The following is a 144179-nucleotide window of genomic DNA, read 5'->3' as shown; positions in this document are numbered from 1 at the left end:
ACAGCCTATAATTCTTGATAGTACATCTGCTAGAGTCCGTGGTGACATACCAAGTCTCTTCAAACTCTTAATGAGGTATGGACACTGGTGTGCCTTCCCTGTGATTGCATCAAGACATTGGGCCCAGGATAGATCTTCTGAGATGTTGACACCCAGGAACTTGAAGCTGGTCACCCCTTCTGCACTGCTAACCCCTTAATAAAGACTGGTATATGTTCTCTCAATTTTCCCTTCCTGAAGTCCAGAATGAATTCCTTAGTCTTGCTGACATTAAGTGCAAGATTGTTGTTGCAATGCCACTCATCCAGCTGATCTGCCTTGCTCCAGAATGGCTCCTTATCGACACTTGAGATTCTGTCATCTAGTGTGATGACTTTGGCAAATATATAGGTGCTGCTTGTGCTGTGCCTAGCCACACAGTCATAGGTATAGGAAGAGTAGAGAAATGGGTTTAGCATGCATCTTTGAGGTGCACCTGTGTTGCCTGTCATTGGCATTATTACCAATTTGCACTGACTGTGGTCTCCCAATAGAGGAAGTTTAGGATCCAGCTTCAGAGGGAGTTATAGAGGTCCAGGTTTTGAAGTTTGTTCATTATCAGTGAAGGAGTGATAGTGTTGAATGCCATGTAGTAATCAGTACATAGAAGCCATTGTCCAGAGTGTCCAAGTGGAGAACCAGTGTGATTACATGAGCTGTAGGTCTGTTATGGAAGTAGGGGGTCTAGGTCCTTGCTCCGGCAGGAGTTCTAGCCAACACTAGCCTGTCAAAGCACTTTTTCACATGGAATCTGAGTGCTAGTGGTCGATAGTTGTTGAGGTTGTACATCCTGCTATTTTTTTGCCACTGGTATAATTGATGCCCTTTTGAAGCCGGAGGGAAACTCTGACCACAACAGTGAGGGGTTGGAGATGTCTTTGAACACTCCAGCCAGGTGGTCAGCACGGGTTTTCAGCACCCTATCAGGTACACCATTGGGTCCATCGTCCTGCAAAGATTCACCCTTTTGAAGGTTGTTCTGATGTTGGTCTCCAAGATAAAGATCACAGGATCATCATTTGCTGTGGGGATTTTCACAGGTGTAGTTCATTCTTCCTTTCACAGCATGTGCAAAAGGCATTGTGTTCATTGGGGAGTGAAGCGTAACAGCCGTTTAGATTTTAGGTTTCACCTTGTATGAAGTGATGGTATGCAAACCCTGCCACGATAATTGTGCATGTGATTGTGTCTCTAACTTCTCATGGAATTCCCCTTTTGCTCATGATGGCCTTCCTTCCATGGGTCATACCTGGATTTTTTGTAGAGTTCTGGATTGTGGGTCTTGAACGTCACAGAGCAAGCCCTCAGTAGACGGTGAATCTTCAGGGGGTTGGAATAATAATCTTTCAAATCATTAGTCTAACCCCATGAAATTCTATCTTGAACAATGTTAATGTCCACCTTCTTGAAAGATGATGTTGTGAAGGAAACTCTAAGGCATTTCCGTTCAGAACAGATTATCTGTAGCTTAATTGCAAGATGATGAAAATGTGTCTTTAAGACTATGGTTCTCTCAACAGCCATTCTTGCAAAGTCAAATGTTTATGATTGTACACATTACTCTTCTACAGGCCAATCTACTTGGGAGATATCTGAACCCTATTATACCCCTTAAAGTGCAGGCTGAAAAACTCTCTTGGTGTTGCGTGATAAAAGAGAAATAACATTAGACTGTGATCTCACTCTGTCAGAGGTAGGGAGGTTCAAGACCAGATCACGATGGACATGGTGGCAGAAAAAAAACATGAAAAAAATCAATTCTAATCACTCACTCATCTTTTCATGCAAGTTGCTCTGCTCTCAGGGAAACAGATGAAAATTCTCTTTTCAATTAAGAACAGCAGTATACAAAGTGAGCATTTAAAGAAAACTGGAGTAACAGAAATTGTACAAATTTCATTGCAAATTAAATACTGTGGAAAGAGAACATTTTGACTGAACAGATAGATGACAGAGCAATTCCCAAGGACTGCATGTAGGTTTGTTTATTCCAATTTTACTACCAAAGTGCAGAGAAGTATATAATAAAACATTTTTTATATATCACTGCACTTTGTAGAACGGGGTTTGAAGAGAAGTGATTTAAGGTTATAAGGCATGGTCAGATCTGCCTGACAGGAGCTACCTCAGGTTATGTTACGTGATCAATGATCATTCAAGTGGGAAGCTTCACCTGAGCTGCATACAAGTATAAACACAAATATATAAAGACACACAAGACATGTACAGTTTAGCGTAATCAGATTAGATGGGCAGGATATCCCCAAGGCATATCTACCAATGGTCATTTGTTACAACCAACAATAATTACTTTGGTTCAAAAGAAATCTATTTTTGATTTATGTCATTCTTAAAAAGAAACACAGCTAAATAGGTTTGTTGCTCTTTCTGTTCATAAATGTCACCCCTAACATTTCATCAGCAGTAATATCCTTGTAAAGAACATATCATCTGTCATGAACCAACTCATACTGAGAGCTTTACCTGATCTGCATGTTTATGTTGTATAAATGTTCATTTTCTCTCTATTGATATAGAGTTCACTTCATACCTGAACACATCTTACAAAGAATCTTAACAAATTCTCTTTCCGGAGGATCTTCAAAGTTGTATTTTTCCTTTTTTTACTCTTGCTCACATTTATAGGTAAACATAGAATGTAAAGCATGGAAGAAGCCAGCACGGGAAAAGGTCCTTTGGATCACCATGTCTGTGCCAACCATACTACCAATAAAGTTCAAAGCATATTTAGTATCAATGTATGTTTACTGTATATAACCTTGAGATTCAACTTCTTGTGGGCAGCCACAAAACAAAGAAACACAATGGAACCCATTAAAACACCCAGCTCAACAAAGACCATCAAGCACCCAATGTATGAAAAAAACAAATCAGGCAAACAATAAAAAAGTAAACAAATAAAACAGGGACCATTTACAGCAGAATCCCTGAAAATGAGTGGCTATGAATTTGGATCCCTGCATATCAACAGTCCTGAAGGTCCTGCCATTTATTGTATAATTTCCTCTTGCCTTTGGCCTCCTAAAATGGCACAATCTCACACTTCTCTAGACTAAGTACCATCTAAACTTCCAACTGATCTGTATCCTTTAGTATCCCTTAACAATCGTCCTCAACTATTTATAACTGCAATTTTTGTGACATCTAAAAACATATCAATCAGCTCATCTACATTTTCATCCAGATTATTTATATATATGACAAACACTACAAGTCCTAGAACTGATCTTTGTGGAGCATCTCGGATCACAGAACTCCAGGCAGAAAAGCATATCTCTCCACTATCTGCTGTATATTATAATTTGCATCCAATTTACAAATTCACACCAGTCATTTTCATAATTTCTGCAAAAAGCTCCCCCAACTTTGTAAGACAAGATCACTCCCACAGAAAGCTACAGACTTTCCCTATTAACTTTGTTCTTTTCCAAATGTGAGGGAATTCTGTCCCTAAGAATTTTTAATGATTTCCCTGTCACTTGTGGAAGACTCAGCAGCTTATCATTTTCTGTTTGTCCCTTTTGCCCTTCTTGTCTATTGGTTACTCTGCTGTCTTTTGGCATGACTTAAGAGGATGCACTTATCTTTTTCAATGTTACAACAATCTCCTTCTTTGCTTCTCTCACTAACCTGGGATGGATCTCCTCAGGCCTTAGGAACTTATTGAGTTTAATATTTTTCAAGGTCTTCAACAATTGCTCCATCTTAATATTGACATTTAGAGTTCTCCATGATTCTGACAGCAGTTTACATACCGCCAAGGGCTGACATTAAGCATGCATTCGAAGTACTGAGTGCTGCCATCAACGGCCTATCCCGGCGCCTTTCAAGACATTGTTAGGGATTTCAGTCAGGCTTGTTTGAAGAAACCTCTGCCCAATTTTCTTCAACATATCACCTGCAACTCCAGGGGTCCCAACACACTTGACTGCTGCTATACTATTCCTAGACTAGATTTTGGGAACTGGACTCCTCTCACCTCACTCACTCATGGACAACCTGATCTGCTGCTGCAGATCACATTGAGGAGCTGAAGAGAAGCCTTACCACCACTCCCAGTCTCAACCAATTGAGCCACTTCAAACCTTCTGTGGTAGAGATGGATGCAGCTGACATGGGTGCCAGAGCCACCCTCTCCCAGCAAGTACTGGATGGGAAGACACACCTTTGTGCTTTCTTCTCATGCAAGTTCAACTCTACAGAGCAGTTTTATGAAATAGAAGACAAGGAGATACTTGCCATTTAATGGGCCTTGGAGCAAAGGAAACATTCATTGATGGGAAATACCAAGCCCTTCCTGATCTGGACTGACTACCAGAACCTCATATCCATACAACAGACCTGCCAATTGAACCAACGTCAGACTCATTGGGCCCTCTTCTTCGAGCAGTTCAACTTCACCATCTCCTATAGGCCTGGCTAAGGCAGACATGCTGCCATGACAGTTCAACCCGGTGGAAACGGAGCATTCAGAGTGGGCAGCAGAGTGACAGAGTAGCAGAGTGATAGGGCTTTGGCTCAAATGGGGCTTCGGCAAAGAAGGGTCAAGGCAAAGAACTGATTTGCAGTGATTCACAGATAACAGTCTTCGACTTCCCCAGAGGGCTCTTCCCTTTTTCCTGTGGTCCTCTTCTGCTAACATCCATTGCTCTGTCATGGCAGGTGAACTCAGACCCGTGCCATGCTCCTCCTGTGCCATGTGGGAACTCAGGGAGGCTGACAGTGTTCCTGAAGACTATGTGTGCAGGAAGTGTGTCCAACTGTAGCTCCTGATAAACCGCATGGTGGCACTGGAGCTGCTCATGGACTCACGTCGGAGCACCCGAGATGCAGTGAATGTGGTGGACAGCACATTTAATGAGTTGGTAACACTGCAGTTTAAGGATCTAAGGAAAGATAGGGTGACCAGCAGGAAGAGTTGTAGCAGGAAGGTAGTACAGGAGTCTCCTGCGGTCATCTCCCTCCAAAACAGATATACCACTTTGGAGTCTGTTGGGGGAGATGGCTCATCAGGTGAAGGCAGCAGTAGCCAGGATCATGGCACTGTTGGTGGCTCTGCTGCGCAGGAGGGCAAGAAAAAGAATGGTGGAGCTGTTGTGGTAGGGGATTCCATGGTAAGGGGAATAGAGAGGAGCTTCTTTGGCTGCAAACGGGACTCCCGTATGGTGTGTCGCCTCCCGGGTGCAAGGGTCAGAGATGTCTTGGAGAGGCTGCAGGGCACTCTGAAAGGGGAGGGTGAGCAGCCAGCTGTTGTGGTGCATGTAGGTACTAATGATATAGAAAGAAAGCGGGTTGAGTCCTACAAGCTGAGTTTAGGGATCTAGGAGATAAGTTAAAGAGTAGGACCTCAAAGGTAATAATCTTAGGATTATTACCGGTGCCACAGGCTAGCCAGAGTTGGAATAGCAGGATAGCTAGAGCGAATATGTGGGTTGAGCGGTGGTGCAGGAGGAAGGGTTTCAGATTATTGGGGCATTGGAACTGCTTCTGGGTGAGGTGGGACCAGTACCATCCAGATGATCTACATCTGGGGAGGGTTGGGATCAATGTCCTAGGGAGATTATTTGCTAGTGCTGTTGGGGAGGTTTTAAGCTAATATGGCAGGGGGAGGGGAACCCACACAGAAAAGAAGAGCAAAGTGATGCCGAGACCAAAGCTAGAGTTAGTGAAGGAAAAAATAAGAGTAGAGTGCACAAAAGTAGAAAACAAAAATCGCATAGGTCACTAGATTCTGAAAGAACAATGAGTATAAGGGCACTTTATCTAAATGCCCATAGTATTAGAAACAAGGTTAGTGAACTTGTGGCACAGATCAGTACCAAGGCATATGATTTAGTGGCCATTACAGAAACCTGGTTGCAAAGTGGAGATGATTGGGAGTTAAATATCCAAGGGTATCAGGTAATACGGAAAGATGAGCAGGAAGGCAAAGGAGGTGGAGTGGCATTCTTAATTAAGGATGAGATCAGGAAGATTGTGAGAGATGATATAAGATCTACAGAGCAGAATGTTGAGTCCATCTGGGTAGAGATTAAGAATAGTGAAGGGAAAAAAATCACTGGTGGGAGTTGTCTATAGGCTTCCTAATAAAAATATTGCAGTGGCAGAGGCGATTAACCAAGAAATAACTGAGGCTTGTAAGAACAGAACAGCAGTTGTCATGGGGGATTTTAAATTCCATGTAGATTGGGTGAATCAGGTTGGTCAAGGAAGTCTTGAGGAGGTCTTCATAGAATGCATCCGTGATGGCTTTCCTGAGTAGCATGTTAGTGAACCTACAAGGGAAAATGCTATCTTAGATCTAGTCCTGTGCAATGAGACAGGTAAGATTAACAACCTTGTAGTCAGGGATCCTCTTGGAAAGAGTGATCATAGTGTGATTGAATTTTGCATACAGATGGAGGATGGGATTACACTAGTTAGACCGAAAACTAGTGTATTATGCTTGAACAAGGGAGATTACAATGGGTTGAGTGAGGAGTTGGCTAATGTGGATTGGGAGCACAGGCTATTTGGTAGGACAGTTGAGGAACAGTGGAATACTTTCAAAGAGATTTTTCACAGTGCTCAACAAAAGTATATTCCAGTCAAAAGTCAGGACAGTAAGTGTGGGGAGAGCCAGCCTAAAGAAATAAAAGATAGTATCAAATTAAAAGCTCATGTGTAAAAGTCACAAAGAGTAGTGGGAGACTGGAGGATTGGGAAAACTTTAAAAAACAACAAAGAACAGCTAAACAAGAAATAAGGAAAGGGAAGATGGAGTATGAAAGTAAATTAACACAAAATATAAAAACAGATAGCAAAAGCTTTTATAAATATATAGAGTGGAAGAAGATGGCTAAAGTCAATGTGGGTCCCTTGGAAGACGATAAGGGGAAATAGATATTGGGTGATAAGGAAATGGTTGAGGCATTGAATGACTATTTTGTGTCGGTCTTCACAGTGGAGGACATGTCTAATATGCCAAAGAATGATGTTATGGACGAAATGGGAGGTGAGGACCTCGATAAAATCACTGTCACTAAAGAGATAATGATCAGCAAACTAGAGGGCCTGAAGGTGGATAAATCCCCTGGTCCTGATGGGATGCATCCCAGGGTGCTGAGGGAATTGGCTGTGGTTATAGTAGGTGTGTTGGTAATCACTTAACAAAACTCTGTAGACTCTGGGCAGGTCCCAGCAGATTGGAAGACAGCAAATGTCACGCTACTTTTTTAAAAAAGGATGTAGGCAAAAGATGGGCAACTATAGGCCAGTTAGCTTAACACTTGTAGTCGGGAAAATGCTTGAAGCTGTCATTAAGGAAGAAATAGCAAAACATTTAGAAAGGAGTGGTTCCATTAGACAGATGCAGCATGAATTCAGAAAGGGCAGGTCCTGTTTGACAAACTTACTGGAGTTCTTTGAGGACATAATGAGCGCAGTGGATAGAGGGGAACAGGTGGATGTTGTATACTTGAATTTCCAGAAGGCGTTCGATAAAGTGCCGTACAAGAGACTTATAAATAAGATATGGATGCATGGAGTTGGAGGAAGTGTATTGGCATGGATAGTGGATTGGTTAACCGATACAAGGCAGAGAATTGGTATAAATGGGTGTTTCTCTGTTTGGCAGTCTGTGGTGAGTGGGGTGCCGCAGGGGTCGGTGCTGGACCCGCAGCTGTTTACCACTTACATTGGTGATTTGGAAGATGGGACTGAGTGTAGTGTAGCAAAATTTGCTGATGACACTAAACAGTGGAAAAGCAAATTGTACAGAGGATGTGGAGAGTCTGCAGAGGGATATAGATAGGTTAAGTGAGTGGGCCAAGGTCTGGCAGATGGAATACAACGTTGGTAAATGCGAGATCATCCACTTTGGAAGGAATAATAGAAAAGTGGATTATTATTTAAATGGTGAAAGATTGCAGCATGCTGTTGTGCAGAGGGACTTGGGAGTGCTTGTGCATGAATCGCAAAAAGCTGGCTTGCAGTTACAACAGGTTGTTAAGAAGGCAAATGGAATGTTGGCCTTCATTGCTAGAGGGATTGAATTCAGGAGCAGGGAGGTCATGCTGCAACTACACAGGGTACTGGTGAGACCGCACCTGGAGTACTGTGTGCAGTTCTGGTCTCCATACTTGAGGAAGGATATACTGGCTTTGGAGGCAGTGCAGAGGAGGTTTACCAGGTTGATTCCAGAGATGAAGAGGTTAACCTATGAGGAGAGATTGAGTTGTCTGGGACTATACTCTCTGGAATTCAGAAGAATGAGAGGGGAAATTTTGAAAGGGATGGATAAGATAGAAGTAGGAAAGTTGTTGCCATTGGTAGGTGAGACTAGAACTAGGGGACATTGCCTCAAGATTCAGGGGAGAAGATTTAGGACGGAGATGAGGAGAAACTGTTTTTCCCAGAGAGTGGTGAATCTGTGGAATTCTCTGCCCAGGGAAACAGTTGATGCTTCTTCACTAAATATATTTAAGATACAGTTAAATAGATTTTTTACATAGTAGGAGAATTAAGGGTTATGGGGTGATTCTTACCTTTGAGGTCCTACTCTTTAATTTATCTCCTAGCGCCCTAAGCTCAGCCATGATTTTATTGTATGGCGGGGCAGGCTCAATGGGCCAAATGGCCTACTCCTGCTCCTATTTCTTATGTTCTTATCAACCCTTAGCCCATCATTCCATCCTCACAGATGCTCACCCTGATTATCTAGGATCTTGAGATCTGCCAGGCCCTACAGTGTGAGCTTGCTGTGGCTGACACATGTAATAATCGCATCTATGTGCCAGCGGCCGTGCGCTCTGATACACTCCAGTGGGCCCACTCCTTACCCATCTCCGACCATTCAACTTCATGACCGACTCTAGATCTTCTGTGACACCAGCTCTGGTAACCCACCATAATCACAGATATTTGGTCGGTTCATTGCTGCCTGCCCTCAATGTGCCCAGCCCAATTCCTCCAGCCAGCAGCCTGTACCAATCCTCCAATGCCCATGGTCCAAGGTCACCATGGATTTCATCATGGGTTTGCTACCTTCTGCTGGAATCATTGTGATCATGACAGTGGCGGCCCAATTCCCCGCTTCATTACCCTCCCCAAACTAAGACGGTGGACCTGGTTCTCTAACATGTAGTTCACCTCCAGAGCTTCCCCCAGGAAATTGTGTCGGACCAGAGCCCAGAATTTGTCTCCTGCTTCTGTTGAGCCTTATGCTCCCCCTTTCGCCCCTCAGTGAGCTTATCCTCTGGCTATCATCAGCAGACCAAAGGTCAGTCAGAAAGAGCCCATTGGCAAGTGGAGAATTTCCTGTGATGCTTCGCCCTTCCAAGTAGAACACGGATCTGCTCTGGGCTGAACTGTCCTACAATCTACACACCTCCTCTGCCACAGGCATGTTACCCTTCGAAGTGCTACCAATTCCTGTTGTTCCATGCAGAGAAGCCAACAGTGGAGGTCCCATTGCCAGGCCCATGGTTCACCAATGCTAGAACCTTTGGATGGGAGCATGGAGGGCCATCCAAGCTGCCAACCTTGCCTACTGCCACCAGGATAACTGCTGTCAGAACCCAGCCAGTCTACTCTGGGCTGGGGACTGTGTCTAGCTGTCTGCCGGAGATCTGCTCTTGTGCACGACTCCAGTAAATTCTTGCCCCAGTTCTTTGCTCCATTTAATATTACCCATTGCATTAACCATTGCCACCATCCCTCAGGATCACATCTACCTTCCACAGGTCCTGCCTCAAGCATGTTGTCCATAGACCACTCAGTCCACCTGAGCCTGCACCCCAGGAACCAACGATGGTGGAAAGTGTTCCAGTGTATGCGATTCGCCGTTTGATGAATTCACATCGTCATGGACAGATTGTGTAGTACTTGGTCAACTTGGAAGGGGGCAACCTGGGGAAGAGGTCTTGGGTGCAGTAATTTTCATTTTGCATCCATCACTCATTAAGGAGCTCTACCTGACTCATTTGGATCATCTTGGGCTGTCAGTTGCCAACTGTAGGAAAAAGCATCTTGTCAGGCTTGCACAATTCAGGCACTTCCCAGTCTCCACTCACTTGTTTCAAACTCAGCACCTGCAGCCTATTTAAACCCAGCTCCCATCCACAGTCCTGGTTTATGCATCGAATGTCCAGGCTTGGCGTACAGGTTATTTTCAAGAAGGTGTCTGAGTACTCTTCAGACATACTGGAGACCAATGAATCTCATGACCACGGTCAACTGCTCTCTCTGTGCTGGGTCCATCTTTGTGTGTTCAAGACTTGCTGTACCAGGTTTGGATATGGCCCAAGTGCGGAGTGAGAGACACTGAAGAGGGTCAATAGTTCACAAAACTTTAATGTGAACAGTGTTAAAGGGAAAATACAACAATAAACACTAAGCCAAACAGGGCCATTAACTAAAACTCTCAAATGGCGAATGAAGCCTACACCGTGGCTGAAAAGAACATTTAAATATTAAATGAATACTGCTAATCTTCAGAGTCAGTTGACTTGACAGTCCAATTTCTCAGGCAAGGCCAAACGCAAACAGGCAGTGAAGGGTTGCTGTGCTGTATCCAAGTCTCGACAAGCACTGCAATGACAAGTATGGAGTTAAATACTATCAGAATTAGATAATAATTAGCTGACAGGCACATATTCACAAGTGCAATTGCCGTATCTACTGAGCTGCGGAATGTGTGGTTGTGACATCGAATCAGCCAGCCTCAACAATTGCTCCTAGCTTTCAGCTACCTTGTTGCCTCATTGTGTTAAACATCTGTTGTCATTTGTTTTGTGTGCTTGTGGCTTCTTATTTTGTAGTTTGTTAGCAGAGTATCATTTACTGCTAAATTGTCTCCACTGTCCTGCCTTTGAGTTAAGCCTCCTTTATAATTCCTGATAGGCACTCATAATAAATACAAAGAAACACAATAAAATCAAAGAAGAACTGCACACAACAAAGACAGGCAAACAACCAATATGCAAAAGACAACAAAACATGCAAAAAAGAAAAAGAAGGAAAACCAAAATTAAAATAACAAATAATTAAGTAAGAAATATTGAGAACATGAGTTGTCTAGTCCACAGACTGTAGAATAAGTTCAGCGTTGGGGTGAGTGATCCACTCTGATTCAAGAGCCTGATGGTTGAGGGGTAGTACCTATTCCTGAGCCTGGTGGTGTGGGAACTGAGGCTCAAATACATCCTTTCTCATGCCAGTATATTATAGGATCCAGTGGCATTCTCCACCAGCATCCATCAGGATCATCTTTCGGTTACTGCGAGAACATTATAGTGTCTTTGTTTTTTAATCTCTTTGTTATTTTAGTGGACTCATAGGTCAGATTGGGAACTGATATGTAAGACATATAAATAAAGATTCTACAATCCCAAATGGCAGGATTCATGAATGTCCTTTAAAGAAAAGCTGCTGATCGTACCCATCAAGGCTTATTTGTGACCTGATACAAAGTGTTGATTTCTAACAACCTGAAATGACCCGGTGAATAATTGAAATGTATAGATTATTAAAAGAAAAAAATCAGAGTTAGGTGCAGCAGTGGACAGGACAATGACCTTTCAGAGTCCTCTTACTTACTACAACAGGTTATCATCTAAAACTGGAAAAGTTGTCCCACAACAACCTAGCAGTTATATGGCAGAATCATATTCTTCCGCTAAATTCTTCCATTACTTGTCCTAGATATGTCCTGTCCGCTGGTACGGTAGGCTTGGGAAAGATTGTAGTAATATGTATACAGTTTTGGTGGAATTGCCCTTTAATGTAGAATCCAAAATCCATGAGGTCTCATAGCATTAGTTCAAACACAAGCAAGGAAATCTCATGATAATTATCATCTGTTATGCTCCCATAGCTGCAGACTCAATACTTCTCCATCTTGAACATTTCTTGAGGCATAGAAAACACTCTGGATGAAGAACTTCAGTGTCCATCACTAAGAGCAGTTTGGCAAAACCCTACTCACTCAGGGTTTTTACAGCCTGGTGGAGACTCCAGTGTACAGGATTGAAGGGGCTAGAGAGGGTTGTAGCCTCAGATGACTCCATCAAGGGTACAAGCCTCCTCACTGTTGAGGACAGCATCAAAGGTCAATGCCTCAAGGAGATGATGTCCATCATTAAGGACCTCACTGTCCAGGACATGCCCTCTTCTCATTACCTTGAGTTACAGCAACCTGAAGATGCACAGCCAATGATTTAGAAACAGCTTCTTCCCCTCTGCCAGCAGATTTTGGAATGGTCCATAAACCCGTGAACATTATTGTCTTTTGCAGTAATTTTTTTGTAACATAGTTGTAATTTTTAATGCTTTGGACAGTACTGCCACCACAAAACAAAAGTTCTACCATGCATGCCAGTGATAATAAAACCTGGGTCTGATCTCTTCAGTGATTGCTTCAAAAAGTATTAGAGCATTCTCATTACCGTGATCTATTTTCCATTTAACAGACCAACCTCTTACATCACTACTCTTCCTCAATGGTTTCTATAAAGTTATTGAATGATACATCATGGAAACATTCCTTCACCACATCTACTCCATGCTGACCAAGCTGCTTGTCTGATTTTGTCCCATCCACCTGCTTTTGGTCCATATCACTCAAAGCCTTTCCTATTTGTATACTTGTCCAAATTTCTTTTAAGCACTGCAATGTAACCTTAAAAATGTATTTAAATTTTAGTTCCAGTAAAGAGATTGTGATGAAAGCTCATTAACTCAAAATACTAATTCTACTAATCCCTTCAAACTTGTTGTCTGACCAGCGCAGTATTTGCATGTTTTGTGTTCGTATATAAGAATGTAAAAAAGTTATTCCTTAAGAGAAATTAGACATCAGTACCGAAGACAAATTTTTCTCTTTGAAGCTATAAGAACATGTATGTATACCAGCGAGAATTTAGGATGAAAGCAGGAAGTCAAAATGTTGGTGCTGCATTTGGAATCATCGTTGAAGTGTGTAAAGGAATCAACATAATCAGTCAAGCAGAGAAATGATGACAGGCTGAGAATGACCAGCTGAGGAATTCTCCGGAAAGAGAATTATTGGCTGAGTCGAATAACTCAGATGATTTCTAAGTAGTCGTGATTTGTAATCTTGGTAAGAGTATAGAAATCCTGATGCAGAGTATCAATCTGAAATATAGACAATTTTGCCCGCCACCCCCCACAAGTGTTGCTCGATTTGTTGAGTTCCTCCAGCAGGTTGTTAGTCGCTTCAGATTCCAGCATTTGTGGTAACATATGATCCAGCATATAAATAGCATGATTCACAACAGCAGATGTGTCTTGCTGTAAATTGCAAAGTCACTTCTTTAAGAGACAGATGAGTTAAAAAGGGTCTGTCCCAATCGTCATGTGGTCTGAATGAGAATCAGTTTTAATATCATTGACATATGTCGTGAAATTTTTTTGCTTTGTGGCAGCAATACAGTGCAATACATTAGGAAAGCCTCAAAATTACAATAAGAAATGTACAAATAATTAAAATAACTAAGTAGAGCAAAAAGAGAGCAGAAACGGAGAGAGAAATACAGAAGGATTGGAGTATTAGTTTGGGGTACCTTCAGTGTTAGGCTGTGATATTGGAATGGTTATGACTACAATTGGACTAGCAGGCTATCAACACTGAACTAAACACTCCAAGAGAAATGTTTTGTAAAAATGGATCTAATTGAAGCCAGTTCCCATAGACAGTTTCTAAGATTTCTTCTCTGTAAGATGTTACGTTTTGTAGCTCCAAAACATTAAACTTAATAAAAGAAAGACACAGGAGTCCGAAATGTCAGTTTAACTTTGTGTTTACATTAAGTGAAGTGTCCATGCATCTCATGACTTATGTAATTCACTTATTTTTACGTATCAACTGTAATTAAGTATTTAACAACAAAGAATGCATAATCAATGATATATTTACAAGATTACTGAAATATATTAAATGCACAACGCTCCTCCCTACTTAGGTATAAACTCCAATTCAATATAGAATGCATCTCAACTACATACACAGTTTTACAATATAATACAACTATTATACAAACATCCACAGCATAGTAAATTTTAAATTGTCTTATTCAGGCTTAAAGATTTAATCACAGTGAAGGATTTCTTACTCTTGTGGGATAACACCTTTCGAGACAAGGGAGGTCACTCTGGTTAGCAGATGAGACTTGTGGCAGTGAAAACAATCTCAGGTTCGGCAGCCTCCTCCGTGGTGATTGTAGGAGTTGACCTTGAAGCTGCAGGATTAATTCAGACAGTTTCTTCTCCTTCCTTTTATTTCTTCTAGTTTGTGCATCTCGATCTTGGGAAGGTGCATTTAGTTCACTGGATTATTCTCTTATTAATCCTTCTATTGGTCTGTTTACAATCTGATTTGTCCTCTTGGTTTCCTCGTGCACAACATTATCTGACTAATCCTCTGTTTTTGTATCTCCTTTTTGGCCTTCCATTCATCCAGCTGGGCTTTGTTTTCTGCATCTACTTTTTATAAGCAGCTTTTTTTTTCACACACTTGGAGTTCATGCAATGACCTTAATGCATGCAGAGTAGATTCTGGTTCTTTATACTCACAAATACCAAATGCTTGTGACTTTCCTAAAACTTCTTGAAATCTCTTCCAGCTTTGAACCAAGCCACATTTCGCAAGTAACCGCCTGATTAACATATCAGAAGCTTTCTCTGATATGTTGCTTACAAAAACTAATGTTGTCAGAGCTGTGTCACCTTCACAATTCCTCTGAGCAGCATGGTCTTTCCTTGGTCCAATATGCTTTCTAACCAGAGGCACAATGGTCGGCACCAGCACCTGTTTGCCCACTGTTGGGCAATGGTTCATAGTGTACTGTATGGAGATAGTTGCAGCATCTTGCAGTACCTTTCTTAATTTGCTTTCAGTTTGCTCTGTTACAGGGGATGTGGCATGCAAATGCTGGATAGATGTCCATTGAAGTTGTAGTTGTCTCAGCCAATCACATCCCTACAGTGTTGGTCCTCCTGTTTTCAGCACATACAAGCCCAATGTGGCTTGTTGGTTGTTGTATTTCACTGTTACATATGTCATTCCCACAGATGTTTTCTCCTTTATAAATTCTTAATTCCATATCTGCAGGCTTCAGTTTAGTATCTTGAAATGCCGCTCAAACTCATTTTGTGGAATGATTGAAACTGCTGAACCAGCGTCCAATTCTGTTTTAATTAATTTGCCATTCGCTTTTGGTGTAAGCCATATTGCTTGTCTCCTGTTAGTTTTCATAATGAAATCTCAAGGCTACCCAGACCTGAATCACTCTCATCATTATCAGATTTTTCATCAACAGCATGCAGGTTAGTGCTCTTTTTGAAACTGCAACTTGTCTTTTTAGCCTTTTCACTTCCTTGCGTAGTCCATTTAATTTTGTCTGCCCAACATACTCTTTGTATGTATCCTAATTTGTTGCACTTTCTGTAAGTCTCGCCTTTAAATCTGCATTTGTTTTGGGTATGTGAGTCCCTGTCACAATGGTAACGCAATTTGTTCAGCCAGGCGGGTTTCTGTTTACATGTTGCAATTTTGTTCACGCTTACTTCCATTGCTGACTGCAACTCAGTTGGATTTCTGGCTGCTGTTTAATTGATACAACTATTTCAACTGCTCTTTTAAATGCTAGTTGTGCTTCAGTTCGGAACCATTTTTGAATGCTTTCTTGTAGGATTCCACAAACTAAACGATCTTGCAGTGCATCATTAAGTGAGATGATGCTCATTCCTAATAATGATCAGATAATCTCTTCAATTCAGCCTCATATGCTGAAATGACCTCACCATCCTTTTGATTCCACTTATGAAAGCTAAATCGTTCCACAATCAACAATAGTTTAGGTTCTAAATGTTCCTGCATTATTTTCATGTTATCAGTAAAACTCATTTAGGCTGGTTTGGTTGGAGCAGTCAAATTCCCAAGCAAGTTGTATGCTTTTAATCTAATGTACTCAGCAAAATTGGCACTTGCTTCTCATCAGCTGCTTCATTTATTTAAAATACTGCTCAATTAGCTTAGTATACATGAGCTAGTTATCCACTGGCAATTGAATGTGTCTATCTTTCCAATGTAGCCAGCCATTTCTGCTTTTTAGTTACTTATTGTTATGATTAGCCGGTACTCACTGTTTATGAGCTCATGAATTCTTCCATTTTCTGCTTTTTAAAATTCAACCATCTTCCCTTTTGTGAAGAAAGCATGTTGCTCTGAAGGAAAAAAAGTGTTGCTTTTTTTTTTTAACTTGACTGTTTCCTGCTGCATTTTTTAAAAACTTGAATGCCTCGCTGCAATTCAAAAGGTAGGTAGCTGTTTTGGGTTCCTTTTAAAAATGCCCCATCACCACTGTTATGTTTCATAACTCTAAAACTTTAATCAAAAGAAATGGGAGTATGAAATGTGTGTCTAACTTCATGTTTACTTCAAGTGAGGCGCACATGTATTACGTGGTACCATCATGACTTATGCATTTCACTTATTTTTATGTATAGCCTGTCATGAATTATTTAAACAAAGAATGGTTAATCAATAACATATTTACAAAATTACTCAAATGTTACTGAAATATTAAATACACAACAGGAGGTTCTCTGAAGCTTTTAATGAAGCAAGCATCACAGAATGTGTGAAGGAATGATTTTGCAGTAGCTGCCTGCAGCATCTGTGAGCATTAAGTACGTAAGTGAAAATCATGGGAGGAGAATCCAGATCTATATTCTCCACTGTGTAATTTCAGTTAATTGAATTTTCTCCTCAGAACTTCAGATGCATGCCACACAGAAACATTTTGCTATCCAAAAACATTCCTCAACCCATTCTGTTTCCAGTCCACTGGGTCTTTTCACATGATGCAACTGCTTATTTAAGTGCATTGAAAGGAGGTTGGCGTTGACCATTTTCATCATTTCTGGCTCTTTCTCTTTCATGCCGGCAGGTCCAAATCAGGAGGCTTGGAAACGAATCCTGAAGCCCGTTGGAGTTAGTTGGTTGCAGAGACACGCACCAAGGTCATGATGAAGCCACACGCAGGTATGTGTCTGTCCATGACCTCCTCTACTGTCAAGATGAGGCCACATGCAGGTCGATGGAGCAATACCTTATCTCCTTCCTAGGTAGCCTCCTACCTGTCGGCATGAACATTCAACTCACAGACCTCCGTTGATACCCCTGCCCCCCCTTACCCCCATCCCTATCTATTATTTTAGTCTGGTTCTCTTTCTCTCTCTTTTCTCCCCCCTCACTATAATCTCCCCCAGCCCTCGCTTTCTTTCTCTTTTATTTCCCATAATTCTCCACCTTCCCCCCTAGCCCATTTCCCTCCAGCCTATCACTTCCTAGCTCTCTACTTTATCCCTCCCCCCACTTCTTATCCCCCCTCAACCATCCCATGTTACTTCACTCCTGATGAAGGGTTTCGGCCTGAAACGTCGTCACTACCTCCTCCCATAGATGTAGTCTGGCCTGCTGAGTTCTGCCAGCATTTTGTGTTTTTATTTAACCCAATGTTGTTTATTTTTACCAGAGCAATGAGTTTTCATTGCTCACTATATTATAAGTTCTAATGCATAATTTATTTTGGTCAGCATAGCTTTATAAATCTCCTAGCAAATATACAAATCTTATGCAAATTAAGTGCATGTAGTACTTGCTATTGAAAGAGAATTTTACCTATACAGTGCTTTCCTTCTGCAGGCTGATGGGAGATGGTCAATATATCCAGCAGACAGCATATGGATATCTCTATATCTATGCCCCTTTTGGTTCATTAAATCTGTGTAACTGTCCTGAGCAAATATTCATAAATATTGTAAAGAAGGTAATACCTGTCATGACTGAAGCTGATTGCTGAATGAAAAATAAATTCCACTCATGGCATGTCTGTATATTACAAAACAGAGAAATGGGGACTTCATTTTAGTTTCCCATTAAATTCCCATATCATTTGAATTCTTTTCTATAATACCATTGTGTACAAAGTAGATCCAGTTATCTCATAAGTATGTTGAAAGAGATAGCTGATTAAATTTCTAGAGCATGACAATAGTACTAGACCTCCAACATTCCAGCTAGTTTAGTAGGATCTGAGCTTAAAATTTCCATTGTGTATACTCTATCTCCAAATTAAAAAATTGAGTATGCAGTAGAAAGCTAGCTTTCTGTCAGTGTGTGAATGGGAACTTAGAACCTTGCCAAGATTTGTCACATGCTCTGGATTATACAAATATTCAGTTTGGTCAGGGAGTTGTTCAAAAATACACCATTGTATGCTGCATATTGTCTAGGTGGATTTACTGGATAATAAAGAAGCTAAATGTGAGGATCATTGTTCTCATCCTTCCCCATTGCTTAATATCCAATAATATCCACTTCCTACCTAACAATGTACCATTAGACCCACTGATCATTCACTTAATGGTAACGTAGCAGTTATCACAACATTTTACAGTGCCGGCTGTAAGACTGGGGTTCAATTCCCTTCACTGTCAGCTGTAAGATTGGGGTTCAATTCCCATCACTGTCAGCTGTAAGATTGGGGTTTGTTTCCAATCACTGTCAGCTGTAAGATTGGGGTTCAATTCCCATCACTGTCAGCTGTAAGATTAGGGTTCAATTTCAATCACTGTCAGCTGTAAGACTGGGGTTCAATTCCAATCACTGTCAGTTGTAAGATTGGGGTTCATTTCCAATCACTGTCAGCTGTAAGATTGGGGTTTGTTTCCAATCACTGTCAGCTGTAAGATTGGGGTTCAATTCCCATCACTGTCAGCTGTAAGATTGGGGTTCAATTCCAATCACTGTCAGCTGTAAGATTGGGGTTTGTTTCCAATCACTGTCAGCTGTAAGATTGGGGTTCAATTCCAATCACTGTCAGCTGTAAGATTGGGGTTCGTTTCCAATCACTGTCAGCTGTAAGATTGGGGTTTGTTTCCAATCACTGTCGGCTGTAAGACTGGAGTTCAATTCCCATCATCGTCAACTGTAAGATTGGGGTTCAATTTCTGTCACTGTCAGCTGTAAGATTGGGGTTCAATTCCCATCACTGTCAGCTGTAAGATTAGGTTTCAATTCCAATCACTGTCAGCTGTAAGATTGGGGTTCGTTTCCAATCACTGTCAGCTGTAAGATTGGGGTTCAGTTCCCATCACTGTCAGCGGTAAGATTGGGGTACAATTCACATCACTGTCAATTGTAAGATTGGGCTTCAATTCCAATCACTGTCAGCTGAAAGATTGGGGTTCGTTTCCAATCACTGTCAGCTGTAAGATTGGGGTTCGTTTCCAATCACTGTCAGCTGTAAGATTGGGGTTTGTTTCCAATCACTGTCAGCTGTAAGACTGGTGTTCAATTCCAATCACTGTCAGTTGTAAGATTGGGGTTCGTTTCCAATCACTGTCAGCTGTAAGATTGGGGTTCAATTCTACTCACTGTCAGCTGAAAGATTAGGGTTCAATTCCCATCATCGTCAGCTGTAAGATTGGGGTTCAATTCCAATCACTGTCAGCTGTAAGATTGGGTTTCATTTCCAATCACTGTCAGCTGTATGATTGGGGTTTGTTTCCAATCACTGTTAGCTGTAAGATTGGGGTTCAGTTCTCATCACTGTCAGCTGTAAGATTGGGGTTCAATTCCCATCACTGTCAGCTGTAAGATTAGGGTTCAATTCCAATCACTGTCAGCTGTAAGATTGGGGTTCAATTCCCATCACTGTCAGTTGTAAGATTGGGCTTCAATTCCAATCACTGTCAGCTGTAAGATTGGGGTTCGTTCCCAATCACTGTCAGCTGTAAGATTGGGGTTCGTTTCCAATCACTGTCAGTTGTAAGATTGGGGTTCAATTCCAATCACTGTCAGCTGTAAGACTGGGGTTCAATTCCAATCACTGTCAGCTGTAAGACTGGGGTTCGTTTCCAATCATTGTCAGCTGTAAGACTGGGGTTCAATTCCCATCACTGTCAGTTGTAAGATTAGGGTTTAATTCCACTCACTGTCAGCTGTAAGATTGGGGTTCAATTCCCATCACTGTCAGCTGTAAGATTGGGGTTCAATTCCCATCACTGTCAGCTGTAAGATTAGGGTTCAATTCCAATCACTGTCAGCTGTAAGATTGGGGTTCAATTCACATCACTGTCAATTGTAAGATTGGGCTTCAATTCCAATCACTGTCAGCTGAAAGATTGGGGTTCGTTTCCAATCACTGTCAGCTGTAAGATTGGGGTTCGTTTCCAATCACTGTCAGCTGTAAGACTGGGGTTCAATTCCAAACACTGTCAGTTGTAAGATTGGGGTTCATTTCCAATCACTGTCAGCTGTAAGATTGGGGTTTGTTTCCAATCACTGTCAGCTGTAAGATTGGGGTTCAATTCCCATCACTGTCAGCTGTAAGATTAGGGTTCAATTTCAATCACTGTCAGCTGTAAGACTGGGGTTCAATTCCAATCACTGTCAGCTGTAAGATTGGGGTTCGTTTCCAATCACTGTCAGCTGTAAGACTGGGGTTCAATTCCAATCACTGTCAGCTGTAAGACTGGGGTTCGTTTCCAATCACTGTCAGCTGTAAGACTGGGGTTCAATTCCCATCACTGTCAGTTGTAAGATTAGGGTTTAATTCCAATCACTGTCAGCTGTAAGATTGGGGTTCAATTCCCATCACTGTCAGCTGTAAGATTGGGGTTCAATTCCCATCACTGTCAGCTGTAAGATTAGGGTTCAATTCCAATCACTGTCAGCTGTAAGATTGGGGTTCAATTCCAATCACTGTCAGCTGTAAGATTGGGGTTCAATTCCAATCACTGTCAGCTGTAAGATTGGGGTTCGTTTCCAATCACTGTCAGCTGTAAGACTGGGGTTCAATTCCAATCACTGTCAGCTGTAAGACTGGGGTTCGTTTCCAATCACTGTCAGCTGTAAGACTGGGGTTCAATTCCCATCACTGTCAGTTGTAAGATTAGGGTTTAATTCCAATCACTGTCAGCTGTAAGATTGGGGTTCAATTCCCATCACTGTCAGCTGTAAGATTGGGGTTCAATTCCCATCACTGTCAGCTGTAAGATTAGGGTTCAATTCCAATCACTGTCAGCTGTAAGATTGGGGTTCAATTCACATCACTGTCAATTGTAAGATTGGGCTTCAATTCCAATCACTGTCAGCTGTAAGATTGGGGTTCGTTTCCAATCACTGTCAGCTGTAAGACTGGGGTTCAATTCCAAACACTGTCAGTTGTAAGATTGGGGTTCATTTCCAATCACTGTCAGCTGTAAGATTGGGGTTTGTTTCCAATCACTGTCAGCTGTAAGATTGGGGTTCATTTCCCATCACTGTCAGCTGTAAGATTAGGGTTCAATTTCAATCACTGTCAGCTGTAAGACTGGGGTTCGTTTCCAATCACTGTCAGCTGTAAGATTGGGGTTCAGTTCCCATCACTGTCAGCGGTAAGATTGGGGTACAATTCACATCACTGTCAATTGTAAGATTGGGCTTCAATTCCAATCACTGTCAGCTGAAAGATTGGGGTTCGTTTCCAATCACTGTCAGCTGTAAGATTGGGGTTCGTTTCCAATCACTGTCAGCTGTAAGATTGGGGTTTGTTTCCAATCACTGTCAGCTGTAAGACTGGTGTTCAATTCCAATCACTGTCAGTTGTAAGATTGGGGTTCGTTTCCAATCACTGTCAGCTGTAAGATTGGGGTTCAATTCTACTCACTGTCAGCTGAAAGATTAGGGTTCAATTCCCATCATCGTCAGCTGTAAGATTGGGGTTCAATTCCAATCACTGTCAGCTGTAAGATTGGGTTTCATTTCCAATCACTGTCAGCTGTATGATTGGGGTTTGTTTCCAATCACTGTTAGCTGTAAGATTGGGGTTCAGTTCTCATCACTGTCAGCTGTAAGATTGGGGTTCAATTCCCATCACTGTCAGCTGTAAGATTAGGGTTCAATTCCAATCACTGTCAGCTGTAAGATTGGGGTTCAATTCCCATCACTGTCAGTTGTAAGATTGGGCTTCAATTCCAATCACTGTCAGCTGTAAGATTGGGGTTCGTTCCCAATCACTGTCAGCTGTAAGATTGGGGTTCGTTTCCAATCACTGTCAGTTGTAAGATTGGGGTTCAATTCCAATCACTGTCAGCTGTAAGACTGGGGTTCAATTCCAATCACTGTCAGCTGTAAGACTGGGGTTCGTTTCCAATCATTGTCAGCTGTAAGACTGGGGTTCAATTCCCATCACTGTCAGTTGTAAGATTAGGGTTTAATTCCACTCACTGTCAGCTGTAAGATTGGGGTTCAATTCCCATCACTGTCAGCTGTAAGATTGGGGTTCAATTCCCATCACTGTCAGCTGTAAGATTAGGGTTCAATTCCAATCACTGTCAGCTGTAAGATTGGGGTTCAATTCACATCACTGTCAATTGTAAGATTGGGCTTCAATTCCAATCACTGTCAGCTGAAAGATTGGGGTTCGTTTCCAATCACTGTCAGCTGTAAGATTGGGGTTCGTTTCCAATCACTGTCAGCTGTAAGACTGGGGTTCAATTCCAAACACTGTCAGTTGTAAGATTGGGGTTCATTTCCAATCACTGTCAGCTGTAAGATTGGGGTTTGTTTCCAATCACTGTCAGCTGTAAGATTGGGGTTCAATTCCCATCACTGTCAGCTGTAAGATTAGGGTTCAATTTCAATCACTGTCAGCTGTAAGACTGGGGTTCAATTCCAATCACTGTCAGCTGTAAGATTGGGGTTCGTTTCCAATCACTGTCAGCTGTAAGACTGGGGTTCAATTCCAATCACTGTCAGCTGTAAGACTGGGGTTCGTTTCCAATCACTGTCAGCTGTAAGACTGGGGTTCAATTCCCATCACTGTCAGTTGTAAGATTAGGGTTTAATTCCAATCACTGTCAGCTGTAAGATTGGGGTTCAATTCCCATCACTGTCAGCTGTAAGATTGGGGTTCAATTCCCATCACTGTCAGCTGTAAGATTAGGGTTCAATTCCAATCACTGTCAGCTGTAAGATTGGGGTTCAATTCCAATCACTGTCAGCTGTAAGATTGGGGTTCAATTCCAATCACTGTCAGCTGTAAGATTGGGGTTCGTTTCCAATCACTGTCAGCTGTAAGACTGGGGTTCAATTCCAATCACTGTCAGCTGTAAGACTGGGGTTCGTTTCCAATCACTGTCAGCTGTAAGACTGGGGTTCAATTCCCATCACTGTCAGTTGTAAGATTAGGGTTTAATTCCAATCACTGTCAGCTGTAAGATTGGGGTTCAATTCCCATCACTGTCAGCTGTAAGATTGGGGTTCAATTCCCATCACTGTCAGCTGTAAGATTAGGGTTCAATTCCAATCACTGTCAGCTGTAAGATTGGGGTTCAATTCACATCACTGTCAATTGTAAGATTGGGCTTCAATTCCAATCACTGTCAGCTGTAAGATTGGGGTTCGTTTCCAATCACTGTCAGCTGTAAGACTGGGGTTCAATTCCAAACACTGTCAGTTGTAAGATTGGGGTTCATTTCCAATCACTGTCAGCTGTAAGATTGGGGTTTGTTTCCAATCACTGTCAGCTGTAAGATTGGGGTTCATTTCCCATCACTGTCAGCTGTAAGATTAGGGTTCAATTTCAATCACTGTCAGCTGTAAGACTGGGGTTCAATTCCAATCACTGTCAGCTGTAAGATTAGGGTTCAATACCAATCACTGTCAGCTGTAAGATTAGGTTTCAATTCCAATCACTGTCGGCTGTAAGATTGGGGTTCGTTTCCAATCACCGTCAGCTGTAAGATTGGGGTTCGTTTCCAATCACTGTCAGCTGTAAGACTGGGGTTCAATTCCAATCACTGTCAGCTGTAAGATTGGGGTTTGTTTCCAATCACTGTCAGCTGTAAGATTGGGGTTTGTTTCCAATCACTGTCAGCTGTAAATTGGGGTACAATTCCCATCACTGTCAGTTGTAAGATTGGGCTTCAATTCCAATCACTGTCAGCTGTAAGATTGGGGTTCGTTTCCAATCACTGTCAGCTGTAAGACTGGTGTTCAATTCCAATCACTGTCAGTTGTAAGATTGGGGTTCGTTTCCTATCACTGTCAGCTGTAAGATTGGGGTTCAATTCCCATCACTGTCAGCTGAAAGATTAGGGTTCAATTCCCATCATCGTCAGCTGTAAGATTGGGGTTCAATTCCAATCACTGTCAGCTGTAAGATTGGGTTTCATTTCCAATCACTGTCAGCTGTAAGATTGGGGTTCAATTCCCATCACTGTCAGCTGTAAGATTAGGGTTCAATTCCCATCACTGTCAGCTGTAAGACTGGGGTTCAATTCCCATCACTGTCAGCTGTACGTTTGGGGTTCAATTCCCATCACTGTCAGCTGTAAGATTGGGGTTCAATTCCAATCACTGTTAGCTGTAAGATTGGGGTTCAATTCCCATCACTGTCAGCTGTAAGATTGGGGTTCAATTCCCATCATCGTCAGCTGTAAGATTGGGGTTCAATTCCAATCACTGTCAGCTGTAAAATTAGGGTTCAATTCCTATCACTGTCTGCTGTAAGATTGGAGTTCAATTCCCATCATCGTCAGCTGTAAGATTGGGGTTCAATTCCCATCACCGTCAGCTGTAAGATTAGGGTTCAATTCCTACCACTGTCAGCTGTAAGATTGGGGTTCAATTCCCATCATCGTCAGCTGTAAGATTGGGGTTCAATTCCCATCACCGTCAGCTGTAAGATTAGGGTTCAATTCCTACCACTGTCAGCTGTAAGATTGGGGTTCAATTCCCATCATCGTCAGCTGTAAGATTGGGGTTCAATTCCCATCACCGTCAGCTGTAAGATTGGGGTTCAATTCCCTGCACTGTCAGTTGTACACTCTGACTTGGTTCTTTGCGGGAATGGGACCTGCTCTCAGGCACTCACGACCGGCTGCTTTTTGATACCCGAGTGATGCGGCCTGGAAGACTAGCATGCCTTCAGGATCCTGGATTTTCTTGGCTCTGGAGGCATGCTGATTTTAGGCTGTTGTCGCTGACTGAAGCATCGTGGGAAAACAGGGAACATCGGGAGCAGTGGGCTGGCTGCCGTGGGTTGTGTGTCTGAAGAGCTGTGCCTTTGTTGGGCTGACTCCCTGCATGCAGAGCTTGGAAAAAGTGACACAACAGACTTTTAACATCGTAAATCAGTGAGTTGTTTGTCTCCCCGCCCGCTGTGAAATGGCGTAACCTCTTTTTTCCCTAATTAGGGAGAGAGAGAGCCTGTGGTATGTTGAATTACTGGGTGAGTGAGTAGCCTTTTGGGTACTGCAAGTCTACATCTTTACTGATGCTTGATGCACGCTTGAGTGCTCGGTGGAGTACGCTGATGCTTTTTGCTGGTGGGGGTGGGAGTTGGGGGTCATTGCCTTGCAGCTGTTTGTGTGTGGGGAGGGGGAGCTGGAGGGGCTTTGGGTTCTAACGTTTAACTGCCATTCATTCTTTGGAGCACTCCTCTGTTTTCGTGGATGTTTGTGAAGAAAGAGAATTTCAGAATGTATATTGTATAGATTTCTCTGACATTATATGTATTTATTGAAACTTACTGTAAGATTGGGTTAAATTCCCATCACTGCCAGCTGTAAGATTGGCGTTCAATTCCCTCCATTACCAGCTGTAAGACTGGGGTTCAATTCCCATCACTGTACATTCTCAGCATGACTGCATGGTTTTCCTCCAGGTGCTCTGGTTTCCTCCCACTTTCCAAAGACATATGGGTTAAAGTTAATGAGTTGTGGGCATGCTACATTGGTGTACGAGGCATGGCAACACTTGTGGGCTGCCCACTGCACTGCTCACTGATTTGATTTGATGCTAATAACACATTTCACTGTGCAGCCCTCTCACTGGTCTTGTATACAAACTTGGCCCGTTAGCTAACTCTCCTAACAGCCACGTGACTCAGCGGTGAGAAGATCACCTTGGCTTACACAACAGTCCTTCGTTGGAGAAAATGGCTCCTTATCATTAACTGAAGCCAAAACACTCTTACTAACAGGACACACTGCTTTTGCAGAAAACTGCTGAAATAAAAATACCTCAGAGCATAGCAGTAGAAATCTTAACCAGGGCATTACTACTGTATAGTTCAATGTACTTGTGACAAGTAGAGTTAAATTATCTTTCTTTTCTCTAATTGGTACTAACCCACCAGCCTCCCTGCTTCTCCATTGTTTCCCCCACTGATACTGTCCCACTGTCTTGATCACTCCCCTTGCCAGTTGATATCTCATTACCCAATCTCCTGTCTGATCTCGATAGCCATTGAAACCAAACCCCAACAAAATTCTCCTCTTCAATCCCACCCCTTCAATCTCTTTATGCCCCATTATTCCCAATAATCCTTTTCTCTTCCCTCATACCTTTTGAATCAGGAGCTTTCGAATGGTGAAAAATTATGGCAAGTGACATTTTACGTAGTATACCAGACTGTTTCTATCATGCAGGATGCCTTGGAGTTTGAAAATAAAAAAAAACAGAAACAGGAAGAAGAAAAGACCGCTCGGCCCCTCAAGCCTGCCCTACCATTCAATATCGAGACTTCACTTCTCCTGTGCCATTTCACTGTACCATTCAATTCCTTGATTTTTCAAAGAATTATCGACTTTCTCTTTAAATATTCCAAATGACCACCCTGCAAGCACTCTGGGGTAGAAAATTTCAGATATTTACCACTTTCTTTGAGAGGTTCCTATGCATCTTAGTTCTAAATGACACAATGATTTACAGCACCACCCCACCACACAAAAAATCTGGTAACAATGTTCCCTTTTTTGAATTCTCCTACCAGTGGAATTATCTTAACATCAACCTTTTCATGGCTTCTAGGGATGTTCTATGTTAAATAATTGATCATTCTTCTGTACTTCAAAGAATGCTGATTTAATTTCTTTAGTCACTTATAATAGGACAATACTTTCATTGCAGGAATTCGCCCAGTGAATCCTCTTTGGAATACCTTCAATGCCTTTATATTCTTGCCTCAATTAAGGGGTCAAAATTCTGCACTATACTTCAGGTGCATCCTCACTAGTCCCCTGTACAATTATAACAGTACTTCCCTATTTCTAAGTTCCATCTGTTTTATGTGTGATCAAAAGTCAGATAGCTCTCCAATAGAACCAACACTACTGCTCTGGCATGCTCTTTCAGGGAGGTACGATAGTTTTTCTCAGCATCCAATAACGCAATGACATTTCAAAGCACAATCATCTTGTGTACTTGAACTCAAAAGAAGGTCTCCACCTAATGGATTCTGTTTTCCACTTAAGCACTGCCAATTCTTTGAGTGTGACATGAGTGCGGAAAGTAAAGCTCAAAAGATACAGTTCCTCCAAGACACTACGTTGCCCATGTCTGTATATATACCTGAGTTTAGCTCTGTGATCTGGGGACATCTGCTGTGGAACCTAATAATTAGAGATCTATGTACAGCTGAAGCTTCTCCCAAGAAATATCATACCCACTGCAATAATAAAATTATTTATATAATAGCAAAAATATTTATGAGTCAGTTGTATTAGGAGCCAAGGGTCAGGCTCTAGAAAAGTTGAATAGTTGCATAAACAACAATTCAATATCTGTAGTGGTGCTCTATAATAGCCTTCACATAGATAGCAGGACTTCCTAAGAAAGCAGCTGGTAACAAGGGTGCAGGTATGCTGTTTCATGTTGAGCAACCTCTGTCTGTGCTGCTCAAACATCCTGTTGAAAGGATCCACACAAGCCAGGAACCAGGCTGAAGCAGACAGCCCTTATATGTGGTTCCAACTCTTACCAGACAATTTTATAATGTCATGAAAAATGTAGAGCATTGAGGTTATCTAAATGAGAAAGGCTCAGCAAAGTCTAGCATTCAACCATCTTTTTAACTTCTTGTGGAAAGGCAGGGCGCCAACGTTTACTGAGCGCAGTACCAATTTGTGAAATTAATGTCCTGTGCTTTTATACATCAGGGTTGAGTTTGGGGTCAAGGTGGAGGGCACCAAATGTGATACAAAAAATTGGAAGAAGTACTTCTTCACTTGAAAGGACAGTCTAAGTCCTTGGGCAGTGGTAAAGGAAGTAGTATAATGGCAGGCATTGCATTGCAAAGTTGTGAGAGTTTAGCGGAGATGGCAGAGCACACTTAGAAGTAGTGGTGGCGATATTATCTTTGGCAAAATGAAAGTGGAGGAGAAGCTCTGTCTGGTGATATAATTTCTATGAAAATGGTGGAATTTACAGTGAAAGATCAATTTCACGAGGGAACTGGTGGGTGGAAGTCGAAGACACATGGAATCCTTAATTTGGCAGGGAAGAGAGGGTTGGGAGCAGATGTGTGGGAAATACAGGAAATGCAGTTACAAACTCTGACAATAAAGTCATAGAGTATTAGAATCATAGAAAAGTGCAGCACATTTAATCTGCCTCATCCCTTTGACCTGCACCTAGACCATAGCCCTCCTCTGCCATCCATTTACCTATCCAAACATCTGTTAAGCATTGAAATCAGTCTCACATACACCTCTTGCACTGGCAGCTTCTCCCACACTCTCACGACACACTGAGTGAGGAAGTTTCCCCTTATGTTCCCCTTGAACTTTTCACCTTTCATCCTTAACCCATGATTTCTAGTTGTAGTCTCACCCAAACTCAGTGGAAAAAGCAGCACACACAAAATGCTGGAGGAACTCAGCAGGTCAGGCAGCATCTATGGAAAAGGGTAAGCGGTCAATGTTTCGGGCCAAGACCCTTCATCAGGACTGTCCTATTGAAGGGTCTTGGCTCGAAGTGTCGATTGTTCATTCATTTCCGTAATGCTGCCTGACCTGCTGAGTTCCTCCAGCATTTTGTGTGTTTTGCCTCACTAACATCTTATACAACTTCAACATACCATCCCATCTTTTGCACTTAGTACTTTGATTTTGAATTGTGCCAAAAGTTTTAAGGACAATCTTATCTACTGTGCTGCTACATTCAATGAATTATAGACCTGAATTTCTAAGATGTCTTTGTTCTACCACACTCCTCAGTGCCCCACCGTTCACTGGGCAAGGCCTACATTGGCTGGTCTGATTGAAGTGCAACACCTCACACTTGTCTGCATTAAGCGCCATCTCCCATTTTCCAGCTGAAAATCACTGAAAAGAAGTCCTGGTTAAGGGCATATCAGAAGAGCTGGTGTAGAGCGTCCTGTCATCAGAATCGATAAGATAGAACTAGAAAACTAAGAGAATGAATTGGAAGTCTTGCAGGAAGCAGGGGAGACAGACATTTAATCATAAAAGCTGTGGGAGGCTGAGGATTGTAATGGCAGACCAGTGAAAATATATATCCTTTCAATGACCTTGCATTACTTGGCAGGTCTAAAAATTAATGATGGGTGTGATTCCAGACCATTTGCCAGAGATTGCATCTGCAGAATATGTGGACTCAATATATATATTGAATCATATTCAGTTAGTTTATAGGGCTATGTAGTTGCAGACTTCTCACTGTGGGATGTCCTTTCTCCTTTACAATCTTCCATTTTTCTTTGCAATGTGCATCCTAATGAGGGTCTGTGGAGGAATAATTCTTGAGAGATAATAATAGAATATTATAAAGGCACACGAGGGAGTGACAAAGGCTGCGAAGAAGCAATGAAGCTGTAGAAATGAGCAGAGAAAAATATCTCACAGTATTCATTCAGGAATGGAATAAGGATGATTCTGCTGATTCTGTTGCAAACACTTGTGTGTACAAAGATTTACAGTGCCTATAGAAAGTATTCACCCCCGGAAGTTTTCATTATTGATCGTTTTATGGCATTGAATCACAATGGATTTAATTTGGCTTATTTTTGACACTGATCAGTAGAAAAAGACTTTTTCGTGTCACATTGAAAACAGATCTCTACAAAGTGATCTAAATTAATTACAAATATAAAATACAAAATAATTAATTGCTTAAGTACTCACCCCTTTCAAGTCAGTATTTACCAGGTGCACCTTTGGCAGCAATTACAGATTTGAGTCTGTGTGGATAGGTCTCTATCAGCTTTGCACATCTGGACACTGCAATTCTTTCCCATTCTTCTTTACAAAACCACTCAAGCTCTGTCAGGTTGCATGGAGATACTGAGTGAACAGCCCTTTACATGCCACAAATTCTCAATTGGACTGGGGTCTGGGCTCTGACTTGGCCACTCCAGAACATGATCTTTATTGTTTTGTAGCCATTCCTGTGTAGCTTTGGCTTTATGCTCGAGGTCATTGACTCCCCAAGTCGCAGTTCTCTTGAAGATTACCTCAGGTTTTCCTCCAGGAGTTCTCTGTATTTTGCTGCATTCATTTTACCCTCTACCTTCACAAGCCTTCCTGGGCCTGCTGCAGTGAAGCATCCCCACAGCATGATGTGCAGTGTTTGGCTTATGCCAAACATAGTGCTTAGTCTGATGGCCAAAAAGCTCAATTTTGGGTTCATCAGACCATAGAACCTTCTTCCTGTTGTCTTTAGAGTCTCCCACATGCCATATGGCAAACTGTAGCTGAGATTTCATGAGAGTTTTTTCAATGGTGGCTTTCTCTTTGCCACACTCACATAAAGCTGTGACCGGTGAAGCACACGGGCAACAATTGTATGAGCAGCCTTGACCATCTCAGCCACTGAAGCTTGTAACACTTCCAGATTTGTTATCGGTCTCTTGGTGGCCGCCCTCACTAGTCCCCTTCATGAACGGTCACTCAGTTATTGAGGATGAGTTGCTCTAGGCAGATTTACAGCTGTGCTATATCCTTTATATTCCTTGATGATTGACTTAACTGTACTCCAAGGGATATTCAGTGACTTGAAAAATTTCTTGTATTCATTTCCTGACTTGTGCTTTTCAGTAATTCTTGTGGAGTTACTTGGAGTGTTCTTTTGTCTTCATGGTTTATTTTTGCCAGGGTACTGACTCACTAGCAGTCAGACCTTCCAGATACAGGTGTATTTTTACAACAATCAATTGAAACACCTTGACTGCACACAGGTCTCCAAAAATGTGTGTGCATATAAGCATGTGTATGCTTAGTATGTACATATAGGTAGCGGTACAATGATGGCATGTGAATAGACAAAACTGTAACATGGTTGAGTGTCTCACAAAGTTGATCCTGAATGTTGCTGCGGGCACAGAAAGATAGAGCAACTGACTGAAGAAAGCAGCAACATATTGTAGATTTCCCACTATAGCCAATGCATATTCATTGCTGAATCCTGGTGGCAAATGTTAATAATTGTTGACTTCAAGGAAAGAATTGTAAAATTAGGCAGCTCCATCTTGGGCACGAGCCTCTGTAGTATCCAAGACATCTTCAAGGAGCAGTGCCTGAGAAAGGTGACGTCCATTATTAAGGACCCCCATTACCCAGCACATGCCCTCTTCTCGTTGTTACCATCAGGAAAGAGGCACAGTAGCCTGAAGGCACACACTCAGCAATTCAGGGACAACTTCTTCCCCACTACTATATGATACTAAGTGAACATTGAACCCATGAACACTAGCTCACATATATATATATATATATATTTTTTGTTTTGCTCTATTTTTAATCTATTTAATGTATATATATGTACTGTAATTGATCAATTTACTTATCATTACTTACAATACTTTCTATATTATCATTCATTGCATTCTACTGCTGCTGCTATGTGTGGTAAACTATGTATACCTGTCTGGACATGCCCCTCTGCTGACTGCTCCTGTGGCTCCTTCCACAGACCCCTGTATAAAGGCGATTGGGGCACTGCTCCTCCCTCAGTCTTCGACATGTCATGCTCCCTTTTCGCTGTTAATAAAAACCTATCGTTCACTTTCAGTCTCCTAGAGTTATTGATGGTGCATCAATTTTATTAACAGCAATTTTAAAACATGGAGAGCATTTTATGACCCGACAGATTGGATCTCGACCCTCAATCCCAGGAAGCCAGCAATGCCTTCGAACTCTGGCTAGCATGCTTCGAATCGTACCTGGAGGAGATTCAAGTGACCGAGCCTGCCACGATGTGCAGAGTTCTCCTCTCCAGGGTCAGTCCACGGATCTACTCTATGATCAGGGACCAACCAAACTACCAGGGCGTGATGGACACCCTCAAAAGACAGTACCTGCGGCCGGTGAACACCATCTACACAAGACATCGCTTAGTGACACAGCAGCAGCGGGCTGGAGAGTCGAGCGCTGAGTTTGTCTGGGCCCTACAGACACTCGTGCGGGCCTGCGATTGCAGGGGACTGACGGCGGAACAGCATGAGGAGCTCCTGGTACGAGACGCCTTCGTTACGAGGATCAGGTCAGTGTACGTGCGCCAGCGGCTGCTGGAACACGCCAATCTTACCTTACATTCGGCGATTGAGCTGGCCAACACGCTGGAGGCTGCTCTGCACAACGCTAACATTCTCCAGGCGCGCGATCTCCCGCCGGCCTCGTGGATGCCGCAGACCGCGCAACCCGCCGGCAAATGGACCTCAGCTGCTGCCAGTTGCGAGTCCGTGAGGTCCCCGCAACCCGCTGGCGAATCGACCACGGATGCTGCCAGTCGCAAGACCGTGAAGTGTAACTTCTGCGGACTCAAGAAGCACCCTGGAAAATGCTGCCCGGCCCGAGAAGCTATCTGCTCCAGCTGCGGAAAGAAGGGCCACTTTGCCAAGGCCTGTAAGTCCAAACTGCGGGCGGGGTCGAGCAACGCCACGTGCGAGGCTTGGTCGCCGCCATCTTGCCTGCCCGCCGCGTGTGAGGCATGGGGGGCAGCCATCTTTGTTGGCGCCACCTCGCACCACCTCCGACCCATGGGTGCTTACCGGGCATCCCACCGTGCCGGGGCACGACGGCGATTCAACTCTGGCCTCCGTGACCCTCGACCAAAGCGCCCCACACCAGCTCGTAAGGTCAATGATGGACATACTGGTGGAGGGGCACAGGACTAACTGCCTGTTTGACATGGGCAGCACTGAGAGTTTTATTCACCCGGACACGGAGCGACGCTGCAGACTCGTGACACAGCCAGTAAGCCAGAGGGACGCCATGGCTTCTGGGTCGCATACAACAGACATCTGGGGGGGGTTGTGTAGTGACATTGGTGGTGTAGGGTACAGAATATTGGGATTTTGTCTTACTGGTCATGCCTCATCTGTGTGCCCCTGTGCTATTGGGGCTCAACTTCCAGAGCCACCCGAAAAGTGTGACAATGGAGTATGACGGGCCCCTCCCACCACTCACTGTCAGAAATCCTCAGTTCTGTAAGAATTCGTCACAGACCACACACACACACACCGACCTGCACATCCCACCCAGCACCATGCCAACAGCCGTGCTACGGACACCACTTGCAGCCTCTCCACCCTTAAGATCCCTCCCCCTTCGCCAACCTGACCCCCGACTGTAAACCTGTGGCAACTAAAAGCAGGAGGTACAGCGCGGGGGACAGGGCCTTCATTCAGTCAGAGGTGCAGCGGCTGCTCGGGGAGGGGATCATTGAGCCAAGCACTAGCCCTTGGAGGGCCCAGGTGGTTGTTGTTCAGAACGGGCAGAAAAATAGGATGGTCGTGGACTATAGCCAGACCATCAATCGGTTCACGCAGCTTGACGCGTACCCCCTACCCCACATCGCGGATTTGGTCAACCAGATAGCTCAGTACAAGGTGTGCTCGACCATAGATCTGAAATCCGCTTACCATCAGCTCCCCATCCGCCTGGAGGACCGCCCCTACACCGCCTTCGAGGCGGGCGGCAGGCTCTATCACTTCCTGCGCGTCCCCTTCGGTGTCACGAATGGTGTCTCTGTCTTCCAGAGGGAAATGGACCGGATGGTGGACCAGTGCCAACTGAAGGCCACGTTCCCATATCTGGATAACATCACCATCTGCGGTCACGACTGGCAGGATCACGAAACCAACCTCCAACGATTTTTCCAAGCGGCCAAAGCTCTTAACCTCACCTATAACAGGGATAAGTGTGTGTTCGGAACCACCCGACTTGCTATCCTTGGGTATGTCGTGGAGAACGGAGTCATTGGCCCTGACCCCGACCGTATGAGCCCCCCGTTGGAACTCCCTCTTCCCAACCCCCTCAGAGCCCTCAAACGGTGCTTGGGCTTCTTTTCCTATTACGCCCAATGGGCCCCTCACTACGCAGACAAGGCCAGCCCCCTGGTCAAGTCCACCACATTTCCCCTCTCAGCTGAGGCCTGCGCAGCCTTCAGCCACATTAAAGGGGACATTGCCAAAGCAACAATGCATGCGGTGGACGAGACCATTCCCTTCCAAGTAGAGAGTGATGCCTCCGACTTTGCGCTGGCTGCTACCCTCAATCAGGCAGGAAGGCCGGTAGCATTCTTCTCTTGTACCCTTCAAGGCCCTGAAATTTGGCACTCCGCGGTGGAGAAAGAAGCCCAGGCCATAGTGGAAGCTATTAGACACTGGAGGCACTATCTTGCTGGCAAAAAGTTCACCTTGCTGACCGACCAGTGCTCAGTTGCGTTCATGTTTAGCAACCAACAGCAGGGCAAAATCAAAAATGATAAAATTTTGAGGTGGAGAATACACCTACAAATATGACATCCTGTACCGGCCTGGAAGGCTCAATGAGCCCCCTGATGCCCTATCCCGGGGAGCGTGTGCCAGCGCACAGCTCGACCGGCTATACGCCCTCCATGCAGATCTTTGCCACCCGGGGGTCACCCAGCTTTTCCATTTCATGAAAGCCCAGAACCTGCCTTACTCCCTTGAGGAAATCAGGATGATGACCAGGGACTGTCAAGTCTGCGCTGAGTGCAAACCGCACTTCTACCGTCCTGAAAAGGCACAACTTATCAAGGCCACCCGCCCCTTTGAGCGACTGAGTGTCGACTTTAAGGGCCCCCTTCCCTCCACCGACCGCAATGTCTACTTTCTCAACATAATCGATGAGTACTCGCAGTTCCCCTTTGCCATCCCCTGCCCCGATACCACTGCCACGTCCATCATAAAAGCCCTACGCCAGCTCTTCACTCTGTTTGGATATCCCTGCTATATCCACAGTGATAGAGGGTCCTCCTTTATGAGTGACGAGCTGCGTCAGTACCTGCTAGCTAGGGGCATTGCTACTAGTTGGACCACGAGCTATAATCCCCGGGGAAATGGACAGGTGGAGAGGGAGAATGCCACGGTGTGGAAGGCCACACTCTTAGCCCTTAAGTCAAAGGGACTGCCGGTCTCTCGCTGGCAGGAGGTCCTCCCTGAGGCACTCCACTCCATCCGCTCTCTGTTATGCACGTCCACCAATGCCACCCCTCATGAACGACTCTTTTCTTTTCTAAGGAAGTCTGTTACTGGGACCACCCTACCGGCTTGGCTGACGTCCCCAGGGCCAGTGCTGCTCCGGAAACATGCGAGGAGCAATAAATACTCCCCGATGGTCGAGAGGGTTCACCTACTTCATGTGAACCCCCAGTATGCCTACGTGGTCTTACCTGATGGGCGGGAGGACACGGTCTCCATCCACGACCTGGCGCCCGCAGGAGCACCAGAGCCCTACCCTGAACACTCCACGGTGACTATGAACCCCGTACCCACCGAGGTATATACCCACGAGACACCGCGCACTCCAAGCCCTACACAGACTCCTCACGACACTCCCATACCGGGCACACACACGAGGGGTTACTGATGCCTAACAGGCTGACACCTCAAGTCAGGCCGGAGCCAGCACAACCACCGTCTCCGGTGCAATCACCACCGGTGCTACGTAGATCGCAGCGACGGACTCAACCGCCTGATAGACTTGATCTGTAAATATACTTGTCAGAAACTTCGCCCCGTGGGGACTCTCTTTTAAAACAAAGGAGTGGTGAATGTGGTGAACTACATATACCTGTCTGGACACGCCCCCCTGCTGACTGCTCCTGTGGCTCCTCCCACAGACCCCAGTATAAAGGCGATTGGGGCACTGCTCCCCCCTCAGTCTCCGAGATGTCGTGCTGCCTTTTTTCTGTTAATAAAAGCCTATCGTTTACTTCCAGTCTCCTAGAGTTATTGATGATGCATCAGTATGTCAACAAATCCCAGGACAAATGCTGATGATAATAAACCTGATTCTGATTCTGAATTCCAAATGATCGTATTGCCTGTGAGGCAGAACAAGTTGAGACAATCTTTTCCTGCAATTACATTTTGGATTATTGAGAATGTTAAGGTGCATTTGCAGAAATCTGTATCCTTTGTAAAAGTTTGGAATGCCTATCTCAAGTAATAGCTTGCTGTGCTAGTTTTCACCCAATGTTGTTGAAGAACCTTCAGGCTGGTGATTTTAAAAAGTGAATCTGGTATGCATTATAGTTTTGATTGATCAGATGCTAGCAATGAAAATAGCATCATATTGCATCATTGTGGATAGGGCTTCTGCCTCATCGCTCCAATGTACAGAGTCAATCCTGAACTCTGACATTGCCTGAGCAGAGTTTGATCATCATCTTTGTGACTTTACATTGTCTCTGTGTGCTTCAGTTTCCTCCCACTCCCCAAGGAAACGCAGTTTGGTAATTAAATTGGTCTCAGTAAATTGCTTTTGGTTTATAGCTGAGTGGTAGAAACTGGATCTGTTATTGAGAATGTAGTTAAAATAAGTTAATAGGCACTTGATGGTCAGGACAAATTTGATGTGTCAAACGTTCTGCTTCTGGCCTATATGGATCTATGACAGAGCTGGTAAGACGGAGCCAAGTAGATCTTGTAAAATATTCAAAAGAGTATTGAAGGGAAAAGTCTGCTGTTAATGATGAGGTAACAAAGCACAGCCATTTATCACACTGTCCAACTGAAGATGGACTTAATCTAGAGTGCTACGCTATTATAATCATTTGAGACTGCATGATGTCAGTCAGGAAATTTGGCTGGGTGCTTCCAGTCAAGACATACACTTGCATGGTTAAAGGACTCTCAGATTAGGTATGTACCTGAAGATATCAAGCCATACCCAGTGCCCCTTTTTTTTAAAAAACATTCCTGATATGGATTTGATGATATTAGTCCAGGAATCATTTGTCATTTGGCTGTCATAGGCAGGCAGGCTTCTATAATGCTGTTTCCTCACTGGCATTGACAATTAAAGGGTCACTCATATTGAAACCTGCAGCAGAGAACTTTGGGAGGCTTTTTTCACACACAGGAAATTACACCTTGTCATCGCAAGCGTTTTTACTGGGCTCTACTTGAAAACTGGCACCTGGAATGAACTTACATCGATGATTATCTGTCAGACAGCACTTTCTGAGTGTTTGCTTCAGCACAGATGTTATAAGTATCACAGGGAAAATGGAAATGTCAAGTTAGACTGAGATTACTAACATTTGAAAATCTTATCTGTAAAGTACACTGAAGTACAAGCTCCTATCTAACTGTGCTGTAAAGCAATGTCTTGACACTTGTGTTTACAAAGGCATCCAGTAGAAAGATATGTGACATTTTGCAGCAGAGGTCCAACCACAAATATGTACCTAGAGCACCTTGTCCACTGAAGTCAGACTCAACCTCATAGTCTCAGAATCATTCTGGAGAATAGTGGCTAACTTACATCATATCTCACAGTTTGCTGCTCACCACAACATTAACAGGGTCACCTGTCAATTGTGATGAGAATGTCACTTTGTGACCAAGTGAAGTTGCAGCCCTTCTTGCATCTGCAGTGCTCATATTGTGAAGAACTACAGATATATGTGCTTTGGGCTAACCTTCACAATGATAATCCTTTAGAAACACTAACTGCTACATGGGTCACAAGGAGTTCTGCTCTCAGCATATACAAGTTGTTGTTGACCAGGTAAAAATTCTTTCAGTTATCTACAGACTGTTCCAATGGGTCCTTCACGTAAATGCCCTGAAATCTTTTGCAGCCGATCTGCCCCGAGGGCTGGATTTTGAATAATCAAGTCAAGTCAAGTCACTTTTATTGTTATTTCAACCATAACTGCTATGTACAGTACATAGTAAAAATGAGACAACATTTTTCAGGACCATGGTGTTACATGACACAGTACAAACACTAGACTGAACTACGTAAAAAACAACACAGAGAAAAAAAACAACTACACTACTCCTTGACTTTTAATGGCTTCTAAATTGTGGGTAACTTATCATCTTCTGTAGCCTATGATGAAAACTATCAGGGAAAGTTGAAACTATGGCTTTCCTGAGGATATCCTTTCATTGTCCTCCTCAAATGAGAATGAAGATGTTTGGAAGGAACATTAGTACATTCTTGTTATCAATTTCTCTTAAGTTGGGGAATCAAATAACCTTTCTTGGTTTATTATATCTTCAATAACGATGCAAACAGAAGTTCTCAGCCTTAACTGAAGGACCGCTGCAAGATGAGGAACAGGAGGAGAGGAGGAGCTGGAATGAATGAATATAACTCCATAGAGGAAAAGGCAGAAGATGAAGATCAGGCAGATTACACAGTGCAAGAAAGAGGCTTGCTCTGGCTGTTCAATCAAGGACATTACCCTTCAATAGCCAACAAAATTCAAATGGTCATGTTACCTCATTTTCACACATCACATCACATAGCTCATTCCATTCATGCCCCAGGTGGCCAAAGCATTTCAATAAATGCTCAAATGGAAAAATGAACATGATTATCGGACCTAGTCAATGATCCATCTGAATAATTCTCTTCACACAAGGTGGGAAATGGAAGTGTGTCCTACTAAGGGATGCTGATCTAGCACTATGGGTCACATGACAGGCACATTACCAGATGTCTAGGGAGATGAATTAGTCTACTCGGACAATAGTGTTTCCTCCACCATTCAATCATGTCTGATTTATTTTCCATCTCAAAACCATTCCCATGTCTTCGCCCTGTAACCTTTGAATATTTTACTCATCAAGAACCTATCAGCCTCCGATTTAAATATACCAAATGATTTAGCCTCCACAGCCTTCTATGGCAATGAACTCCACAGATTCACCAGCCTCCAGCTAAATAAATCCCTCCTTATATCTTTTCCAAAGTGATGACCCTGTATTATGAAGCTGTGCCTTCTAGTCCTAGACTCTCCCACTAGTGGAAACATCCTTCCATGTCCACTTTATTGAGGCTTTTCAATATTCAGTAGGTCTCAATGAGATTCCACCCTCATTCTTTTAAAGTTCAGTGAGTATAGGCCCGAAGCCATCAAAATACTCCTCATACATTAACCCTTGCATGCCCAGTATCATTTTCATAAACTTCCTCTGGACCATCTCTGATGGCGGCATATCCTTTCTCAGATATGTGGCCAAAAGTTGCTCATATGTGGTCTGACCAATGTCATCATCCAGATCTTTAACATATAACATGAAACGAAACAATCTCACCACCGACCCCTGTAAAACACCACTAGTCACCCAAAAAGCTAACCAGAAAAGACTCCCTCTATCCCCATTCTTTGTCTTCTGCTAGTCAGCCAATCTTATGTCTATGCTAGTATCTTTCCTGTGATAATCTGGGCTCTTATCTTGTCTAGCAGCCTCTTGTGCAGCACCTTTGCAAAGGCCTTCTGAAAATGCAAGTAAACAACATCCATTGACTCTCTTTTGTTTATCCTACCTGTTATTTCCTCACTGAATACCAATAAATTTGTCAGGCAATATCTCCCCTCAAGGAAAACAAGCTGATTTTATCATGTGCCCCCAAGTACCCCAAAACATCATCCTTAATAACGGACTTTAACATCTTGCCAACCACTGAAGTCAGGCTAACTGACCTATAATTTGGCTTTTCCCTTCCAGCCCTCTTAAAGTGTGGAGATACATTTGTGATTTTCCAGTCCTTCAGAACCAGTCCGGAAACTAGTGATCTTGAAACGTCTCCACTAATGCTTCCACAATCTCTTCATCTACCTCCTTCAGAAAGCTGGGGTGTGACCTTTGTTCAGGTGATATACCTACCTTTAGACATTCCACCTTCTCCTAGCAGGGAAGACAGTGGAACAAAAATGACAGGTATTTCTGGGAATAATGCAGAAGGTGCAGGATCGGTTCATTCCAAAGAGGAAGAAAGATCCTAAGGGGAGTAAGGGGCGGCCATGGCTGATGAGGGAAGTAAAGGGCAGTATAAAAATAAAAGAGACGAAGTATAACATAGCAAAGATGAGCGGGAAACCGGAGGACTGGGAAGCTTTTAAAAAGCAACAGAAGATAACAAAAAAGGCAATATACCGAGTAAAAATGAGGTATGAAGGTAAACTAGCCAAGCGTATAAAGGAGGATAGTAAAAGCTTCTTTAGGTATGTGAATAGCAAAAAAATAGTTAAGACCAAAATTGGGCCATTGAAGACAGTAACGGGTGAATTTATTATGGGGAACAAGGAAATGGCAGATGAGTTGAACAGGTACTTTGGATCTGTCTTCACTAGGGAAGACACAAACAATCTCCCAGATGTAATAGTGGCCAAAGGAACTAGGGTAAAGGATGAACTGAAGGAAATTTATATTAGGCAAGAAATGGTGTTGGATAGACTGTTGAGTCTGAAGGCTGATAAGTCCCCGGGACCTGATGGTCTGCATCCCAGGGTACTTAAAGAGGTGGCTCTAGAAATCGTGGATGCATTGGTAACCATTTTCCAATGTTCTATAGATTCAGGAACAGTTCCTGCTGATGGGAGGGTGGCTAATGTTGTCCCACTTTTCAAGAAAGGAGGGAGAGAGAAAACAGGGAATTATGACCGGTTAGCTTGATGTCAGTGGTGGGAAAGATACTGGAGTCAATTATAAAAGAGGAAATTACGACACATTTGGATAGCAGTAGAAGGATCAGTCCGAGTCAGCATGGATTTATGAAGGGAAATTCATGCTTGACTAATCTTCTGGAGTTTTTTGAGGATGTAACTATGAAAATGGACAAGGGAGAGCCAGTGGATGTAGTGTACCTGGACTTCCAGAAAGCTTTTGATAAAGTCCCACATAGGAGATTATTGGGCAAAATTAGGGCACATGGTATTGGGGGCAGAGTACTGACATGGATTGAAAATTGGTTGGCTGACAGGAAACAAGGAGTAGTGATTAACAGGTCCCTTTTGGAATGGCAGGCCGTGACCAGTGGGGTACTGCAAGGTTCGGTGCTGGGACCGCAGCTGTTTACAATATACATTAATGATTTAGATGAAGGGATTAAAAGTAACATTAGCAAATTTGCTGATGACACAAAGCTGGGTGGCAGTGTGAAATATCAGGAGGATGTTATGAGAATGCAGGGTGACTTGGACAGGTTGGGTGAGTGGGCAAATGTATGGCAGATGCAGTTTAATGTGGATAACTGTGAGGTTATCCACTTTGGTGGCAAGAACAGGAAGGCAGATTACTATCTAAATAGAGTCAAGTTAGGAAAAGGGGAAGTACAACGAGATCTAGGTGTTCTTGTACATCAGTCAATGAAAGCAAGCATGCAGGTACAGCAGGCAGTGAAGAAAGCTAATGGCATGCTGGCTTTTATAACAAGAGGAATTGAGTATAGGAGTAAAGAGGTCCTTCTGCAGCTGTACAGGGCCCTGGTGATACCACACCTGGAGTATTGTGTGCAGTTTTGGTCTCCAAATTTGAGGAAGGACATTCTTGCTATTGAGGGAGTGCAGCGTAGGTTCACAAGGTTAATTCCCGGAATGGCGGGACTGTCATATGTTGAAAGATTGGAGTGACTGGGCTTGTATACACTGGAATTTAGAAGGATGAGAGGGGATCTGATTGAAACATATAAGATTATTAAGGGATTGGACACACTGGAGGCAGGAAGCATGTTCCCGCTGATGGGTGAGTCCAGAACTAGAGGCCACAGTTTAAGAATAAGGGGTAGGCCATTTAGAACAGAGATGCGGAAAAACTTTTTCACCCAGAGAGTGGTGGATATGTGGAATGCTCTGCCCCAGAAGGCAGTGGAGGCCAAGTCTCTGGATGCATTCAAGAGAGAGTTAGATAGAGCTCTTATAGATAGCGGGGTCAAGGGATATGGGGAGAGGACAGGAACGGGGTACTGATTGTGTGTGATCAGCCATGATCACAGTGAATGGCGGTGCTGGCTAGAAGGGCCAAATGGCCTACTCCTGCACCTACTGTCTATTGTCTATTGTCTATTAGTAAAGCAACGATACTCACTTTTGCTCCCCAACACTCCCGAATTCCAGGCATGCTGCTGTGTCTTCCACAATGAAGACTGACAACAAATACATATTCAGCTTGTCCACAATTTCTTTGTTCCCCATTACTACCTGCCCAGTTTTATATTTCTGCAGTCCAATGGCCACTCTTTTACTGTTCATATATCTGAAAAACTCTTTGATACCCTCCTTTATATTATTGGCTAGCTTACATTCATATTTCATCTTTTCACTCCTTACTGTGTTTGTGTTGCCTTCTGTTGTTTTTAAAAGGTCCCCAACTTTTCAATTAGCTTTCCACTAATTTCTGCTATATTGTATGTCCTGTCATTTGCTTTTATGCTGTCTTTGACTTCTTTTATCAGCCTTCCAGTAAGATGGCAGTGGCCTCTCAAGTCCAACAAATGGTTCAAATATGTGTTTTAGATGTTTTTTGTAATCGCAAGGTTCTGTTGGACACTAGTAATGCAAAGTACTACAAGTCTGGTTCATTGGTTAATTGACAAGACTGATGGCTGGGGAGATGTGTGGCCTCAGTTATTGCATGGATCCAGGCTCTCATGCTGCGGTATCACCCGTTACAGCTACTCTGTGGAGGAGGTGGCAGATGTGGTGTGGGAGAGAGCAGAGACATGGCATGTGCACTGAAATACGGGCTGGCTCCTGTAAGATGGCTCTCTTATCTCTGCTGCTCTCCAGTATTTGCTTCTTAGAAGACAAGCTAGTGTCATGGTCCAGTCCGTGAAATCCACATTCCGGTTCACCGTCTGGTCCCAGTTCCTTATTCCCGATTTTCCGGGTTTCCCCAGTTTCTGTTGAAGCAGGTGATTCTGGTTTGGGCTGGCTTCATAAATCACTTCAGGATTCAGCCGCTGGCTGCTGGATTGTTCCTGTCCAAATCCTCTGTCTGTATCTCTTCCCCTCACCTTCCTCCTGGAGCCTTGCCTTGTGGAACTGACTGTCTATGTCCATGCCTTCGCTAGGTAGGTCCGGCTGTTTGCCGCTACCTAGTGTTGGGAACTGTCTGTATCCATGCCTTCGCTAGGTAGGTCCGGCCGTTTGCCACTACCTAGTGTTGGGAACTGTCTGTGTCCATGCCTTCGCTAGGTAGGTCCGGCCATCTGCCACTACCTAGTGTTGGGAACTGTCTGTGTCCATGCCTTCGCTAGGTAGGTCCGGCTGTTTTGCCACTAGCTAGTGTTGGGAACTGTCTGTGTCCATGCCTTCGCTAGGAAGGTCTGGCTGTTTTGCCGCTACCTAGTGTTGGGAACTGTCTGTGTCCATGCCTTCGCTAGGTAGGACCGGCCATCTGCCACTACCTAGTGTTGGGAACTGTCTGTGTCCATGCCTTCGCTAGGTAGGTCCGGCCATCTGCCACTACCTAGTGTTGGGAACTGTCTGTGTCCATGCCTTCGCTAGGTAGGTCCGGCCATTTGCTGCTACCTAGTGTTGGAAACTGTCTGTGTCCATGCCTTCGCTAGGTAGGTCCGGCCGTTTGCCACTACCTAGTGTTGGGAACTATCTGTGTCCATGCCTTCGCTAGGTAGGTCCGGCCATCTGCCACTACCTAGTGTTGGGAACTGTCTGTGTCCATGCCTTCGCTAGGAAGGTCCGGCCGTTTGCCACTACCTAGTGTTGGGAACTGTCTGTGTCCATGCCTTCGCTAGGTAGGTCCGGCCATCTGCCACTACCTAGTGTTGGGAACTGTCTGTGTCCATGCCTTCGCTAGGAAGGTCTGGCTGTTTTGCCGCTATCTAGTGTTGGGAACTATCTGTGTCCATGCCTTCGCTAGGTAGGTCCGGCCATCTGCCACTACCTAGTGTTGGGAACTGTCTGTGTCCATGCCTTCGCTAGGTAGGTCCGGCCATTTGCTGCTACCTAGTGTTGGAAACTGTCTGTGTCCATGCCTTTGCTAGGTAGGTCCGGCCGTTTGCCACTACCTAGTGTTGGGAACTATCTGTGTCCATGCCTTCGCTAGGTAGGTCCGGCCATCTGCCACTACCTAGTGTTGGGAACTGTCTGTGTCCATGCCTTCGCTAGGAAGGTCCGGCCGTTTGCCACTACCTAGTGTTGGGAACTGTCTGTGTCCATGCCTTCGCTAGGTAGGTCCGGCCATCTGCCACTACCTAGTGTTGGGAACTGTCTGTGTCCATGCCTTCGCTAGGTAGGTCCGGCCGTTTGCCACTACCTAGTGTTGGGAACTGTCTGTGTCCATGCCTTCGCTAGGTAGGTCTGGCCATCTGCCACTACCTAGTGTTGGGAACTGTCTGTGTCCATGCCTTCACTAGGTAGGTCCGGCCATCTGCCACTACCTAGTGTTGTAAACTGTCTGTGTCCATGCCTTCGCTAGGAAGGTCTGGCTGTTTTGCCACTACCTAGTGTTGTGAACTGTCTGTGTCCATGCCTTCGCTAGGTAGGTCCGGCCATCTGCCACTACCTAGAGTTGTGAACTGTCTGTGTCCATGCCTTCGCTAGGTAGGTCCGGCCATCTGCCACTACCTAGTGTTGGGAACTGTCTGTGTCCATGCCTTCGCTAGGTAGGTCCGGCCGTTTGCCACTACCTAGTGTTGGGAACTATCTGTGTCCATGCCTTCGCTAGGTAGGTCCGGCCGTTTGCCACTACCTAGTGTTGGGAACTGTCTGTGTCCATGCCTTCGCTAGGTAGGTCCGGCCGTTTGCTGCTATCTAGTGTTGGGAACTATCTGTGTCCATGCCTTCGCTAGGTAGGTCCGGCCGTTTGCTGCTATCTAGTGTTGGGAACTATCTGTGTCCATGCCTTCGCTAGGAAGGTCCGGCCATCTGCCACTACCTAGTGTTGGGAACTGTCTGTGTCCATGCCTTCACTAGGTAGGTCCGGCCGTTTGCTGCTATCTAGTGTTGGGAACTATCTGTGTCCATGCCTTCGCTAGGAAGGTCTGGCTGTTTTGCCACTACCTAGTGTTGGGAACTGTCTGTGTCCATGCCTTCGCTAGGTAGGTCCGGCCATTTGCTGCTATCTAGTGTTGGGAACTATCTGTGTCCATGCCTTCGCTAGGAAGGTCTGGCTGTTTTGCCACTACCTAGTGTTGGGAACTGTCTTGTCATGTTCAGTGTTCTGTGTAGTGAGTCCTGGCCCTATGTCCTGTACCCAAGGAGGGGTCCTGGCTTGGTGTTCCATGTTCCTGTCTCTCCCTTGGCTCTGTTCTTGTCATGTCCATGTGCCTCGCCCAGCACAGGAGTACCTTGCCCAGCCCGGTGCTGGGATTCCCTTGTCCTGTGCTGAGGTTCCCTTGTCTTGTCCAGGAGTCGCTCGTCCTGTCCTGTGCCTCTTCTTGGCTTCCAACCTTGTCATGTCCTTGCCTAGTTCTGGGGTCTGAGCCTGAGTCAAGACCCAGGTTCTGGATCCTTGTCCAGTCTCTGGCTCAGAGTCCAAGCTCAGGCTCCTAGTTCCCAGTTCCATGTCCTGGTTCCCTATCCTAGTCAGGTCGTAGGCCAGGCCTGGAGTCCTCGTCTCGTCCGGGGCCTGTATCATGCCCAGTGTCCTTTCTTCCCCATTTTCCTTGCTTCCTTCTCACACCTAGTCCCATTCCAGGTAGTTCAGTGTCTGTGTCTTGTTTTTGGGTCCACTCCAACACCCCCCTTATGACAGCTAGATTGCCTTTTGTCTGCAGCTGATCCAGTGTGAGATGACTGTTGTGTGCATACATCTACTGATGCTTCTGGACACATCATCAGTGATGTTTCTGGAATCATCGGGTGTTTTGGGTCTTTCAACATCATACACCCTTCTCCAGGTGACCCAGCCGGGGCTGATCAGACCCCAGCTTGTGTCCAGATGACTAGCTACACATGACTCCATGGCTCCCCTCTCTTGAGCCACAGCCATCTTGAGGCCCTCTCTGCCGCATCGGTGGTACTGTGGATGGCTCTCCTCTTCCTCTCTCCCTCGATGCTCAAATTGCTGAAGGCTCTGGCTAGGGAACGGACTGCGAATCCCCTTCAACCAACTTCCACTGGGAGACACCTCGCTCTCCATCCAGCCTGCTGGCAGTTGCTGACCAGTCCTGTGAACTTAGACAGCTTCCTTTCAAAGGCCTCTTCCTAATGATCTTCCCATGGGACTGTCAGCTCCAGCATCACCACCTGCTTCGTAGACTCAGACACAAGGACAATCTCTGGTTGCAGGGTGGTGGCTGCGATATGGTCGGGGAACCTCAGCTGCCGTTCGAGGTCCATCAACAGCTGCCAGTCCCTCACAGAGGACAGGATGCCTGCAGATGATCTTTTGGTGGGTATTGGCTGCTCTCCAGCTCTGACAAAGGCAATGGTCTGCTTGGAGGGTTGGGACTGCTTCGCCCACTCCACTCCTGCGCTGATGGCTTCAGCGATGGTCTTCAGGACCTGATCATGCCTCCATCGGTACCGTCCCTCACCAAGTGCCCTTGTGCAGCTGCTGAGGATGTGCTCCAGGGTTCCTCGCTTGGAACGCAGTGGGTACGCTGATGACTCTCCCTTGCCCCATGTGTGCAGGTTTGATGGGCTTGGAAGCACATCATACACTGCCTGGATGGGAAATTGGATGCGGTGTGGCTCGGCTTTCCAAAGCTCAGCCCAGGTCACTTTCCTCTCCACTGCATTCTCCCATCTTGTCCAAGCTCCCTGTTGCTTCATTCCCACCGCCTTGCGGGTTCTCGTCTCCTCCACTGCTGCTCTCTCCTCCTCCTGAACTAGGCAGCACCTTTCCTTCCTTCTGATGGTGTCCATTTGGGGAGTTGGAAAGGATCCTAGCCCAGTTCTTCCTCGTGTGACCACTCCCACCAACCTCCTGTGACGCAGCCTTTCCTCTGCTTCCTGAACAGCTTCCTCTGCCCTCCACTTCCTGCCAGTCCTCACCTGGATCCCTGCTCGAGCCACCTTCGAATCACTTGAGTCCCTATACTGTGGCTGTGTGGCTTTTCTTTCAGAAACATGGCTTGAAGTCAACATCCCATGCACCATCAATCTTCAGACCATGTCACTCAGGGACGTGTTAATATTATTTTTGTAATTGTATCTGCACAAATGTGCTGTGTTGTGCGTGACTGTGTGCTGTGTTTTGCAGCTTAGCTTGGCCCCAGAGGAACATAGTTTCATTTAGTTGCACGCATGTGTATGATTGAACGACAATTAAACTTGAATTTGAATTGTGCCATCCTCCCTTTAGAATGTTTCTTCTTTGTGTTGAACTGATCCTGAGCCTTCCAAATTACTCCCAGAAACTCCACTCATTGCTAATCTACTGTCATCCCTGCTAATATCCCCTTCCAATCAAATTTGGCTAGTTCCTCTCAAGCCTGTATAGTTACCTTTACTAAACCGTAATACTGAGAGATCAGATTTTAGCTTGTCCCTCTCAAACTGCAGGGTGAATTTTATCATATTATGATCACTGCCTTCTAAGGTTTCATTTACCTTAAGCTGCCTAATCAAAACTGTTCATTATGTGACATCCAATCTTAAATAGCCTTTTCCCTAGTGGGCTGCACCACAACCTGCTCTTAAAAGCCATCTCATAAGCATTCTACAAACTCTTTCTTTTGGGATCCAGCACTAACCTGATTTTCCCAATCTATATGCATATTGAAATCCCCCATGACCATTGCAACAAGCTTTTTCTATCTCCCATCTAATTTATGACCCACATCCTGGTTACTGTTTGGAGACCTGCATGTAACTACCCAAAAGAATTCTACATCCTCTGATCCTATATCATTTCTTTCCAAGGATTTGATTCCATCCCATCTCTACTGTCCACCTGCCTGTCCTTTTGAAATGAAGTGCATCCATGGAACTCAAGCTCCCAGCTGTGATCTTCTTTCAACAGCTACTCAGTGATGCCCACAGCATTACACCTACCAATTGCTAACTGTGCTACAAAATCATCTTCGTTATTTTGTATTCAAATACTGCACATCAGTTTCTGGTTTTGCCACCCTTTTCACTTTTGTCTCCATGTTGCTTGAAGTTAATTATTATCCCCTTCTGAATTTTTTGACTTATTCCCTATCTCAGAGACTTCCATAAACTGACTTGCACTCTCCTACCCTTTTATTTTATTCATATTATTCCAAGCTGTTGAAACCACCTCCCTCCTAATGCTACTATTTAGTTTGAACTCTATCAACAACAATTTACGCAATTTGTTAGGACTCTGGTCCCAGTATGGTTCTAATGGAGCCCATCCAATCAGAACAGCTCCCTCCTTCCCCAATACTGCTGCCAATGTTCCACAAATTCAAACCCACTTCCCTCACACCCATCTTTGAGCCGTTCATTTAACCGTCTGAACCTCTTAACCCTGTGCCTATTTGCAAGTGCCTCAGGCAGCAATAGAGATTATTCACTTTATGGTGTCAGATTCACATTTATTTATTGTATGTGCATCAAAACAAATGGTGAAGTGATCATTTGAGTTAACGATCTAAGGATGTGCTGGTGGCAATCTGCAAAAGTCGCCAAAAATTTTGGTGCTTGCAATGCTTAGGAGAACAAAACAGGCAACAACAGGGAAAAAAAAGTAGCATACAAGCCCTTTGCTGCCTTTCCTACTAGCCATCCATTCACACTCAGAGAGAGGCCTTCAATCCAGTCTTTGGCCCTGGACTCTCAGACTCACAGACATTGGGCCTCCAACCCCCAGTCCCTGGTTTGGCCTCACAGACTTGCATACACTGGGCATCTGACCCAAGGGCTTTCACTTTCATCCTTCTACCCCAGAATTTGCCAACTCCAGCCTTGGATCTTCAGGCTTCTATCTCCAGACTCACTGACCTCTGGACTTCAACCTTTGTTTAAATTTAAACACAAAGTACACTGCAGATGCTGTGGTCAAATCAACACGTACAAACAAGCTGGAGGAACTCAGCAGGTCGGGCAGCATCCGTTGAAATGAGCAGTCAACGTTTCGGGCCGAGTCCTGACAAAGGGTCTCGGCCTGAAACATTAACTGTTTGTTTAAATTCATTCCCTGGCTGATCAAATTCTCTCAGCAGAACGCTTTTCCTTGTTCTTCCCACATCCTTAGTACCCACATGAACCATAACTACTGGATCTTTCCCCTCCCACTCCAAATTCCTTTGTAGGTCAGAAATCATTGTGAAAAACACCAGATATATACTGAATTAAAAGGAAATTGAATGACTATGTGACATGAACAGGGTATACATTGTCCCATAGTAGTACCTACAACTGGTATCATCCCAAAGTTACTACATAATAACAGTAAACAAGTAGACCTACACAGCAATATTTATGTAAATCTTCCAAAAGCCACAATACTAAACAGCAGAAGACAGTCCGAAAGTTCCTAGCAGTTGAGAAAGGAGTGTGCTTAGTTATGCCTGTAGCTCAGGTTTTACCAGCTTGAGCTGAGAGTTTATAAAAAGTGTATTACAGATAATAAGCAATAAATATTGAGAATATGAAATGAAGCGTCCTTGAAAGGACACATCGGTTGTGGGAGCAGTTCCGTGATGGGCCAAGTGAAGCTGACAGAAGTTATCCCATCTGCTTTCCTGCGACAGCATTCCGATTAGATGTGCTCAGTGGTGGGGAGGGTTGCACTGGACTGTATCCACTATTTTTTTGTTGTAGGCTTTTCCATTCAGGGGCATTGGTGTTTCCCTATCAGACCATGATGCACCCAGTCAATATACTCTCCATCACATATTTAAAGAAGTTTGTTAAAGTTTTAAATGATATGCTGAATCTTTGCACACTTTTATGACAGTAGATGTGCTGCTGTACTTTCTTAGTAATGGAACTTCTGTGCTGGGTCCTCTGAAGTGATAATATCGAGAAATTTAAAGTTGCTGATTCTCTCCACCTCTGAACCCCCAATGAGGAGCGGCTCATGGATCCTCAGTATTCTCCTCCTGAGGTCCATGGCCAGATGGAGCATTCTTATATTCTTAAGCTATGTAATCATCTCCCTTACTCTTGCTGATATCGAGTGAGATGTTGTTGTTGTGGTGGTACCATTCAGCCAGATTTTCAATTTCCCTCCTATACGCCAATTGGTCACCACCTTTGATTTGTCCAGCAACAGCAGTGTCATCAGCAAACTGAAATATGGCATCGGAGCTGTGCTTAGCCTCGCAGTTATAAGTAGAAAGAGAATAGAGCAGAAGGCTAAGCACACAGCCACATGGTGCACCTATAACAATGGAGATTGTGGACGAGATGTTTTTGCCTGGGGTCTGCAAGAGAGGAAATCAAGGATCCAATTGCACAAGAAGACATTGAGGCCAAGGTCTTAAAGATTATTGATTAGTTTTGAAGGGATGGTGTTATTGAATGCTGAGCCGTATTCAATGAAGAGCATCCTGATATAAGCATCTTCACTGTCCAAATGTTCCAGTGAGTAAAGAGGCAATGAAGTTGCATCTACTGTTGTGACAGTAGACAAATTGCAGTAGATCCAAGTCACTTCTCAGGAGTTGAAATGTTTCATTACCAACTTCTTAAAGCACTGTATCACAGTCGATGTAAGTGCTACTGAATGACAATCACTGAGGCAGGTTATTATGTTCTTCTTAGGTTCTGGTATAATTAAACCCTAATTGAAGCAGGTGGGTACCTCAGACTGTGAAAGTGAGAGGTTAAAGTTATCGCTGAACACTCCCGCTAGTTGGTCAGCACAGGTTTTTAGTACATGGCCAGGTACTCCATCTGGGTCTGATGCTTTCCATGGGTTCATCCTCCTGAAGGATGCTGTCACATCAGCCTCAGAGACTAAAATCACAGGATCATCAGGGACTGTGGGATTTCGTGAAGGCTCCTCCATGTTTTGACAGACAAAGCAAGCATAGAAGGCATTAAGCACATCTGAGAGAGAAGACTTGTCACCTATGTCACTTGGTTTCACACTGTAAGAGGAAATATCATTCGAGCCCTGCCACAGCTGTCAAGCATCCTTCAGTGATTTAAGTTTGGTCCAAAACTGCCACTTTGCATGTGAGACAGCTTTCCAGGGATTGTACATGGATAACTTATATCTTACGTAGTCACTAGACCTGAATGCCCCTGACCTGGCCCTAAGCTGATTGCAGATTTCATGGTCCATCTAGGGCTTCTGGATGGGGGAAGAATCTGAATGTTTTTGTGGGGGCAGACTCATCTATGGCTAAAAAAGGATCTTAGGCTTTCCCGGTGTATATGACTGGGAATAATCATTATTGATTATTGATCAAAACCAAAGTTTTGATGACAAACTCTGCCATCTTCTTTAGTGATACCTGAAGAAGATGGCAGAGTTTGTCGGTTATGACTGATACCTATATCTGGCTGGAAGCACGCAAAGAGTTTATTCATCATCTATGGCTGTTTTTACAAAGTTAATGACAGCAGTGGTATATTCATTCAGATCCTCTGTGTCCTTGAACAGCCCAGTCCACTGACTAGAAGCAATCCTGTAGGTATTCTTCTGTGCCTGCAACCATCTCTTGGTTGTCCTTACCTCTGGTGCCTTCCTCTTTAGGTCAACCTGTGTGCAGTTAGGTGGAGGACAGCCAAGTGATTAGATTTCCCAAAATGCAGTCTAGGCATGGAATGGTAAACATTCCTGATCATAATATAGCAGTGGTTGAGTGTATTGGGGCCTCTGGTGCTGCAGGTAATATACTGATGATAAATGAGCAGAGATGTCTTCAAACAAGCCTGACTGAAGTTCCTGACAATGATTTGAAAGGTGTCAGGATAGGATGTCTCTTGCTTACTGATGGCAGCACAAAATAACTGTGGGCTTGATTATGGAGGATAAATCTCTAGGTAGGTAGAATGGTCAGCATTTAGTCATTAGATGTTCCAGATTGGAGGAACAAAAATACAACAAGGCGGCTGCATCCTAGCACCACATATGAATTGTGAAGTCACCTTGATTGAAAGATGATTATTTTTCTTTTTATCATGTTTCATTGGATCCACTCAATTGTATTATTTTGTTCTGGCTGATAACAAAACACATACGATGGGATTTCTAGAAGGCTACATATTTCAATTCAGGAATGTGTCATCGAGCACCTTTGCTCCATCTGCCGCAGAAGGTGAGGTTTCTCAGTGGCCACCCATTTCAATTTGACTTCTCATTCCCATTCTGGTGTATCAGTCCATGGCCTCCTCTACTACCACGATCAGGCCATATTCAGGATGGAGGAGCAACATCTTATATTCCATTTGATGAGCCTCCAACCAGATGACATGAACATTGACTTCTCTAGCATCCAGTAATTTCTCCCCCACCCCCCAGCACCCCACCTCTTCCCTGTTTTTCCATTCCCCTTTATTTTTCTCCTCTAACCCCTTCTCTTCTCCTCACCTACCAATCACCTCTCTTTGGTACCCCTCCTCCTTCCCCTTCTTCCATTCTCCACTGTCCTCTCCTATCAGATTCCCTATTCTTCACCCATTTTCATTTCCACCTATCATTTCCCAGCTTCTTACTTCATTCCCCCTCCCCACACAACCACCTTCCCACTCACCCAGTTTCGCCTATCACCTGCCAGCCTGTATTCCTTCCTGTCCTCCAACCTTCTTATTCTTTCCTAGTGTAGAGTCTCAGCCAAAACTGTCAGCTGTTTATTTCTCTCCATAGATACTGCCTGACCTGCTGAATTCCTCCAGTATTGTGTACGTGTTTCTCAAGGCTTCCAGCATCTGTGGAATTTCTTGTGTTTGAATATCATTCTCAGTGATCACTGTATATTTCCTAGCAATTAAAATGAGATTGGGGTCACGTAAGTCTCCCTGGATTTTCCTTTGGATCATGTCACTGGATCAGTGGTATTGTACTCAGCCACTTAGAACCGCAGTGTTCAAGGTTTCTGTCAACTTGTAATTCTGATTTTAGTGCACTTGCTTTTCTAGGATTAGACTTGAAGATTGACGATGAAACTATTGTACCACCTATGTGGATATCATATAAATGGCTATTAGCTCTGAATAAGATCCCTTACTGTTTTATACGAGTGTGTGCCCACAGTAGATCCATAAGAAAGACGACGGAGCTGTGAAAGGTAGATTTCACAAGAGGAGCACTACCTGCACATTTCTTACCTATTCTTACATGAAGTTAAGTAATAACTAGTGGAAGCAATACACAGTGAGGTTTGAGAAAATTGGAAGGCTTGGACTAATTGTGTGATCTCTTATAATGGATGAAGAAGAGCAGTTCAGGAAGACACATTGTTTTCTGATGAAAATCTGCTTTGGTGTGCTCATTTTGTCACCCCAGGATCTATGGTTGCAAAATACACTACTACTTCATGGACACATGCAAATTAATGTGCTTATGCTGCTTCTGATTCCCTACAGAGGAAGTGAATACGTCCGGAGTAGCAGCTTTAAGCTCCTCATGTTGACCGGTCTGCTTGCACTGTCATTATTCTTTTCTTTCTTTTTTGTTTGTAGAGTCACAGAGCCCATTGGCCCATTTGGTCTGTTTCTTCTGTCTAGTCACATCTACTTGCATCCAGACCATAGCCCTCTATGCCTCTCTCAACCATGTACTGTACCTATCCAAACTTCTCTTAAATGTTACAATTGAACCTGGATCTAACACTTCTGCTGGCAGCTTATTCCACACTCGCATCACCCTCTGAGTGAAGAATCTCCCCTCAGATTTTCCTTAAATATTTCACCTTTCACCCTAAACTCATGACTTTTAGTTCTAATCTCACCCAACCTGAAGGTAAAAAGCCTATATGCATTCACCCCATCTATAGCCCTCATAATTTTGTATACCTCTATAAGATCTTCCCTCATTCTTCTTCACTCCAATGAATAAAATCCTTTCACTGTAAACCAGGATGTCAAGTGCCAGCAATATCCTTGTAAATTTTCTCTGTACTCCTTCAATCTTATTGATATCTTTCCTGAAGAATAGGTGACAAAATCTACAGACAATACTCCAAATTTGGCTTCACCAATGTCTTGTACAACTCCAACATACCATCCCAACTTCTGAACTCAATAATTTGATTTAGGAAGGCTAACGTGCTAAAAGAAACTCTCTTTGTGACCCATTCTATCTGTGATGCCACCTTCAACGAATTACGGATCTGTATTCCCACATCCCTTTGTTTTACTGCACGATGACCTACCATTCACAGTCTTACGCTGGTTTGTCCTCCCAAAGTGGAAACTTCACACTTGTCTGCAATACATTCTATGAGCCATTTTTCAGCCCATTTTTCCAGTTGGTCCGGGTACCACTCCAAGCTTTGATAACCTTCTTCACTGTCCACAACACTGCCAATCTGGTGTCATCTACAAATTTGCTGTACAGCTTACTATGTTATCGTAAGCCTCCAGTCAGGGAGACAACTATCTTCTACCACACTGGCTTCTCTCACTAAGCAAATGTTGAATCTAATTGACTGTTTCATCCTGAATGAAGCTTAACCTTCTGGACCAGTTTCCCATGAGGCCTTGCTAACGTCCATGTAAGCAACATCCACTGGTTTTCCTCCATCAACTTTTCTGGTAATGTCTTTGAAAAACATTATAATATTGGTTAAACACGACCCTTCACACATAAAGTCACGTTGATTATCCCAAATCAAGCCCTGACTCCCAAATAATTACAGTATATATCCTGTCCCCTAAATTACCTTCCAATAAGTTACTGCCTGATGTCAGGTTCACCATTTTACAATTTCCTTGCTTCATTTTAGAGCCTTTCTTTAAAAACTGAACTATATTAACTATCCTCTATTCCTCTAGCACCTCACTTGTATCTAAGGATTTTTAAAATATCTTTGCCAGGGCCCCTGTAATTATTGTTCTAACCTCCAATAAGAAGAGAGGGGACACCCTGCAGGCCTTGGGAATTTATCTACCCTAGTTTGCCTCAAGAGTGCAAGCATAATTTTTTCCACAATCCAGATACAGCGTATAAACTCACTACTGTTTTGCCTTGGCTCTCTAGACCCTGTGTTTGGCTCCTGAATAAATACAGGTGCAAAAAATTCATTTAAGACCTCCTCCATCTCTTTTGGCTCCATTCATAAATTATCACAAAGAAAATTACCAATTTTTCCCTGTAAAAAAAATTCCCGATAAAAAGTTATAAAAATCCTTGCAATTCTCTTTCACCTTATCAGCCAGATCAATTTTATGTCTTTATTTATCCTTCCTGAATTCTCCCCTAAGTGTTTTCTTACATTTCCTATACTGCTTAAGCACCTCATTTTAAACTAACTGCCTATACCTGATGTGTGTCTCCTTTCTTTTTCTTTACCTTGATAACTAAGTTACCCAAAATCTGTTGGCCTTGTCTCTTATTCTAACAGGAACACACAGATTCTTATTCTCATTATTTCACTTTTGAAGGCCTCCCACTTACCAAGCATCTCTTTGCCAGAAAACAACCTATCCCGATGAACACATGCCAGATCCCTTCTGATGCCATCAAAATTGGTCTTTCTCCAGCTTAGAATATTTTGACTTTTCCATTATGCTGCACACCTAAACATACTAGAACCTTTAAACACATAAAAGAACCCATGATTTCAGTTTATTTCTGTGAACAGTTTCTACATCAATAACTTCCCTTTGTGACAGTGCTTGTTCTAATTTATCTAGTTGATCTTTGGACTGCAACGTGAATGGGTGGTGTAAAAGGAAAGTTAGGTAGGTGACTATCATCCTGGAATGAATACACCTTCAAACACGGGAGGCACATTTTTCAACGCTGTGACTGCCAGAACTAACTGGAACTCTTCAGGGCAAAATTGCAAAGTGGAGTGGGGGGAGTATGTTTGTATCAATAATGCCGTGGCGAGATGGTTGAGAGATTCTAGATCACCAATGACTCCAGCTACATAGTTGCTCTGACCAAGAAGCAGACCATCACCTATACTTCCTGGGAATGCTAAGAAAATCTGGCATATCCCTAAAAGATGCTCACCAAGTTTCACAGAAAGCATCCTGTTCAGATGCTTAACAACTCCTTCTAAATCCGCAAGAACTTACACAGAGTTGTGGATGCAGCAAATTGATCACAAAAGCAGCATCTGTCCCTCATTCTGTCTTCTCTGACTCTGATTCTATTTACACTTTCTATTGCCTTGGGAAAAGAGCCAACAGAATCAAAAACCCCTCCTACCAGCCATTCCCTTTTCTCCCACCTTCCAAGATTCAAGATTGTTTAATGTCATTTCCAGTAAAGGAGCACAGAGTAATTGCTACTCTGGATCAGATGCAGTACAAACAAATACAAGACAAACAACACAATAAATAAAAATACATAATATAGATTGTATGGTTATAAAGTGATGCTAGGTGTAGGAGTGTCAGTACATAAGGTGACTAACAGGAAGTGATAAAATAGTGGTGGTTAGAGGTGTGGAGGGGTGAGTTAGTGAGCGGAAGTGTTAATCAGCTTTACTGCTCAGGGAAAGTACCTGTTCTTGAGTCTTCTGGTCTGGGCATGGATGCAATGGAGCCTCCTCACAGATGGAAGTGGGACAAACAGTTGGTGAGCAGGATGGGTGGTGTTCTTCATGATGTCCCTGGATGCCTCTGGACTGTGGCCTCTGCCGCCTCCCACTCGGACCTTGATTCAGTCGGATCTGCAGGTCCCACTGTCTCCAGCTCCATTTCCATCAGCCACAGATGCCTCCAGACCATGTTGTCCTCTGGCTCCAGTAACAATGGATGGCTTCAGACTATAGAACCCACTGTTGGCTACTCCAGTTCCAAGGAATTGTGTCCAGAGAGCTGCACCTTTCTGGGGCCGACTCTCTGGGCACCGAGCTCGGAAAAAGCGACGCAACAGACTTTTAACATTGTAAACCAGTGAGTTGTTAGTTATGTCTCCCCTCTCACTGTGAATCGGGGACAGCTCTTCTTCCCTTACTAGGGAGAGAGAGAGAGCCTGTGGTACATCGAAAACTGGGTGAACGAGTAGTCTTTGGGCTACTGCATGTCTGTGTCTTTACTGATGCTTTGCTGTACACTTGAATGTTCGGTGAAGGGCATGGATGCTTTTTTTCCTGGTGGGGGGGTCATTGCCGTGCTGCTGCCTGTGTGGGGAGGGAGCTGGGGTGGCTTTGGGGTTCTAATGTTTAACTGTCATTCGTTCTTTGGGGACTCCTCTGTTTTTTTGGATGTTTGCGAAGAAAAAGAATTTCAGGATGTATATTGTATACATTTCTCTGGCATTAAGTGTACCTATTGGGACCATTGAAACCTATTGAAGGAACTCGGACACCTTCAAACCATGAATTACGCGACTTCCAACCCTGATCCCTGCCGTGACTTCACCATTCCCTCTGACCTTCTCTCTGAGGAAGAATGTTCTGTCCCAGCAAGAGCCTTACCCTTGTCCTTAGCGAGGGTCTTACCTTTGCTCCTCTTTGCCCGCAGCTCAGTGACTTCCATGTCTGCCATGACATGTCTTCTTCTGTCACCTTGTCTTTGAGGCCAACTCTTTGCCAAGAATGATCCATCCCATATTGGTGGCCCCCTTCTCCCATCTCCAATCCTCCTCCTCCTCTTCTTGGGCACCCCACTCTGGTTCTCTGCTCTGGATCTTTTCATCTCTAATTGCCAATGAGATATTAATCAGCTCAACTTCAGCACTTCTCTCTGTGCTTCAAAACTTACCTCCTCTGAGTGCACTTCCTTTCACACTTTCTGCTCAAATCCCAACCTCACCATCAAACCAGCAGACAAATGGGGATTGTGACAAGTGTGGTGGATTGACTTCTACTTTGCTGAGGACAGACGGCAACACTCAGGCACCTACTCTTACTTACCTATCTGTCCAAGTAGGCCCATTGTTACTGCCTGCTCCCACTCCACTGAACCTGCATCTGCATATCTTGACTCCATTTTATCCCACGTATTAATCTCCTCCTACCTATATCTATGACACTTCACATGCTTTCGATCTCCTCAACAACTTTCAATTCCCTGGCCCTGATCACCTCATTGTCACCATGGATGTCCAGCTCCTATACACTTCTATTCCATCATCTAGAAGGCCTTGAAGTTCTACTCTTCTTTCTTGACAACAGTCTTGACCAGTTCTTGTACATCTGGCGGAACTGGTCATCACCCTCAACAACTTCTCTTTTTGCTCCTCTCACTTACTCTGAATGCAAGGAGTCGCATAGGGCCCCTGCTCTGCCTGCCATTTTGTTGGCTACATGGGCCAGTCCATGTCCCAAGACTTCTCTGTAATGCTCCCAACTCTTTCTGCACTACACTGATGACTGCATTGGTGCTCCTTCATGCACCCATGCTGAGCTTGTCATCTTTGCCTCAAACTTCCACCTTAGTCCATTTCTGACACCTCTTTCCACTTTCCCAATCTCTTTGCCACCATCTCTGGAGAAAACTGTCTACTGATTCCTTTTATAAACCCACTTCCCACCATCATCTTGACTGTTTTCCTTCCCACCATGTCTCCTGTAAAAATGCTATTACCTTTTCTCAGTTCCTTTGTCTCTGCCACATTTGTCCCAGGATGCGACTTTCCTTCCCAGGACATCAGAGATGTCCTCCTTCGTCAAACATTGGGGTTTCCCTTCCTCCACCATTGATGCTGTCCTCACTCACGTCTCCTCCATTTCCTGGACATCAGCGTTCATCCCATTTTCCCACCTTAACAGGGATAGAGTTCCTCTTGTCCTCACCTACCACACCAGGTATCTTCAAATCCAACGTATCATTCTCCACAACTTCTGGTACCCTACCACAAAACACATCTTTAACCCCTCCACTCACCCACTCCACCTTCACTCTCTCCATAATTCCCTTATCTATTCATTCCCCCCCATCTGGAATTTATTCCTGCAATTGGCAGAAGTGCTGCACCTGCCTATTCACCCCCATTCAGGGCTCCAAACAGTCTTTCCAGGTGAGGCAACATTTCACACGTAAATCTATTGGGGTTGTCTACTGTATTCGATGTTCCCAGTGCAGCCGTGTCTAATTTGCGAGGCCTGGCTTAGATTATGGGATTGTTTCGTTGAGCACCTCAGCTCCACCTGCAGAATTTACCGATGGCCAACCACTTCAATTCCTATCCCCATTCCCTTTCTGACATGTCTGTCCATGGCCTCCTCTTCTGTCATGATGAAGCCACTCTTAGTCTGAAGGAGCAACACCTCATATTCCTTTTAAGTAGCCTCCAACCTAATGGAACGAACTTAAATTTTTCCAAATTCTGGTAATTTATTTTTCCCTTCTCTTTTCCCTTTTCTTCATTTCCCCAATCTGGCCTCTTACCTCTTTTCCTCAATTGCCTATCACCTCATAGTGCTCCTCCTCCTTTCCTTTCTCCCTTGATCCACTCTCCTCTCCTATCTGATACCTTCTTCTGCAGCCCCTTGCCTTCTCCACCTATCACCTCTGAGCTTCTTAATTCATCTCAGTCCCCCACCTACCTGGCTTCAGCTATCACAATCGAGCCTGCCCTCCTCGCCCTTGCCCACTCTTCTTGTTCTGCCCCCTTCCTTTCCAGTCCTGATGAAGGGTCTGGGCCCAAAATATTCACTGTTTATTCATTTCCATAGCCGCTGAGATCCTCCAGCACTTCTAAAGTGTGTTGCTCTGGACTTGCAGCATCTTCTGGATTTCTTGTGCTCTTCTTGATGTTACTGGCCCTTTTCTGGCTTAATTCTATATACTGTATACAGTCGGCCCTCCTTATCCATGGGGTCCGCATGCGTGGATTCAACCAACTGCGGATCGGGAAAACCCGGAAGTTCTCTCTCCAGCACTCGTTGTTTGAGCATGTACAGACTTTTTTCCTTGTGATTAGTCCCTAAACAATACAGTATAACAACTATTCACATAGCATTTACATTGTATTAGGTATTATATGTAATCTAGAGATGCTTTAAAAGTACAGGTGGTCCCTGGGTTATGAACGAGTTCTGTTCCTGAGTCCATCTTTAAATCGGAACAGGTACATCCGGTATTATTTACCGTCAGTTAGTCAAACGTTTGTCTTAGTATATGGTATATATTTTACCTTTCTATGCATATAAAACACTTAAGAAACATATGTATTTCAATAATTAAACCACTGCGTTGCTTAGTAATAATTGTAGCATTCATCGGGGCAGGACCTTTCAAATGCTCCATTAAAATTGTTCTGATTGTTGACCGACTGTAGCCAAATGCTTTTCCAATGACCGACGGTGTTTCACCTCTTTCCGATTGCTTTATTACTTCCACTTTATTTTCAATTGGGATTGTGATTATTTTCGTGAACAGAAACACTGTGGATTCAGAACTGTGCTAGGTCCTAAAGTCCACCGCACTGAGACAGGTTAAAAAAGGGACTTGAGCATCCACGTTCTTTGGTACCTGGGGGGGTGGGGGTCCCAGAACCAATCCCTCGCGGATAAGGAGGGCCGACTGTATAGTATATCTTTGATGATGGTGCCAGAGTTGCATTGAGCAGTTTTGACTACACGTTGACATTCGGCACAAGATACAGAAGCTTGAGATCACACAGTACCAGGCCTAAGATCCTCTTCCATCCAACTGTTATAAGACTTTAGAACAGACATCATGGATGATGAAGACAAACTCTTGATCTCTCAATTTATCTCTCATGGCCTTGCACCTTGTTTACCTGCACTGCACTTTCTCTGTAACTGTAACATGTATTTGCATTCTGTTATTGTTTTTACATTTGTATTACCTTAACATAATTGTGTATGGAAAAATCTGTTGGGATAGCATGCAAACAAAGCTTTCCACTGTATCTTGGTACATGTGACAGAAATAAACCAATTACAGATTACCAATGATAGAACATGAACTTGCTTCACTGGAGCTAAAAACCCAGATGATTAACTCAGCGGAGTCTGTAGGATGTGCTCCACATAGGCGGAACAACTAAGTTATTAATAGTCTTAAAACTCAAGCAATATTGCTTCCAAGACAGGAGTGTCTATTTCCTGAAGTATATGCCTAAGTTCTTCATAGCTTCATTTGCAATCTTCTTAAGAGGATGCAATGTTGTGTCTGGTTCTACATTACTATGGGTGGCCACAAGGGTGCCACTTCATACAGCACAGTATTTCTGCCTTTCATAGAGTTTCGTAATACTCAAGGACTAGCATAAACATTTTATTATATTTTAGGTAACTAGAAAACATCACTCTCTGCAAATGGTAAGGATTATGCTAGCACCTTCTGTTACTTCATTGATTGGCTCCTGAAAAGTTCGGAATTCCAGGAGCCAGAGTATTATTTCCCAACTGTTAGACTGGGAGTGTTGGAAGGTCTTTCCACTGAGAGAGAGTTTTTGTGTCATAAAGAGGTAACATACGTATGAATCAGGAATAGCAAAAGGGCAGGTTTACAAAATCCATTACAAAAAATGGTGCTTTGGAACAAATATTATTGAACCAGTTCCATTATGGGTGGGCTTCGGGTTTAAAGAAATAAGGTGTTTAATGAACCATCCGTGTGAGGCTTCAGTAACTGTGCTGTTGGCCTGTTGCGTTACTGGTCTCTGCTCCCTCAGAACAGAGGAGCAGTGGTATAAAGCTCATCAGTGCACCTAATTGAACAGAACGTGTCTAATGTGCTGAATCTCATGCAGGAAGTGCTGACAACTTTCTAGGTTCTTCCTCCCAGTTCACTGATTAGGATTAGATCTAGTTCATCTTATAAACAGTGTAATGCGAGGTCCAACAGAACTCTTTCATAGGAGGAATTTTAAGAATTTGTGCTTCAGTAATGGTTGGGCAAATCTACACCACCTGTGAGTTAATAGAAGTGATAAAGCACATATGTAAACTGAAAGAAACAACTATGGTGTTCAATAAACCTTCTGTTCAGCACCTGCCCTGTTGCCAATAATGACAGATATGAATCATAATCTAAAAATTTAGTTGCAAAGTGCATGTTTTTTATACGTTTTGGCTGTCATTTAGCACAGCACACTATTGGAAGATTCACTTTGTACTAAACAGAAAAAACCGTCTCAAGTATGCTGAGCGTTTATCAATTGCTGTGTGACACACATTTGATACTGATCCAATCAAATTCATCAAATTTTGGCTATGCACAAAGAATCCAAAGTTCTATTGTTAAGGGGATTACTTGTAAGTTTGATGGAGAGTCAGTAGGAGAAGAGCAATCTAAGATGAGCTGTGCTGTATCTAGCATCTTCAATAACTGGCTGTCGATCGTCTCTTGAGGTTATGGATTTATTTTTATTCCTGAAGTCTGGAAGTTTTAATAGTGAATGAAACAAACACAGTAAAAGCTGGAAGTCCTCAGACTCTCAGGAAGTATCTCCAGAGAGAGAAATACAGTTAATGTTTCAGTTCAATGACTTTCCTGCAGAATTCAGGAAAGTTTGATGTGAAACAGGCTTTAAAATATGGAAAATGATAGGAGGGAAAGAGAGAACAAAAGAGAGGTTTTGTGGTTTGGTGGATGAAAGAAAGATAAAATGACACAGTTGGTGATGGTGTCAGCTGAAAGAGTGGGGGAAGATGCATCCAGAGGACACTTTATTGCCAGGATTGGGGGCTGAGGCGGTTCTGTAGTTCTTATTCTACACAGATTGATGATTTTCAGTGATAATAAGGTATGGCAGGAACCTGGTGCTGAAATAGAAGTTCAGCTGTGACTTTAGTGAACAGTAGAGCAGGCTTGAAGCGCTGAATGCCCAAGACATTTTATCATTGATTATATTCCTTTGCCGGAAATTCAGCTTCCCAGTCCTATATGGAATTGTTGGGGCTGGTGGCTAATCAGGAAGATGACTCCTCCAGCAACATGAGACAATGGATATAGAAACATGATGCCCCATAATAGTGCAGATTTTATGTTGTCATCCATTGATTAATTATCCTCTCTGTCCTATGTGCCTCAGAGAGCCAGACTGCCTACCACAGGCATTTCAGAACACTGGGAAGATATCATCAAGGTAGGTTTTAGAATTGTACCAATAAAATAAGAAGAATTTTAGTTTGAGTAAAGAATGACATAGTAAGTTTGTAGCGTGACTCAGAAATCTGGCCTAGATTTTGAGAAGTGTGACAGGACTGTGCTGTTTTTATAAGATTGACAGCTATTTGTGAGGGATTGCTTGTGATGAGCCCAGTGTTGTAATGCATAATACATCTTTAAGCAACTAAGCTAAATCAAAGCTCCATTAAGGCTATGAAATCCGATTTCAGTCAAGCTTTTCTGATAACTTTCAGGGTATCTGTAGTTTGAGTCTTCAAATGAAAAATATAATTACAGGTTGACCACCAATTTTCCGGCACCCTTGGCTCCTGAGCCTTGCTGGATTAATGTTTTTCCCTGATTAAAAGAAGTCATGCAATCATAATGGCGAGGTACTGTAGAAGCTTTAGAAGGATTATTAATTAAACAAAAATTAAATGTAAATTTATTAATTACTAGGCTTAAAAAGAATGTTGCTTGTCGGTTATTTTTTTAAACATTTCATCCAGGCAAACTTGTTTCATGTGTTTTGATCTCTCCCTGTGTAATTTTTCCTGCATCAAATAAAAATTCATTAGCTCTGTTCTGTCATGAAGGTACAATTCTGTAACCCTTTGATTAAATCACCCAACAACTCAATTAAGTTGTCAATAGTAAATCTTTGTTTCATCTGTTTCATCATCATCACTGCCATCTCCATCACTTAGTGTTTTCACCAGCATTCAGAACGCTGTCTGCAATTTCCGAGTCGGTGAGGTGTTTCATAGTCACCAATCATCCAATCACGCCGATCTTTATTAAGACTACTCGTTATATTTTTGAAAGCAGGTTCTGTAGCACTTTTTGCATGAGAGGGAGAGCCTATTGAGATACTGCCTGGCCCACTCTGGGGCTCCGTGCGTGAATGACTTCACCTATTGGCCAAGGTTTGTGTGGCTTTCTTTGTGCACCTGACCATCTACTGTCTTGGATGTTTGATACCGTGGCAGCATCGCATCCAACTCAGTTTGGTGCAGCGACCTAAATCACCTTGAAACACAACTGCTTGTGCTGTTGCAGCTGTCATTGTATGCTCTCACATACTGGTACTGGCATGTTGTTGACTGACATGATTTGAATGGAGGGATACTCCAGAGACCAAGCTTGTCCATCCAGTTAACACCAAGGACATTTAGATCTGGTGGGTTTGTCAGGTAACCCATACCATTGACTTGGTTGCCAATCAGCTTCCCCATGCAGTACAGTCTGCCAATCAGCTGGACACTTCCCCCGATACACTGAAAGTGGAATGATGAATGATGAGTTGTTTTGACTGGTTGGGACCCAAGTACCCGTCACGTGCATTTGGAGATAGTCATGATGTCTGACACTGTACCGTGTTAGCTTGACCAACTGTCTATTGATAAATACTTTGAAGTACCGTCTCCTAGTGGTGAAGTCAACAATGAATGTGACCATTAAACTCCTTGTAGACCTTAACAGCTTTTGAAACCTTTTGCCCTTGTGTTTTACTGACATAGAAAACAGTGAAGGATGAAAAAGCCTCCTTTGCGACCAGGACATTGACATTAGCTGAAAAATGTTTGTTGTATTGGCAGGTTTTTACATAATGCTATACACCACAGTTCCAACAAGCTGTGGCTGACCACAGTGAGATCTGCTGAGTGATAATGCATGGACGCAGTTCTGTTTGACCAGGTTGAAATCATGTTTCAGATTGATCAACCACCGATGTTCTTGGGTGACAGCTTGTGGGGTCACATCAGGGTTTTGCTCCAGTTTGGCCAGGAGTCATTTGCAAATGTGTGCATCCCTAGGTGCCTAAAGTCCGCAAATAAATATCAGACATTTGAACTGTGATTCCGTCTTGTTACTCAGTTTGAACTTCTCAAATACATGATTGAAGACATTGGTATATGAGATGAAGTCATTGGCATGACGTCTAACAGATTTTAGGCAATGTTAGTGAACACTAAAGAGCAATGACTGCTCTCCAAAATTGCTTGTTAAATGTTGGACAGAACACCCATGTTTAGCAATACCCAATTTTTGGAGCAAAGTGCGTCTCTTCCACGAGACATCTTTACTGGCAAACTTGACCTGGAAGAGATCTTTGTGATGTTTGAACCAGGATTCAAATATAACTGCTGATGTGGCATTGAACTGGAAGTTGGTAATGGACACACCAATTACTCAGATACGTTCTGTTCAGCATTTGATACCAGTGTCAAAGTTTTTAAAATCAGCTTGATAACTGGGCAAGAGAGCTCTTTATGTAGGAAATGTTGTATTCATATCATATTATCCCTGGCTTTCACAAACCATCTGGTATCTTAGATGATAACATGGCATAAGTACATATGTTTATTATATGCCCTTGACATGTATATCTTTTGAGGATGGCTGTTCAAATCAAGATGGATGTATTCCAAGTATCCTGTTACCTCTGAATGAAAATTCTCGATATAAAGGCACATCTAGGTGAATTTGAGGAATTTCTTAGAAGTTCGTGTAGATTTGGCATATCAATGTCTATACATGCACAGTGGCGAGTGTAAATGCCTGCAAACAAAAACAAATCTTAAATGGTATGTGGTGACATATATGTACTTTGATAATAAATTTATACCAAACTTATTATAAATAAGTAACTTCTGATAGATACTGCCAGCCTTTTTCCCACCTCTTGAACTCAGCACAACCTATACTAATGAAACAGCAAAGAGTTATTTTTCAAGGGAGTTGAAGATTACTTGTGAAATAAGCATCATGAATTATTTTGTTTGGTGAAAATATTTACTCTTGGTCAGAGTATTTTACTGCTGTACAAAAAGCATTTTGTGTATCGTTGGGGTTGCAACTTCAATAAAGTGCCATTCTTGAACAAGTGTGATATTTCATTTTGAGACACCAGCCATCCCATCTAGCATATTGAAGAGAAATTGAAAAACAATATAGATTTTGTGCCAAATTGAATATAAACCCTGATGCACTAGAAAGAAGACTATAAGCCTATAAGAAGACAATGAGGTGGAGAGGCAGGTGGCAGTAGTGGCCTCTCTGGACCTGGTGTTAATTTAATTTAATTTTTTTTTAACTAGGGCACTAGGGCACAATTTTTTAATTTCATGTGGACAACAGAGCAACCAGTGTTTGTATCTACCATTGCCAGACACTGCTGCAGTACAGACATTGCCCAACAACAAACCTTCATGAGGATCTGGTGCACAAGCTATGCAACCTCGGCCTGCTTTGGAGACCAGGCCTACAGTCCTCGGTGTCGCCTGATGCCGGGGGTGGGGACATCGTAAGCGGTGTGCGAGGAAGCGGAAGCGTGGCAAGCGGGCAGGGGTCCGTGCTAGGCTAAAGACAAACCCTGGCCAGCCGGCTCTCCCGTCCATTCTGCTCTCCAGTGACAACTCCCTGGACAATAAATTGGACTACATCCGCGGACTACTCGGCGGGAGTTCAGAGTCTGCTGTGCTTTCGTTTTCACGGAAACGTAGCTTAGCGACAGAGTTCCGGACGCCGCCTTTCAGCTAGACAGGCTGGCCTAGTTTCGGGCCGACAGAGATGCAGCTCTGTGTGGTAAGGCTCGCGGTGGTGGCTTGTGTGTATATACATCAACACGGAATGGTGAAAGAACTGTGTGCTGGTCTCTAGTTACTGCTCATCGCTGGTGGAGTTTCTGACTGTTCGATGCAGACCATTTTATTTACCACAGGAATTCACCACTGTCCTTATAGTAAGTCTGCACACTCCCCCCAGTGCTAATGCTAAGGAAGCACTCTGTGAACTGTACAGGGCTATTAGCGAACTGCAGAACGCACACCCTGATGGATTGTTTATTGTCGCTGGAGATTTTAACCTCAAGTCAGTGCTCCCGAAATTCCAACAGCATGTGGACTTTGCAATGAGAGGGGCGAATGCATTGGACCTTGATGATACAAACATCCCCGATGTGTACCGGGCAGAGGCCCGCCCCCACCTCGGTTACTCAGACCACATCTCTGTTATGCTAATTCCAGCATACAGACCGCTGGTCAGGCGCTCCAGACCAGTTCTGAGGCAGGTGAAAACCTGGCCAGCAGGAGCCATCTTTGCATTTCAGGATTGCTTTGAGCACACTGACTGGCACATATTCAGGGAGGCTGCAACCGATGGCAACTCTACCAACTTAGAGGAGTACACAGCTTCAGTGACCAGCTACATCAGCAGGTGCATTGATGATGTTACTCTGTCCAAGACCATCACTACACGCACTAACCAGAAGCCATGGATGACTGTGGAGGTGCGTGCGCTGCTGAGGTCCCGCGACTCCGCCTTCAGAGCAGGTGACAAGGCAGCCCTAACAACAGCAAGGGCCAAACTGTCCTGGGGCATCAGAGAAGCAAAGCGTGCACACGCCCAGCTAATCCACAGCCACTTCCAGGACAGTGGCGACACGTGGCACATGTGGAAGGGCATTCAGGACATCACCAACTACAGGACAACATCACCTGCCTGCGCTAGTGATGCCTCCCTCCCAGATGCATTGAACAACTTCTACGCTAGTTTTGAGGCAGAAAATGCCATGGTGGTGAGGAAGGCCACTCTTCCTTCCAATAACCAGGTGCTGTGTCTTACCGTGGCTGATATGAGGAAAACTCTATGCAGGGTCAACCCACGGAAGGCTGCTGAACCAGACAACATTCCTGGCAGAGTGCTCAGAGGGTGTTCAGACCAGCTGGCAGATGTTCTCACTGACATCTTCAACATCTTCCTGAGCAGTGCCATCGTTCCAACATGCTTCAAGGCCGCCACCATCATCCCCATGCCGGAGAAGTCTTCAGTGTCCTGCCTCAATGACTACAGTCCCATTGGATTCACATCCATCATCATGAAGTGTTTCAAGAGGCTCATCATGAGGCACATCAAGACCCTGCTACCTCCCTCACTGGACCCCCTGCAGTTCTCGTATCGTCCCAACCGCTCAACAGAGAACACCATTGCCACCACCCTCCACCTGGCTCTCACCCACCTGGACAAAAAAGACACCCACAAAGCTAACAGTATTGTGAAGGACCCCACGCACCCTTCATGCAAACTCTTTTCCCTCCTGCCATCTGGCAAAAGGTACCGAAGAATTCGGGCTCTCTGACCAGACTGTGCACCAGTTCCTTCCCCCAAGCCATCTGACCCCTCAATACCCACAGTCAATCTTGACGTCATTTATTATTATATTGAAATTTGTCCTCTACTGTGCTTATTGTCTTGTTTATTATTAATTAATTAATTACTGTACCTGCACTATTTTGTGCACTTTATGTAATCCTGTGTAGGTCTGTAGTCTAGTGTAGTTTTGTGTTGTTTCATGTAGCACCATGGTCCTGGAGGAACGTTGTTTCATTTTGCTGTGTACTGTACCAGCAGTTAATGATCGAAATGACAACTAAAAGAGACGACTTGACTGAATAAGGCCAGTTCTGATGAAGGATCTCAGCCCAAAATGTCAGCTGTTTATACCTCTCCATAGATGCTGCCAGACCTGCTGAGTTCCTCTAGCATTTTGTGAGTGTTACGAGTGCCTTCATTTCACATAAATGGTCTGTTCAAGAAAGGAAGCTATCATCTTGATAGTCTGGTCTGGACTGGAATAAAGATAGTGTTAAACAGAACATGTGCATGATCTGTATTAACCACTACCTTAAAGCCTAACAATTTTTTTCAATCTGACTAATGCTCTTTCAGCCTGAATAGCTTCTGTATGTCACTCACTGGAGTAGTGCAGCTGGCAAGTTCCTGGAGTTAGAGGAGCAATGACAACCCTCTTCTACAACTATCATCATCAACAATGACACAACTACCACCAACACATAAAAACACCACTGTCAACAACAGCACCACTTCGGTCAACAACACCACCGCTGCAAATCAAAGCAATAGAAATAGAAAAGAAATGTTGGAGAACTCTTTTGGGTGTTCAGTGAGGATACATCAAGAACATTCTCAGTTTTAATGCTCCTTTGCTGACTGTTAATTGAATCATCCCAGAGTAGTTGCTATTCACGCTTTCTTCACTACTATCATGGTGCTGTCATCCTTGTGGACCTTAAGACTCAAACACGGTGCTCGTTTCTCCATCATTCTTCTCTCCCTTGACCATTTCCTCATCAACTACATGATGGATCTGTTACCCTAATGAGTCTGTTCCTGAATTAATTAGTTCAATCTAGTTTGAATTTTTCTCTTTCTCTGTAAGTTAACTAATATAATTTTTATACATAGCTGTAAATAAGTTTCTTTAGGCTCAGTTGACACATGGTGTCCACTTTGCAGGCTTTTTTATTAAAGCTAAGAACCATATAGCACACCATATAACCATATAACAATTACAGCACAGAAACAGGCCATTTCGGCCCTTCTAGTCCGTGCTGAACGCTTACTCTCACCTAGTCCCACTGGCCTGCACTCAGCCCATAACCCTCCATTCCTTTCCAGTCCATATACCTATCTAAATTTTTTTTAAATGACAAAATCAAACCTGCCTCTACCACTTCTACTGGAAGCTCATTCCACACAGCTATCACTCACTGAGTAAAGAAGTTCCCCCTCATGTTACCCCTAAACTTTTGCCCCTTAACTCTCAACTCATGTCCTCTTGTTTGAATTTCCCCTACTCAATGGAAAAAGCCTATCCACGTCAACTATATCTATCCCCCTCATAATTTTAAATACCTCTATCAAGTCCCCCCTCGACCTTCTACGCTCCAAAGAATAAAGGCTTAACTTGTTCAACCTTTCTCTGTAAATTAGGTGCTGAAACCCAGGTAACATTCTAGTAAATCTCCTCTGTACTCTCTCTATTTTGTTGACATCTTTCCTATAATTCGGTGACCAGAACTGTACACAATACTCCAGATTTGGCCTCACCATTGCCTTGTACAATTTTTACATTACATCCCAACTCCTATACTCAATGCTCTGATTTATAAAGGCCAGCATACCAAAAGCTTTCTTCACCACCCTATCCACATGAGATTCCACCTTCAGGGAACTATGCACCATTATTCCTAGATCACTCTGTTCTACTGCATTCCTCAATGCCCTACCATTTACCATGTATGTCCTATTTTGATTACTCCTACCAAAATGTTGCAGCTCACACTTATCAGCATTAAACTCCATCTGCCATCTTTCAGCCCACTCTTCTAACTGGCCTAAATCTCTCTGCAAGCTTTGAAAACCTACTTCATTATCCACAACGCCACCTACCTTAGTATCATCTGCATACTTACTAATCCAATTTACCACCCCATCATCCAGATCATTAATGTATATGACAAACAACATTGGACCCAGTACAGATCCATCAGGCACACCACTAATCACTGGCCTCCAACCTGACAAACAGTTATCCACTACTATTCTCTGGCATCTCCCATCCAGCCACTGTTGAATCCATTTTACTACTTCAATATTAATAGCTAATGATTGAACCTTCCTAACTAACCTATTATTCATTTTTTAAATAAAAATCTATTTGATTTGCTGGTTTGAATTTAGCATGCTTAGTCCCTGAATCACAGATAGATTTATTTCCAGAATAGATCTCGTAGAGTTGGTAGATTTGCAATGACTGAAGGCAGGATGCACAGGTGAATATGGTGAACAGAGCCCATCACATTTGCTGAAGCCCATTCCATATCCTTTCACCACTGTCCTTTTTCTCTTCCTGTGAATGCTGTTTCTGCTTCAGAGAGACAGTATTTCAAGGTTGTGATACCACAATCAGGAAGGCCTTGTAGAAAAATGCTACCATTCTCTGCTTGCCTCTTGATTGTACGAGGGTTTCACAATAAAGTCTATCTCAGAGTAGACCAGTGATGTGGAAGAGTGTTTGATTTACAGGGCGAATGCTAAAGTGTTCAAATGGCAGAGCCAGTTAGCCAGCAACAGTATTGCTTCCCAAACCAACATCCTACTGTTGTCTTAATTACCCCATTGGCTCCCAAAGGAAGGCCAAGTTGCTCACAAGCTTAACACCAGGCTACCAAATACAACACCTTTCTCGAGGTAATGATTATAGAAAGATAGAAGAAAAGGTTCATTGTAACACACAAATTGCTGGAATTTTTCTACTCCAAAAGAAAGTTATACGAATTGTAAATAAGACAAGTTATTATGAGCCAACCAATCCACTATTTATTCAACTAAATACTTTAAAATTCAGAGATTTTGTGGAGTTTAAAATAATACAAATTATGTATAAAGTGAAAAATGGACAGCTACCACGAAGTATCCAAAGGTTGTTTAAAATGAGAGAAAGTCAACATAATTTGATAGGAACATGTATAATTTCAAAACCAAAGGATAAGAACAAATGTAAAAATTATGAAATCATCATTGTAAATGATGCTTTTTGTTATGTTTGTACTGACAGAAATAAATTAATTTCATTCATTCATTCATTCATTCAAGAACTCAGCTGGTCAGGCTGCATCAAAGGAGAGGAATAAACAGATGAGGTTTTGGGCCAAGAACATTCATCAAGACTGTTTCTATTTCTGTGTTTTGCTGCCTGACCTACTGAGTTCCTCCAGCAATTTGTGTGTGTCACTCTGGATTTCCAGCATCTGCAGAATCCCTTTGCTGTTTACTGAGAAGTCTCTTTGAGGTATGTCTACCATGAAGAAAAGATTCAATCATGTTCTCAATGCCTCCTTGGAAAAACGTAATATCCCCATTTAGTCCAGGACATCCCTGGCTCATGAACTGTCTAAGTGGAGTAGGAAGACTCAAGATGACACTTTGAGTCGCAAGATCATATGGCAGGGGCACACAGAAGCATGACTTAGACATCAGATGTCACTAGGTTGAGATATGGCCCAAGTGTGGAGTGAGGGACACTGAAGCAGGTCGATAGTTCAGACTTTAATGTGAACAGTGTTAAAGGGGAAAGAAAATGATAAACGCTAGGTCAAACAGGGCTGCTAACTAAAACTCTCAAATGGAAAATCAAAGTCTACACTGCGGCTGAAAAGAACAACTGAAATAAAAGACAAATACCACTAGTCTTCAGTCAGTTGACTTGACAGTCCAATTTCTCAGGTAAGGCAGAATGCAAACAGGCAGCGAAGTGTTGCTGTGCTGTGTCCAAGTCTCGACAAGCACTATGATGACAAGTATGAAGTTAAATATTATCACAATGAAATAATAATTAGATCACACTTGCATATTCACAAGCGCAATTGCTGTAGATACTGTGCTGCCGAATCCATGGATGTGACAGGCCCCCACCCCCCAGGTGCAGCCCCTGAGGTGCCACAGACCTGTGTTTGCTGGAAGTCCCAGATCAGCAACTTGTCCATGATGTCCTTCACCGGGATCCAAGTACAATCTTCTGGACCAGTTCACAAGGTACTGGACCTTACCATGTACATGGCGAGATGCCAGGAGGTGCCACACCGCAAGGAAAACATCTACCGAGGAGGGGAAGGGGGAGGTGGAGTGACTGGGGCCAGGGGAGAGGTAGTAACTGGCTTGAGCTGGGAAAAATGGAATACTGGGTGGATCTTCAGTGATGCTGGTAGACGCAATCTATAGGACACCTTGTTGATAGCCTTTTCTACTGCAATAGGTCCCACGTAACACAGTGCTAATTTCCGGTTCTCGATTTTCAGGGGAAGATCTGTTGATGCCAACCAGACCTCCTCTCCTGGCTTGAATGGCCCTACCTGTCGATGGAGCCGATCAGCCACCGGGAATGCTGTTTCTGGGCATGCAGCAGAGAAGCCCTGGCTCGTCTCCAGCTGCGCTTGTAGCGCTGGATTAGCTGTTCAGCAGCAGAAACTCCTACACTGATCTCCTGATCAGGGAAGAGCGGGGGCTGGAATCCCTTCTGGCATTCAAAGGGAGACATACCGGTGGAGGACAACTGGAGGTTATTGTGGGCGATCTCTGCCCAAACCAGCTGGGAGCTCCAGGACGTGGGGTTGGAAGAGGCAAGACAGCAAAGGGTTGTCTCCAACTCCTGGTTCACTCTCTCAGCCTGGCCATTAGATTGGGGGCAGAACCCAGATGAGAGGCTGGCTGCGGCTCATACGAGAGAGCAGAAAGCCTTCTAAAAGCAGGAAGTGAACTGTGGTCCATGATCAGACACTGCATCTTGAGGAAAGCCATGGAGCCTGAACGCATGTTGAACTATGAGTGTGGCAGTCTCATGAGCCAATGGGAGCTTGGGGAGGGCAATGAAGTGAGCAGCCTTGGAAAATCGATCCACAACAACCAAAATGGGGTTGTTTCCATTAGACAGGGCAGACCAGTGATGAAATCTACTGAGAGGTGGGACCAGGGGTGGTGGGATACAGACAGTTGACATAACAGACCCGCAGGACACTGGTGTGATGTCTTGTTCCGAGCGCAGGTGGGACAGGCAGATACAAAGTCATGGACATCCTGGGACATAGATGGCCACCAAAATTGTCTCTTTATAAACTCCTGACTCCATTGAATTCCCAGATGTCCAGCCAGATGGGAGGAGTGACCCCATTCCAACACTTTAGAATGCACTGCAGCAGGGACAAACAGCTGGTTGGGAGGTCCCCCATCCGGGCCTGGATCTGATTGTTGGGCGGCCCTCACATCTGCTTCTAATCCCCAGATCACTGGAGCAGCGATACACGAAGAGGAAGAATGGGCTCTGGATTGGCATTGTCCTCAGATCTGTCGAACTGCCGGGAGAGAGCATCGGCCTTTGTATTCTTGCTGCCGGGATGATAAGTGAGGATGAAATTCAACCGTGTGAAGAAGAGAGCCCACTTGGCTTGACGAGAGTTGAGTCTCTTAGCATCCTGAATATAGGAGAGGTTCTTGTGATTTGTTCAGACCAAGAATGGATGCTCTGCCCCCTCCAGCCAGTGTCGCCATTCCTCTAGGGCCTCCTTGACAGCCAGAAGCTCCTGGCTCCCAACATCGTAATTCCTCTCGGCCGGAGTCCAGTGACAAAGGCACAAGGATGCAGCCGGCTATCACAGACGAGCGCTGAGAGAGGACAGCTCCAATGCCAACATCGGATGCCTCCACCTCGACAATGAATGGCTGAGACGGGTCTGGGTATTGCAGCAGTGAAACATCGCCTTAGCTCAGAAAATGCTTGGTTGGCATCGTCTGTCCAATGGAATCCTGCCGAGGTCTTCTTGGTGAGTGCATTAATCGGAGTCACAACAGAGCCGAAATTCCAGATGAAGTGGCAATAAAAGTTTGCAAACCCCATGAAGCACTGTACCTGTTTGACTGTAGATGGTTTGGGCCAGTCTGCAACTGCCTGAACTTTACTAGGTTCCATTTGAACACTGGATGGGGTAAGTATATAACCCAAAAACGACACCTGGTCTTTATGGAATTCACATTTATTTGGCTTGGCATACAGGTTATTTTCAAGAAGCCGTCTGAATTTGGCACCCCTATCTACAAAAGATAGGATTAAATATATAGGTCCTTTGAAGATAAAATTATAAGTTATTTGGGGAAAATAAAAACTGAAGTTATTTTGAACTCCATGGAGCATGTGGGGATCCTCCGATATCCAGGCAATCTTTCTATCTTTCTTCTTTCTTTCTTTTTTCTTTATTTTTCTTTTCTTTTTTTTCAGATAGGGGTTTAAGGGGGGTAGGGTTAAGGGGAGGGGGAGGGCCAATATTAATTTTTCACTATTCTAATATTCTATTCACTTTATGTAATTCTCTTAAAAATTTAATTAAAAAAAAACAAAAAAAAGAAGACATCTGAGAACTCTCTGGACATGCTGGACGTGCTCCTGATGAGAGCGGGAATAGATAAGGGTGTCATCTAAATACGCAAACACAAACTGGTTCAATTTGTCCCTGAGCACATCATGAACCAGGGCCTAGAATACATGGGGCTGTTGGCCAGACCAAAAGGCATCACCAGGTATTCATAGTGGCCATTAGAGGTGCTGAAAGCCGTTTTCCACTCATCTCCTTCTCTTATGATTATCAGATTGTAAGCATTGCACAGATCAATTTTGGAAAATATTGTTGCTCCCTGGAGGTGTTCAAATGCAGATGCCAGCAAGGGAAGAGGGTAGTGGTTCTTGACAGTGATGTTGTTCAGGGGCCGATAATCAATGCAGGGTCGGAGCTTGCCATCTTTCTTGCTCACTAAAGAGAGCCTGTTCCTGCCGGTGAGTTTGACAGATGGATAAACCCCATGCTCAATGCCTCCTTGATGTATTCCTCCATGGCCACCGTTTCAGAACGAGGGCGGGAAAAGAGCCGGCCCCGGGTAGGACTAGTGCCAGGTAGGATGTCTATGGCACAGTTGTATGGCCAATGTGGGGGCAGGGTGGTGGCCTTTCTTTTACTGAAAACCCCAAGGAGATTCAGCCAGAATCCCAGACAGGTCCACATCCTTAGCTGACACAGGAGGGGATTTATGGAATGGAGCTTGATCTGGACCCAGACAGGTAGACAGGCATGCCGGTCCCCACTCTTGGTGTACCTTCAGAGACCGATCGACCTGTGGGTTATGTCTGGATAACCAGGGGAGACAAGTACCAGTGGCAGTTCAGGTGAATTAGCCAGACAGAAAGATACTTCTTCATGATGGCTGTCTTCGAGCACCAGTTGGAGGGGTTGGGTGGAAAGGTCAATCTGGCCGGTTCCCAGAGGTCGACAGTCCAGCGCCTTTTCTCTTAATTCCTGAGTTGGAACTCCCCATCTCTGAGCGAGAGAGATGTCCATAAGATTCCCGGCTGCACTGGAGGCAATAAGTGCCTTAAGTTCATGGGACTGGGACCTCCATGACAAGGAAGCTGCGAGTATTACAGGATTAGGGGAAGCTGACTGAAGAGGGAACTGACCCGTCAGGATTCCCCTCCCTGCTGACGGGTATTCTCTTTTACTGGACGCTTGGAACATGCTGCCTGGAAGTGTCCTGGATCACCTGTTCTCCGGTGCCGCTCTCGTTCCTCTGAGACAGGCGCATGCGCCCCACTTGCATGGCATCCTCCGTGTCCATGGGCTGGGTGATGGGTGGTGAGGGCGAGGAAAGATGGTCATCAGGCAGTGTGTAGGAAGCTTGAAATATTCTTTCCCTGCGCCACTCAGTCACCCGGTCGTCAGCTCGAATAGCCAGATTAATCAGGTCATCCAGACTATTCTGCTCATCCCGGACAGCGATCTCATGCCGGACCCCTGCGTTCAGTCCATGCTGGAAGGCAGTGGTGAGAGATTTCTCATTCCAATCTGTCTCTACTGCAAGGGTAGGGAATTTAACTGTGTAGGCTCTCATTGTTCCTCTGTCTTGGCACAGGTCCAAGAGTCGGTGGGCAGCCTCCTGACCCCATATTGGAAGATCAGAAACCCTCCTTAACTCCACCATGGAATGTCGGAATGACTGGGCTGCGGGATATCCTTGCTCCCATAAAGCATTGAACAGGCGGAATGGAGGTCCGTCAAGAAGATTGACCATGTACGCCAATTTTCACGCATCATCACCAAAACGACCAGGCTGGGCTTGGAATGTCAGCTCGTATTGGGTAACAAAATTCCTGCAACCATCGGGATCCCCAGAATATCTGCCTGGTGGTGGAATACTCGGTTCCTGAATGGTCGTGGGGGTTGGATCTGGTCTGGGCGTGGGAACGGGAGCATTAGTAGCAGAGATTGTTGGGGCAGCATGAAAGGAGGTCCTGCGAGATGCTGGGAGTGGGACTGGAGTGGCCTGAAGCTGCCGAATTGAGCTGGCAAGAATGTTAATGGACGCCAGCTGATGCTGGCTGTTCACAGTAAGTTTGTAGACGGCGGCTGTGAGTGCAGAAATCGCAGGCACCTCAGTCCAATTGTCTGTGGTGACCTGTTGAACAGTTGTGGCTAGGGACAATACCTATGAGACTGGGCTTGTTGACACGAGATTATCTGCCTCGTTGCCTCCGTAAATTCACTGAGAACAGATTCCGTTGCCTGTAGTTTGTCTCCTACCTGACCAATGAATCTCACATCCAGGGTCAGCTGCTCTCTCTCTGCTGGGTCCATCTTTGTGTGTTCAAGACTTGCTGTTACTAGGTTTGGATATGGCCCAACTGTGGAGTGAGAGACACTGAAGCAGGTCGATCGTTCAGACTTTAATGCGAACAGTGTTAAAGAGGAAAGAAAATGATAAATGCTAGGCCAAACAGGCCGCTAACTAAAACTCTCAAATAGAAAAACAAAGCCTACACCGCGGCTGAAAAGACCAACTAAAATATAAACTAATACCACTAGTCTTCAGAGTCAGTTGATTTGACAGTCCAATTTCTCAGGCAAGGCCGAATGCAAACAGGCAACAAAGCATTGCTGTGCTGTGTCCAAGTCTTGACAAGCACTACGGTGACAAGTTTGGAGTATTTAATTAGATTGCCGTAGATATTGCACTGCCGAATCCATCGATGTGACATCAGAAGGTGCATGTCATTTCACAAAAAACCCACCTGACTGACACACAGGCACTTTCTGCCTAACTGTGGTACTCCTTGGATCCCACCATGACTTCATTATCCACCCGATAACTCACTGACTAGAGAGGAAGTTAGTCCTTCTCATTCCCCAGGAAATGCCTCACTGAGGTTAAGAGGGGTTTAGAATTTTTCTAATACTTGGGAAGAGTACAGAGAATAGATCGTTGTATTCGATTTCTGAAACCATTTAAACAATGGGATGCAAAAAGATGTGAAATAGAAACAGGCACTGGAAAATTATTCACCAATGAGTTTTATGGTTCCTGTTCTATTTAATATCTCTTTGTGCATGTCAAGCTTCATTACTTTATGTCTATACACTTTCGTTCTGATGCTTCAATCTCTTGGCTTCTAATAGCCAACTACTGCTCAGTTGAGACCACAAGTAAGTGTGATTACTGTCACTTGAATGTTGTTTTGCTGATGGCGACATTCATCAATATCTAATGAAGTTGGAATAGGTGAAGTTAGGAGAGAGTAGGGAGCAGGGAAGTAATTCTTATTTTAGTTATATCCTTTGAAAGCCTTACAAATGGAAATGTTTACTGCCCCTCCAGTGTCTCTTCAAACCAGAGTGAACCTATACGTTGAGTTCACTTTAAAACACCAGTCAAGTGGTTTTCACATTGCTTTAAATCACAAATTTATTATTTTCAATGTTGCGGACACTGAAGTATTACGAGGACTGTGTTTGCTGCAGGGATGACGGGCATTACTGCTATAACGATTTCATTGACTTGGTAGTTTTACTTCTGGTTCGTGTACTTGGTTGCAGCCTTCATCCCTTTCAACACACACTGCACTTGGCCAGCATCCCAGGTGGTAGTGGATCAAGTCAGATCGCCTAGCCCTAGATAACGAATGAACCGATTAGTTTATATCACCCGCAATGTAATTGAAAATAGAATCGATGAACATAATAATGACTCTCTTGATAATGCCACCCGTGGAGCAGTGATCATGGGTAATGGCCAAAAATTTCTTCTCAACTAGTGGAGTTTCACCTGTACCAAGGGAACATCACTATTGCCTGGTAGGGTCATTGGGAATTTTGGCTCACTATAGTCATTATAAAACAATGAAGGTAATCCTAGCTACCTGTGACTTGACTACATTAAGACCCTTTTAAATGCAAATAAGCACAGGCAAAGTCACTGCTCCAAGATAGTCAATTACTCTCAGTACAAGGTGAAGAAACTTCTCAAATCCACAAGCAGACTGAAGTCTCTCTCATTAAATTTTGGTGCTTCTTGACTTAGTAGCCATCTTTGGTGCAACTATATTCAGTAGAAAATTCTTACAAGACATAAGTGACTACACAAACAGTGTCGTAGTTGAATGTGCATAGAATACTAGTGAATACACACATTTCATGGGTTTACTTGAAAAAGTAGCAGTGCTTGCTGTTAATTTGGTGAGGTGGCAATTTCAGACTAAACTTGAATCAATGAAGAATGCTTTCCAGTTGTGGCATGGCTTGAATACTATCACCTCTTATAAAGTTAAAACAAACAACAAGGCTTCGCTTCCAGATGAGCTCAATGCCTTCTATGCTCACTTTGATCGTCAAACCATGGAGGAGCCATCTGAAACTCCTACAGCCCCTGAGGATTTGGCGATTTCAGTCTCTGAGGCTGACGTGCAAGCAGCCTTCAGTAGGGTGATCCCATGAAAAGCATCCGGTCCAGATGGGGTACCTGGCCAAGTTCTAAAGACCTGTGCTGATCAACTGGCTGGAGTGTTCACTGAAATCTTTAACCTCTCTCTTTGGCAGTCTGTGGTACCCACCTGCTTCAAGCAGGCTTCAATTATACCGGTGCCTAAGAAGAACGTGGTAACCTGCCTCAATGACTATTGTCCAGTAGCACTTACATCTACAGTGATGAAACATATCATCTGAGAAGAGACTTGGATCTGCTTCAATTGATCTACTGGAGCAACAGATCCACAGCAAATGCCATCTTATTGGCTTTTCACTCAATCCTGGAATATCTGGACAGTGAAGATGCATACATCAGGATGCTCTTCATTGACTACAGCTCTTCATTCCATAACACCATCCCTCAAAACTAACCAATAAGTTCCAAGACCTTGGCCTCAATACCTCTTCGTGCAATTGGATCCTGGATTTCCTCACTTTGGGACCCGGGTCAGTTTGGATTGGCAACAACATCTCCTCCACAGTCTCCATCAACAGATGTGCTTCACAAGGCTGTGTGCTTAGCCCCCTGCTCTACTTGCTTTACACTTATGACTATGTGGCTAAGCACAGCTCCAATGTTATATTCAAGTTTGCTGATGATACCACTATTGTGGGCCAAATCAAAGATGCTGATAAACCAGCATATAGGAGGGAGATTGAAAACTTTGCTGAGTGGTGCAATAACAATAATCTCTTACTCAAGGTCAGAAAAATGAAAGAACTGATTATTAACTTCAGGAGAAGGAAACTAGAGGTCCACGAGCCAGTGCATTGTAGGAATAGAGGTGGAGAGAGACAGCAACTTTAAGTTCTTTGGTGTTATTATTTCAGCATGTAAGTGCAATTATGAAGAAAGCATGACAGCGCATGTATTTCCTTAGGAATATGCCAAGATTTGGCATGGCATCTTAAACTTTGACAAACTTCTGTTGATGTGTAGTGAAGAGTATATTGACCGGCTGCATTACAGACTAGTATGGAAACACCAATGCTCTTGAATGGGAAATCCTACAAAAAGTAGTAATTATGTCCCAATCCATCACGGGTAAAGCCCTTCCCACCATTGAGCACATCTACACGAAAGGCTGCTGCATGAACACAGCTTCCATTATCAGAGACCCAGCATCCAGGACATGTTCTGTTCTTGTCACTGCCATCTGAAAGAAAGTACAGGAGTCTCAGGACTCTGTCCACCAATTTCAGGAACAGTTATTACTCCTCAGCCATCAGGATTTTGAACCAAAGGGGCTAACTTCACTCAACTTCACTTGCCCTATCATTGAAATGTTCCCACAACCAATGGACTCACTTTCATGGACTCTTCATCTCATGTTCATGATATTTGTAGCTTATTATTATTTCTTTGTTTTTATATTTTCATAGTTTGTTGTCTTTTGCTCACTGGTGAACACCCATTGATTCTGTTATGTTTATTATTCTGTGAATTTCTTGAGCATTCCTGCAAGAAAATGAATCTGAGGGTTGTATATTGTGAGATATAGTATGTACATTGACAATAAATTTACCTTGTATATTATTTCTCTGTTAAGCTGGAACAGTCATTACAATTGTCTGAACTATTGTCTACATTCAGTATCAATTAAATTTCTATGGTGGAATGTATGGATCTATTTCTTTAGTGCAATGACTCTCCTTAGCTCTATGTATGGACTAATAACTGCTCATGCACATTGATGTGCTGTCTATGCATGCACATTGTTTTCTCTCTCTCTTTCTGCAACGTGAATACACCAATTAATCTCACCTCCTGCGTGCATGCTTTTATTTAATTTATATGCAGTTGTACAGACAAAATTGATGACGAGTACGAACCTGAATGCAGCGAGTATTACTAACTGCACCGACAGTTATGGGTCATCGGACTTTGGAAAAAGCTTGAGTTGGCTATATCTAAATCTCAACCAGATGATGATTCTGGGTTGAAGAAGAAGAGGTCTAATGTTTTGCTAAAGTGAGCTATGAACATTAAGGAGAATAAAAAGATGCTTGCCAAGCTAATGGCAGAACTAAGAGTGCATAGTACACAGTGAAAGACGCACAACTAGCAAAGTTGAAGTGAAAATAATGTGATGATGGCTTTAGTCAGGAAAGATGATAAATTTGATAGTGCTAATGAGGAATGGGAATCGTACATCAAGTTGAATGGTATTGTAAAGTGAACAATGTATATGAGGAAAATAAAGTATCCATGCTTCTTAGCTTAATGGGTGCTAAAATGTACAGGTTTTTACACAACTAGTAACTCCTGAAAAGCCAGAAAGTAAGATGTTTGATGAATTTATGATTTTTCAAAATCACTTGAGCATTAAGCTGCTGGTAATAGCTGAAAGATGTAGTTTTTACAAAAGGAACCAGTCAAAGGATGAAAACATTTCTGAATACATTGCCGAATTGCGCAAACTTTCCCAATACTGTGACTTTAGAGATGGAGTTTCTGATGCATTAAGGGACAGGCTTGTATGTGGCATGCATAGTCAAAGCACTCAAATGAGGCTACTGGCAGCAAGTGTCCTAACTTTAGAGCGGGCATTGACTATTGCAATATCAGTAGCGACTGCAGCAAAGGATGCAGCAGAGCTATAGAAAAAGATGGTGCAAAAAGCCAAAAATATTATCAATGTAGCAAATCCTCCCATGATGCAAATGACTGTTGGTTCAAAGAAAAAATTTGCAGAAAATGTCACAAACAAGGTCATGTAGAGAGAGTGTGCGAGTTAGACAAAAAGCACAACCGAAGAGTAAAACAACACAGAGTGAAAAGTTTCAAACACGAAACGAAACAAATGCATTGACATGACTAAATGTGAAACAGAATCAGACAACACAGAGTCTGACAAAGGTGAGCTGTCATTTCTAGAACGACACAGCATTACTGAAGCAGATCACAAAACCATCTGGATCACAATAGATGTGTCCGGTGTAAAACTGAAAGTGGAGCTGGATACAGGGTCAGCTTTGTCTATAAATTCAGAGGCTGACCACAACAGGCTGTTTTCTAAGCTATCATTAGAAAAGACCTCAGTGATACTAAAGACCTACACAGGCAAAGAAGTGTCTCCTAAAGGCAAACTAAAAGTAAATGTGATGTATGGAGGCCAAACACAGCAGTTGGAGGTTTTTGTGTTAAAAAGTGGAGGGTCAGCACTTTCTGGATGTGAATGTCTGAGAGAACTTCAACTAGACTGGCATACATCAAAGCTCTCAATGCGTCATCAACAGGCAACTGTGGCCCAAATGGTAGAGGCTGTTACAGCTGTTTAATGCTAATGCGAAGGTGTTTGAGAAGCGTATTGATAAACTCAAAGGCCTAAAGGCCAGAATTGAACTGGATGAAGCAACAACACCAAAATTCCATAAAGCAGGTCCACCTCCTTACACACTATGTCCTAAAATGGATGCTGAACTTCAGTGCTTGGAGGCACCTGGCATTCTCTTCTATGTTGAATGGAGTGATTGGGCCACCCCCATTGTCTCAGTGATCAAGAACAGGGGTCACCAACCTTTTTTTGCACTGCGGACCGGTTTAATATTGACAATATTCTTGCGGACTGGCCGATGGGGGGAGGGGGTGTGGGGTGTGGTGTTAATCATGACCAGAATACAGCGATACTCGAAGGGGGTTCCTTATGTCCAGTCTATTCCGCAATTTAGTTTTCGTGGCTATCAGCACTTGCTTCTGTCCCGCTTGCTATTGTTTTTTCCGCTCAAAAAACTCAACGGGTTTGTCTTTAAGTGCAAGGTGCTTGGACTCAAGGTACCAAAGCAGTTCTGAGGGCTTCATTACCACATTAGACAGCCTCCGGGCCTGAACTCCAGCTTCCCGTCCACCCACCGCCAGACGCCTTGGCCAGGTGCGGCTGGTCGTGGGTGGGGTGAGAGGACAAGGTAAGGGCCGGAGGTCCCTGTACCGGGGCCGCGGCAGTCGCAGTCTGGTGAGTGTGGCCGACCGAGCGAGGAGTGTGACAGGGCCTGCCTCCTCCCTCCTGTAGGTAGGTAAGATCAATCGGCCAACAAAAGTTTGTCTCGAGGGATGACTTTCAGTAGGTCGCAGTGAGGTAGCTGCTCTGCTACTTACGAAACCCTGAGCCCGAGTTAGGTCGTCTGCAAATATCCTAGCACCGGGTTCCCCACAAACATTTGGTGTGCTAAGCAGGTTTAGATGGTGCCCATCTTTCCGCGCTCCAGGCCAGTAGCAACGGCACTTCTCACCGGCCGCGCGAGGGTATCACTGCATTTACGCAACTGATAACCTCACGTGCATTCAAGTTCAACAGTGGGCGTGACAGGGAATGAGGAAAGGTACAACTGAATCACATCATTTCATATCGCCAAATCATATTGTTTCCTCGCGGCCCTGTAGCACATGCTTTGCGGCCTGGTGGTTGGGGACCAATGATCAAGAAAGGGAAGGCAGACTGTTTGCAAATGTGGGAACTTCAAAGTAAGCATCAACTCTGTGCTGTGTACTGTGCAGTATCCCCTGCCATTAATAGAAGACATTTTGCATCTTTGGCAGGCAGGGAGAGGTTTTCAAAGATTGACTTGTCACAAGCCTATCTGCAAATGGGGATTGAGGAGTCAAGCAGGAAGTTCCCCACAATATACTCTCATAAGGGACTGTACCAGTATAATCATCTTGTCTTCGGTGTTGCATCAGCTTCAGCAATTTGGCAAAGAGCAATGGACCAAGTGCTCCAAGATATCCCAGGATCACAATGTTACCTTGATGATATCATCGTGACCAGCAAGAATGATGAAAAACACCTCCAGGACCTTGGTAAAGGGCTTACCTGGCTGAGTGAGTATGGGCTCCGCACAAAGACAGAGAAATGTGAGCTTTTTAAGATGAAATCTCATTTTGTGGATGTCATCGACAAGCAGGGCTTACGTAAGTCACAAGAGAAGATTGAAGCAGTGCTGCAGACACCCAAAACGGAAAATGTGTCACAACCCAGACATGTCGTACTTGGGCTTGGTGAACTACGACCACCAGTTTCTCCCAAATATTTCCACAGTGCTGCATCCATTGAATGCACTGTCGCAGACAGGAGCAAAGGGGGAATTGTCAGAAAGATGTGGAAAAGCATTCAAAGAAACAAAGAGACTAATAACCTCAGATGAAGTGTTCACGTATTATGACCCATTTCTGCCCGTCAGACTAGTGTGCGATGTGTCCTTTTGTGACATTGGTGCCATTTTGTCCTGCACTACGGGAGATGGATCTGAATGTCCAATTGCATTTGCTTCAAGATCACTGATGAGCGCAAAACACAAATATGCTTAGATTGAATGAGAGGCCCTTAGTCTAGTGTGGGGAGTAAAGAAGTTCCACCACTACCTCTATGGACAAAAGTTTACTCTAGTGACAGACCACCAGCCCCTTGTGTCCACTTTCAATATCAGGAAGGGAATCCCAGTGATACCTGCTACCCGATTGCCATGTTGGAGGCTTTTCCTAGGAGCCCACTCTTATGACATAGGGATAAGGGATACCAAACAGCAGAGCAACATTGACAACTTGCCATGTCTGACACTGTTGGCAACTGGAGAAGAAAATCTTCATTCTGTGACACAGTGGAAGTGTTCCACACAGCACTGGTTGACCAGTTGCTGGTAACAAATTCTGAAATACAAAGAGAAACAAGGAATAACTTGACATTGGCAACAATCTATGACATCACCTTGCCAAGGTGGTCAGCTCATGGTAATCCTATGTTTCCAGAGTTCACAGTAAGATGAGACCAACTGTCAATATCTCAAAAAATGTTGGTGTGTGGTTCTTGTGTTGTGATTCCCTGTAAACTGTGCACCAGAGTGCTAGGGAATCCTCATGAAGGATACCTGGATATAGTCAAAATGAAGAGTCTTGTCAGGAGCTATGTGTGGTGTCTGGGATAGATGAATTTCGAAGTCTTGACCTTAAGGATGTTCGGGATGCCACACTGTTCAATATGCACCCGCACATTCACCATTACACCCATGGGAGTGGTCTTCGTTACCATGGCAAGGAGTACATATTGACTTTGCTGGGCCAATCATGGACTCTATGTTTATAATTCCTGTGGATAATCATTTGCAGCGGCCGGAGGTCATACCAATGAAGTCAACCACCTCAGAAACGATGTTCCACTTTGAGGACTATATTCTCCAGAAATGGCTTATCAGACTAAACCGTGAGTGACAATGGACTACAATACACATCAGAAGTGAAGAAAAATGGCATCAACTTTTCAAATCAACCCCTCACCACCCACTAACAAATGGGTTATCCAAACCTTCAAGAAGTCCGTTAAAGGGAGAGGAAGTGTAATGTATGGATCTATTTCTTTTAGTGCAATGACTCCAGAGGAGGTTCACAAGGATGATTCCAGGAATGAAGGGGTTGACATATGATGCACGTTTAGCAGCTCAGTACGTTTAGTACTCACTGGAATATAGAAGAATGTGGGGGGGTTCCCATTGAATCATACCAAATGTTGAAAGGACTAGATAGGATGCATGTGGAGAGGATGTTTCCTATGGTGGGGGTATCCACAATTAGAGGGCACAGCATCATAATTGAAGGAGGTGACATTTTAGAACAAAGGTAAGGAGGAATCTTGTTAGCCAGAGAGTAGTGAATCTGTGGAACGCTCTGCAAACTACGGTGGAAGCCAAATCTGTGCATATATTTAAGGTGGAAGTTGATCATTTCCTGATCGGTCATGACATCAAAGGACATGGCGAGAAGGCAGGTGTATGGGGCTGAGTGGGATCCGGGATTAGGCATGATGGAATGGTGGAGCAGACTCGATGGGCTGAATGGTCTAATTCTGCTCCTATGTCTTATGGTCTTATGGACTCTCCTTAGCACTAATTATTGACTGATAACTTAAGCATGCACATTGATTTGTTGTCTATGCATGCGCATTGTTCTCTGCAACTCTGTCAGCCCCTTCTCTCTCTCTGCAACATGAATACACCTGCTAACCTCACCTCCCCTGTGTGTGCTTTTATTTAATTGATGTGTAGTTGTACAGAGACAACATATGCTATTGAAGTTCAGAGTTGTACTTCATGTTACACAATATTTTAAATGAAAATTACAAACTTAGATCCTAGGAAGTATCGAAAAACTCTTAAATATTTTCCATTTTGCTAACAAACTTCTAACAAGCTTTACAGATATCCAATGATCTATGAATAGTCAATTTATGAATTATTGCTATAATGTAGTGAATCCTACAGGGAACATGGTCTTGACTTACAAAGTCTGTTTACATTTTCAAGTCCTATTCATGTCTTGCCGGGGGACATTGCGTATATGCAGAATGGCAAGTTCTCATATGATGCTAGGGCTTGTGTGAGGTTATGCTGTCACATGGGGAGGCCAGGACCAGTTTCATTCACAAAACACCAGGGAAAAAAAACTTCGACAGCTGGCTAAGTTACACCCTTGCACCCTGCTGGCTGTTAAACCTGCCAAGGATTCAAAATACTTCAAAGTGCCTCTATTAAAATTAAGCTGCCAACATTTTTAAATGACTCTAACAACACTGCAAACTGATTATTAAAACATTGAAGCACTGAAATTTAATTAATTCAGCAAATATAAATTACCTTCTATTTTCACCACATTAAGATGATTGGGCTTGCTCTTTAGTAGGCTAGGTCTAAATCAGCAAGGAATTCAACAGTGGAGCACAGGAGAACACTGGAAGTTGCTTGTGGAGGTTAGCTAGCAGATCTGGGGCCCCATGTAACCCTTTCATCGTAGGCTTGTAATGAGTTAGCTGTTAATTGTGAATGTAAACTAGCAGCAACATAACTCTACAATGCACGGGAATAATGACGAAAAGGTCATTTTTGAAAAACAAACAAGTCTATGGTAGATATTGTTTGGTAAGCACAAACTATAAAAGATTGAACGTTTCATCTAAGAGAAAACGTTACTTCTATGAACACTGACACGACCATGCAAATTTACCGTTCACCAGGAAGCAATAATATAGCTCACATCAGTATAAGCTTATATCAAAATTGTATTGACAAAATATTTTAAACTATAGCAAACAAAATAAAGAAAAGGGCCCATCAAATATATATCTTAGTCTATATTGTGTATGTAATTGTTGGAGCTCATTGTCACAGAAATTGTTGCTTTACTTCATTTATTCAATGAACCAAAATGGTTCTGACTTCAAAAGCCAGTCCAAGCAAAATAAATTCCCATGTAACTTCGAAATTTCTCCAATGCTTTTCTTAGTTGCTAACTGAAAGTTATCTACACATTCTCTGTGAAACTATATCTGGATGAGGATTTTCTAACATCTATATCTGTCCTTCCAAATTGGGTTCTGTGAACATTTCACCCTATTCTTTCAACATATTCGATGTTCGTTTCCATTCTCCATCTTTCTCGAAACGTCTTCCTTCCTGCACTCTCTCTAGAGAAAAAGATGGCTACCCAATTCTTTTTCCCCACGTGTCTTATTTACCAAAATGTTAAGACATATCCTATCAGCTAATTCATCAACTGTAACTTAATTAACTATTCTTTAATTTTAAACAGCAAAATGAAATACCCGATTGTATAATATAATTAAAGGAACACGTTTTATATAGCTTTGCATTTTGAGATCTGTGGAAAATAAAACACCCAACAGCATAACAACATTAGTGAAATAAAGCATGGTCTTAAACCAGGCCAACACATTCTTTCTCCACCAAAGCAGACATGTGCCTATGATGTTGTAAACCTTTGGAACTTATCAAACTCATTATTAATAACACAACACATATTCGGTAACTGTAACAGTTATGTGCATATTTATGTTCTGATAGTATTCAGGTGTATGGCTTACAGAATCTCTAATCCATTTATAAATGGAAGTAACATATCTCCCCATTGGGATTGACACAACACAATACTTCGATTTTCAGATGCATCATATGCCAGCCCATCTGCAGGTTTCCTGACTCTCTGAGATTTTCTTATCTCAGTTTCAGTTACTTCAGTTTCATCTACCTTTAACAGTTGATTCTCACTCACTATTTCATCAGTTTGAGTCTTTTCTTGTGACTTTTCATGTTTACTTTGAGATGTCTCATCCTGTCTAAGATTTGTCCCTTCTTACAGCTCAGTTTCCCTTGCCCTCTGACTAGACCTGGCTTCATCTAGATAGATAGATAGATAGATACTTTATTCATCCCCATGGGGAAATTATATTGGAGTCCATTTCTCTTTCTCTATCCAATTTCACTTCTGGTTGTCTGGTGATTGCATTCCTCACTATACCCAGGTCTAGACTGAAAGGTTCTGACATTGCTTCCTCAACTCCTCTTGGGAGGTTTGAAAAAGGTAAGCCATACCACACTCCAATTTCGTTATCTCCTGAGCCTGTACAGTGTTCAAAGGATTTGTCTGGTTTCTCTTTTACAATTTCTTCTTCATGTCTTTCCACCAAAACTATACTACTGCCTGACTTATTTTCAGCTTGTTTCTTTCCTTTTCCCCCTTTCCTTTGTAGAGTTCTTTTACTAGATGTCGGTTCTATGGCAGACTCTGGATCAATATGTAGTCCCTGCCCTAAAGGTAAAAGATGGTTCCGATGGAGAATTTTGACAGGACCTTTCCATCTTCTGGTTTCAACTGAAAAACTGGCAAGTTTGGCATCTAACCCTTCACTCCATGATGTGTACAAACCCAGCTGTTGGCCAACTTAGGCTTCCCTTGTAGTCCTAAATTTCTCATTAGAACTCTCTCCACGCATCAGTTAAGAAAATGCAATCTTTTGATCTTATCTCTTCTTATATTCATCATTTTGTTTTCCAGCTGAAATCACTGCTAGTTCATAAGCTTTTTGCAGTTCTTTTTTTCATAACGGACAGATACCTGACTGAAGTTTTCTGTGGCATGTTCTCACGAAAGGTTCCAGAACAAAGATCCGCAGGCAATCTGGCTTCACGTCTGACATTAAGTAACATGGTGAGTAGCCAGTGGCTTCATTCTGAGTACATTTATAACAGTGCATCAAATGTCCAATACACTGATTCCACTTGCTCTTTTTCTTGGCATCAAGAGTTCCTAGCATGCCTAACAATGTCCTGTTGAATCTCTCAGACTGAGGATTGCCTTGAGGATGATATGGCATGGTCCTTGACTTCTTGACTCTAAGCATACTCAGCAACTCATGTATAGCTCTTAAAATTCCTGATCACTGTGCATCCTTCTTGGGAGGCCAGAATGAATGAAGTATTTCCCCACAACACTTATGCAACTGTGGATACTTTCTGATCCTTTGTGGGAAAGGCTTGGACGTATCTGGTGTAATGATCAGGGACAACAAATATATTTGCAGCGTTACTTGAATCGGGCTCCATGGAAAGAAAATCCATACACACTAGATCAAGTGGTCCAGCAGGTCACTGTCAACATGTTCTGCATTGTGATGTTGAGGTAATTTCTGAAAAAAATAGCTAGAATACTGGAAAGTTCTCCTACTCATCTTTGTAGTATTACCATAAGACCTGTTACATTAACTTGAGCAGTCGGGAGTCTAATATCTTGTCCAGATAACAGCATCTTTGAGAATGCAGCACAATGTCAATTCTGCAGTAGGACATCCATCATAATTTTGTGCTCAGATCTCTGGAATAGAATTTAAATGCACAACCCTTTGTCTTGGTAGTGGGGTAGGTGGGAGGGGGCAGAGTCTTACAAAAGAGAATATTTGACACCCATAAGAGTACGTGCGTAAATGTAACAATTATTTCATGTTCTAACACGGGGAAAATAATTTGCAGTAATTGATGTCTGTTGGAGACTAATGAGAAAAAGATTAGCTTCATTTGTCACATGTACATAGGGACATCTAGTGAAATGCATTGCTTATCAGCCAGGATTGTGCTGGGCAGCCCGTAAGTGTTGCACACTTCTGAGGTTAACATAGAAAGGCCACAACTCACTAACAGCAACCATAACTGTACGCCTTTGGAATGTGGGAGGAAACTGGAGCATCTAGAGGAAACCCACGTAGTCATGACAAGGGCGTACAAACCCCATACAGGCAGCAGCAGAAATTATACCCCAATCTTACAGCTAGCATGGTGGTAGTGTTATGCTTATGGCTATACGGCCATCGTGCTCATCATTTGATTCAAAAGTCATGTCTTAAATCTCTCATTACAAACAAGAGAAAATCTCCAGAAGCTGGAAATCCAGGCATCCTGAAGGGTTTCGGCCTGAAATGTTGACTGTACTCTTTTCCATAGGTACTGCCTGACCTGCTGAGTTCCTCCGGTATTTTGTGTGTATTGCTCTTAAATCTCTCATGGGATATTCAGCTCTGTAGGAAGGCAATGCAGTCAATTCTTATTCAGGAATCACTCACTTTGAGGGTGTGCTATCACAGAGCAATGTGTGCCAAGCACAAGCTTAAATATTTATGCTCCTGTTGGTACAGTGAAGGATAAATGGGTTGTCACTGGGTGAACAAGAGCAGATGGTGGAGACAGACCGCACAGCGGGAAGTGCGAGTTGGAGGCTGCAGCACTGCTGGATCTCTGCTCAGATGCTTCAACAAGACAAGCAGATAGCGATACAGATCTACTGAACTTTCCACAGGCTGCTGCAGCCACTCTGTGCACCCCCTGATAACGTCTCACCTGGAGTGCGTGCATGCAGGCCTTCACGTGCTGAACAAGGGGGCATCACCCTTGTCTTGCTTGATCATCATCTTACTAATTCGCAGAAGACTCAACGGCAGCAGAGAAATTCAAAATAGTCTTGAGATGGAAGAGAGGCTCTGATCACCTGACAGCCAACCTGCTCAGATTCAACAGCTAGCAAAATCTGTATTATTACAGTTCAGCAACAATATCACCACTTGATCACTTTGCACTAAAGTGGGCTTTGTTTTCTCAAGGCTCTAAGTATGCTATGTCTAAGTATGCGATGTGGAGTGGAGAGTATATTGATTGGTTGTACCATGGCCTGGTTTGGAAACACCAAAGATCAAAGTTCGAAGTAAAATTAATTATTGGAGTACATATATATCACCACAAACAACCCTGAGATTCTTTTTCCTGCCGGCATACTTAGCAAATCTACAGAGCGGTAATTGTAAACAGGATCAATGAACAACAAACTGCAAAAGAAAATATAAATAAATAACAATAAAAAGTGAGTATGTAATAACAAGATAAAGTCCTTAAAGTGAGATCATTGGTTGTGGGAACACCAGAAATAGAATGAGTGTAGTTCAAAAGCCTGATGATTGAGGGATAGTAATTGTACTTGAACCTGGTGGTGCAAATCCTGAGGCACTTGTAGCTTCTCAGTGAGAAAAGAGCAGGACCTGGGTGGTGAGGATCTTTGATGATGGGTGCTGCTTTCCTATGGCAATATTTCATGTAGATGTGCTCAACGGTTGGGAGGGTTTACCCATGATGCACTGGGCCGAATCCACCACCGTTCTGTAGGATGTTTGACTCAATGGCATTGGTGTTCCCAGACCAGACAGTGATATTCCCTTACCAGGAAGTAATGATACCAATACCCTTGAATGGAGAATCCTACAAAAAGTGGTGGATGCAGCCCAAGCAACACACACATTTCTAGCATCTGTAGATTCTCTCTTTGTGGATACAGGTAAGGCCTTCTCCACCATTGAACACATCTACATTGTCACAGGAAAGCAGTAGCCATCATCAGGGCCCCCAACATCCAGGCCATGCTCTCTTCTCACTACTGCTATCAGGAAGAAGGCATAGGAACTTCAGGACCCGCACTGCCAGGTTCTGGAACAATTATTACCCCTCAACCATCAAGCTCTTGAACCAGAGGGGATAATTTCACTCAACTTCACTTGCCCCATCAGTGAACTGTTCCTGCAACCTATGGACTCACTTTCAAGGACTCTTCATCTCACATTCTCAATATATTGCTTACTTGTTTTTTAATTATTTTTTTTCTTGTGTGTTTGGATAGTTTGTTGTCTTTTGCACATTGGTTGTTTATCCTTCCTGTTGGGCGTGGTCTTTCATTGATTCTATTGTGTTCTTGGATTTACTGTATGTACCCGCAAGAAAATTAATCAAATCAAATGGTTCAAATGGTTCAGTTTAATGTTGGTGAATGTATACAGTATACAACCAGAAATTCATATTCTTTATAAAACAAAATAAAAACAAAGAAATACGGACAGCAATGTTAGAACCCTATAGCCCCCTCCTCTCCCATATGGCAGCAAAACATTAACCCTTCACCCTCCCCCTCCCCCCACTTGTTCCAGCAAAGCACTGACACTCCCCACCACATAGCCCAGAGACCATGATCTCGAGTCCATCAAAAAACTACTGTCCCTCCCAACACATCGACATCTCAAACAGGCTCTCTCTCACTAGCGACGGAGAAAAGAAATTGCTCCTGCAACAAATGAGAGCTGGAGACCAGCAGTTTGCTGTTTTGAAGTTACAGTCTTCCGTATCAGTTATCCAAGTCCCTTGACCTGAAGACCAACGGACTCTCACTCACCATTGGGAGAGAGAGGGATCACTTGAGTGCAGTGTTTCACCATAGCAGTGCACACTGCCTGCTGTCTCGTTGTTTCAAACTCCCGTGATGCTTCAGTTGTTGACAGTGGCGAGGAACTCAGTCGTCAAAATGGCCGCATCCCGAAGGCACACATCTTCCAAGCTGCAGCTGGAGATATCAAAACTCCAGGCTGCTTGGCGAGTCCGAGAATGAGAATCCATGGAGAACTGTAGCTTGAGCTACAGCTGTAGAGCACGGACTCTGACAGGACCCCCACCACCTTGAAAAGAAGAGAAAAGAAGAAAAAGAAGCTCTTTCACAGACAAACTGGAAGAAGTTGCTTGGGTCTGCAAAAAAAACATGTTTTTTCACGTTTGTGTAGGTGAAATATATGTACTTCAATAATAAATTTAGTTTGAACTTTGAACTATGCTCTTCCTTGTAAAATTATTTATTTTATGTTTAATTTCTGATTTCCTTGTGAATGCTGCTTATGTGATGTTATGTGTCTGTGATGCTGCTGTGAGGAAGATTTTCATTTCACTTCTGTATACATGTGTATATGAAAACAAACTCGACTGGACTTGATCCTTCATTGACACCGAGCCTAAACTCTGGAAATGCTTATCCATGAACACTGTAGGAATATCACTGTTAGGTTTAGCTCACTGCCACCTTCTCCAGGGGCAATTAGAGTTATGCAATTAATAGTGGTCTTGTTAGCAATGCCCAGATCCTAAAAGTTAATTAAAAAGTGAATGTATCTTCACTCACTCTGCCTTTTCTGTTGTATGTTTCAGTAGTATTTTGAATATATTTTTTGATAAGCCGTCTTGTTCATTTAAATAATTCATTATGGGTTCCATGTAATAATACATGAATTACATGCATCATGATGCTACTATAAGATATATACATGCCTTGGTTAAAGTAAAAGACGAAGTTGGCCTCACATTCCCAGCTCTCTTGTTTTTCTTCTAATTAATTGCCTGTTTTGGAGTTACAAAATGTAACAGTGGTGATGAGGTATTTTTGAAGCGAACCCGAGAGAGGTACCAATCTGTGGAAGCGCAGCAAGATGCTCAAATTCAAAAAAGGGCAGTGCAGCACATGCCTCTTTGGAAGGGAAGGCATTATCAAGTTTAAAAAAAAGCAGATAAAAGAAGAATATAAAGGTTCCTTAACAGTGAGTACTTTGTGATGATGATGATGATGATGATAATAATAATAATAAAGACCAGAAATGGCAGGCTACATCAGAAAGATTGACGCATTTGATTACATAAAAGGCAACTGGATTTTAAAGCAAATGAATAACCAATAAGAAGCAAGTGCTGCCAATTTTACTAAGTGCAATAGATTTAAAGGCATACTGGTTGCTTAGAAAATTGACTACTCCAACAAAAGCAGCTGAAATGAGCTTTGCTGATACTGTGAAAGTGTTGCAGGAATATTTAGAATCAAAATCATCATTGATTGTTTTTTCATAAGCGGAATGAAAAGGAAGGGTAGTTTATTTCAGTGTATGTGACTGAATTGAAGAGTTTGTCCAATCATTGTCAGTTCAGTCATGGGCTTAATGATGTACTGAGAGATCACTTAATTTATGGAATCCTACAAGAAAGCAAACAAGATTACTCCTGACTGAAACACAACTTACATTTAAAAGTGCAGTTAAAATAGCTGTATAAATGGAAAGAGCAGAGAGAGGCACAATTGAATTGCAGTAAGGAATGGAATTGAGCCTAGTTGAACAAATTGTGCTACTGTTGTGCCACACACATCAGACACATGCAGCTTTAAAGTTGAAACTTGCAGAAAATGCAACAAAGTAGGACACATACAAAGAGCATATTGGGCAGACAAAAATAAATGCACTGCGCAGGGGAGAGGTAAAGATAAAAAGTCAAGCTACAGTTTCAAGAAGAACATGTTTGATGTTGTTAAAAGACCATCAAGAGGGGGAAAAGTGATAAGCAGGCAGTGCAGAATACCCCTGTGACCGTTCCACTTAATAATAGATAGACTGATTTGGATTCAGTTGTGGGACAATGACAAAGCAGAGGAAAGCCACAGTAGTCAGGTCTCTGGCACTGAGTCTGGCTCTGGGGTTCAGAATGGAAAGGGGAAGAAGAGATGAGCTGTAGTGATTGGGGATTCATTGGTTAGGGAAAGGAGGTTCTGTAGATGAGAATGAGGTTACAGGATAATTTCTTGCCTCCTGGATGCCAGGATCAGGGACATTGCATATCAAATTCATGGCATTTTTTAGTGGGAGGGTAAGCAGCCAGTGGTCATGGTCCACATTGGTTCCCTTGACATAGGTAGGAGTGGTGACAAGGTCCTGCAAAGGGAATTCAAGGAATCAGGTACTAAGTTAAAGGACAGGACTTCCAGGGTTGTAATCTCAGGACTGCTACCGTGCCATCTGTTAGTGAGGCCAGAAACAGGACGATCTTGCTAAGGAATTGGTGCAGGAAGGAGGTCTTCAGATTTTTGGATTATTGGGCTCTCTTCCAGGGAAGGTGGGAACTGTACCAAAGGGATGGTTTGCACCTGAACTGAAAGGGAACTATTATCCTAGTGGGAAGGTTTGCAAGTGCTACAAGGCAGTGGGTTTAAACTAGAGTTGCAAGGTATTGCAACCCAAACACCAGAACAGATAGTGGAGTGGTTGTGGAGAAAAATGTTGTTAAGCCTACATACAAAGTCAGGAACTGAAAGGCTGAACATGGTGGGACAAATGTTCTGAGTTTTGTGCATTTCAATGGAAGGAGTATTGTAGGAAAGGTAGATATGCTTAAGGCGTGTAATTATGGCATTGTAGCCATTAATGGGACTTTATTGCAGGAGGGGTAGGACTGGCAGCTCAATGTTTTGAGGTTCTGTTGTCTTGAAGCAAATTAAGGTGGATAAATAGCCTCCTGACAATAAGCTTCCTCAGAGTTGTGGGAGGCTAGAAATTGCAGAAGCTTTAGCAGAGATATTTAAAACATCCTTAGCCATGTGTGAGGTGCTGGAGGATTGGAGAAGAGTTGATCTTGTTCTGTTGTTTAAGAAAGGTCCTGAGAGTAAGCCAGGAAATTATAGGCCAGTGAGCCTACAATCAGTAGTGGGAAAGTTATTGGAAGGTATTCTAAGGGATCATATATATATATATATGTATAAGTATTTGGATAGATAGGGACTGATTAGGGATAGTCAACATTTCTTTGTGTGTGGTAAGTCATGTCTAACTAATCTTATAGAAATTTTTGAGGAAGTTACCAGGAAGATTGATGAAGGCAAGGTAGTGGATATTGTCTACATGGACTTTAGCAAGGCATTTGACAAGGTCCCGCATGGGAGGTTAGTCAAGAAGTTTCAGTCACTTGGTATTAAAGATGAGGTAGTAAATTGGATTAGACATTAGCTTCACAGAAGAAACTAGAGAGTGGTAGTAGATGGTTGCCTTTCTGACTGGAGGTCTGTGACTAGCGGAGTGCCGCAGGGATCAGTGCTGGGTCCATTGTTGTTTGTCATCTAGATCAATGATCTGGATGGTAATGTGGTTAACTGGATCAACAAATTTGTGGATGTCACCAAGACTGGTGATGTAGTGAACAGTGAGGAAGGCTATCCAGGATGTGGACCACCTGGGAAATAGGCTGGAAAATGGCAGATGGAATTTAATGCAGACAAGTATGCGGTGTTGCACTTTGGAAGGACCTACCAGGATTCATCTTACATGGTGAGTGTAGGGCACTGAGGAGTGTGGTAGTACAGAGGGATCAAGGAATACAGATTTATAATTCATTGAAAGTGGTGTCACAGGTAAATAGGGTTGTAAAGAAAGCTTTTGGCACATTGGTCTTCATAAATCAATGTATTGAGTACAGAGTTGGGATATAATCTTGAAATAGTATAAGACATTTGTGAAGCCTAATTTGGAGTACTGTGTGCAGATTTGGTCACCTATCTACAGGAAAGATGTAAACATAGGCATCAGTTAGTCTCGTGAGACCATGGATTTGCGCCTTGGAAGGGTGCAGGCCCGGGCAAGGTTGTATGGAAGACTGGCAGTTGCCCAAGCTACAAGCCTTCCCTCTCCATGCCACTGATGTTGTCCAAGGGAAGGGCACTAGGACCCAAGTAGTTTGGCACCAGTGTCGTCACAGAGCAATGTGTTGTTAAGCGCCTTGCTCAAGGACACAACATGCTGCCTCAGCTGAGGCTCGAACCTGTGACCTTCAGATCACTAGACCGATGCCTTATCCACTAGGCCACGCGCCAACACAAAGATGTAAATAATATTGAAAGTATGCAGAGAAAATTTACAAAAATGTTGCCAGGACATGAGGACTTGAGTTATTGGAAAATGTTGAATACGTTTGGATTTTGTTCCCTATAATGAAGCAGATTGAGAGACTTGATAGAAGTATATGAAATTATGAAGGGTATAGATCGGATAAGTGAAAGCAGGCTGTTCCCTTTGAGGGTGGATGAAACCAGAACCAGAGGTCATGGATTAAGGTGAAATGTTTAAGAGGAACACAAGGGAGTACTTCTTTGCTCAGAGGGTGATGAGACTGTGGAACCACCTGCCAGCACAAGTGGTGGATGCAGGTTTGATTTCACCATTTAAGAGAGATATGGATAGGCACCTGGATGGGAAGGATATGGATGGCTACGCTCCAGGTGCAGGTCAATGGGATTAGGCAGATTAATGGCTTGGCTCAGAATAGCTGAGCCAATTGCTGTTCCTGTGCTGTGGTGTTCTATGACTCTGTGACTCTATATATTAAAGGAGTAATCCTTCATGCATGCTGGTATGGTGTGAAATTCAGCGACAGTAGACAGACGAATGGAATCTCTGCATGAATGTCTCACAGATCCATATGAATGTCCATCCGTGGGTGCCTGATGAAAGATGTTAATGTGCTTCTCCTCTGCTTCCTTACCCAATGAAGACGCATCGCTTTCCTTCCTTCTCCCAATAATTATCATCGTTATTAAGTAAGTTATCACAATTCCAGGCTTTGGACTTAGGTCTCCTGAAGGAGACTGTTATGTTTTGTAACTCCAAAGCATAAAACTAATCGAAAGAAAATATGGAGCTGGGAGTAACGTGTGTATTTTGTTGTTTATTTTAGTGAGGTGCTCACATATGACATGTTGGCATAATGACGTATGCCATTCATGTACTTTTTACATATAACCCCATATGCATTATGTAAGCAAACAAATAAATAATGCTTAATCAAGCAATATGTTTGCAGTATTACTTAAATATTACTGAAATATTAAATACACAATACTCTTCCCTGGGTAGTTATAAACTCTAACTCAATGTAGAATGCATCTCAACTTATAAATATGCAGTATATTCTATAATACTACTATATAAAGATATCAATAAATTAGAGAGAGTGCAGAGACGATTTACTAGGATGTTACCTGGGTTTCAGCACTTAAGTTACAGAGAAAGGTTGAACAAGTTAGGTCTCTATTCATTGGAGCGTAGAAGGTTGAGGGGGGATTTGATCGAGGTATTTAAAATGTTGAGAGGGATAGATAGAGTTGACGTGAATAGGCTGTTTCCATTGAGATTCAAACGAGAGGACATGATTTGAGAGTTAGGGGGCAAAAGTTTAAGGGAAACACGAGGGGGTATTTCTTTACTCAGAGAGTGATAGCTGTGTGGAATGAGCTTCCTGTAGAAGTAGTAGAGGCCAGTTCAGTTGTGTCATTTAAGGTAAAATTGGATAGGTATATCGACAGGAAAGGAGTGGAGGGTTATGGGCTGAGTGCGGGTACGTGGGACTAGGTGAGATTAAGAGTTCGGCACGGACTAGGAGGGCCGGAATGGCCTGTTTCCGTGCTGTGATTGTTATATGGTTATATGGTTAATAAACATATGATAGCTACTATATAAACTTTTGCAGCATAGTAAATTTAAAATTGTTCCGTTGAGGCCTAAAGACTTAGTGGAGCAATTTCTTGCTCTGGAGGGATAGCATTTTTCCTGACAAAGGGAGTTCACTCTACTTTTAAGAGTGGACTCTGGGACTGAAGGAAATGGTTCTGACAGCTCTGAACACCATTCTCCTCTAACAATTGAGTCTGTTCTCAACTGTGCAATATGTCATCTCTAGATAATATCAAATGCAATTTCCACTGTTTAGGAGAGTGGTTTAGCTCTGTCCTTAATCTTTCCAAGTCACCCACTTTTGATCACCTCTGTAGTCCCTCGTCAAGACTCCTCACCCAGGTGAAATATCAAAACTCCTTGTTTGAAAAGCCCTGAATTTGTCTCAGCTGTTGGTCCTGCATACTCCTTCTGAGACTGGGTTGAAGGAGATCCAAGTGTGAGCACAAGGGATGACCCAGGAACAGCAAAGCTGGTGAATTGATGGTTGTGGAGTTTGCTGCATTGTGAGATGCAAGGAGGAAATTGACGAGCTACTGATTCAATATCAGTGTAGTGTGTTCCGCTGACATTGCTCACAGTATGTTCTTTAGACATTGGACAAACCTTTCCACCAAGTCATTTGTAGCTGGGTGGCACAGTGCAGATGTAATATGTCTTATTCCATTCATTTTCAGGAATTACTGAAACTGTTCCGCAACAAATTGTGATCCATTGTCACTGACTAAGTGTTCTGGAACTCCAGTCCTGGAGAAGAGGCTTCTCAATATATTGACAGTGTGTGAGACTCTAGTAGAGGCGATTGGGAACAATCTGGCTACTTTCTAGTTGCATCCACTGCTACTAAGAAACTTGTGTCTATGAACGGTCAGGCAAAATCCACACAAATCCCCTGTTGGGCAATGCAGGCCATTCCCAGAGAAGGAGGTACTGCTCTTGGCATCTTCTGGAGGTGTTAGCATCTCAAATAGTGCATAGCAAGTTGCTTGATCTGCTGATCTATCCCAGGCCACCAGACAAACCAACACTTTCATTTTGACCATGCCTAGATGAATAGCTTGCAGCTCCTCCATCACTTTTGCTCTCAGCTTGGATGATACAACAACTCACAATCCCCACATACAAGGTAAACCCTGTCAAGGGTAAGTTCATCCCAGTGCCAGTTAAAATGGGGGAACTGAAACTTCTGTACTTTCTAATCATCTTGTATGGCCATGTAGACCTCAGATGGTGAAAGGTCTATTCTGATTTCCCTCTGGATCATTTCTGCCGTAAAAAGGGAGACTATTGATTTGCATTAGGGAGAATATGTCAAAAGAAGTGTCCTCTTTAGTAAATCTGTCAAAGATCAAAGTTCAAAGTAAATTTATTACCAAAGTACATATACAGTATGTCACCATATAAAACCGAGATTCATTTTCTTGTGGACTATCACAGTAAATACAAGAAGCACAATAGAATCAATGAACAACCTCACCCTCAGGGCTGACAACCAGTGTGCAAAAGACAACACACTGCAAACACAAGAAGAGAATAAAAAGGAAATAGTAATAATAAATAAATAAGCAATAAATATTTGGTTGTGGGAACAGTTCAGTTTTGGGATAAGTGAAGTTATCTTCTCTGGTTTAAGAGTCTCATGGTTGAGGGGTAATAACTGTTCCTGAACCTGGTGGTGTGAGTCCTGAGACTCCAGTCCCTTCTTCCTGATGGCAGCAGTGAGAAGAGAGCATAACCTGGGTGGTGGGGGTCCCTGATGGTTTCTGCTGCTTTCCTGCAACAACTGTCCATGTAGATGTGCTCAATGATAGGGAGGGCTTTACCCATGATGGACTGGGCCATATCCACTACTTTTTGTAGGATTTTCCATTCAAGGGCATTGGTTTTCCATACCAGGCTGTGATGCAGCCAGTCAATATACACTTCACTCAGCCAGATTTTCAATCTCCCTCCTTTGTGCTGATTCAACACAATCTTTTATTCAGTCTACAAGAGTGGTGTCATCAGCCAACTTAACTTTTTCAGGTATTTCCTTTCCCATGGGTAAGCTGGACAACCCATGATCATTTCCGTGATTAGTTGTCCTCTTGACATTGTGTCCTCCAAGAAACAGAGCCCAACTCTGCATTCGTGTTGCTGCTGTTAGTGGAACACCCTTCTGTGGATTGAAAATGGACACCAGTGGTTAACGATCAGTAATGAGGGTAAACTCTCTCCTATAGAGGTATTGGTTAAAATGTGTTATACTCAGAACCAGACACAAGTTCTTTATGTCAATCTGTAAATAATTGTTCTCTGCAACGGTAAGGGAACATGATGCCAAGGATATGGGGCGTTCACTTCCATCACTCATAACATGTGACATAACTGCACCCTATGCCATAAGGTGGAACACTGCAGGCAAGCTTCACTGGTCGATGTGGATTATAATGTATGAATGCAGCGTCTGATGTCACCGGTTACTTTGCCTTTTGGAAAGCCACCTCACACTGCTTTGTCCATTGCCATTTCTTCCTGATCTGTAGTAATGAGTTCAAAGGGTGGAGTGCAGCTTTGTCAGGGACCTGTTACATTAACTGACAAATCCTAAAAAGGACCACAACTGTGACACATCCTTCGTCCTTAGGGCATCCACCACGGCTTGAATTTTCTCAGCAAACTTGTGAAGCCACAGAAAGTGACTCTTGGTATAGAACTCACAATTGTTGCATCATATTCTGAACTGATAATCTTCAAATATTTTTAACATTGTCTTGAAATATTGGAGATGTTCCTTGTCATCCTCACTGGTAACAATGATGTCATCCAGGTAACACTGAGTGCCTGGGCAGCCTTGCGGCACCTGGTCCACAGCTTTCTGTCAGAATGGAGGTACAGATGCTACCCCAAGAATAAGCCTATTTTAGCGATAAAGCCCTTCGTGAGTGTTTACGGTGAAGACCACTTTGGAGTCTTCTTCCATCTGTAGGTAGGCCTCAGCTAAGTCCACTTTGCAGAAGTGTTTTCTTCCACAAGGTTTGCAAAGGTATCATTTATCCTGGGCAGAGGGTATTCATATACCCTCAGTAGTGGGTTGATGGTGAATTTAAAATCACACAGTTCCTAACAGAGCCATTCTTCTTGACCTCTGTTTCGAATGTCATGATGTCATTCCCACAGGAGTTTTCTTTTCGCCAGTGCAATTTCTTAGTTGGACAGCTATAGGTTTCTGTTCAGTATCTTTGAAATACCATTCAAGTACACGTTGAGGAATGATTGAAACAGCTGAGCCAGCGCCCAATTCCATTTCAATTAATTTGCCATTCACTTCTCGTGTAAGTCATGCCACTTGCCTCTTGTTAGTTTCACACTGTAGATTGCAAGGCTACCTAGTCCTGTGTCACTCTCATCATTATCAGATTTTTCATCAACAGTATGCAGATTAGTGTTCTTTTTGATACTGCAACTTGATTTTTTAAAAATCTTTTTCTCTTCCCTGTGTCATACCTTTATTCTTGTCTGCATGTCATGCTCTTTCTATGTGTCCTACTTTGCTACATTTTCTGCAAGTTTTGCCCTTAAACCTGCATCGATCTGGTGTATGGGAGACCCTGCCACAATGGTGACACAATTTGTTGGACCAGGCAGGTTTCTGCATAGACATTGCAATTTTATTCACATTAACTTTCATTCCTGACTTGAACTCACTTTCATCTGTGACTGCAGTTCCATTGATACTGCAATTTCAACTGCTCTTTTAAATGTGAGTTGTTCTTCGGTTAGGAGCTGCTTTTGAATACTTTCTTGCAAGATTCCACAAGCTAGGAAATCTCTCAGTGCATCATTAAGCCCATTTCTGAACTGTCAGTGCTCAGACAGCCTCTTTAATTCTGACAGGAATGCTGAAATGATTCTCCTTCCTTTCACTTCTGCTAATGAACCCGGAAGTGCTCTACACTCAAGAATAGTTTTGGTAAAAGTTAGGTCAAACAATGTTATTACCGAAACCCAATGAAATAGAAACTTTAATTCAAAAAGGAAAGATTAAAAAATTTATCTCTTGTATGTATAATTTGATTCAAAAACAGGCAATTAAACAAGGAGTCCATAAGTCAAGACAAAAATGGGAAAGTGACTTGAATATCAAAATTGAAGAAAAAAAACTGGTCAAGACTATGTCTTGAGTATGACAAATACAATAAACGTTCGATTAAGATTAGTGCAATACAATTTTTTTTACATCAACTATATATTACACCACAAAAAATAAATAAATTAAACCCAAATTTATCTGATCAGTGTTTCCGATGTAACCAAGAAATTGTTACTTTTTTTTTTTACATTCTACTTGGTCTTGTTCTAAAATTCAACCTTTTTGGACAAATTTAAGAGTTTTATTGGAACAAATTATTGGAATACAACTTCCACACAACCCAATATTACTTTTACTAGGTGATATTGAAGGGATAAAACAGATATCCAAACTGAATAAATATCAGAAAGAATTTATAAAAATTGCATTGGCAGTAGCCAAAAAAGCTATTGCAGTGACTTGGAAATCGGATACATATCTAAGTATAGATCGTTGGAAGAACGAAATTTATGGCTGTATTCCACTTGAAAAAATTACTTATAATTTAAGAGATAAATATGAAACATTTTTGAAAATTTGGTGCCCTTATTTACAAAAGACAGGATTAAATATATAGGTGCTCTGAAGATGAAATAATTGGTTACTTGGGGAAAGAAATAAATATATATACTAAAGTTATTACGAACTCCATGGAGCATGTGGGGATCTTCCAATATCCAGGCACTCTTTTTTTCTTTCTTATTTTTTTTTTAAATAGGGATGTTAGGGGGGGAGGGGTTAAGGGGAGGGGGGCTGGGTAACACATTTTTTCATACACATTCTGTAACTATTTGAAAACAATAAAAAATGTTTTAAAAAAAAGAATAGTTTTGGTTCTAAATTCTTTTGCATTATTTCAAGGCTAATTTTGGCTGGTTTGGTTGAAGCAGTTAAACTTCCAAGCAAACTGTATGCTCTTCCACCAATTACACTGAGAAAACAATCTGGCACTTGTTTCTCATTGAAGAACATGCTGAACTTCAACAGATGTTTTGGGTTTGTTTTAAAACTTAATTGTCACCACTGTTATGTTTTGTGACTCCAAAACAAAACTAATTGAAAGAAAAACATGGAGCCGAGAATAATGTATCTACTTCATTCTTTACTTTAGTGAGGCACAGTCATATGATGAGGTAGCCTAAAGACATATACCATTCATGTAGTTCTTACTTTCAACTCATAATGGATCATGTAAACAGACAAATACTTAATCAAATAATTCATTTACAATATTACTCAAATATTACTGAACTATTAAACACACAAGAGACCTCCAGCTTTGCCCAAGCACAATGAAGTACATTTTCACCATTCCAAATACTGGGGGCAGGTGGCTGGTGAGATTTCACAGCTTTGTTCATGCCTCACACACTAAAGCTCCTCATGGTTAGCATCAGGCAATAGTCAAAGGATCAGCTCTGGGCTCCCAACACACATTGGTATCAACCTGCTCTATGCAAACAGATTTAGTGAGGTGCATTCCTACAGGGTCATGATAACATGATATTGGCCAGGGAAGCTCATGATGTTTGCTCAGATTTCTGTCCTGATGCACAGCAGATGCATATTTAAGTGGAAATGTTCATGCTTTGTAAGCACTCTACAGTGATTTGAGTGCAGCAAGCCAGTCAAATCTGCAAAACAAGTGTCCTTTCATCTGACAGATTAAATTGATCATAGAATAATCTTAACTTTGTGATTCTGGCAAGTTGCCATCTTAATACCATTGTATGCCTCAGTCAATTCACCACTACAGTATTGGTACCATTTTTATGTGGTTTCTTGGAAAGGTGCCATGATGCACTCACAAAGGAGTGTACCCAGGTGTGTGCACTCACAAAGGAGTGTACCCAGGTGTGGAGGAACAGCAGGATCCCCCACAAAGAGGTGGGAACAAAAGGATAGACATCATAATCAGCCCCTCAGCAGCACACCTAAACAACACCACAAGGGGACCAGACCAGTCCCCCTAAACTGAATGGGAGTCCTCTTTAAATAATCACAGAATGCAAGAAACATGTGCAAGCCACAATCAACTTAACAAGATTAAACTGAAAATGCAAGGGCTTAACAATTCTAGTTAAGATATTGATTAGTAATTCCAGGTGCTCAAAAGACCTGGAAGCTCAACGCTCTTCGGCAAGCCGCAGGGCTTGTGACAAAAGAAGCATAAAATCACCCCTTTATATCTCTGATTCAATGTCTGATGATATAATTGCACTTGATTTAGCAGTATGATGGCCAAAAACCAACTACCCACAATGCTGTTCTGCAGCCTGATCTTACATGATATCAGTATAAAAGTACCTCAACTAACACATTTGAAATAATTTCATTCTGCTTAATTTAGTTCCAGACAAACAGGTAAGTTCATGTGTTATGATGACTGAGAGAGAAAAGTAGCCGCAGATGATTGACAAATATGTCCAACGATGATAGGAACCCTGTTGTGCAGGAGAGTTTTTAAAGTGGAAAAGCTGGAGCAGTTCTACTCTCTCGACCTGAGGAGTCCAGGTCCAGTGGTACAAACAAGCATCTTCCTTGGTTACAGTGGATGACCATGATGTCTTCTGTGCCTTGTTAATGCACTTCTCTCTCCACAGTGTGTTGCTTGCAGCACCACTTTGCTGGCCATTGGATCTCACTGTAGATCTCATCCACCCAGTCCACTGAAGCTGAATTCACAGGCTAGGAGTGGCATGCTTCTATCTCACCTGGGTATGAGGCCGCTGGCTATCCTCACCTGGTTTAGCTTGCCTGGCGATGCAGTGGCCACTGTCATGTGCAAACCACTACTTGGAGCCACAGGTGAGAGTTGAGTGTCCGGCGGAGACCAGAGGTGAGGTAGCTTCCCAGGAAATAGACACAACAAACCCTTTCACCAGAGTTGCTACCCCTCCCTGGAAACCCCATACACCCCAATCGATAAATATAAGTTAAGTATAAATGCAAAAACATTAAGCAATTAAATCATTGTGTACACAGTTGCTTGGAGATATTAAGCAGTTAAATTAACACAACAGTGGGGAAACACAACAGTACATTCAGGTGAGAAAAAATTGATTTTAATGGTAGTAATGTCTTTGATATATTGTGCAGACTTGAAATAGTGATTTCCTGTTAAACTCTGCTAACAAAGTGATTATTTTTAAGTGGAGTTATAGATCTGGAGCTGTCCTGGGTCCTACGCACCAGAAACAAGATTTGATATGAAGATAGTTTGACATTTTATTCACAATACTGGTAAAAAAAATGTTAATGCACAATCAAGCATCTGAGGCATGTTCACAAAAGTTAAACAGATTGATTTATTCCAGGGTACAATTATTACTTAATTAAAGACCATCGATAGAGCATCACATGCAATCTTCTTAAAGTGACCATCCATTGATGGATTCATCTATGCCTTTTGTAATTACATATGGCACACAGTGTGGAAACACACCAGCCAGCCCAACTAGTTCACGCCCATGTTTACACTCCACCTCAGCCTCCTACTATATTTTCTCATCTAAATCTATGAACACTCATGTCTTGAAATAAAAGCATAACCTGCTAGAAAAACTCAGCAGGTCAGTCAGCATCTACAGAAACAGTTATCATTGAAGATCTGTAACTTATTGTCAGTTCTGACTTTGTTCAGCTTTATTTTATCTCGGATTTCTGGCATCTGCAGTTTTTTTTTGCTTTTCATTTGACCTCCATGTGCTTGTTGATCCTTGTCTCCAGTACATTTGTACAATGTGCCTCACCACTCTCTGTTGTGGTGAGTTACAACTTCTCCACATTTTTTTTGGTGTAAACAAGTTTCTTTCAAATTCCCTGTTAGATTTCTTGCTGGCCACTGATGGAACATGGTTATACTCTTCCCCAGGGGGAAGTGTAAAATTATGTGGCATGACTCAATCATTTTGGTACTGGGCATACATAACACTGAATATTGTTTGCACATTGTTCTGCATGTGTTATGATGCGTCCAGGACTGGTTCCAGGGTTTTTCAGAATGAGAGGAGACTTTTGGTTGGAGCCCAATTGAGGATTTGAGTGAATGGTGGGGTGACAGATAGCTAGCGATTAGGACCCTTAACGAGGTGCCTGGACTTGAGGGCCTTCAGAAATGGGAAAAGAAGACAGGTTGTGCAAGACTTGGGGAGGTAATCAGGAGGCTGGGGCATGTGGAAAGGCACTGTGGTTGCCAAGTAGAGTAGGTGCATTTAAAAAAAATCAGAGTCACAATCACAATCAAGTTTATTATCACCAGCATACATCGTGAAATTTGCTAACTTTGCAGCAGTAGAACAATGCAATACATAATAACAGAGAAAAAATGTGAATTGCAGAATTAATATGTGTACTAAATAGATAAATTAAATAACAGTGAAAAAATAGAAATAATAAAGTAGCAAGGTAGTGTTCATGGGTTCAATGTCCATTCAGAAATCGGATGGCAGAGGGGAAAAAGCTGTTCCTCAATTGTTAAGTGTGAGCCTTCAAGCTTCTGTAGTTCCTTCTTGACGGTAGCAACAAGAAGAGGTTATGTCCTGGGTGATGGGGATCCTTAACGATGAATGCTGCCTTTTTGAGGCCCTTTTCCTTGAAAAAGCCCTGGATGCTATGGAGGCCAGTGCCCATGATGGAGATGATTAATTTTACAACTCTCTGCAGCTTACTTTGATCCTGTGCATTAACCTCCCCCACCCCCATACCAGACAGTAATGCAGCCAGTTATAATGCTCTCCATGGTACATCTGTAGAAACTTGTGAGTGTCTTTGGTGGCAAACCAAATCTCCTCAAACTCCCAATGAAATATAGCCACTGTCTTGCCTTCTTTGTAGCAGCATTAATATTTTGGGTCCAGATTAGGTTCTCAAAGATTTTGACAGCCAGGAACCTGAAATTGCTCACTCTCTCCACTTCTGATCCTTCTATGAGGACTGGTGTGTGTTCCCTCATCTAACCCTTTCTGAAAAGGCATCTAGGTAGGATATGTTTTATTTCTTGATCAGTACCTACTCCAACAGGCCTCCTTTAAGTGGTGCTGGTGCCTGAATAGAAACATTGTTGTCCACTGTCATCTTCAGCCCTTTACCTCTTCCACCTATCACCACGGAGCTTTTTACTTCATCCCCCCATCCCCACTCTCCCACCTTCCACCTCACCTTGTCTCTCCTATCACCTGCCCGTTTGCACTCCTTCCTCTCCTCCCACTTTCTTAATGAGGCTTCTGATTACTTCCTTTCCAGTCCCGATGAAGGGTCTCAGCACAGACTGTTTATTCCCCTCCATTAAAGCAGCCTGATTTTCAGAGTTCCTCCATCGTTGTGTATGTGTTATTCAATGATGAGTGCTGCTGGGAACAATATAATATAACTTCCTGGCTGTGGGAGAAATTAGAACAGGAATGTAGCTAGGATGGAAATCCTATCATATGAGCAGAAGTGAATTGGGTTCAGAAATAGTTGCAACTACTTTCTGCTCAGGAAATAAGTGAGTTTTCAGGCAAATGGATGGCGGGATGGAGATCTGTCTCTACAAAAGGAGGTGTAAGGCTTTCCTTTCCTCTGCTAGCCTGCAAGTCACCCTTGGGCAGGGTATAGCACTTACGCCTCCCTCCGATCAGGGACACATGAAGCCATGGGAGCAGGTGGAGGATGGTGGTATGAGCAGCTGGTGCATATCACAAGTTCTGGTTTTGCGACCACTGACGCTAGTTAGACAATCTCTGGGGTCACCTGATTTGTAAAGACACTGTCCAGAAGAAGGCAATGACAACCCACTTCTGTAGAAAAATTTGCCAAGAACAAGCACGGTCAAGACCATGATCACCTATGTCATGTGCCACGACACGTAATGAATGAATACTGACAAAAACGGTGCTGAATCATGCTATATTTTGTTTTGTATTGATATTGAATGATACCTCTTATATTCTATTCTAAATGGGCTATCTTTCAGAGTATTAATGTAACAATTTGTTTTATTTCTATTGCATAGAATTCCACAAAACGAATCTCATCACGTTTATATTTATTGGCAAGAACTGGTGTGACCAAATGTACTGTCACTGTAGCAGTGTTATGGGAATACATGTCCCTTCACTTCTATTATTCAGACTTCTGAATCCTGATTTCAAAGACAAAATGCTAATCCAAGAACATCCCCCAGTGACTTGCTTTTAAGTGCTTAGAGCATGATTGTAGTTAGCCTATTATCATATTTCACTTAAAAGGGAGTATTTCAGAAATCCACTTGCTTTGATGTAAAATCTGTTTTTGTTCAGCATTTTAAATTTTTTGTACTGGCTATGATACTTCGTGATTAAGTGAGTGTCTCAAAGACTTTCAAGTTGTCATTTGCATCTGGACATTTAGGCACACAAATGTAAACATATTCCTGATCCAAACAGAAAACTACTGATTTCACTGTTATGACAATTCAACTTTGCCTCTAGGGATGTTACCATAGAAGCACTAGATAAGCAAGATGAATCATCCTAACGGGTCATAGAGAGCATGTGATAGTCTGGGTTTCTCCTAAAAAGTAGGGCAATTCATTTCATTGCAATCATTTCGGTCATTATAGTGCTGGCTGAACATAATATTCTTTGACATTATTCTCTGAAAGATTCTCATGAAAAGTTAATCAGTGTTCTTATCCATCAGATGTGAGTGACGTGTCCTCAACCCTGTAATGAAGCTGTTTTGAAGCTCTCTTGCCTCTTGTTAAGAGGCATAAGGAGTTAAGCTGAACACTGTCAAATGTATTCCCACATACAGTTACAAGGCATAATTTAATAGCATCACTCGAGATTTTGCCCCTAGCCATCTGTGCATTCGTACATATTTTATAGGTGAGAGCAAGTGTGAGATAGCGAGATGATGTGGGAAAACTGAAGGATCAGATGGTTATATGGAATGAGATATTGAGGCTATCTACAAACAATGCATTTTATTGAGAAGTAGTAACTTACAACTTTTCAACATCTCTTCTCAGATTTAAGCAGTAGATAGCTGATCATTTCAGTTTTAGTTCAAACCTGAAGACAATGCCATTGGCACTGGCACTGCATGCACATTGATGATTGGTATTGTAATCTTTGGTTCACTGTAATGGTGTGCGCTGGCAAAGTCAGAACCCGAGTGCAGAGGAAAGCAGAATTTGATGTTGGTACAGCAAATACAATTTATTCATTGGAAGTCCAAAACAACTTTGGTTGCTCGGCCGAGTGACACTGCGAGACGTAACGTTCTCAAAACCAAGATCCTGTGATTAGCTCTAATTGCTTAAGTAATACAAGTAATATAGAATCTCTGAGCCTATTAAAATGAACTTACCAAGTTTAAACAGAACGTGTCAGGAGACCGCATTACAAAGAGTGAGTCATTCAAGAAAATCACAAGGAACTCTAAACAATTAATGTCACTTATTAAACAACAATTAACCAATTCAGGTGCTCTAAAAACCTTGGAGCCCGACACTCTCTGATGCTCTACACAAGCTCAAAGAGGTAATTATATCTACAAAGTCAATGAAAGAATTACTTAAATTTATCTACAAACCTGTCTAATTAACCTTCAATTAAACAGATTTAGACAACAAAATCTTGTTATATAACTCACCCAAACTGTTGATTTTGCAATGTTGTTTACATGTAGCCAAGCTAGTTGTAAAAATTGAATGTATTGTATCTGGACCAATACATAGAGGATATTTATGAACATAATCTGTTCTATGTAAGTAGACACTTTTAGCATTTGTTTAAACTTCAATAATTAGCTACCATCACAGAATCAACAACAAAAGAAAATTATGAAATGTATGCAAGATTTCAGAGGTTGAAGGATATAAGTACAGTGTGTCCTTATGCTATGGAGGTTCTGGTTATGGAAATTTAATGTACATTATGAGGGATATATATAGGGTAAATGCAAGAAGGCTTTTTCCACTGAGGTTGGGTAGGACAACAAGTAGAGGTCATGGGTTAAGGGTGAAAGCTGAAAGGTTTAAGGGGAACATGAGAGGAAATTTCTTCACTCAGAGGGTCATGAGAGTGTGGAATGAGTTGCCAGTGCAAGTGGTGCATGCAAACTCGATTTGAACATTTAAGAGAAGTTTGGGCAGGTACATGGATAGTAGGGGTATGGGTGGCTATGGTCCGTGGTAGGTCATGTTTAACCAATCTATTGGAGATTTTTAACAGGAAGTCAAAGAATTTAAGAATTACAGGAAGGATATTAATAAAGTTGAAAGAGTGCAGAGAAGGTTTACAAGGATGTTGCCGGGACTTTGAGAAACTGAGCTACAGAGAAAGGTTGAATAGGTTAGGATTTTATTCCCTGGAGTGTAGAAGAATGAGGGGAGATTTGATAGATGTATATAAAATTATGATGGGTACAGATAGGGTGAATGCAATCAGGCTAGGGGAGGTAAAAAACCAGAGAACATGGGTTAAGGGTGAAGGGGAAAAAGTTTAAAGGGAACATTAGAGGGAGCTTCCTCACACAGAGAGTAATGGGAGTGTGGAATGAGTTGCCAGTTGAAATGGTGAATGCAGGCTCACTTTTAATACTTAAGAAAACTTGGACAGGTACATGGATGAGAGGGGTATGGAGGGATATGGTCCAGGTGCAGGTCAGTGGGACTAGGCAGAAAAATGGTTCGGCACAGCCAAGAAGGGCCAAAAGGCCTGTTTCTGTGCTGTAATGTTCTATGGTTCTATGGTCCGGGTGCAGGTCGATGGGACCAGGCAGTTTAAAAGTGTCAGCACAGACTAGATGGAACAAAGAGCCTGTTTCTGTACTGCACTTTTAGAACATAGAAGAGTACAGCCCAGGAACAGATCCCTCGGCCCACATTGCTGTGCTGAACCAGCTAAAAAGCAAACCAAAAACACCCAAACATTAATCAATGTTCATATCCCTCCATCTTCCTCATTCATTTGCCTATCAAATTTCTTTTAAAAGCCTCCTGTGTATTTTCCTCTACCACCATACCAGGCAGTGCATTGTAAGCATCCACCACTCTCTGAGTAAAGAACTTGACCCTCTCTCACCTTCAATGCATGCCCTCCAGTATTAGACATTCCAACCCTGCGAAACAGATATTCCCTGTCTACTTTATCTATGCCTCTCATAAACTTATAGATCTCTATCAGATCTCCTTTCAGCCTCTGCCACTCCAGGGAAAACAACCCAAGTTTATCCAACCTCACCTACCCTCTAAACCAGGCAGCATCCTGGTAAACCTTTCTGCACTCTCTCCAAAGCCTCAACTCCCTTCCTATAATGGGGCAACCATAAATGTGTGTAATACTCCAGATGTGTCCTAATCAGAGTTTTATAAAGTTGCAACCTAATCTCTTTCCTATAATCCTATGACTATAAATGCTTTTTATATCCAAATGGTGTTGCAGAAAAAGCTGTTTGTGAACATTGCTTTGAATCATGATTAAAATTGCAACAGAATTTTATAGAATTCAGGAAACAACAGGCCTTTGGAGTATTTGTAATACTGAAAATGTTAACCATGACAGACAAATGTTTAATAACAGAGCTCTGAGAATCAGTAGATATTGAAAATTTTCATTAAAGTCAATTATTTGTGCCATGAATCTCAGCAACTGCTTTGAGCTATGTGCTCTCTGTTAAATGAACTGAAGACAGTTCAATTGTTTTAAACTTTGAGTGTCAGTAACTTCTACATGTCAGTTTTCTCCAATGGCCTCATTAATCCTAAATATTTGAATAGCTGTCCAAAATATCAAGAGAAAATGAGAGGAACGTGCCAAAATAAATCTATAATCACTTGCATACTAATTTCTTTCATTGACTTTTTATTAAATTCTTTCAACCTCAGTGAAAATCCATCATCGATTTTATGACTTTATCAACATACGCATATTCATTAACAAATATACTTATTTTTGATGAACATTTAAGCTGTGAAGAGCTATACACTCCTGTGATATAGAAGGGCATACATTAGCTGGACAGCCTGATGTTAATCATTACTCTGGGATCTGTTCCGGAAGATGTTCCTTTATCAGAATCAAAATGGGGTTTATTATCACAAACCTTCCCTCTAGTGTTTTTTTACGGCTGTGCGGACTAGCCATTGCTCCGAGCAGGATTTCTGCACACGGCATGAAAATTGTGTCGCTCTCTAGTTTAGCATTCCATAAAAGAAAATTCTAGCTGAGGGGCAACATAGGCGATCTGTGTGGAGGCATCTTAGTTGCTGCGCGGCCAAGCACCTGCGCAGTTTGAGGAAACAGTGAGTATCTCTGAAATACTGTATATATGTCATGAATTTGTTGTTTTGTGGCAGTAGTAAAGTGCTATTCATAAAATATTACTGTAAGTGACACAAAGAATATTAAAAAAATAAATAGATACGGCAAAAAAGAGAGCAAACCAGTGAGGGAGAATCATGGGACATTCAGGAATCCAATGGTGGAGAGGAAGATGCTTTTTCTAAAACATTGTAGTAATCAGAAGAAAGCATGTCCTGAACAATGAGGGTCTTTATAATGCATGCTGCCTTCTTGGGGCATTGGTTTTGGAAGATGTCCTCAATGGTGGGGAGGCTAGTGCCCATAATGGAACTGGCTGAGTTTAAAACCTTCTGCATCTTAATTAATCCTGTGCATTGAAGCCCCCATATCAGCTGGTGATGCAGAATGCTCTCCAAGATAATTGTATAGAACTTTGCTAGAGTCTTCGAAAATGTACCAAATCTCTTCAAACTCCTAATAAGGTGTAGCCACTGCTTTGTGACCACATCAGTATATCAAACTCAGGATAGATCCGCTAAGATCTATTCCCAGGAAATTTGAACAGCTCACTCTTTCCACTGCTCACCCCCTTGATGAGGACTGGTACTTGTCCTCCCAACTTACCCTTTCTGAACTCCGTAATCAATTCTTTGGTCTTACTGATGTTGACTGCAAGGTTATTGCAACACCCCTCAGTCAGCTAATCTATCTCAGTCCTGTATGCCTCCTTGTCACCATCTGAGATTCTGCTAACAACACTGCATGACTACAGCAGTAGATTTAATTAAATGCCCTTTGTAGTGAAATGAATCATTGGAAAAGATATTTTGATTCCCTTAAAGGGGAAGCAGTTCTGATCTGAAGCTCGAAAAGAACACCTGAACATTTGTTATTATTTCATAACATTTCCAATATTGTATTAGAATGCTGTTGGTTTACTATAAAAAGGAAAAATATTTGTGCAGTAGACACATGATCAGAGTCCAAATAGATTATCATTGGGAAAATGATTAGATGAGAGACATAACACCTCAAAATGATAACAACTGAGCAAAATTAATCTAACAAGTTAGACACTGGTGACTGCAAGAGTGAGTCCAGGAGTTAAGGATGCTTATTCACACTAGCAAAAGGGAGACTAGTGTTGTGACAACTGATATTCATAATTTGTATTAATCATTCATGACTTGGACAATGAATTCAGAAGAAATTTTGAAAAACATCAAATTTTATATAAAAAAGAAAAAATGGATTTCAATATAGCTCTGTGAATTTTAATGATGCTGGTGCTAATGATGCATCATGAAGGGAGTATAGTTCCCATTTGTGTACAGGAAACCCAGAAGGTAGTGTAATAGATCTGTCAGCTTTCCAAACTGAACTGCCTCATTATAACTTTACTTTAAGGTTTCTGTGCAATAATTAGCAGCCACATACAGTTGAATGAATTAATCTTAACTGCAATACTTAAAGATGCATTCCAAATATAAAATTTTAAAGAGTTTGGGGAAAATAGCAAAAGGAATTGTGGCTATAGCTCTTTTTAGCGATGTCTTTTGGGGGCTGTGCTGTGTGGAAGGGAAATGCTTTTCCTCATGAAGGCAGAGAAGGGGCTTGCAGCAGAGAGAGTGAGCAGTAGGGGTGTTGTGCTGGAGTTGATGCAGTGGCCGTCTATGTTCAGTATGTATTGACCAAGGTTTCCATGCCACTCTGTGATCTGTATTATAAAGCCCATACCACCTGACCAATTTTTCCATTCACGTCATGCTACCACTGCAATTGTCCAGGTTTTGATTCAGATTTATTACACAAACATTGAAGCATGCAGAGTAATGTGTCATTTGAGTTAACATCCTACACACCTGAGGATGTGGTGGGGACAGCAGCAAGTAATGGCAAACATCCTTTTGCCACAATCACCGTGCGGAAACATGGGGAAATCCTCGGTAAATTCTGGTTTAAGATGACGCTGGTGAAGCACAGCAATGACTAGCATGGAGCAAACAAAACTACTAACTACTTATTTAATCTGGATAATGATCATTGCAGCCTGTCACTTCCCTTATGGAGTTGACCTGTATGACCTGGCACTTTTGAGGCGTAAACTGAAGTCTCCAAGGTGCAGGACAGTTGTAGCATGGTGTGTACAGGCCAAATCAATCCCAGGATTCAGGGAGAGGAACAAGCCAATGTTGGACCATTGCTGCAGCAGACATGGAGCTGAACCGAGGCGAGGCACAGTCAAGGTGGTGGGGCCTGGACACGAAAGCCAGGCACAAGCCAATGTTTGACTAGTTTAAGCATTGGGCCAGATTAGAAAGGTCCGGGTATCAGGGCTAGAGGAACGGGACGAGCTGGTGTTCAGCTCACTGCTCAGCAAGGTTTAACCATCTCTGCACTGAAGAGAGGCTGCAACCCTCAACTACCGGGCTTCTGGATCAGCTGTGGGACTGTGGACTCATTTCTGTGAACTTCAGTTCTGAATGATATTTGCATACTTTTATTATTTGCGCGAATTGCTTTTCTCTGCACATTGGGTATTTGACGGTCTTTTTTAATGGATGCTATCTCTTTGTTTTGTGGCTGCCTGTTATGGAGATGAATCTCAATGATGTATATAGTTTACAGAGAATAAATATACTTTGAACTTGAACTTTTGAACTGAAAACAGTAAGACATTAGCGATCCATCTTCTTGGTATGCTGGTTTTGACCACCAACCCTGTAACCTGTTCTCAATCTGTGTAATTTATTTCATAGTCAATTTTAACCCCAAAGTCTGAATGAAGATGGAAGGTAGAGGTAATGAAGTCACTAAATTTATTACTGCAGGTTGAAGGAAAAATAACAGGAATCAAATTCTAAAGAAACAGAATTGAGAGCCTAAGAAATTTATGAGCTTAATCAAGCTGGCCCTGCTGTATCTAGGTCTTAGATTGTCTGTTATGACCCTTCAGACCAGCGAGGGGCGCCAGGTCTCAATGCACCTGGCTCATCATTTATTTGGGTTTATTAGAATTGTTTAATGACTACTTTTATCATTAAGCTGTGACTGTTTTACACGACGCTTGTTATATGAATACGATTTCCTCATGTTTCTCATTCTTAAGTGATTAGCTTTTGATTTTGATTCACATAAGTTTCTTGTGTTTTATGTTCTGTTTAAGGTTATTCTGGACCAGGGCTCATCATTGAGTCCTGGATTCGAGTTCTGTATTCACTCCCATTCTGTGTTCTCAAATCCCGAGTAAGTGGGCTCCTAGTTTGGTTATTCCCTATCATGCCTGAACAAATCTTCATCATTAATTTCTGGTAACAAGTTCTGAGTTTACTCTGCTCCTGGGTCTGCACATCTGAAGACTGTTACTGCAGGACTCAGCCATCATGGATCCAGCAGAGACTGATCTGTTTCTAACACACTGGCTACCAAGGAGAGGCCGTTAAACGGTGTGAACGTCATCTCAAGGAGATGCTTGCATCATTGCAGAAGAACTCTGAGTCCGCTAAGCGGGATTCATGTTCCTTGGGGATGGATTCTGGTTTTGAGCGTTCACCTGTGTGTCCTGCTATGTGCTCTTAGAACTACTGTGAGGAACTAAGTAACCTGCTGGCCCCAGACCGATACAATGGGGACCCTGAGACTTGCCACAGGTTCTTAAATCAATGACCCTAGTCTATCAATGACAACCTGCAAAGTTCCCCTTGGACAGGGGTAGGGAGGCCTACGTAATTTCCCTCTTCTTGGGCAGGGCCCTTTCACGGACATTAGTTTTATGGGAGAAGGACGCTCCTGTGTGTTCTGATATAAATTTATTTCTAAGAACAATGAGGAGGGCATTCTTACATCCTGCCGGGGGCTTAGAGGCAGCCAGCAGGCTCCTCCAGCTGCATCTGTGGCTAACTATTTCATTGATTTTCGTACCCTTGCAACAGAGTGGTGGCACAATGAGGCTTTGTTTGCTCTGCTTGTACGGGGATTGAATGACCACCTTAAAGATGTTCTAGTGACCAGGGGCCAGGTGGCGGATTTGGAGGAACTTATGAACATGGCCATATTAATTGACAACCATTTTTCTGAAGGAAGTAGAGAGAGAGAGAGACGTGGCGAGTTCACCTGGAGAGCCCATTCTCAGAACTATCTATGCCTACCCCAGCTCGACAATCCGATAACCAGTGCAGCTCCCTGCAGTCATCTCTGGACGAACCCATGTAATTTGGAAGAACCTGGGTTTCCCCAATGGATCGAGAGACATTTGAAACAGAACTGTTGCTTATACTGTTATAAGACTGCCTACTTCTGTGCCACCTCCCTTGAGTTCTTGGGAAAACTCCCAGGACCGTTCAGTGAGGGAAGAACTGTAGCGATCTCGAGTCTTCCTTCTGTTTTATCGAGCCCCGGGGTGGTTTTATCATTTCTATTACCTTGGGGGAGACATCAACATTCTGTGAGAGCTTTGGTAGACCCTGACTTGGTGGGGAATTTTTGGACATCGGACTGGCAGAGAGAATCCAAATTCCCAAGTTATGCCTCGACTAGCCTATCTCTGCTATGGCCCTGGATGGTAAACCACAGGAGCCTGGACAAATCTTTTACCTTTCCATCACTCTCAAGTTGACTATTGGAAGGCACAAGGAACCAATTTGTTTCCATCTTACACATTCTCCAGACATTCTCCTAATCTTTGGTTATCCATGGTTACATCTTTATAATCCTTGAATTAACTCATCTTCTGGTGCCATTCAATTTGGTCATCTCTTTGCCAGGATAAATGCCTTCCAGAAGTTCCGGAAGACCTTCCCAAGGTTTGGGTAAGTCCTCCTGGGTTTCTGCAATGCCTTCCCGAGTTTCCAAGCAACCTGCTCTGAACCATGTCCAGTCATCAGCTGAGTCACTTCCTAACTCCTCAAGAGAAGACTTGAACTTAATGGAGTTGTCTAGAGTATTCAGATTTGTTGGAGATGTTCAGCAAGACTCTCTGCTACTCCCACAAAGGAATTACGATTGTGCCATCAATTTACTAGCTGGAACATATCCTCCCTAGGGAGGGCTTTATAACTTGTTCACTTCTGAGAGGCAAGCTATGGAAGATTACATTAGGGACCCTTTGACATCTGAGGTAATCTGTCCAGCCACTTTACCCGCCAGAACAGTGTTCTTTTTCGTATCCAAGAAGGATGGCAGGTTCAGACCATGTATCAATTACAGGGGTCTAAATAGAATTACGATTAAGAAACAGCCACTTCCTCTAATGAACACAGCATTTGAGTTGTTAGAAGGAGTCACAATCTGATCTGGATTCAAGAGCCAGTTGCCTGGAAGATGGCCTTCAACACCGGGCATAATGAATACCTGGTGATGCCATTTGGTTTAGTTAACGCTCCAGCAGTCTTTCAGAACCTCATCAATGCCATACTCTGGGAGATACTTATCCACTTTGTCTTGTTTATTTGGAAGATATTCTTATTTTCCTTGGTCGCTTCAGGAACATGCCAACCATGTACAGAGTGTTCTTCAATGCCTACTGGAGAACCAACCTTTTGTTAAACTTTAAAAGTGTGAATTTCATGTCTCCAAAGCTTCTTTTCTGGATTTTGTCATTTCCACCAAGAATTTACAGATGGACTCTGGGAAGACCCAAGTGGCACAAGATTGACCACAACCTTTGTATGTCAGTCAAACAGCTTCAACGCTTTTTAGGGTTGGCCAATTTCTATCAGTGCTTCATTTGCAATTTCAGTGCAATTGCAGCTCCTCTTACCAACCTCACTAAAAGATCTACTGGGCCCTTCTGTTGGACTCCAGAGAACTGATCTAGCACAGCACCTGTACTTGTTTCATGTAATCCAGACCAACCTTTTGTATTGGAGATCGACAGCTTCAACATCAGAGTTGGAGCTGTGCCATCTCAGACAATGTGCCTTCTTCTTCAGATGTCTTTCTCTCCCACTGAGATGAACTATGATATTGGCAACAGGGAGTTGCTTGCTAACAAGTTGGCACGTGAAGAATGGAAACATTGTCCGGAGGGAGCCATGGACCCCTTTTGGTTTGGATTGATCATAAGAACCTGGCTTATATCTGGGATGTCAAGAGGCTGAACTCCCAGCAAGCATGTTGGCCATTGTTCTTCAATAGATGCAATTTTATCATTACATACAGACCTGGTTCCAAGAATCAGAAACTGGATGCACTTTCTGGACAGTTTGAAACACCAGATAAGGAGGAGGTCCTAGAGACCATTCTCCCCAATTCAAGGCTGGTGACTCCCATTAGATGAGGAATTTATTTCATGGTGCAGAGGCCCAGGAACAATATGAGGCCGATCTTGGCAATGGGCTACCTGTTATACCTTCATTCTGCAGGTGGTCCACACTAAGGTTTTGAATTGGGGGCATGCCTCCAACATGGTCGGTCACCTGGGAGTTTCATGTGCTCTGGAATTATGATGAGGCAGTTCTGGTGGCCAGGCATATCTAAAAATATCAAAGACTATGGTGTATGCCAGAAATATAGAGCCCAAAGCATTGCCCAAGGGCTTTTACTGGCTCTACCTGTTCCTACTCATTCCTAGTTGCATACTGCAATGGACTTTATCACCGGCCTTCCTCTGTTCTGAGGGAATATTATCATTATGGTTGTGGTAGACTAGTTCTCGAAGGCTTGCCACTTTGTACCTCTCCCCAAACTACCCACAGCAGTGGAGACAACTGAGTTGATGATGCAAAATATTTTCTGGATCCATGGCTTTCCCTGGGATATCATCTTGGACCATAGTCCACAAATCACTTCCAAATTCTGGAGGACCTTTTGTCTTCTCAGTGGGGCAACTGTTAGTTTATCCTCAGAATTCCACCCGCACACTAAGAGTGAATCATGATTTGGAGAGATCCCTAAAGTGTCTGATTTTGGGAAATACAACTACATCTTATTTGGGCAGAATTCGCCCACAATAACCTTTTTCCCTTCTCCCTTGAGATGTTTCCTTTTGAGTGTCAGTTTGACTACAGCCTGCTGCTATTCCTGGAACAGGAGTCTGAGATGGGTGTCCCTGCTGCTGATAAATTGGTTAAGAGATGCAGCAGGTCTAAGGCAAGATCAACTTTAATGGCCAACTCTCAGCAGCAACAACAAGCTAACTGTCAAAGATGACCCAAACCTTCATTCTGACTGGACCAATGGATTTGGGTTTCCTCCTGGGACCTTCCCAAACGGATGGAATTTTGGAAATTGGCTCCCACATACATCGGACCTTTTAAGATTTTTCAAAAAATCAATCCAGTGACATATCAATTATGTCACAGATTTCAATTATGCTGTTACCCAGGAAGAGTGTGGTGACCTGCCTCAATGATTATCACCCAGCAGCACTTACATCCACAGTGACAAAATGTTTTGAGAGGCTGGTGATGAAAAGTATCAACTCTTGCTCAAGAGGTGACTCCAAATTGCCTAACAGAGCAACGGGTCCACAGGAGATGCCACCTCATTGGCTCTTCACTCAACCGTGGAACATCTAGACAGCAAAGATGTGTACATCAGGATGCTCTTTATCGACTACGGCTTGGCATTCAATATCATCATCACCTCAAATCTAATCAATAAGCTCCAGGAACTTAGCCTCAATAAATCCTTGTGCATTTGGATCCTGGATTTCCTCATTTGCGGACTCAAGTCAGTTTGGGTTGTCAACAACATCTCCTCCACGATCTCCATCAGCACAGGTGCACCACGAGGCTGTGGCTGTGTTCTTAGCCCTCCGCTCTACTCACTTTACACTTATGACTGTGTGGCTAAGCACAGTTCCAATGCCATATTCACTTCTACTGATGACACCATTGTTGCAGGATGAATCAAAGGTGATGATCAATCAGCATATAAGAGGGAGATTGAAAACCTTACTGAGTGGTGTCATAACAACAACCTCTTACTCAATGTTAGCAAGAACAAGGAGCTGATTATTGACTTCAGGAGAAGGAAACAAAAAGTCCTCATCGGCCGATCAGAGGTGGAGAGGGTTAGCAACTTTACTTTCTTAGGTGTTAATATTTCAGAGGACCCAGCATGTAAGTGCAATTACAAAGAAAGTACGGCAGCGCGCCTTCTTTCGTAAGAGTTTGCAGAGATTTGGCATGACGTCTAAAACTTTGACAGACTTCTATAGATGTGTAATGGAGAGAATATTGACTGGCTGCATTACAGACTGGTACGAAAACACCAATGCTCTTGAACGGAAAACCCAGATCATGCACTCTTAACGCTGCTGTTATCAGGCAGAAGGTAAAGGAGCCTCAGGATTCACGCCACCAAGTGCAGGAACAGTTATTACCCCTCATCCATCAGAATCTTGAACCAAATCTGGGTCTGCTTGTCTGAAGAGTATTACATTATCTGAATAAAATATATTGGTGCACTATAATTCTGTTTAGAATGACAAATGAGGATTCTCAACCTGGAGGTTAGGAATCAATAGTTCTGTTGTTTATTTTTACCTATCGTATTTTTAATGTTTTTAAAAACTACTTTTAATTGCAAAAATTTACTCTATTTCATTTGTTGATCATTTAAGTATTTTAAAATAATTTTTAGAAGTGTTCCTAATCAAACTATTTTAAAATTGCAGTTGTTTTATGTAGTCTAATGTAGCCTTGTGCTGTCTAGTGTAGTTTTGGGTTTCATGTAGCACCAGGGTCCTGGAAGAGCCTTGTTTCATTTTCACTGTGTACTGTACCAGCAATTTATGGTCGAAATGGCAATAAACTTGACCTGACTTAAATCAATTCAAGCTTGGACGGGTTGTCAGACTTTCCCATAAATGGAGCCTTCTTTTGAAAGTTATTGGGACATTCTGCAGTGCACTGACTGAGATGTGATCATTGCTGATCATGTTTTCCCTCACCATCCTATTCAGATTTGGGAAACGCAGAAGTATTGGACTGAGCAATCGTATGGGTTAGTGCTGGAGTCAGGTAAGTATGGAGTGCAGCTAAATGGGCATTTCAGGCTTTGTTAAAGCTTTGTTAAATATTGGTGAAATCATACTTGAGGAGTACTATACTTTGCCTGGGTCTCCATATTATAGAAATGGATGCTGAGTAAATGGTGAGGAAGTTAGAAGAAAGGTTAAACAGGTTGATTTTTTTCTCAGAGCAAGAGAAATTGGAGGGGTAACAATGTAAAATTTTACTTTAATACAGAGGATTGACCGGGTCAACGCTGGGGAGCTGTTTTAATTATTTTTAATTACCATAGGTAATCAGGAGATGTATTTTCACCTAAAGAGTGATATGAATCTGGAATGAACCACTGCAAAGAATTCTTTAGACAAGTTTATTTGAAAAGTATAGTGAAAAACAGAATGAGGTATGTGAAGTGTGGACAGACTCAATACAAATTAGACTTGGCACTAGGAGGTAGAGGATAGTGATGGATGGCTGTTTAACTGACTGGAAATCTACTAAAAGTAATGAACTGCAGTGTTTGTGCTGGGAAATTTGTTGTTTGCAAAGCATAAAAATAACTTGGATGAGAATGTAGTTGGAATGATTAATAAGTTTAAAGCTGACATGGGAAATGGTGAAGTTGTGGACAGTGAAGTACAGTAAGTTGTTTAAGGATACTACAGGACATAGATTAGCTGGAAAGTTAGATAGGGCAATAGCAGATGGAATTTAATCCAGACAGCTATGGATATTGCACCTTGGAATATCAAATTCTGGTAGGACATAGGGAGTCCTACCAGAGACAGGGACCTTAAAAGTAGTTTAGTATACAGGGAGACCTTGGGATGCAAACCCATAACTCACTGAAACTGTTTGCAAAAGTGCATAGGGTATTGAAAAAGACAATGGGCATGCTTGGGTTCATAGGCGAAGACATTGAATATAAGGGCTGGAATGTCATGTTGGAACTGTACAAGACATTGACCAGTCTGCACTTGGAGTATCATATACAGTTCATATATATGTTGTTATGCGGCAGCAGTACATTGCACATAATAAAAATTGTCAATTACAGTAAGAAGTGTGTGTGTAATTGACAGTTTTTATAATTATGTGCGACGTACTGCTGCTGCATAACACCTTTCACGAGATATGCCAGTGATATTGAACCTGATTCTGATTCTGATTTTAATTCTGAAATCCCTCCACTTGGGATCCAGCACCAACCTGATTTTCCAAATCTACTTGCATATTGAAATCCCCCTTGACCACTACAACATTGCCTTTCTGACATGCCTTTTCTCTCTCCCATTATAATTTGTTCCCTACAACTTGGCTTCTGTTCAGAGGCCTGCATATAACATCCATCAGGAATTTTTTTACCCTTACAATTTCTTAACTCTATCCACAATGATTCATCATCTTCTGGTCCAATGTTACTTCATTCTGAGGACTTGATTTAATTTTTTTTTACCAACAAAGTCACCCCACCGCCTCTGCACATCCGTCTGTCCTTTTGATACAATGTGATCTTTGATTTCCTTGTCTCCTGAATCTAAGTGTCTCTAAATGTCACTAATGTATCTGCCTCTGGCACCATGTTCTGCACACCTAGCAGTCTCTGTAGCTTTACACATGGCTCAGGATTCAGGGATTATTCAGAGATTATTATAGTTTCACTCTTCAGAGATTAAATAGTGAGGGTGGTGCGCATTGGGAGGGGTATAGGACAGGTGGCAGAGAAGGAGTGCCAGGGCAAGTGGTGGAGCGGGAGCAGACACTCCCAGCCCTGAGATACCAGGGAAGATAATTTGAGTTCAAACAATTTTTTTTTTGATCATTCCAGAATGTCTCTCTGGTGCTTCCTGCTCTTTGCCTTCCCCTTTTCCTAACCATAATTCCTCTCCTCCTGCATTCCTGCTCACTCTCAGTCCACAAAAGGAAATCAGGAGATCATCACTCACATATTTCATGCATTTTTTTTGTGCCAATAGAACAGCGTAATACATAAAATTACTGCTGTAATATGTAGAAGTCTCAGGCACCCTTGCTATATACGTGTGCCCAAGACTTTTGCACAATACTGTCTTTTTGGTTCAGTGTTTTAATTTAGTCCCCAGCTGCCTAAATTCACTCAGCAGAACCTCTTTCCTTGTTCTTCCTACGTCATTGATACCCACATGGACCATGACAAGTTCTTCTGCAGGTCAGATGAGATGTTTGCAACGTGGGTACCGTGCCCCCTTTGGGACTCCTGATCCTTACGATATAGAATTATGTCTATTTTCCCTGACTAAACTATCCCCTTTTACATCTACATTCCTCTACTCTTTACCCTCTTGAATGGCTCCCTGAACCCCACAGTGCCATGGTTTGGTTGCTCATCCTTCCTACAACCCCACTCTCATCCTCACAGCGCCATAGGATATGTGTCCAAAAGGCCTTCGTGGTCGTCATGACAATTCAGTAATCCATCTTCCAAACGATTACAAGGAATACTAAGGTTTGCTCCAGGGAGAGGCAGTGATTCAGAGGAAACATCTTCTACCCGCTGTGGTGCTGTAGCTGGAGAGATGAATAAGGATGGCTAACTACTGTGAATGTGAAGCATTTCTCATGGTTCAGTGTAAAACCATGGTTTGGAATGTTATTTTGGAGTAAATTTTTATTCTATTATTATGGTGAAATGAATGCCTTGATAAGCAGCAATAAAGGAAACTATAGTGGAAGAAGGAACTGTGACTGCTGAGATTGCAAACCCATCAGTTGGATCAGCACTACTTTATATGAACAAAAGTGTATAATGTTTTGCTGTTCACTGAGGTGAATGCAAGGCAAGTACTGCTTAAGCACACCTGCTAGATGGAGTCCTCTCTCTCCTTGGACCCTTGTTTTTCTGGATGCCCTAATCCACACATCTCATTCTCCTTACACTGCCAGTGGTAATGTCATTGGGGCACCCATCTAGGAACAACAATGTTCCCTTCAAACCAAGTTCAGATGCTCTCAATTCCATCTTCAAAGCTGGTCAATGTGGAGTACCAACAATGAAGCAAGATGTCAAGACCTGTAACTTATTCTAACCAGTACTCCCTAAACTAGTCACTGATAAATGTGCATATTATTGATTGCCCTTATAAAAACGGAGATGAAATAACATAAGGATTTTTGTGCAAATAGGACCAACATGGGCAAAAGTGACAATTCATTGTTGAATATTGTATTACCTTGTCTGCAAACTTCTGGAATATTTTTATAGTTGTGCCAGAAATGTTGATTACAAAACCTTCAGCATGACATTTCTTATATGGTCAGTATCCACAAATATTCTGCTAGACTCCAGCTTTAACTTCAGCAGGGGCTGCCAGAAATGAAAACAAACTCAGCTGGATTCCAGATACACTGAGACCCAGCTGTCAGGTATGACTTCCTGAATGCTATTGTGGGCACTCAGCTTTCTGTGCTGAAAATCCTAAGAGTTGATAATTCCCATATCACATCTGCATGATAATCATCACATTGCCAATTATGGCATGAGATGTGTTTTTGTTTTAGTCAAAAAATAACTGAATATTTTTTTTGGTAGAGAAAATTTTAATAGTTTCCAGTTACAAAGACCAGATTAATCTGATCTGCACAGTCTAATTTATGCTTTTGACTGGCAGTGATATTTTCTAGCCATTATGATGTTTTTCTTTGATGTATAAATTCTTTAATAACCGATTAAATGCTAGGATGAATATAGCAAGTAAGATAAGCTTTAGAGAGTCTCTATTATAAAACTCCTGGAGGATGTAAGTTAAAAAAAACGTGGAACAGACTTATTAATAAAAGTTGTTCTAGATTCCATATATGTTGTATAGAAATATATGGTATTCCTTGCTACCGTTTCATGCATGGAGAAACAGTATCTTCTAATCAATCATGTTATTTGCAAATAAGCTTCTAGAAGAAAGATTAAATATATTAATTAAAAAATTGAGAAACTGTGTCAGGCAGTCAGAAGAGAGGAACCCAGAGTTAATGCTTCAGGTCAATGACCTTCATGCTTAGGGGCTTAGGGAAAACCGAGCCCAGGAGATACACTGGTAGGAATATGGGGGAGCATATGTAATATGGCAGTTGGGCAGAAGATTAAGACACATTTTGATGTGTCCTTTGATGATTTCATTGGAGGCAGAGAGGAAAACACTTGGCCTATTTAAAAGGAAGTCATCTAAGTGGGATGGCAACGGAAGTTGGAGTATCAAATATTGAGTGATTGAGATAAGGATTTGAGAGGCTGATTGATGGTACATGTGGAAAAGTAACTGAAAGGGGGTGAAATGAAGCATTACACAACAACCAGGAAGATTAGATGTAAAGACAAATAAAGAGGAAAATGAAGTGGAAATAAAAAATGATGCAGTCAGCACATACAAATGGATACAAAGGGGAACAAAGGAGATGAAGGAGTTCAATTGGAGTGATCTAGTTTATAAATGCAGACCTGGCCTAATAAATCAGATACCAGCAACAAAATAGCTCAGGCATATATTTGTCATTCATTGCATCATTACCTTGCATGTATTCAAGCAAAGTAGAATCTGGCATCCTGTATCCCAGAGTATTATGCAGCACAGATTAAAATGATAATCAGAGAATCATGAAATTAATTTTTCCCAAATAGTTAGTTACTGCTTGTCACTGATGTTTAGGGTAGCAATGAAAGTTCTCCATCACTGTCTATCCTTGGCCATCTTCTCTATTGTGCCCCAGGTGTGGTTCAGGGTCCTCATTTCTGCCTCTACCAAATGGTATCAGGTTGTCTTTGGCCTTCCACATTGCTTCCGTTCTTCATATCCAATGAAGTGCTGTCTTGATGATGGAGTTGGCCTCTTTTCTCATCTTCAGCATTTCCTTGTGATGACTGGGGCCATGTCTCTTGATGACACTGAAGGAGAAGAGCATGGTTGGACATCTTTCTTGGCCAGAAAGTATGGAGGATCTTCTGGAGGCTCATGGTGCGGAATGACAACAGCTTGGCAAGGTTGTTCACTGTCATGTGCCAGCATTCTGACCCATACAAGAGTGTGGACAGAACACATCTCTGGTACAGCTTCACCTTGGTGTGGACACTATACTTGTTTGATCCCCATATGTTGCTCATTGATCTGAAGATGTTTCTAGCTTTGTTGAATCTGCACTGGATGCTGTCCTTGGTCCCACCAGCCTGCCGAATGATGCTGTCCAGGTAGGTGAATCTCCGGTGCTGGGTCAGGTGATGCCACATGCCTCGATGGGAGGAGGAGACTCTACATTGAGGGTCATGCTCTCAGCCTTTCTCTGGCTGACTCTGTCTAACCTGTCTGCCAAAAGCACACAGATGCTGAGTTTTTTCTTGCATGTGCTGGTATGTATGTGGTAGTAATGCAAGGTCATCAACAAAGTCAAGGTCTTCTAAAGTAGAGCATAGAGTCCACCTAATGCCTCTCTACTTATCTTTCATTGTTGGGCTCATAACTCCGTCAATCACCAGGTTAAATAATATCACTGACATCACACAGCCTTGCCTGACTCTTGTTTTGACTTCAAAGCTCAAAACTGCAGTCCCCAACTGTGCAGATTAAATTAGCATAGAAACTCTGGATAAACTGGACAATTTTGGAAGGGACCCATATGATTTGAGAATATGCCAGAGGTTGTTCCTCTGAATGCTATCAAAAGCCTTTTCAAAGTCACAAAATTCACATACAGTTGCTTCTGCCACTCTACGCACTGTTCTGTGATGTTACAAAGCATAAAGATCTGGTTGACACAGCGTCTGTTTCTCCTGAAGTCAGCTTGCTCTTTCCTCAAGCACACAGCAACAGCATCTGTAATCCATTGGACAATGACTGTGACAAGGATCTTGTTGGGCACTGACACAAGTGTGATGCCAGGCCATTTGTGCAATCACTAAGTGCTCCTTTCTTGGAGATCCTAACAATAGCTCCCTTTTTCCAGTTCTTGGGTACTCGTCCCCTTTCTCAGGTTGTAGGAAGCAGTGGGTGCAGGATGTCTGCTGCAACTTTTGGTTCAGCTTTGAACAGTTCGATGTTCAAATTATGATGTCCTGGAGCTTTGCTTTTCTTTAATGATCTAATCACAGCAGCAATCTCTTCTTTCTTGAGTGAATCTGTGTTGATGTTGAGGTCCTCTGCTGCCCCTTGTATGTCAAGTTCTTCATTTGGTGGTGCTGTATTCAGTAGTTCTCCGAAATACTCTGTCCATTGTGCTTCTTGTTCTTTCTCAAAAGTGGACCGTTCTTATCCCTTATGGGACATTGGATCTGGCCTGGAACTTTCCACATACTAATTTTGAAATCTTGTATATATTTCCCTGATCACATTAATTGGCTGCTGCTTCAGCCTCCTCTACAAGGTCTTCCATGTAGACTCTCTCATCCTTTCTTTGAAGCCTCCTCACTTTCTTGTTAGCTTCAGTAATGCTAGTTGAAGTTTCACTTTAATTCGTATTGATTTTGCATCTAACATTTTCTTCTTAATTTTCCATCTTTCTTCTGACTCTGTCCATGTTTCTTGCAGTATCAATTCTTTGCTCTTTCCGGTTCTGTAACCTAGACAAGCCTCACTGCTCTCCTTGAAGACTGAGGCAATTCATTTCCACATTGTGTTGACCTTGTCTACTTAAAATCCTCATCAAGTTTCAATTGGTTTCAACAGGTATATTTAATGTCAGAGAAATGTATACAATGTACATCCTGAAATTCTTTTTCTTTGCAAACATCCACAAAAACAGAGGAGTGCCCCAAAGAATGAATGACAGTTAAATGTTAGAACCCCAAAGTGCCCCCCAGCTCCCCCTCCCACACATAAGCAGCAGCAAAGCGGTAACGCCCCTTCACCCACCAGCAAAAAAGCATCTGCCCCCTTCGCCAAGCACTCAAGCGTGCAGCAAAGCTTCAATAAAGACACAGACTTGCAGTACCCCAAAGACTTCTAGTTCACCTGGAAATTTGACATACCACAGCCTCTCTGTCTCCCTAACAAGTGAAAAAGAGGTGTCCCTGTTTCACAGTGAGAGGGGTGACAAAACAAAACAAATTGCTGATTTATGGTGTTAAGAGTCTGTTGCATTGCTTTTTCCGAGCTCTGTGCCCAAAGAACTCGGGTCCCTGGGCACACAGCCAGCAGGCTGCTCGCTGCTTTCAACCTTCCGTGTACTCCCACGACACACCAGATGGCCGCACCCACCTTGAATCCGCCTGCCTCCAGAGCCATGAAAACCCGGAACCCTGAAGGTGCGCTAGTCTTCCAGGCCGCGTCCCTGGCATATCAAAAAGCCGCTGATCGTGAGGCACTGAGAGCGTGTCCCATTCCTACAAAGAACCGAAGTCAGTACGTAACTCCAGGTCAGGGTCTTCAAAAGAACCCTGAAAAGGGGAAAAAAGGAGATATTAAAGATAGAAATAGAGCTGTTTCTGAAGATGCAAGCAAAGGAGTCGCCATTAGGAATCATCATCCGAAGTTCTGCCATCTCTCTTTATTCTTTTCCTGGAATTTGTTCTTAAGCTGAATGATGAAGGCAGATTTCACATTGGTGTCCTTGAACTTTTCAACATCAGAAAGTTTTTGTCATGTGTTCTGGTCCTAGTGCTTCTCAGTTTGAGTTTCATCACTGCTATGACAAGGTGGTGATCACTTCCTGTATCTGCTCCTCCCTTCGTCTTTACGTTTTGCAAGGACCCCCCGCATGTACCATTGATCATCAAAAGGTCAGCCTGGTTCTTGTCACATCCATTGGGTGAGCACCATGTCAGTTTATGGATTTCACAGTGTGGGAAGATGGTCGCTCCTATCAACAGATCGTTCACGGCACAGAATTCCACCAGACTTCCTTCATTGTTATTCACCATTCCACATCCATGCATGCCCATAACTCTAGTGAAGTGTGAGATGTTACTTTTCACTTCATCGTTTAGATCTCCCATCAAGATGATTATGTCAAGGCGAGGTGTTAACCCTAACTCTGTTTGCAGCCGTTCATAGAGGATGTCCTTTTCTTCAATGTCATTATCATTAGTTAGGGCATAGCACTGGATCACAGTCATGTTCACTTGCTTCCCTTTCAACCTGACTCTCATCAGCCGACTGTTGATTGGTTTCCGTTCCAGCGAGCACTTCTCAATGCCTTTCGTCAAAACGACAGCTACACCTTCATGATGCTGACCACCTTCCCTTCCTGAGTATACAGCTGTTTCCCCAGTTGCTGTCTTTAGTCTGCCAGACCCTGTCCATCTGCTTTCACTGACACCCAGCACATGTAGGTTCTGCAGTTTCTGCAGTTATCCGGTCTTGGTTTTGATCTTAGTGGTGTTCACAGTTTCCGTCATCACGCCACTAATGTCCTCACAGTTTCATAACTGTCAGTCAAGCAAATCCCAGGTGGAGACTCGGGAATACCGTTGCACAAAGATATAGGATTCTTCATTGTTGTTTCTCTAACAGCCAGGGTTGTTAGCCCTGAGCTGAACCCCAGGTCTGGAGGACCTATCGGCCACTCTTAGTCTGGCCTCTACCCTTTGAGCTGTTTGGCATGGGTGACCCTGCCAAGAGTCAAAGCACAGGTCCTGATTCCAGCCAACAGAGCACTTTGGATCATTGAGGCATGTAAGCCTCCAAACCCTATCACATGGTTGTGGTCCTCTTGGAGGTTTTCCCCAAATGTTAGTTGTTTAATTGAATCATGTTTTATTGGATGACTAGAACATGGTAAAGCATTGACAAACCTTTATTTGGAATATGCATCATCATATCAGTGCAAAATGTGCCAATAAATTTGAGAAACAGGTGGAAATTTTAACCAATGATTCATCCACCCACAAATACTCTGTAAAGCCTAAGCACACAAGTTCTTCTGCAGCTCCTGCAGTAATCAGGCTGCCGATAATTTACTGGAATAAAAACAGAAAATGTTCCAAAACAAAAAAAAAATCAGTCGGTCACCTGTGGAAGGAAAGACAGTTAATGTTTCAGGTGTTAGACTCTTTATCAGAACTGAGAAAGAGGGAAAGGAATTGGCTCACATATCTGAGAGGGTGACGGAGGGCAATAGGCAGATTCTTTTTCTTGTCGGGTAAAATAATCTGGCCAGTTCAGGCAAGGTTAAGTTTGTCTTAATGATGTGTTGATAATGTCAGATATTATTTGTAATGTATAATCTGTCTATAGAGGAAAAAAGTGGAAAAGAATAAAAAGAGATGGTAGGCAAAAATAGCCAGTTCTTATATAAGCAGAAAGAGAGCATTATCTGAAGTTGGAAAATTTGATGCTGAGGCCTTTAGGCTACCATGTAATGAGTTTCTGTTCCTTCAGCTTCTGCTGGGTATCATTGTAGCAATGTAGAAAAGTGAAATAAAATGGTGTTAGGACACACTTATTTTATTAGACCAAACAGTTTCAAATGGTGCAGCGGATAAATCAATAGTAATTGTTTAAGGAGCACTGAAGATACAAATACAAAAGGGATAGTTAAGGTTAAATTTAACAATGAAGCATTGATTGACAAACTTTGTGCTAACCACAGAGTGATGCATACTTAGATAACATGTTGTACTCTTGCTGAGTTTTTAATGCAGAGACTCAGAATACAAAGAGTCACAGAGTCAGAGAAAAGTACAGCACAGAAACAGACCCTTTGGCCCACCTAGTTCATGCTGAACCATTTAAACTTCCTAGCCCACTTCAGCTTCATCCAGTCAACTCACATAGACAGAGTTAAAGTGAAACAGAAACACAGTTATGATTCTTGATGCGCAATAAACCAAACAAGGTAATAGCACCATCTAACAAATGTGACACTTGAACATGGAATGTTGGAGGAATCATTGAAGTATCCAGTATGAAGAGATACCTAGAATTAGAAGTGTGGTTGGAGTAAGGTGTACATGCTTCAGCAACTTTCTGTGTCTCTCCAGGATGCTTAATTCTATCTGCACTACCCACTGTTAGAACAAGTGTAGAACTTTAAAACCACAATCTACTTTCCTTATATTTCCAGATGCTCTCTTACGCATCAGTCCAGTAAGAAGAGAGAAAAGGTAAATTATGCAGAAATTATTAATTAAAGACATTTATAAAATTGGTAGAAATATCAGTTTATGATTATGTATCATGGGATGTTTAAACAGCTAAGGTGTTGGCATGGTTAAGTTGAAATGTTGTATATTTTAATGGCCAAACAAATCCAAAGCATTGCAATATTTCATTCATAGACATATTATTCTTAAACTGAAAGGAAATGGACTTTGCTTAATTGACTGGTGAAATAATAAATAACTACCTGAAATTGGAATTACAACCGTTTGCCAAAGCAGTGAACATATGACTTTATTTAAACGTAACAACTGAACAGGGACAATTATTGTTTCAGAAAAAAAATGCTAATTCCCAGCACTTCAACTTGATCAGCAGAAATTCATTAACTAAAGACCATATTTATTGTTTGAAGTGAATAAACAATCAGAATATTTCTACTGGAATGAGTAATTGGCTCATTGAACTAGAATTGAATTTTATTTCCAGATCTGTGAAAATTCATAGATTTTTTTGCATCTTTTGATCTGTAGGAGTTATTTTACTCAAAATGAAGTTTATTTTATGATATTTTGGATGGCAGTTTCTTTGGCAGTAGTTAAATCATCTTCGTGCTTCCTCTATAGTCCCCTAGACATTTATTTACTAATTCAGAAGGTCTCAGCCAGCAAGATACATAAAATCCATCATCTAAGTTGATATAAGTTCACTGCAGTTAAGCTTAGTCCTGAAGCAATGATGTACAAGATCCAGGCCAATAGAGTTTTGTTATTTCATGGCAAGGATACGTTCTGTTGCCAAAATACTTAAAAATTTAATTGGAATATTCCAACAAAGAAAGGTGATTTGCAGTAAGAATAGATTGATACAACCAGCTTGGCAATCAAAATGATAGAAAAATATAAGGGAGGGTTTGAGCTGAACATCCTAAATTGAATAACATAGAAACATAGAAAACCTACAGCACAATACAGGCCCTTCGGCCCACAAAGCTCTGCCGAACATTCCTTACCTTAGAAATTACCTAGGGTTACCCACAGACCTCTATTTTTCTAAGCTCCTATCCAGGAGTCTCTTAAAAGGCCCTATCATATCTGCCTCCACCACCGTCGCCAGCATTCCATGCACTCACCACTCTCTGTGTAAAAAAACTTACCCCTGACATCTCCTCTGTGCCGACTTCCAAGCACCTTAAAACTGTACCCTCTCATGCTAGCCATTTCAGCCCTGGGAAAAAGCCTTTGACTATCCTTACGATCAAGGCCTCTCATCATCTCATACACCTCTATCAGGTCACTTCTCATCTTCCGTCGCTTCAAGGAGAAAAGGCCGAGTTCACTCAACCTATTCTCATAAGGTATGCTCTCCAATCCTGGCAACATCCTTGTGAATCTCCTCTGCACCCTTTCTATAGTTTCCACATCCTTCCTGTAGTGAGGCGACCAGAACTGAGCACAGTACTCCAAGTGGGGTCTGACCAGAGTCCTATATATCTGCAGCATTACCTCTTGGCTCTTAAACTCAATCCCACGATTGATGAAAGCCAATGTACCGTATGCTTTCTTAACCACATAGTCAACCTGCACAGCAGCTTTGAGTGTCCTATGGGCTCGGACCCAAAGATCCCTCTGATCCTCCACACTGCCAAGAGTCTTACCATTAATACTATATTCTGACATCATATCTGATCTATCAAAATGAACTGCCTCACACTTATCTGGGTTGAACTCCACCTGCCACTTCTCAGCCCAGTTCTGCATCCTATTGATGTCCTGCTGTAACCTCTGACAGCCCTTCACACTACCCACAACACCTACAACCTTTGTGTCATCAGCAAATTTACTAACTCATCCCTCCACTTCCTCAACCAATTTATTTATAAAAATCACGAAGAGTAGGGGTCCCAGAACAGAACTCTAAGGCACTCCACTGGTCACCAACCTCCATGCAGAATATGACCCATCTACAACCAGTCTTTGCCTTCTGTGGGCAAGCCAGTTCTGGATCCACAAAGCAAAGTCCCCTTGGATCCCTTGCCTCCTGCTTTCTCAATAAGCCTTGCATGGGGTACCTTGTCAAATGCCTTGCTGAAATCCATAAATCAATGTGTTTAGACACAATCTCAAAAAATTCAATCAGGCTCCTAAGGCACGACCTGCCTAGCTACAGATTAGAGAGAAAGAGAGAATGTATACGTTATATCTGTACAGCTACATATCAAATAAATAAAGGCATGCATTTCGAGAAGTTAACGTTTATATTCACTTTGCAGAGAGAACTACAAATCAATGCACATGCGTAAATTATCAGTCAATAATTAGGGCTAAGAGGATTCATTGCGCTAAAAGAAATAGAAACATAGAAACATAGAAAATAGGTGCAGGAGTAGGCCATTCGGCCCTTCGAGCCTGCACCGCCATTCAGTATGATCATGGCTGATCATCCAACTCAGAACCCTGTACCTGCTTTCTTTCCATACCCCCTGATCCCTTTAGCCACAAGGGCCATATCTAACTTCCTCTTAAATATAGCCAATGAACCGGTATCAACTGTTTCCTGTGGCAGAGAATTCCACAGATTCACTACTCTTTGTGTGAAGAAGTTTTTCCTCATCTCGGTCCTAAAAGGCTTCCCCTTTATCCTTAAACTGTGACCCCTCATTCTGGACTTCCCCAACATCGGAAACAATCTTCCTGCATCTAGCCTGTCCAATCCCTTTAGAATTTTAGAATAGATCCATACATTACACTTCCTCCCCCTTTAAATTAATGTAACATAAAACTGTATATGTAACAATACATAACAATTTCCCTTTAACAGACCATATTCAAATAAACATGCTTTCACAATAACAATCCATAACTAATCTCAGAATACTAAAGATTCAGCCTTTTGTGTGGCACTCTGTTTCTTTCAGGATAGCGCCTTTGGACCTGTGGAGTGGCATCAGGTTTGGCCAGTGCCTTGTCATAGACAACATTCTCTGTTGCAGGTGTCAAGTGGCTGTTAGTAACATGATCATCACTGAGAGGTAAGTCTGGTGGATGGAATGTAGTTTTGTTAGATGCAGATGCCCCGGGTGTATTCTTTGGCTGAGCATCCAGTATCTGGTCCACCTGACTTCTCCATGTATGATCTTCAACATCCACAAGGGCTAACTGTCCAATCTCGAACCTCCATTGACCTGGTTTCAGGAGGTCTGTGTGACATATCAGATTCCTGTTCATAAACAGCATTGCAAGTGTTTGATTTGTTGTCACGTGAACAGAGTACTGATACACAAAAAGGAAGTTGTCCACCTTGTGCTGGAGAGAAATGTCCTCCTTGTCCATAGCTTTAATGGAATTCTTGAAGGTTTGGATAAACCTTTCAGGTAGCCCATTAGTTGCTGGGTGGTGAGGAGCTGACTTGAAATATTTGATGCTGTTTTTCTTTATGAATAGTCTGAATTCTTCTGACGTGTATTGTGGTCCGTTGTCACTCACAATTTGTTCTGGTAAGCCGTTTCTGGTGAACATAGTCCTCAGAGCAGGGAGAGTCTTTGCTGAGCTGATTGACTTCATTGGTATGATCTCTGGCCACTTTGAATGATCATCCACAGCAATCAGAAACATGGAGTCCATGAATGGCCCAGCAAAGTCAATATGTTCTCTTTGCCTTGGTGAGGATGGTCACTCCCACAGGTGTAACGGTGCATGTGGGGGTGCATTTTGAACTTTGTGGCATCCTGGACAGTATTTGGTCAAGTCTTCAATCTGTCCTTCTATTTCAGTCTCCTCATCTTGACTGTACCCAGGTGTCCTTTCATGCAGATTCTCAAACACTTTGATGCACATTTTAAAGGGAACCACAACACGAGATCTGCACATCAGGGTTCTTCGACATTTAGACAGTTGGCCACATCTCACTGAGGACTCTATAAACATAGGATTACCATAAGCTAGCCACTGTGATGTCATAGACATTTGACAATATTGGGTCATTACTTGTTTCTCTTTGTGTTTCAGAATTTGTTACAGGCAGGTGGTCCACTAATACTGTGTGGAACACCTCTGCTGGGTCACAGTATGAAGACTTTCCTTCTCCAGTTGTCAACAGCAGGTGATGTAACAGGTTGTCAGTGTTGCTGAGTTGTTTGGTACCCTTGAACTCTGTGACTTTAGTGTGGACTCCTAGGAAAAGTGCCCAAGGTTGCAACCAGATAGCAGACATCACTGGGATTCCTTTCCTGGGATTGAAAATGGACACAAGGGGCTGGTGGTCTGTTACTAGCATAAGCTTTTGTCCATAAAGGTAGTGGTGTAACTTTTTTATTCCCCACACTAGACTAAGGACCTCACAGTCAGTCTGTGCATAGTTGGGTTTTGCATTCTTCAGTGATCTTGAAGCAAATGCAATTGGATGCTCAGATTCTTTTTTCAAAGTGTATGAGAAAACGGCACCAATGCCCTAAGGGAAGGCATTGCATGCTAGTTTGATGGGCAGAGATGGGTCATAATGGGTGAGCAGTTCATCGGATGGTATTAGTCTCTTAGTTTCTTTGAATGCTCTTTCACATCTTTCCCACCATTCCCACTTTGCTCCTATCTGTTACAGTGCATTCAATGGGTGCAGCACTGTGGAAGTGTTTGGGAAAAACCAGTGGTAGTAATTTACAAAGCCCAAGTATAACCTGAGTTGTGACACATTTTCTTACAGCACTGCTTCAATCTTCTCTTCCTACTTATGTCAGCCATGCTTGTCAATAACATGTCCACAATATAAGATTTCATTCTTGAAAATATCATATTCTCTCTCTTTGGACACAGACCATACTCACTCAGCCCGATAAACACTTTACCAAGGTTCTGGATGTGTTCTTCATCATTCTTACCAGTCACAATAATGTCATCAATGTAACATTGCGTTCCTGGGATATCTTGGAGCACTTGGTCCATTAGTCTTTGCCAATTTACTGGAGAAGATGCGACGCCAAGGACGAGACATTTACACTGGAACAGTTTCTTGTGAGTGTTGATCAACTCCTCATTTTCCACTTGCAAATAGGCCTGAGATAAGTCAATCTTTGAAAAACTCTCCCCGCCTGCCAAAGAAGATATTTTTGCATCTATTGGTGGCAGGGGATACTGCACAGTACGCAGCACAGGATTGATGCTCACTTTGACATCCCAACATAAGTGAACAGCTCCAGCCTTCCCTTTCTTGATCACCAGGACAATGGGCATGGCCCAATCACTCCTCTCAATCTTGAAGAGAATGCCAGATAGCTCCAGAGTCTGAAGTTCAGCATCCTCTTTAGGACATAGTGCACAAAGAACTGGACGTACTTTATGGAATCTTGGTGTTGCTGTTTACATACATTTTTAATTTCTTCCTCTCCCAGTGTAGAGAGCCCTCCTGCTTCAAAACATTCACCATTGTCCCTATACCTAAAGAGGCCAAAGTAACATGTATGAACGATTGGTGTCCTGTCGCACTCACCTCAATAATAAGCAAATGCTTTGTGAGGTTGGTCAAGGACTACGTCTGCAGCATGCTGCCACCCACACTAGACCCCCTACAATTCTCATAACAACACAACTGATTGGCAGATGATGCAATAGCCACAGCTCTACACATCATCTTTACACATCTGGAGAAGAGGGATGCTTATGTGAGAATGCTGTTCTTGGACTACAGTTCAGCGCTCAACGCCATAATTCCCTCCAGGCTTGACAAGAAGCTCAGAGACCTTGGCCTTCACCCAGCCTTTTGTAGTTGGATCCTGGACTTCCTGTCAGATCACCAGCAGGTGGTAAGAGTGGGCTCCCTCACCTCTGCCCCTCTGACCCTCAACATAGGTGCCCCTCAGGGCTGTGTACTAAGCCCCCTCTTTTCCCCTCTGTACACCCATAGCTCCAAAGCTCCAATCTGCTAATTAAATTTGCTGACAACACTACACTGATTGACCTAATCTCAAATAATAGTGAGGCAGCCAACAGAGAAGAAGCCATCACCCTGACACAGTGGTGTCGAAAACAACCTCTCCTTCAACAAAGGAGCTGGTTGTGGACTACAGGAGGAATGGAGACAGGCTAACCCCTATTGACATCAATGGATCTGGGGTAGAGCTTTAAGTTACTTAGCATAAACATCATCGAGGATCTCACATGGTCTCTACATACTGCCTGTGTGATGAAAAAGGCACAACAGTATCTCTTTCACCTCAGATGGTTGAAGAAGTTTGGTATGACCCCCAAATTCAAAGAACTTTCTATAGGGGCACAATTGAGAGCATCCTGACTGGCTGCATCACTGCCTGGTATGGGAACTGTACTTCCTCAATCGCAGGACTCTGCAGAGAGTGGGGCAGGTAGATGTGAGATTTCCACTACTCAGGACATTTACAAAGACGGGTGTGTAAAAAGGACCCAAAGGATCATTGGAGACCTGATTTACCCCAACCACATATTCTTTCAGCTACTACCATCTGGGAAATGGTTCTGCAGGATAAAAGCCAGGACCAACAGGCTCCAGGACAGCTTCTTCCACCAGACCATCAGACTGCTTAATGCATGCTGATAGTCTATAGTATATTGACTATCCTGTTGTACATAATATTTATTCTAAATTACTATAATTGCACAATGCACATTTAGATGGAGACTTTACTCCTCATGTATATGATGTATGTAACTAATAAAGTCAAGTCAATTCAATTCAGTTCAACCAGTTCAATTTTGGCTTTCATGCTGTTAAATTTACCAGTACCCTTCTCAAACACCCTCTCGATAGCATTAAGCAGCTGTGACATTCTCTGGTTAGTGCTACCATCTGAGCTGCAGTCGTTCGTTGATGTCACACTGAGAGCTTTGTATGTGTGCCAGACTAGTTGGATTTTTCTCAACCATTCATGTCCGAAAAGTGCTGGCCCCCGCTTTTCAACACATTAAGCTCTAACTGCTGTGTTTTGCCTCTGTATGTCACATTTACTTTCAGTTTGCTTTTGGGAGACACTTTTTCACCTGTGTAGGTGTTTAGAGAGCCAGCTGGTGGCGCAGTGACATCAGCGCTGGACTCTGGAGCGAAGGTTCCCAAGTTCGAATCCAGTCGGGCCGCTCCCAGACACACTTTCTATCCATGCTGGGTTGTGTCAAGCTCGCTACTCAGCCTTGTGAAAAAAAAACACTGTGAAGGATGGGGACGACGACTCACAGAATCATTCATCCAAGATAACCACAAAATAAAAGTGGTCATCGAGACTCTGGCAGAGTATCACACACACACACACACACACACACACACACACACACACAATGAGAGGTCATTTCTCATTGTAGCTTAGAAAACAGTTTGTTGTAGTTAGCCTTTGAACTTATAGACAAAGCTGACCCTGTATCCAGCTCCATTTCCAGTTTTACACCCGACACATCTGTTGTGATCCATATGATTTTTCGATCTGCTTCAGTAATGCTATACATTTCAAGGTATGACAGCGCTCCTTTGTCAGACTCTGTGTTGTCTGAGTCAGTTTCACATTCAGTCATTTCATGCATTCATTTAGTTTTGTGTTGCAACTCTTCACCCTGTGTGGTTTTTCTCTTTGGTTGTATCCTTTGTCTGATTTGCACACTCTCTCTATGTGGACTAGTTTGTGATACATTCTGCATACTTTTTCTTTGGACCATCAGTTATTTGTATCATGGGAAAATTTATCACATTGATAACATTTTTGGGCTGTTTCAACATTCAAGGACATTTTGTTCATTTCACATTCTAAACTCTTTTTCTGTAGTTCTGCCACATCCTTTGCTGCAGTCTCTAACAATATTGCAATGGTCAAGGTTAGGTCTCTTTCTGCCAGTAGCCTCTTTTGAGTGCTTCGACTATGCATGCCACATATAAGCCTGTCCCTTAATGAATCAGAAAGTCCATCTCTAATGTCACAGTATTGGGGAAGTTTGCACAGTTCTATGATATATTCATCAATGCTTTCATCCTTTGACCGATTCCTTTTGTGAAACCTAAATCTCACAACTATTTCTAATGGCTTTGGGCTCATTTGATTTTACAAAATTTCATTAAATGTCTTGATGCTGGCTTTTCAGGAGTTAGTAAGTTGCATAAGAGATTGTAGATTCTAGCACCAATTAAGCTAACTACGTCCACACTAGACCAGATAACTTTGAAAACGCCCGTTTTGCGTAAAAACGATAGGTGTCCACACTAGGCATTTTTAAAAGCATCTCTGTCCACATTGAAATGGATATTTCGGCGAATCTCCTCCTACTGCGCATGACACATCTACCGAAAACAAGCGACATGTTTGGTATCGAATCTCGCTGTGAAAGACGGTACGTGTTTGTTCAGTTACAGATTAGAAAAACTTAAACGACGGACAGCTGTTGGCTCTCATGCAGGAGGACTTAAAAGTAAAAAAAAAACAAATACTGGAGCGTACGGAGGCAACCGACAGGGAGTTCACGGACAGATTGACCCGGCTGACGACGAACATTGAAAAACTGACAAACTCTGTTGCATTAATAAAGCACCTTGTTAAATGTATAAAACATATCTGCATCAGTATTATCTGGTATTTTCATACAATGTTACATTAGTCTGTTACACATCTATTGTCAGAGAAGCACTTGCATGAATAGGTAAACCACCTTCAAAGAAGCAAGGACAGAAAACAGGGCAAAGTGTGTTTACTTATTTATTCAGTAAGTTATGGGTCAAAGTATTTAGTGAGTACATTTCTAACTCTTCTGGCTTCAGTCTCATTGCTGTCTGTTCTGAAATTGTTAGGCTGCGTTCAAGAAAACAATGAAATAGCGCACTGCCGTCAGACAGCATTTTCAGATTTCTCTGGTTACCCCATCCACACTGATCTGCCCAAGTGGTGTTTTCAAAATTAGACACCCTGGAGAACATTTCTGAAAAGCTCCAGTTTCGGGGGACAAAAACGCCGTTTTAGTGTGGACAGAGGGTAAAAACGAAGAGAAAAAGCTTCGTTTATGGATTTATCCGGTGTAGTGTGGACATAGCCTAAGAAGTGAGGAGACTTTCTTTGCCTCATCCACATCATTAGCATTATAATACAGTTCAATCCTCTTGATATATGATTCCCAGTACTCATTAACATTATTAAAGTTATGAACTTTCCCAACTAAGGCCATCATCATGTTATTTTTTACTTTAGCTTCGCTATTTATGTGTGTCTCTCTGTGTACTGTGCACTGTAACTCATGCCCTTTTCTAGCATCTGTGATGGCCTTCTCCATACTGGTTCACTCTTCCCTCTTGCTGTCTCTTGCCCTTCCTCTGAATTCTGCCATTTTCTAACTGTCGATGCAGTTGGTGAGGTTCATTGACATTCAGATTTGTTGTGTCTGTACAACTACATAGCCAATAAATAAAGGCATGCACTCGGAGGAGAAGTTAATGTGTATATTCACTTTGCAGAGCGAGCAACAAATCAATGTGCATACGTAAGTTATCAGTCAATAATTAGTGTTAAGGGGACTCACTGCGCTACAAGAAATAAATCCATACATTACAGTATAAATAGTCCATATTTGCTTTTAAATATTTTTATGATCTCGGCAACACAGGCACTAATTGGTCTTCCCTAATTAATCCTAACGTGGTGGTGAGCTGCATTTTTGCATTGCTGTTGTATGAAAGACGAAAGCAGTTCAGCATTGTTGTTGGATAGAGTTCTGCAGAATTTGCTCTGCTAATAGTGAAGTAACAGAGTGTGAGTGAGGACGATGTTTGGTGTATTTATGGTTTATTGTCCTGAGGGGCGGGGAGAAGTAAATGTGGGAAATAAACTGTTAGAATATTTCAAAAATAGCTGTAAGAAACTGTTTTATCACTTAAAGTCTAATCTTTTATCACTTCAAGAAATCTGGAACTGTTTCAATAGTAATGTTTTTTCATAGATTAGTCACTGCTATGACATCAGAAAATATGGCAAAGCCTTCCTATCCACTTTTGTGCACAGGACCTTTGTCACAAACAGGAATGGGGAAAAGGAACACATAATTTACCAGTTTTAATGGTTCAGGATTAATTTTTGAGTAAAACAGTCACAAAGCTTAAATTAGCTTGAATTCAACTTGAAAGAGAGATAAGGTTTAAGGTCTCATCAGAAATGAGAAACTGAACTCAGACTCTATATATAATTCTTGATCTCTGCTCCCCAAAGACAGTGAAGCAGTTGTATGGGCATTTGAATTGGATCCATTACTCCTGGGTTATGCAAAGGAAGAATTTAAGATGGTTGTAATGGTGAAGTTATTATTGCTCAACGTTCTTATGGAGGAAAATCTGGCAGCTATGCTTGGAGTACATCAACATTTCTTAAGTGGGAGTATAAACAGCCAGAGTTCGTGGTCTATGTAGGTACCATTAACATAGGTCGGCAGAATGATGAGGTTCTACATAAAAAGTTGAGCAAGTTAGGTGCTAAGTTAATAAGGCTGTGATCTCAGGATTGCTACCTGCGTTATATGCCAGTGAGGCCAAAAATAGGAAGATTATACAGTTTAGCACTTGGCTAAGGAGCTGGTGTAGGAGGAAGGGCATAAGATTTTTGAATCATTGGGCTGTCTTCCAGGGAAAGTGGGACCTGTACAGAGGAGACAGTTTGTATCTGAACTGGAAGGGAATTAATATGCTAGTGGGAAGGAGTGCTGCTGCTGCTTGATGGGATTAAAACTGAAGTTGCAGGGGGATGGTAACCAGAGTGCCAGAACAGTTAGTGAAGAGATTGTGGAGAGAGATGTTGCTAACACTTCGGGCCAAGTCACGAACCTCCCAACCAATGGTCCAAGGGATATAGAGGAACAAATTTGCAGAGAGATTGCAGACTGTTGCAAGAAACAGTATGTTATTATAGTAGGTGATTTTAACTTTCCATATATTGACTGGGAATCCCATACTGTTGAAGGACTAGATGGGATAGAGTTTTGTCAAATGTGTTCAAGAAAGTTTCCTTAATCAGTACATGGAAGTTCCAATGAGTGATTATGCAATCCTTGATCTGCTATTAGGGAATGAGACAGGGCAGGTGACAGAAGTTTGTGTAGGGGAACACTTTGCATCCAGGGACCACAATGCCATTAGTTTCAAAGTAAATATCGAAAAAAAATCTTGGGTTGAGATTCTTTAGCGATAGGTGAGGTACCAGAGGATTGTTCAATGTTCCATTGTTCAAGAAAGGCTCTTAAAAATTAAACCAGGAAATTATAGGCCAATGAGCCTAACATCAGTACTGGGAAAGTTATTAGAAACTATTCTGAGGGACTGGATATATAAGTATTTGGAAAGAAATAGGCTGATCAAAGATAATCAACATGGTTTTGTGCTTGGTCGGTCATGTCTAACCAATCTTAGAGTTTTTCGAGGAAGGTACCAGAAAAGTTGATGAAGGCAAGCCAGCGGATGTTGCTTACATGGACTTTAGCAAGGCATTTGACAAGGTCTGCATGGTAAGTTGGTCAAGAAGTTTCAGTCGCTTGGCATTCAAAATGAGGTAGTATATAGTATTAGATATTGCTTTTGTGGGAGAAGCCAGAGAGTAGTAATCGATGGTTGCCTCTCTGATTGAAGACCTGCGACTAGTGAAGTGTCGCAGGGATCCTTGCTGGGTCTGTCGCTATTTGTCATCTATACAACAATCTGGATGATAATGTGGTTAACAGGTTCAGCAACTTTACTGATGACATCAAGATTGTGCGTGTAGTGGGCATCAAGGAGGGCTATCATGGCTTGCCGTGGCATCTAGTCCAACTGAAAAAATGGGCTGAAAAAGGGCAAATGGAATTTAATGCAGAAAAGTGTGAAGTGTTGCACTTTCTAGGTCCAACGAGGGTAGGTCTCACACAATGAATGATAGGACACTGAGGAGTGTGGCAGAACAAAAGGATCTGGGAATACAGGTCCATAATTCACTGAGAGTGGCATCATAGGTAGATAGGTCATCAAGA

The sequence above is a fragment of the Hemitrygon akajei genome, chromosome 10, assembly GCF_048418815.1.
Source record: "Hemitrygon akajei chromosome 10, sHemAka1.3, whole genome shotgun sequence".
Taxonomy (NCBI): domain Eukaryota; kingdom Metazoa; phylum Chordata; class Chondrichthyes; order Myliobatiformes; family Dasyatidae; genus Hemitrygon; species Hemitrygon akajei.
Note: the sequence above shows the minus strand (reverse complement) of the source record.